This window comes from Oryza brachyantha, chromosome 10, assembly GCF_000231095.2.
Source record: "Oryza brachyantha chromosome 10, ObraRS2, whole genome shotgun sequence".
Lineage (NCBI taxonomy): Eukaryota > Viridiplantae > Streptophyta > Magnoliopsida > Poales > Poaceae > Oryza > Oryza brachyantha.
In genome coordinates, this window is record NC_023172.2 from 14555413 (window position 1) to 14695364 (window position 139952).

The 139952-nt window shown below is 41.2% G+C and overlaps 16 protein-coding genes across 27 annotated transcripts; 10 read left to right on the forward strand and 6 right to left on the reverse strand.

Moving 5' to 3' along the window:
* The first annotated feature begins 7611 nt into the window (after window positions 1–7611).
* On the forward strand, window positions 7612–12201 carry LOC102720080 (calcium-dependent protein kinase 23). The gene is made up of 8 exons (XM_006661951.3): window positions 7612–7749; window positions 8337–9040; window positions 9372–9515; window positions 9598–9750; window positions 9936–10051; window positions 10669–10833; window positions 11151–11375; window positions 11741–12201. The coding sequence occupies exons 2-8, from the start codon at window positions 8356–8358 to the stop codon at window positions 11861–11863; spliced, it is 1611 nt and encodes a 536-aa protein (XP_006662014.1). The 5' UTR covers window positions 7612–7749; window positions 8337–8355; the 3' UTR covers window positions 11864–12201.
* A 1978-nt stretch (window positions 12202–14179) lies between these two features.
* On the forward strand, window positions 14180–17550 carry LOC102704922 (protein PLASTID MOVEMENT IMPAIRED 1-like). Its single transcript, XM_040528451.1, has one exon. It carries the CDS (start codon window positions 14683–14685, stop codon window positions 17182–17184), a length of 2502 nt encoding a protein of 833 aa, XP_040384385.1. The 5' UTR covers window positions 14180–14682; the 3' UTR covers window positions 17185–17550.
* Window positions 17551–24874: 7324 nt separating this feature from the next.
* On the forward strand, window positions 24875–29589 carry LOC102705196 (monosaccharide-sensing protein 2-like). Of its 2 annotated transcripts, none has more exons than XM_015841895.2 (6): window positions 24875–24963; window positions 25149–25245; window positions 25615–26181; window positions 26295–27238; window positions 27904–28091; window positions 28196–29589. In XM_015841895.2, exons 2-6 carry the CDS (start codon window positions 25167–25169, stop codon window positions 28641–28643), a joined length of 2226 nt encoding a protein of 741 aa, XP_015697381.1. In that variant the 5' UTR covers window positions 24875–24963; window positions 25149–25166; the 3' UTR covers window positions 28644–29589. The 2 variants fall into 2 exon arrangements, with proteins under 2 accessions (XP_015697381.1, XP_015697382.1); XM_015841896.2 differs by lacking the exon at window positions 24875–24963 and adding an exon at window positions 24997–25041 and having other exon boundaries at window positions 28196–29006.
* Window positions 29590–32503: 2914 nt separating this feature from the next.
* LOC121055539 (RING-H2 finger protein ATL80-like) lies at window positions 32504–33693 on the reverse strand. Its single transcript, XM_040528228.1, has one exon. It carries the CDS (start codon window positions 33484–33486, stop codon window positions 32674–32676), a length of 813 nt encoding a protein of 270 aa, XP_040384162.1. The 5' UTR covers window positions 33487–33693; the 3' UTR covers window positions 32504–32673.
* Window positions 33694–36169: 2476 nt separating this feature from the next.
* Window positions 36170–39218, reverse strand: LOC102705471 (putative pentatricopeptide repeat-containing protein At3g25060, mitochondrial). Of its 2 annotated transcripts, none has more exons than XM_040528142.1 (3): window positions 37116–39218; window positions 36779–36993; window positions 36170–36704 (listed from the first exon to the last, which is right to left on the reverse strand). In XM_040528142.1, exon 1 carries the CDS (start codon window positions 39198–39200, stop codon window positions 37122–37124), a length of 2079 nt encoding a protein of 692 aa, XP_040384076.1. In that variant the 5' UTR covers window positions 39201–39218; the 3' UTR covers window positions 36170–36704; window positions 36779–36993; window positions 37116–37121. The 2 variants fall into 2 exon arrangements, with proteins under 2 accessions (XP_040384076.1, XP_015697456.2); XM_015841970.2 differs by having other exon boundaries at window positions 36779–37010.
* A 1372-nt stretch (window positions 39219–40590) lies between these two features.
* Window positions 40591–45308, reverse strand: LOC102705755 (MLO-like protein 9). The gene is made up of 15 exons (XM_006662496.3): window positions 45026–45308; window positions 44845–44902; window positions 44530–44726; window positions 44284–44400; window positions 44096–44156; window positions 43830–43918; window positions 43386–43460; window positions 43220–43308; window positions 42696–42745; window positions 42418–42458; window positions 42157–42330; window positions 41813–41848; window positions 41664–41731; window positions 41511–41571; window positions 40591–41355 (listed from the first exon to the last, which is right to left on the reverse strand). Exons 1-15 carry the CDS (start codon window positions 45164–45166, stop codon window positions 40900–40902), a joined length of 1713 nt encoding a protein of 570 aa, XP_006662559.1. The 5' UTR covers window positions 45167–45308; the 3' UTR covers window positions 40591–40899.
* An 8210-nt stretch (window positions 45309–53518) lies between these two features.
* Window positions 53519–56791, forward strand: LOC102706043 (probable protein phosphatase 2C 47). Its single transcript, XM_006662497.2, has 5 exons — window positions 53519–53754; window positions 54226–54392; window positions 54489–54686; window positions 55227–55432; window positions 55950–56791. The coding sequence occupies exons 2-5, from the start codon at window positions 54246–54248 to the stop codon at window positions 56506–56508; spliced, it is 1110 nt and encodes a 369-aa protein (XP_006662560.1). The 5' UTR covers window positions 53519–53754; window positions 54226–54245; the 3' UTR covers window positions 56509–56791.
* Window positions 56792–58136: 1345 nt separating this feature from the next.
* LOC121055513 lies at window positions 58137–62427 on the reverse strand. Its single transcript, XM_040528036.1, has 6 exons — window positions 62301–62427; window positions 62059–62135; window positions 61894–61933; window positions 61260–61443; window positions 58993–59284; window positions 58137–58430 (listed from the first exon to the last, which is right to left on the reverse strand). Exons 1-6 carry the CDS (start codon window positions 62425–62427, stop codon window positions 58137–58139), a joined length of 1014 nt encoding a protein of 337 aa, XP_040383970.1.
* Window positions 62428–66883: 4456 nt separating this feature from the next.
* Window positions 66884–70261, reverse strand: LOC102720362 (serine carboxypeptidase-like 34). The gene is made up of 10 exons (XM_015841714.1): window positions 69944–70261; window positions 69437–69544; window positions 69229–69324; window positions 68885–68977; window positions 68696–68784; window positions 68280–68558; window positions 68020–68147; window positions 67836–67931; window positions 67526–67631; window positions 66884–67099 (listed from the first exon to the last, which is right to left on the reverse strand). Exons 1-10 carry the CDS (start codon window positions 70245–70247, stop codon window positions 66950–66952), a joined length of 1449 nt encoding a protein of 482 aa, XP_015697200.1. The 5' UTR covers window positions 70248–70261; the 3' UTR covers window positions 66884–66949.
* Window positions 70262–74951: 4690 nt separating this feature from the next.
* Window positions 74952–76070, forward strand: LOC121055581 (protein EXORDIUM-like 5). Its single transcript, XM_040528407.1, has one exon. It carries the CDS (start codon window positions 74952–74954, stop codon window positions 75957–75959), a length of 1008 nt encoding a protein of 335 aa, XP_040384341.1. The 3' UTR covers window positions 75960–76070.
* Window positions 76071–76641: 571 nt separating this feature from the next.
* Window positions 76642–77305, forward strand: LOC121055605 (NEDD8-like). Its single transcript, XM_040528478.1, has one exon. It carries the CDS (start codon window positions 76836–76838, stop codon window positions 77076–77078), a length of 243 nt encoding a protein of 80 aa, XP_040384412.1. The 5' UTR covers window positions 76642–76835; the 3' UTR covers window positions 77079–77305.
* A 3763-nt stretch (window positions 77306–81068) lies between these two features.
* On the reverse strand, window positions 81069–85865 carry LOC102706603 (ubiquitin domain-containing protein DSK2a-like). 2 transcript variants are annotated; one of them, XM_040528064.1, is made up of 8 exons: window positions 85460–85865; window positions 83278–84006; window positions 82911–83200; window positions 82707–82820; window positions 82575–82633; window positions 82419–82447; window positions 81588–81659; window positions 81069–81485 (listed from the first exon to the last, which is right to left on the reverse strand). In XM_040528064.1, exons 1-8 carry the CDS (start codon window positions 85719–85721, stop codon window positions 81337–81339), a joined length of 1704 nt encoding a protein of 567 aa, XP_040383998.1. In that variant the 5' UTR covers window positions 85722–85865; the 3' UTR covers window positions 81069–81336. The 2 variants fall into 2 exon arrangements, with proteins under 2 accessions (XP_040383998.1, XP_015697375.2); XM_015841889.2 differs by having other exon boundaries at window positions 81567–81659.
* Window positions 85866–94594: 8729 nt separating this feature from the next.
* Window positions 94595–96516, forward strand: LOC102706884 (expansin-like A2). Its single transcript, XM_006662499.3, has 5 exons — window positions 94595–95052; window positions 95187–95296; window positions 95417–95598; window positions 95794–95929; window positions 96114–96516. Exons 1-5 carry the CDS (start codon window positions 94917–94919, stop codon window positions 96360–96362), a joined length of 813 nt encoding a protein of 270 aa, XP_006662562.2. The 5' UTR covers window positions 94595–94916; the 3' UTR covers window positions 96363–96516.
* A 22122-nt stretch (window positions 96517–118638) lies between these two features.
* Window positions 118639–123428, forward strand: LOC102720636 (serine/threonine-protein kinase BSK1-2). Its single transcript, XM_006661953.3, has 9 exons — window positions 118639–119098; window positions 119179–119314; window positions 119793–119926; window positions 120660–120765; window positions 121267–121352; window positions 121668–121856; window positions 122282–122455; window positions 122565–122678; window positions 122812–123428. Exons 1-9 carry the CDS (start codon window positions 118727–118729, stop codon window positions 123064–123066), a joined length of 1566 nt encoding a protein of 521 aa, XP_006662016.3. The 5' UTR covers window positions 118639–118726; the 3' UTR covers window positions 123067–123428.
* Window positions 123429–125690: 2262 nt separating this feature from the next.
* LOC102720913 (chitinase 8) lies at window positions 125691–127919 on the forward strand. Its single transcript, XM_006661954.3, has 3 exons — window positions 125691–126072; window positions 126351–126462; window positions 127447–127919. Exons 1-3 carry the CDS (start codon window positions 125787–125789, stop codon window positions 127817–127819), a joined length of 771 nt encoding a protein of 256 aa, XP_006662017.1. The 5' UTR covers window positions 125691–125786; the 3' UTR covers window positions 127820–127919.
* Window positions 127920–131143: 3224 nt separating this feature from the next.
* Window positions 131144–135927, forward strand: LOC102707437. 9 transcript variants are annotated; one of them, XM_015841644.1, is made up of 10 exons: window positions 131285–131408; window positions 131551–131645; window positions 131735–131809; window positions 132036–132548; window positions 133227–133586; window positions 133988–134091; window positions 134190–134242; window positions 134316–134350; window positions 134950–135350; window positions 135452–135927. In XM_015841644.1, the coding sequence occupies exons 2-9, from the start codon at window positions 131565–131567 to the stop codon at window positions 135340–135342; spliced, it is 1614 nt and encodes a 537-aa protein (XP_015697130.1). In that variant the 5' UTR covers window positions 131285–131408; window positions 131551–131564; the 3' UTR covers window positions 135343–135350; window positions 135452–135927. The 9 variants fall into 9 exon arrangements, with proteins under 9 accessions (XP_015697129.1, XP_015697130.1, XP_015697131.1 ...); XM_015841643.1 differs by lacking the exon at window positions 131285–131408 and adding an exon at window positions 131144–131188 and having other exon boundaries at window positions 134950–135921; XM_015841645.1 differs by having other exon boundaries at window positions 133230–133586; window positions 134950–135922.
* Window positions 135928–139952: the final 4025 nt, after the last annotated feature.

Sequence of the window (139952 nt, forward strand, 5' to 3'; positions counted from 1 at the left end):
TTCCGGTATGGCCTTCGAGCCCGATTGGCCCAAACGAGAAGTGAAAAGGATGGGCTCTCCACGAGAGCACGAGTACATCGTGTGTAGCTCGTAGGAATAAGTCCACTTAAGCTCCTTCAACTTGTCACGTAGTTTGATTTTCGTCCCTACGTAGTAAAATCAGATATAACATGTCCCTTAACTTATAAAACCAGTATAAAAAAAGGTCACTTGGCGGTATTGTCGCCGGTTTTGGGTGACGTGGCGTATATGTGGCCTCTTTGACTATGTGATCGTTCCACGTGCCACTGACGTGGCGCTTTCCCCTAGCTTCAAATATTTTCGTCCCTACGTCGCAAAACCAGATATAACATGTCCCTTAACTTATAAAACCAGTATAAAAAAGGTCACTTGGCGGTATTGTCGCCGGTTTTGGGTGACGTGGCGTATATGTGGCCTCTTTGACTATGTGATCGTTCCACGTGGCACTGACGTGGCGCTTTCCCCTAGCTTCAACTTGTTTGAAACAAACTGGTACTAATCAGTAGATAGAGAGAGATGAGAAAGAGGATGCGCGTGTACAGATGCTCACAAGCAAGGATTAGGCGAAAGCGGTAGGATTTCAACGGGGCGTCAATGCCGGTGCTCACGGGGATTGGTGTTGCTTGGCTTAGTTCGGCGGCATGAGGCAGAGGTGGCTGTGACATCGAGGTAAGCAAGCAGCTAGCTTCTTGGCCGGTGAGAACGCCGACGAGTGGGAGGAGCAGCTCCATCTTGAACCCGTTGGGCACCACCACGGCGAGGAATGGCCTCTGCCGGTTCACGTGTCTCACATCCCGCGTTGTGCTCGCCGCCACGGCCACTTCCACCACCGCAACCAGCAGTAGCAATGGCACCAGCAATGACGACCTGCCTCCGTCCCCACCACCCCCTTGCCAGCAAGCACCACCACCACGCTCACTACCTTCGCCGCCACCATCACCCCTTGCCGAGGCTTTCGATGAATACCAGCGCTCTAATTCGGCAAGCTCAACGTCGTTGATGCCCTCCTCCTCGTCGGTCGCCACTGCCACTTAATCTCACCAGCTGCCCTCGCTCTCCTTCTAATCTGCCCTTGCCGACGGCGAAGGGGGAGACCGAGTGAGAGAGAGAGAAAGGGACAGAGAGGCCCCCCTCCTCGCCGGTTCCATCCCGCCGACAAGATGGCATGCTCGCCGGCCGCCACCGCCACTTAATCTGGTCGGCTGCCCTCCCTCCCCTTCTGATTTGAGCTTGCCGACGGTGAAGGGGAGACCAAGTGAGAGAGATGAAGGGGTAGAGAGATAGTTTATCTTTTTTTCTTATACCTGATTGACAGGTGGATCCCATGCTGACTCAACCGACTGATGTGGGGAGCCCACGTGCCACGTCAGCTAAAATGATACATAATACTGCCGAAGGACTATGTTTATACCGGTTTTAGAAGTTGGGATACTCGTTGTATCTGGTTTTGCGGTTCAAGGACGAAAATCAAACTGGACAGCAATTTAAAGGACCTCAAGTGAACTTATTCCGTAGCTCGTACCACACTAGTGGGCCTGTGGGCCCTCAGGTTGGCCCACCATCTGAACAATTGTTACGTCCATTCTGCCGTGGAATAAGTCCAATTGAGATCCCTCAACTTATTTCGTCGTTGGACCGCAAAACCAGATACAACCGGTCTCTGAAATATCAAAACCGGTGCAAAAGAGGTCCCTCGGTAGTTTTGAAGGCGGTTTTGGCTAACCCGGCACCTACATGACTAGTTTGACTATGTCTCCATCTCACGTGGCATTGATATATATGACGTTTATGTGGCAATTATATATCAGAAAAACAGTGGACCCACTTGTCATCTGCACACAAAAAATGATTTAAAAATGGCAGGCCCATGTGGGCCCACAGTCAGCTATCCAAAAGAAATAAATATGGTAGGGGAGTAGGAACGACATGTGGGGCCCACGTGGGCCCCACCATCTTTAAATCATTTTGTGTGTGCCGCTGACAGGTGGGTCCACTGTTTTCTGATATATAATTGTCACGTAAGTGCTATGTTAATGCCACGTGGGACGAAGACCAAGTCAAACTAGCCATGTAGGCGCCACGTAAGTACCTCGTGTGTAGCTCGTAGGAATAAGTCCACTTAAGCTCCTTCAACTTGTCACGTAGTTCGATTTTCGTCCCTACGTCGTAAAACCAGATATAACATGTCTCTTAACTTATAAAACCAGTACAAACAAGGTCACTTGGCGGTATTGTCGCCGGTTTTGGGTGACATGGCATATATGTGGCATCTTTCACTATGTGATCGTTCCACGTGGCACTGACGTGACGCTTTCCCCTAGCTTCAACTTGTTTGAAACAAACTGGTGCTAATCAATAGACAACGAGAGATGAGAAAGAGGATGCACGTGTACAGATGCTCACAAGCAAGGATTAGGCGAAAGCAGTAGGATTTCAACGGGGCGTCAATGTCGGTGCTCACAGGGATTGGTGTTGCTTGGCTTAGTTCGGCGGCATGAGGGAGAGGTGGCTGTGACATCGAGGTAAGCAAGCAGCTAGCTTCTTGGTCGGTGAGAACGCCGGCGAGTGGGAGGAGCGGCTTCATCTTGAACCCATTGGGCACCACCACGGCGAGGAATGGCCTCTACCGGTTCACGCGTCTCACATCCCGCGTTGTGCTCGCCGCCACGGCCGCTTCCACCACCGCAACCAGCAGTAGCAATGGCACCAGCAACGACGACCTGCCTCCGCCCCCACCACCCCCTTGCCGGCAAGCACCACCACCACGCTCACTACCTTCGCCGCCACCATCACCCCTTGCCGAGGCTTTCGATGAATACCAGCGCTCTAATTCGGCGAACTCGACGTCGTTGATGCCCTCCTCCTCGTTGGTCGCCACTGCCACTTAATCTCACCAGTTGCCCTCGCTCCCCTTCTGATCTGCCTTTACCGACGGCGAAGGGGGAGACCGAGTAAGAGAGAGAGAAAGGGATAGAGAGGCCCCCCTCCTCGCTGGTTGCCGCCCTGCCGACAAGATGACATGCTCGCCGGCCGCCACCGCCACTTAATCTGGTCGGCTTCCCTCCCTTCCCTTCTGATTTGAGCTTGCCGACGGTGAAGGGGAGACCAAGTGAGAGAGATGAAGGGGTAGAGAGATAGTTTATCTTTTTTTTCTTATATTTGATTATGTGGGGAGCCCACGTGCCATGTCAGCTAAAATGATACATAATACCGCTGAAGGACTATGTTTATACCGGTTTTAGAAGTTGGGATGCTCGTTGTATCTGGTTTTGTGGTTCAAGGACGAAAATCAAACTGGGCAGCAATTTAAAGGACCTCAAGTGAACTTATTCCGTAGCTCGTACCACACTAGTGGGCTTGTGGGCCCTCAGGTTGGCCCACCATCTGAACAATCGTTACACCCATTCTGCTGTGGAATAAGTCCACTTGAGATCCCTCAACTTATTGTCCACTCTGTTTTTCGTCGTTGGACCGCAAAACCAGATACAACCGGTCTCTGAAATATCAAAACCGGTGCAAAAGAGGTCTCTCGGCAGTTTTGAAGGCGGTTTTGGCTAACCTGGCACCTACATGACTAGTTTGACTAGATCTCCGTCCCACGTGGCATTGATATGATGCTTACGTAGCAATTATATATCAGAAAAACAGTGGGCCCACCTGTCATCTGCACACAAAAAATGATTTAAAAATGGCAGGCCCACGTGGGCCCACAGTCAGCTACCCAAAAGAAATAAATATGGTAGGGGAGTAGGAACGACACGTGGGGCCCACCATATTTAAATCATTTTGTGTGTGCCGCTGATAGGTGGGTCCACTGCTTTTTTGATATATAATTATCACATAAGTGCCATGTTAATGTCACGTGGGACGAAGACCAAGTCAAACTAGCCATGTAGGCGCCAAAGCAGTTAAAACCGCCTTCAAAAACCACCGAGAGATTTTTTTTTTGCACCGGTTTTGATAGTTCAGGGACTAGCTGTATCTGGTTTTACGGTCCAATGATGAAAAACAAACTGGATGATAAGTTAGGATGATAAGTTAAGGATATCAGGTATACTTATTCCTTCTGCTGTTCTGTCGTGGAACAAACAACCATTTACCGCTAGCTTTTAAAAATCATGTCTACTTTACTTAATTTGCTGTCCTAAAAAAAACTGATGGTGGTAGTAAAGTTACTTTTTCAACGAGAGAAGAGTCCAATCTGGATAAGCAACTATGAGATAAGCCAGTAGAATTAACCGGATAAATTCATTAAAACAATCCATAGTCATATCTTCATACTGCTTAAAAAACGCAGTCGTCCGTCACCCCAGAAAAACTCAGCCGCCCCCCCTCACGTGAGAAAATATAAAAAAATTCCTCGTGCAGTGTACCACGTTCACGTTTACAAGAAAACATAGAACAAATAATAGATTTTTTTCTCGTCAGTTTATTCATTGTAACTCAATGTTCGTTATAAATCACGAGTAACTGACTAGTAAAAGAAAAGGGCAGCACGTAGCGAGGATTAACCATAGTTGTGAGAGATTGTTTCACTTCGAGAGCACATAGTGATAATTAAACTTAACTGTAAACTTACTGCCATTTACTGGTAGTATCTACTGCCAAGTTGTGTTAATTTTAAACCGTAGGAGTATATATATAATACAGACTTTGGCGTGTTACAATAGAAGCTGCGGCATATGCTGCCTGCAGCAGCGACTCGATCGTGCCTTCGTGCTTACGTGGACGGATGAATGCATCAGCAAGAAGAACCACTTGCTTCAAAAAAAAAAGAACCACTAAATTATTATGGCTTTGATTTTGCCATTAATTAGATGCGCCAAAGAGATTAGTTTAGGGTTAATGAGCACAGTAACATGATTTCTTAGGTGAGAAGGGTTACGGGATACAGTGTTAACTGTCTATACTCTTAAGACGGACAATGGTCATGACTGTGTATTTATCACCTATCAATTCTGATGTAGTATATTATTTTCAGAAAATAGTTTATGTACTTTAATATGGTAAATGGTCTTGTATATTTAGTTCTATCTTATTTCATCTCTAAATACAATTTTACTGGACCAACACAATACACATCTTAACATCTTAGACATATAGACATATATAGGTCGGATGGTTCTAAAAACATCACAATTGGTTTGTTCCATATAATACTAAGACGGGTTATTGTTTGGATCTTTTAAGGGAAATAACAAACGATATATTTGTAACTGAAAAATAATTGTGAACTGTAGAGCTATAGTTATTATGGGACCGAGGTAATAATAGGTAGGTTGTGTTTGTTAGTACAAATTATGTCCATATTATGTCTTTCTTTTACACGTCTGTTTGTGCTAAACGGTGTGTACATTGTAAAAAGATAAGTTTATCGTCTCATATTTTTAAAGTAGAACTATAATGTTATAATAGTTAATTTTACCATTTATATCATTAAATAAAAAAAATTTATCTTTCACCCGTAAAAGAACGTAAACCTAGTACGTACTAGCAAACCTAGTCAGTATCACCTCATCTTTTCGCTTTTGCTTATAAGCTAAAATTTTAATTTTTAACTTTAAATTTAAAGTTAGTTTTGTGGTTTTTTTATCAGAGTTTTTTTTATTTTTAGCTTTTAGATTGATAAAAATACGTATGTAAAGTTTTTTTATAAATCATAAATTATTTTTTATTTATAAATATATCGTGTGACCCTCAGTATACTAGCTAGCTCGCTGCTGGTGGTAACACAGCAACCTCTCCTGGCTCCTGTTGGTTTTCAACGAACCAGTGTTGTGGTACGCATTGGACGCCCAAACACAAACATTTCACCTACCTCCACAACTAAAACCACCCATGAATGAAAAAGACTGGCCCATAGGTATGGTAATATCGACGCTTCACCTAGCCATAGCCCATAGGTACTCCACTCTAAAGCTCATCCCCAAGCTTCGTACTACTGGTAGTTCGTCAATGGCAATGAAAATCAGCGGCCGATATTTTCAGCCTCGTCGTTTCGCCAATAATAATCGTAGGAGAAACAATATATTAACAACTAAAACATTAATTTATAAAATAAATACCGTATATATGTCTAATCGTTCTAAGAACAAATATTTAGAATGGCAAAATCTCTAAAAAAATGTATAGTTTAAATGTTGGCTTATAAGTGAAACATAAACGAAACGAGAAACCTTCAGTCGCGGGTCACGACGAGAGAAGAGAGTGTACATGCGCCCCCATGCAGAGTGACACACGTACGGCAGACGGCATCGTGTCATGCATGTCGCCATGCAAATGCAGATCTCTTGGTGCCTTGTGCAGCTGTGCTCTTCATGGCTGGTGCTGAGCTTGAGCTAGCTAGCCATTCATCACCTGCATGCCCCATGAGCTCAAGCTCATGGCAGATATGGCAGCAACACAGGCCTCATATATATAATCCCAGATCGATATATATGCAGGTTATACATTACATGCCATTAGAAATTACCCAATCCGTCCAAAAATATAATACATAGCACTCAAAGTCTGAATACCAACTTTCTATTTTCAACCAACCATGAACTTCTACCACTATTTTTACTAAACTCCTCCTTATATCGGAAGACGGAGTGAGTGACTTGTACTAATCAATTCGATCTAAATATTTAAACTGATGAGGAAGTTTAGGAACAGGATATGGTAAAATAATGGCTCATTCATGAATAACAACTAACGTAAAATTCTCGCAAAATCTGTTTATTCCTAAGATGTCTTAAACGTGATTGTTATTAGCTGTATATTCACAGAGAGTGTTTTTCACACATTTAAGTATTTTTTCATACATGCGCTAAAAACTCGAAGAACCTCTCACATTATGCGTGAGATTGTTTCTTGTTGCAAAAAACTTTCACGCAGCATCATTTTTTGGTATGGGAGACTTTTATGCTTTTGTCGGTTAATTTAAACATACCATAAGCTAGAAAATGTTTCCGGTATGACGTTTTAGTGGTTTTTCGTCAAGCAATATCTTCTTCTTCTTTACATAAATTCTCTATCATACCTAAAAGCGATGATAACGTCTCAAAAACTAACTATTTATGTCACAACATAATTAGAACACGAAACATAACACACCAGTGTATCACAGCTTAAAAACACTTGTCCTTTATCATTTTGTTACAACTTTTCACATCTTCACGTAACATCTTCTTTGTCATAAAACCACCCTATCTTCTTGCACTCCACGTCATATGACTCACGTCGCACCGAAACACATCGACGCACAAAAGCACCTCGCTAGACCTTAGTAACAACCTACAACCTTTTTGAGAATCGCCTCAACCCTCAAGAAAACACACACACGCACAAAAAAAACCACATCACCAGCTCACCACTTCACCATTGCCTTCCAGCAACAAAATTCTACTACCAAACGACGTGTAGACATCCCAGCCGCCCATCGCAGCATTCCATCGCGCGTGAGTGCAAATCTGAGCCGTTGATGCGTCCAGCCAGGCAGAACCAGTCCCACGTGGCCCTCGCTGACGTGGCGGCACCAACCCCACCCCCACCTCTCGCCGGGTATAAAAGGGGGGCTCTCCTCCACCCCCGTCCTCCTCAGCGCTCTCCTCTCCATTTTTCTCCTCCTATCGATTTTGCAGTTTGGCCCCTGGGGAGGCAGGGATTCCGGCTCCGGTCCCCCGGCTCCTCCTTGCCTCCCTCCTGCTGCTCCTCCTCTGATCGAGGCTGAAGCTGCTGCTCCAGGTGAGTGAGTTCTTTCCCTGCGCCTTCTTGATTCGCATGGATACACATTTTGTGCCGAGTTCTTCTTGGTCTCGATTTAGATTTCGTTTGCTTTGGCCATGGGTTGGGCTGGAGGTGCTGGGGGGTGGGTTGGATTGGAGGAGGTCGTGAGGTGGTTCTTCCAGTTCCAGGAGGAGATTTTAGTGTAGGATTTGGTGGAAATTTCGGTGGTGGGAGCCTTTGGGTGTTGGGGGTTGTGAGCTGCCTTTTGGAGTTTGGAGGGAGCTGATGAATTTGGGAGGGTATAGGAATGTTGGGGGATTTGCTGCTCATAGGAGCTGAGGAAAGCTCGAAGCTTGAGCTAATCTCACAATTGTTTAGGCGTGATTAATTACTTGTAGATTGGTTGTGTCTCAGTGTGATAGACTTTGGTTGTTGGGATGTCTCGTTTTAGGATAAGTTCTTGCTCTAATGTTGTAGAGTATTTCAGTGCAAGTAGATGTTCTGACCGTGCATATTAAATTAAGCTGTGCTATCTCTTTTTCAGAGACACTTGCAGTTGTGTGTAAATTGTTGCGTATATCTAACTTGCATCTTGTATCATGCAGGATATACATTTTTGTGGCAATGGGGAATTCATGCCAAAATGGAACCTATGGGAACAATTACCAGAACTACAACAGGTTTCAGAATGACCGTTTGGTTTCTAGGTACGATGATGGGAATGATACTGAGGATTGCTACTCGGGCTCATCTAGGGCCAGCTTAGCGGGTGCTCTGCGGCAAGGGCTGAACCTAAAGACCATCCCTGTCCTTGGATTCAAGACTCCAAATGTAAGGGATCTCTATACTCTTGGCCGGGATCTTGGGCAGGGACAGTTTGGGACGACATATCTCTGCACTGAGATCAGCACAGGGTGCCAATATGCATGCAAGACTGTCCTGAAGAGTAATTTCCGATGCATGGCAGATATCGAGGATGTGCGCCGTGAAATTCAGATAATGCATCATCTTTCGGGTCAGAAGAATATAGTGACAATCAAGGACGCGTATGAGGATGAGAAGGCCGTGCACATCGTCATGGAGCTATGTGCAGGTGGTGAGCTCTTTAGCAAGATTCAGAAGCGAGGTCATTACAGCGAACGGAAGGCCGCAGAGCTTATAAGAATTATTGTTGGTATCATAGCAACGTGCCATTCACATGGAGTCATTCACCGTGATCTCAAGCCAGAAAATTTCCTCTTACTGGATGCAGATGATGAATTGTCAGTTAAAGCAATTGACTTTGGTTTATCTGTATTCTTTAGACCAGGTATTATACTATGCCAAAGTCAGTAAGTACATTTAAATGGCTGTTTCTATATATAGTCAGGTTAGGAATCATCTGTTTGATATCTTGCTAACCTATTTAGTTATGGTGTAAATAATTCTGTACAAAGAGTAAGGTGAAAATATGGCATGTTTATATGACAGTTCAAATGAAACTTTCTACCCGTAATTTAGGCTTGGAAAGCATAACTTTGTTGCAGTTGCTTATAATATGGCTTTAGCAAAACAAATGGTAATGTATTGTTTACTCTTGCATATGATCTATGCTTCCTTTTGCTATTCTCTTAACTGGTTCATATCTATTGACAAATCAGGCCAGGTTTTCACAGAGATAGTTGGAAGTCCATACTATATTGCTCCAGAGGTATTGCAGAAGCGTTATGGACCAGAGGCTGATGTATGGACAGCTGGAGTGATTCTGTATGTATTGCTGAGTGGTGTTCCTCCATTTTGGGCAGGTGATTGATTTGACAAGGTTTGCAAAATTCTACTTCACTGGTTGTGATGAATTGCTAAAAGGACTTCTTTCACTCTTACCAGATACACAAAGCGGAATATACGAAGAAGTCTTGGAAGGACAAATTAATTTTAAATCAAACCCATGGCCCAGGATATCTGACAGTGCAAAGGATCTTCTTAAAAAAATGCTCTGTCCTTCTCCATCAGAGCGTTTGAAAGCCCATGAAGTGCTAAGTTAGTATATTTTATCTTTTGTCTATTAGTATCACTTTTATTCCTTTCAGTGCCTTGTATAGTAATTTCGAACCAAGGTTTTATCCAATAATTTCATAAGCTTCATAACTATCATAATTATAATAAGATCCAAGAGTAATAAACAGCACGTGCTTACAGTTTTTTCTATTATTTTGTATGTTCAGAGCATCCCTGGATATGTGATAATGGAGTGGCTACTGATCGAGCTCTGGATCCAAGCGTCCTTCCTCGTCTCAAACAATTCTCTGCAATGAATAGGCTAAAGAAATTGTCTCTCCAGGTATTTATTTTCCATTCCATCTTGTTATAAAAAATTCATTACTTGTTGCTGTTGTGTTATCATGGTGAAGCATCATCAAGCGCTTTCACAATTTCAGGGGAAATCACTATTCTATTAGTTCTGTCATTGAATACTAAATCTAACAGAAGCGTGAAACTTTTCAAATTCTATAAGCATATTTACTTTTTGAAGAATAAAACAAAAGCTACCTTGTGTACATCATCATGCTCAACCTTATTTGTTTCTTTTCATATTCCTCACAGAATCTTAAAATTTGACGGCAGTGAAATTGTTTATATCTGACTCGGTAATATGTTTCCTTCATTAGTGAATTGTTCACAGTTATTGTCTACAGACATCTTTTGGCAGTAGTGTATCTGCTCCTGCGTTGCTTCCAAGCTGAGAGCCACAGACTTTTATGTTGCACCTAAATTTACCATTCTAGGTTGACCCAGATATAATTTCGTAATTTGCTATGATACAAAAGTATGTGGTGTCAGGAATCAGGATGGCATTAACGCACCATTTTTTACTTATTAACTACTGTCTAGCTGTTTCCCATATTTAAAAATGGTATAAATGCACTAATCTATCTTTCTTATTTGCTGTTCATCCAGGTTATTGCTGAGCGCCTTTCAGAAGAAGAGATTGTTGGGTTAAGAGAAATGTTCAAGGCAATTGACACCCAAAACAGAGGCGTGGTTACATTTAGTGAGCTTAAAGGACTGAGAAGATACAGCTCAGTGTTCAAGGATACTGAATTTAGCGACTTAATGGAAGCAGTAAGTGGTCACTGTTATTGCAAAATACGATATATAGACTATATCATAGTTGCTCCTTCCTTTCCTATTTTCCATGATGGAACACTTGAACCTTTTGATCATGTTGCTTTCAAAATTTGGTATTGTTTTGAGTGCTTGTGAAAAGTTGGGGAGAACATATTCATGTCACAAAATTACTTAAAACCATGGGTTTAACTGAGAGAAACATTTCTCTTTCAAATGCATTGCTACATGGAGTATGACATGCATCTGTGGTGAAAACTATCCTCATTACAGAACTGTTTTATATATTTTAAACTTTTTAACTCCTACTTCAGGCCGATGATGATACCGCCACCACCATCAATTGGGAAGAGTTTATTGCTGCAACAGTGTCTCTTAATAAAATAGAACGTGACGAACATTTGATGGCAGCCTTTACATACTTTGACAAAGATGGAAGTGGTTTTATCACCGTTGACAAGCTTCAAAAGGCTTGCATGGAACGTAACTTGGAAGATACTTTCCTTGAAGAGATGATTCTGGAGGTTGATCAAAACAATGTAAGCCTCTACCTTGTTTCAAGCTATGAGATCAGTGTGTTTTCTGTCTTAACTAGTTGTTCAGTAGCTAATTGTTCTACTCCTGAAGAAATTTCATGGCACTGATTATAGAATAGCAGCATGTATATGGTAGAAGTTGGTCCTAAATGATGGTTCACTTCCAGTATTACCTTGAGCAATAGATATGAACAACTATGGTGAAATTATTTAGAGGATTTTAGAAATATGTAGTTTAGAGGTTTCACTCTCTGTCTCTCTCACACCCAACTTAATAGTCCGCCTTAATTATTCGACACGTATATACTATTGAAATTTTCTTCCCTACTGAAGATCTAAACGATATTTCTGTTTCTGCAAATTTTCAGGACGGACAAATCGACTACGCTGAATTTGTGACAATGATGCAAAGCAACAACTTTGGGCTTGGGTGGCAAACAGTGGAGAGCAGCCTGAATGTAGCTCTGAGGGAGGCACCCCAAGTGTACTGAACTCCTGTCGCCGGTACCCCCAAAATGTAATGAACTCCTGTAGCAGCAGACAGTCTGTTCTCTTGAACCTTTCATCTGTTTATGACACAACACATGGTTGTGAATCTGAGAGGAGAACCAAGACTAGATCTTTTACCAGTGTTCACCCTATATATAGCAGTGGTGTGAGAACTGAGAAGACTCTCTAGTACCTGCCTAGTAGCATTTACAATGTGTGGCCTAGAGACAATGGTGTGGAATCGCATATGTATGTACCTACCAGTTACTCATAAGTTCGTTTGTTTGGTTGGTTGTTACCCTGCTATTTGATAAAAATAAAAATAACAATAATAATACCGTAAGAACTGCTCTTCATTTGTGTGCCTTGTTTCCTCTGTGCTGGTGTTGTGCCATATGTTTATTGCCTGCAGTTTTCTGCAGTGATTTCTGTGCAGGAGGTAATTTCTTCGATGGCGAAGAATTTGTAGTAGCAGTGATCAGAATTCAGGACATGCCTTTTCCTTTCTAGCAGAAGTGATCTGACGAAGGCCAGTCGCTGAACAATCCAGCAGAAGAGGTGAACGTGAACTGGGGGAGGAAGCAGCTGGCTTACCGTGGCCGTGTTGGAGAGCGGCAGACGAGGAACCGGGAGGTGGATGGGGGGTGGCACCGCCGGCGCGGTGGTTCCGGCCGAGGAAGTCTGAGCCCGGTGGGGGCGGTGGCGCTCGATCGCAGCTTCCTCTCCCGTGGTGGTGGTGCGTTGCGTTTTGTGTGGGTGGGAGTGGGAGGAGAGGAGGAGGAGGAGCCCCGGGCGCGCGCGTGGTGGCGACGCGACGCGGAGAGGGGGATCCGCGTGGGCCGGCGCTGGCTTCGTTTCTACTGGGCCTGGGAGGGGAAAGTTTTTTTTTTTGTATTTTGGACGGTGCATCCGCGTCCTGAGGTCTAATACACGATTGTTTGCGTTAATTTCAACCATGTGTTTTGTTCGTCACGAGACATTATTATGTAATTTGGCATACATGTTTTTAAATTTATAGTTCTTTGGTCGTTTAATTAAAGAGTCTATTTGAGATTTACTTATACACAAATGATTTCTCCCTCCTCTATCATCTCTCTCATTAGCTAGTGTTGCGTTTAGATTTTATTATGAATAGTGAGGCGTAACTTAGTATCTACTAATAATAACTCTTGTACCACGGACCTCATCTGCTTATGTTTATGTTTATACACTGAATTTAAATTTTAAAGACTTTTCGCATCCGCGTGTGTTATTTGGACTGGATTGCCCAACTGTTTGGCTCACAGTCACATGACCTTGACGTGCCACACCACTCTCACAAGTCCTGTACCACTACGTGTTTCCTCTGCCAATCCTGATGGTAATCTAACGTGTCGTCGTTTTATTTTTACTGCTTCCCTGGAGTAAATCCAACGATATATTTATAAAAAATAGTAATTTATAAAAAAATTATACACATTTTTAGTGATCTTAAAACAAAAGTTAAAAATAAAGTACGATTAAAAAACTTCAAATAAACTTAAAGTTTAAGTTAAAATTTTAAATTTCGACGAGGTGCAAAGAGCCGTAAGCTAACAGGGAAGAAGAACACAAAGTACACACAATGACAACCAATCAGAGACCCACCTGGCTGCGTCGTGTTTTCTCCCTTGCGTTACGGAGTCTAATCCAATCCCTGCAACCACGAAATCACCCGATCCAATTCAACGGTTGCTTGCTCCTCGACACGAACACGACCCGTGAACGGATTCACGAAATCGGAACAGAGATTTCACGTCCCTGTCCTACCATTATCATTTTTGCTGCCACTCGCTCCGTCCATATGAAAATACACCTATTTAGGATGAAATTTAACTCATTCCAAAACTACTCATATGGATATCCAACACGTATACATACGAAGTAGGTGTTTTACGGTCGTCTATTCTCGTCGGCGCTTACACCAGTGGCCAACGAGCATTTTGGTGATGTTTGAGATGGCTGAGATTCGAGAATTTTAAGAATTATTTGATTTTTTATTTTTTAAAAATTGTAGCGACTAGATTAACAATATATATACGGAACTTCTACGTAGAACATATACACATCTTAATAAAATGAAACTTGAATCAGACAATAATCGCAGTGGAATTTTGTTATATTTTAAAGGCATATGCAAACATCGTATACTACATTTTGTCCCAATAAAACTCATTTCTTTTGTACCTTTTTGACATATCATACTTTTAGCATATGAGATCTTATTTATTTAGTGCTACTAAAACTCTAATAAAACACAGTGACAATGGCCTCGGCACCGTGAGCTTCAGCAACGGGACACGCTCACCTCTCGCATCCCAGTAGCTCCCGTCGTCGTGGCGAAAGCCTCCTCATCTTGTTCTTCTTCCCCCATCCATCAATTTCCCTCGCGTGCATTAACGCCGGATCACATCAACTTAGCCCAAGTCGTAAAGCTAGCTCCCTCCACCCTGCAGCTGGTTCGCGATCACACGACGGCCATGACCACCGATCTCGTGGCGTCAATTCGATCGCTCGCTCGCTAGCTCGCGCTGGCTATAGCCGTCGTGGAGAAGACGCAGCCATTGGAGGTGAACATGAACGGCCATGGCGCTCTGCGCCGTTGATCCGACCAACCGACGCGCGCGGTGCGCGAACCGGAGCCGTCCGATGGAGGTGACGGCGCCGCCGGTTTGGTAGGTGCGCCTCCTTTTTCAACCGGGGCTTCGCGCCAACGCCACAGTGTGTGTGTCGTGCCGTGCGTGCTCTGAGCTGAGCTCAACGAGCTAGTGGTCCAGTCCAGGTCGGTGGCGACAGGGGCGGCATGGCTGCGTCGGGCGGTGAGGCGCCGGCGAGGTCTGGTCCTGTGCCTGACCTGTGCGAGTATCTTGACCGGCCGGATGCTCTCCACAGGCGCGCGGCGTCGGTCGCCGTCGTGCGGTCCGGTGACCGCGGCGACGGGCCGCGCATCTTGGATGGAGCTGGGAGGGATGACCGGAGGGCGCGGTCGTCGCGCCGGCTGTCGCTGTCGTCGTGGAGGAGGCCCCCGCTCTCTTGGGCGCCGGCCGGCGAGGCGTCGTCGGCGGAGTCGAGGAGGCAAGGATTCGCGGCCGGGGCGGCGGTCGGTGGCGGGAAGATGAAGGGGGCGATATGGGACTGGAAGCCCGTCCGCGTGCTCTCTCGCCTCGGGAAGCGCCGCTCCGGCTGCCTCTTCTCCATCGATGTGGCAGCCGTCCGCGGCGTGCCGGCCTCCATGGACGGCCTCCGCCTCGCCGTCAAGGTCCGCAAGGCGGAGACGAAGGACGGCGCGGTGCAGACGATGCCGGCGCCGGTGCGCGACGGCTGCGCTGATTTCGACGAGACGCTCTTCATCAAGTGCAACCTCTTCTTCACCGGCGGCGCGGGCACCGGGAAGCCGCTGAGGCTCGAGCCACGGCGGTTCGTCGTGTCCGTCGTCTCCATCGAGGCGCCGGGCATCCCTCTGGGGACGCACACCGTCGACGTCAGCTCCCTCGTGCTCGAATCCCTCCAGAAGAGCTCCGAGGGCCGCCGTGTCCGGTGGTTCGACAGGGCCTTCAGCCTCTCCGGCAAGGCCACCGGCGGCGAGCTGCTGCTCAAGCTTGGGTTCCAGCTCATGGAAGACGCCGGGCTCTGCCTCTACACCCAAGCTACAGAGAAGGCCGACGACGTGTCTCCGGCTCGTGCCAGGGTTCACAACAAGAACTCGTTCAGTATCTCGAGCACGGCGGCGGCGCCGAAGATTTCAGCATCCGACGCGGCCATCTCACCCTCCATGAGAGCTTACAAGCAACTCATCGACCGGCTCAACGTCGACGAGCATGGAGAGCCTGTAACGTCTCTGATCCCTCGGAAGTTCGCCGACGACGAGCTTTCCGCCACCAGTGGCGGCGACGTCGGCTACGGCCTCCCGGAGTACGAAGTGGTCGACAAGGGCGTCGAGACCGTCAAAGAGGTCGTCCACTACCAGGCTCACCGCGACGTGCTAAAAGAGCTCGACTCCATTGCCGACCAGATCGAGGCCATCGAGGCGCTGATGACGAACGGCGGCAAGAAGTCGCCGTCGCCGAAGGCGGTGGATCTGCTGCAGCGCCTCGACGCGGATGAAGAGATGGTGACGGTGGAGTTTCTAAGGAAGCTCGAAGTCGACGACGACAAGGGAAGGAAGCTGAAGCAGCCCATGACGCCAAGAAGCGAGTCGGAGAAGAAGGCAGCGCCGCCGCCGGCGGTGGTGCCGGACTTGGGGCCGGGCCTTGGGACTGCGGTGAAAACGCGCGACGGCGGATTCTTGGTGTCCACGAACCCGTTCGACTTGCCTCTCGCAAGCGGGGATGCGACCCCGAAGCTCGCCATGCAGGTGTCGAGGCCATTCGTGCTGCCGAGCTCCATGGCCGCGACTGGGTTCGACGTCCTCCAGAAGGTAGCCGCGGCGGGCGGCGGCGATGAGGTCCGGGACAAGGTGGCAAAGCTCGGTGGCATGGACAACCTCACTGGGAAGACGCCCGAGCAGGTGGGCTTCGAGGGCATAGCGGAGGCGGTCATCGGCGGGCGGCGCACCGAGGGCGCGAGCTCGAGCGCCGCCCGGTCCGTCCGGCTCGTCCGGAAGCTTGCCGCCGCCGTGTCCGACGGCCGGAGCGAGCGCGTGGCCACCGGAATCTGGACCGCATCGGACGACCCGGAGACGTTGGAGGAGGTGATCGCCTTCTCCCTGCAGAAGCTGGAGGCCATGGCCGTGGACGCGCTCATGATCCAGGCAGAGATGGCCGACGAGGATGCGCCGTTCGAGGTGGCGCCGGCCGCGGGGGACGCCACCACCGTGTTCGACTCGCTGGTGTCCCCCGACGAGTGGTCGGAGTCCCACAGCTCGGACGGCCGCGTCACGCTGCTGGCGGCCATCCAGCTGCGCGACCCGTCGCGGCGCTACGAGGCGGTGGGCGCGCCGATGGTCGCCGTCGTGCAGTCGGCCAGACTGCTCGGCGCGGCCGGCGGCGGGAAGTTCAAGGTGAGGAGCCTGCACGTCGGCGGCGTGCAGCTGCGAGGCCCGGCGGGAGCCGGCGGGCGCGCGAGCTGGAGCGCGGAGAGGCAGAAGCTGACGGCCATGCAGTGGGTACTCGCGCACGGGCCCGGGCCGGCGCGCACCGGCAGGAGAGCGCGGACGACGACGACGACGCCGACGGCGTCGTCTCAGGCGAGGCAGCGGCCCGACGTCGTGTGGAGCCTGTCGTCGCGGGTGCTCGCCGGGATGTGGCTCAAGACGGTGCGCAACCCTGACGTGAAAATCGGCGCCACCGCCGCCGGCGGCAACTGAGGCAGCGCCGGTCGGGACGCCACGTTAAAATTTGCAGTGTGCCGACGTCGTGATGACGTACCCGCGTCGAGGTAGGTTGCATGATATGTATGCAGACTCTAGTATTTGTACTTTATGCATCAGTACAAAAATTGCTCGTTCTACGTCCCGTTTGAAATGCAGGAATTTTATGGAATTTTTAGAAATCGGATAAAATTTCCACATTTCAAACAAAGGTGTATGTCATATGTGTAGTGTAGCCAAGTTTCCCGCAAAAAAAAAAAAAGAAGTGTAGCCAAGTTGTCAGTGTTAGTGTGCAGAATCTCATCCGTTTCATTGTCATTTTGTTACAAATTTACCATTTTGATTGGTTTATTCTTAACTACACATAAGAGTAAAATCAAAAGTATTATATTGAATATACGAATTTTAATGAGTACTAAAGTTTTATAGGAAGTTGATTTGAAAAATCCTGACATAACCGATTAACTAGTTCTGATTTTCTGAACCAGCTGCGTAATCTGACTGATTAACTAGCTGGGCACACTGGGCCTCGTAAGTAAGCCCAATAAAGAGAGAGAATTATTTCCTTGCAAATCTGTCGTCTAACCCAACTGTAAATAAACCGTGTCAGATTAACTGAGGTGAATATTCCACGTAGAAAGAAAGATGTGTAATACATCTTATAAAAACATATTTTGTACTCCTATTTATTTTAGAAGATATTTTATCCATAGCAAAGCAGCTACTTGGCCTTTCATTCCCCATGCAACAATACGGTTTGTACTCTGTGCTTGCAACAGTGTCAGTACGTGACCATCTCGAGCATACACCACAGTACAGAACTGTACTTAGGAAAGAACAAACACGTAGTGATCAGATCGTACAGCGACCAATCGTCAACCGTGTTCAGACTAATCCAATTCCAGTTCCAAATCCATGGCCGGCGCCGTCTGGCTCGATCGTCTTGCTCCGGGCAACGCCATTGCGAGGTCGCTGTTGCAGTCATGGCGAGGACACTTTCAGAGTTATCCATGGACAGAGAGATCCGCTTGCTTGGCTAGCTGCTGTTCTGGTGGCCATGCTGCCTGCTCCACGTTGCTGTCCATGGACGAGCCAGCAGCTAGAACTAGACGATGGCCTGAGCTGAAGCGTGCGTGTGGTACGGGTCTACTAGCTCTGAAAATGACCCTGGTCCTTCCAACGCTGCAGCGAAATATGGGGATGACCTGAAAAGCCAGATAATGTATATATGTAAATACAAAATAATTCATGAATATAACTTTTACCTATATATTTTTATGATCTAAAAGTTAAGGCCGAAAAATAAATTACGATGAAAAAAATCTATAAACTAAGAGTTTAAATTTTGACTTATAAGCATAATTAGAACGGAACGGTGAGGGTGATGCGCTCGGATGCATTCTCTGAACCGAGAGATTCTGCGTTTGTGATTGTGCTTGTGCGTGAGATTTTTGGAGGGCCATGGCCGGTTGCAAGTACCCGAAAAACTTGAGCCACAACCAACAGTTTGGACTTTGGAGAAGGAGCTAGCGGAGCTCAAGAACAAGTCAGTCTGGCTGGGCCGTCCGTCCTGGGCCAAACCATCTAGTGACAGATCCTACTCATTTGATGACTATAATTTGCAAAGTTTCGAGCAAATTTCAATCGGCATATGATTGCACCTGCTCCACTGTTCTTTTTTACTCTTTAATATTCATTTTAGTGCGCTGTAATTGGTTGCCTTTTTAAAGTTTTTGCTGTTTGTCAGTCGTCTGAAAGTTTAGAATTTCTCGGTCGATCATCCAGACCGTTAGATGAAGAGCTAACCAGAGACCGCATCAGGAATAGCTAAGAACTACCTCTATCGAAATATTGTCAGACTTGTGTGGATTAAATATGTTCGGATATGGATTAAAGGTGGTCTGTGATTATTAATTTCGATCTTCGATGTGGGCTATTATTTAGCAAAAACAAGAAACTGTAATGGTCCAATCCCATATCGATGAGATATATACAGATAAGAGATATTCAGAGAGTCTGAAGGGTTTCAGATGTCTCGAGAGGCAGTGACAGCACAACGCCGCTCGTGGCGCCGCAGCACAGGCCAAGCGAACGTCACTGGCATCCAATCCGATCATCCGTCCGTCCGTTCACGCCGCCGGCCGGGGCGCGAATGCGATCGAGGAGGTGACTCATCGTCTCGCCGGCGGCGGCGGGGAGCCTCGCGCTGACACATGTACGGCGAGACAGAACAGACGGACGGAGGCTGCCTGTCTGTTTGCCGCCGCCGCCGCGCGTGGGAGTGAGGTGAGGAGATGCAGATTCGGTGATATTATCTTACCATATTTTTAGTGACAATTGAGTCACTAACGTATAGGATCCACGTGTGTCTGAACTGATATGTGTCTTATATGGTCTTAGTAATGATACCATAAATATTAAAATTTTAATATTGATACTTTGGTAACCTTTGAAATTAGATTTTTAGTTCAAAAATAAGGGTGCACATAAATTTTAGCCGCAAATTGTACAATTTATTTAACATAGATTCTCAATACAATATACAACTACAGTAATATGATTTGTTAAATCAACATCGTTCTGGTTAACATAGAAACTCCCTCAAAACGTTAAAGTAAATTTCTACATGCAGCTCACGATGATAACCTAGGCCACAATAGAAACTTCCATGAATTTATTTCTAGAATTGGAGTAAGAAAACACTTGTGTTGGAGCATGACTTTCGTTACAGTAACCGCAATGTATTAGCCCAAACTAGTCCATATAAGTGGGTCCATATAAGTGGGTCCTACTGCAGGTAATATTAAGGCACCATATATCCAGACCAAACAGTCTATAGAAGTAAGTCCCAGGATAAATTAAAAAAATTTATTCACAATAGATGTTCACTATATTGTGTTAGATATACAGTGCAAATAACGTTTTTTTATGGGCTGTCCATAGTGTTATGGGTAGCTTTTGTTATTTGTTTTCTATAGACTATTTTCATAATGTTTCAACTGGTATAGAATATTTAATTCACTATGAATTTCATTTATTTTATTAACATTGTGGTCGCTTTTAGTGATAAATGTGGAAAAATACCCCGTAGTATACTAGTATTTCGATTTGGTTATCTTTCATCATTGTCTCTTTCTGAATGGAATGACACAACATCTCTGCATTCTTCTCTGCAGAAAATATAAATTAATCTAGGAAGAAGAAGATGTTCAGCCTTGTACTACGTGGAACTCTAGAATATCCAGCACGTAGAATGGGGTCTCGTGTGATGCGTGAGATCCAATGAAAAAAAATATGAACTGATTTGACCTAACACTTATAAACTAGTACTCAACCCACTTTAGTATTTAAGTGTATGTTCCCTCTGTTTTCGTGTCCGATGGTTGACAATCCGTATTTAAAATTTTTTTAAAAAATTAAAAAAAAATTAGTCACACGTAAAGTACTATTTATGATTTATCATCTAATAAAAACAAAAATATCAATCACAAATTTTTTTTAAATAAGACGAAGAGTCAAAAATTATAGGTAAAAATGAAAAATTGGTTTATTTTGGGACGGAGGAAGTATTATCTTTTATTTAAATTTAAATAGTAATTCAGTAATTTTTTAAATAATATAGATAATCAAACATAAATCCAATGTGTCAAATCTAAAAAACTGAAGGGAATGCATTATAGCCAATCCAAAAATAAAAGGAATCAATATGACTATTTGAATATGTACATAATTTTTTTAAGAAATATACACACAATATTAATTGTTTTCTGGTGACTAGGAGGATCTAAAAGTAAAAGCAACCAATACGACTATTTGAATATATATATATATATAACTTTTTCAAAGAAATGTGCACACAAATATTAATTGTTTTCTGGTGAGTCGGAGGATCTAAAAACCGGAGGAAGTGCCACGGGAAGAACACCACCAAGGCACACGAAAGAGTGCAATCACGCTCTCCAGAAAAAGGCGAGAGTGAGAGGTGGACTGCTTTTGCATCGCTGTTGCAATCAAACGGCGCCACTTGGAATAAAGTAACCCAACATGCTGCGTCAGATCGTCCAAAATAATTAACCAGCCACGCTTGAAACCAGAAAATGTCCTTGTCCTGATAGGCATCTTAGTATATAGATCGGGCCCAACAGGTCACTTATTTTCTATCAGTCCACTGAAACTACTGCTTCATATGTATTTTAGGATATGTAACATATATTAGGGATGAAGAAAAATTAAGATTCTATTTCAGTCACATCAGTGATCGAAATTTGAATACTGAATTAATTAGATTTCTTACTGAACACCCAATTGGCTAAATATGTATATATTTATGTGCATTAGAATCAATGCCCATATATATTATGGTAAAATTTTAAATACTAGAAACATTAGTTTGGAACGGAGGAAACACGAAATTGTTCAGTTTTATTCTAATCAAGTTCAGAGATGGGCCAATCTTAGTCGGGAGAAACCTGGTCCGCAGCCGTCCTTTTCACTGAACTGTTGTACCCATCTCCTCTAGTTATTAGGGGTTGTTTAAATGCGTATAAACTTTTTAGCCTCATGTCACATCGGATGTTTGAATACTAATTTAAAGTATTAAATATAGACTATTAAAAAAACTAATTTCATAAATAAGAGTTAATCCGTGAGACAAATTTTTTAAGCCTAATTAATCTATAATTAGAGCATGTTTACTGTAGCATCATATAGACTAATTATAGATTAATTAGGCTTAATAGATTCGTCTCTCGAATTAGTTCAAAATTATAAATGAGTTTAATTAATAGTCTACGTTTAGTTCAAATATTTTATGGGACAAGGGGCTAAAAGGTTTAGCCACTTGTCCCAAACACCCCTTAATCTCACCAAAAATGAGGAACAAATGGGAATATTGATTGCAATAGTCGGCCACATTTTCTATTCTTGAGAATGGAAAAATGTGCAAGATATAAATAAGCCTAAATGGAGTCAGATCCAGATCTGCCAGTGAAGACCATCACAAAGGGAATATGTGATGCTGCATATATACTTGCATGTTCTGATTTTTAAGTGATTGCTGATTATATGTGCTAGTAGGCCTGTGATGTTTGTCACTCTGTGTTAGGGCTTGTTTGTTTCCACTCAAGATTACTATAATCTAGATTATTAGGAATAATCTAAAACAAACAGATAGATTATTGTGATAACTTATTATAATCTATAAGCTAGACTATTATAATATGATAATCACCTTCATAGGTGTTTTTTTTCGGATTATTGGTTGGCTAAAGACCCACAACCTTTTGACATTTCGAAGTAATCATACACCTTGCCACCGCTTACCCCAAAATAATTGACGGCATTCTAGACTTTAACCATATAAATCCAATAATTTAGCCTATCCAATAATCTGATAAACAAAATATTACAACTTACTCTCCTCTAACTTACTATAACACAACTTATAGTAATCCTAAGCGAAAAGAAACATGACTTTGGACCTGCTGCTTGATCCATATTCAATTCAATCACGATGCCGGGCTAATTGATAACCATGTAAGCGAGGAGCAAAGAGGTTTTTTATTCGGAAAGTGAACAAAATTAAATTGATGGTAATATCAATATTTTGGCACTCTAGATGATAATGTGGATAGAAGGTCTAATAAAAGTGGTCAATGAAAATGTTGGTGACGATAGCTAAGCATGCACAAAGTCCTGAGTATTATGAGTAGTTTAAAGTCTGGTCCTTAAGAGGGTAACATTTATTGCGATTATAACTATATGCTCTATTCATTGGCTACCAAATTGCATTATCAATAGTTCGATCATTGCCCTCTCGAGAAAAAAATCAATTGGTACTTTTTGTGAGAAAATATTAAAAGTCATCATTTAGTTTTATATGACATTTTACTCAGACACTCCATCAGAATTCTATATGCGTTTCCTTGCTCTATAATCCATATGAAAACCAACCGGATCCCAAATGTCGAACTCAAGTTAAACTATCCAATAATTTAGATCTGAAATTTGGCACACATGATACATCCCATTACAAGCTAGCATTCCACCTTTTAAAAAAGTAAATCATAATGACATTTGATTTCCTTTGATACACCACACATAGTATGCTTTCAAATTATTTTGGTGAACATGGCAACACATGAAAAAACACCCATTTTTTGCCATTAGCAAGTACTCCTACACAATGCTTGGCTGTCCTATATACCATTGTGCACAAGGGTGGATCCATAGTTTTCCAGCTCAAATAATTCTCTTTGCTGCTATTGCTCACCTGTCAAACAAACATACCAAAACCCCACCTATCAGTGACACAACAATGCATATGGTTGGGAATAGTAAATTATGGTCTAACATATAATTGATTTAAGAAGCGTGTGTTGCATCAGAAAGCTTATAATTAAGAATATTAAATTGTGCTCAATGCTATAAACACATTAAATAAAATGGTTGGTATTTCGACAATGAAAAAAGATGGTGACATATTCAAACATTTATGTTATTTTTAACCAAGTTCTATGGGTCCTTAATCTTTAATTTTTTATCTGATGCAAATATTCAATTTTAAATATTGGCATATATTGCATAAGAACCTTTTAATTTTTCAATTTTTTACCTTTCCCATCATTTTCTCTTTTTTCTTTTTTCCTTTCCTTTTTTCTACTTTCTTTTCCCCCATGCAACTCTTCTTCTTCACAAAAAAAGACATATACTTCACATACAATCCTTATATGTCGTGCAATTTTAGAACAATGGATTGAATTCGATTTAGGTGTTAATTTCATATCCTATTGAGTTGAAACACCACCTTGATATTTTAAGAAAATGTTTCTATTCATAAAATTTATACATAAATATAATATTTATATGTAGAAATATAAATTGCTCGTTAACGTTGTATAACAATCAAACGACAAACGGAACTATAAATTTGGAACTAAGATCTAGATTTTAACAATTAATTAGGCACATGTTCTTAGTACGGACGTGCTAGAAAAAAAATAAAATTAAACATGATTTTCTTTCGCTAAGACAAAAGAGAGGAAAAGGTTCAATTAAAAATACTACTCACTGAGGACCAACCCCAAAACCTTACCGTTGAGAACGAACCATTCTAGCCATTGAGCTATAGATCAGTCTCAAACATCTAGGGAAAAATTCAATTAAACACTACTCACCGAGTTGACAACTAGCGATCCGTTTCAAACACTCAGACGTAAGTATTATATCTATACTATTATAAATATTGCTAGTGATGGCCACCACCACTATCAACTCCTTACCGTCACCAACTCTTTATTTTTTATCAACACTCTATTTTAAAATAAAAAATAATGATGGATTTTATATGTTAAAAATCATTCCCACTAACTTAAGAAGAAAAAAACCATAAAATTAATAGATCCATATGCCAATAATAAATATACGTAACAATTAAAATATAACACATATAAAATAATATGTTATAATATTTTTAAAAATTAAATCTCACGGAGCGAAGGGTAGGCAGGCTACACGGTTCGTGTATAGTATGGAGTAGTAGAGATTACCATATACTCCCCCATCTCGGCATCTGGTTGAGACTTGAGAGTCCCCTGGGTTTCAGTGTTTCACCACCCGCATCTTTCTCCCTTCTTGTTAGGGGATTCCGGCGGAATTCCCCCCATCCCCATATATATTCTCCCCATCTCGTCATCTGGTTGACTCCCCTAGGTTTCGCCTCCCACATCTTTCTCCCTTCTTGTTAGGGGATCCGAAATCCCTGGTGGACGAGGCTGGGTAAGCGATAAGTAGTCTAATATTTCTGCGTGCTTGATTCTTTTCTGACTGAGGGGGCGTTCGTTGGACTGAATCAAGGTTTAATTTTTTGGGGTTTCTTTGGGGCGGAGATTGTTTGTGAGATTTTGGCCTGCTGACGACGTTCTGTGTGGTGGTGGTGGTGTTGTTCTTTGTGTTGGTTGCAGTGGTGAGATTCGCCGGCCATGGAGGGCGCCGTGCTGGTCGCCATCGCGGCCTCCATCGGCAACCTGCTGCAGGGCTGGGATAATGCAACCATTGCAGGTAAGTTCGTGTACAGTGAAAAATCGAATCTTTTTTTTTTTTCTCACCACAGGTTGTGTGCCATGTCGTTATGCTGCGCTAGGGCCTGGGTTTGGTGGCAATTATTGTGATACTTGTGGAGATCATGGTGGATTTGGTGGAATTGCGTGCAGTAGAAACAGTTTATTTCTTCCTCCGTTCATGATTGAAATCATTGTTACAATTTTGAGTCAATTCTGAATAGGATTAAACAAATGTCTGGATCTCATAAATGATCTGTATATCTGAGACTTGATATTGTCTGCGTCGCAAGGTTTCACAATTTTGATTGATACCGATGGTTTTGACTTCAGGCTGACCCTGTGTACTTTCTGGGATGATCTTTATCAGGTGCAGTTCTATACATAAAGAAAGAATTCAACCTGCAGAGCGAGCCCCTCATCGAAGGTCTGATTGTGGCCATGTCGCTTATTGGGGCAACAGTCGTCACATCGTTCTGCGGAGTAGTGGCTGACTCTGTTGGTAGGCGGCCCATGCTGATCGCATCGGCTGTCCTCTACTTTGTTAGTGGGCTTGTGATGCTCTGGGCGCCAAGCGTGTATGTCTTGCTCTTGGCAAGGCTCATTGATGGGTTCGGGATCGGTTTGGCTGTCACACTTGTCCCGATGTACATCTCTGAGACTTCCCCCTCAGACATCAGAGGACTGCTGAACACGCTGCCACAGTTCAGTGGGTCTGGAGGGATGTTCCTTTCATACTGCATGGTGTTTGGCATGTCCCTCATGCCGCAGCCGGAGTGGAGGGTCATGCTTGGCGTTCTATCAATACCATCGTTTATATACTTTGCATTGACTGTCTTCTACTTACCCGAATCGCCAAGGTGGCTTGTGAGCAAAGGAAGAATGGTTGAGGCCAAGCGTGTGTTGCAATTCCTGCGAGGAAAGGAAGACGTTTCAGGTTTGTATGTGTTACCAAGAAACCTTTTTTCCCTGTGATGACCTATTTAATGCTGTCAGTATTAGGCATATAATCAATGAGACAGTGTTTCTCATGTTGAATTAACTGTGCAGGAGAAATGGCCCTTCTTGTTGAAGGACTGGAGGTTGGGAAAGATACAACCATTGAAGAATATTTAATTGGTCCTGATGATGAGCTTGCGGATGAAGGTCTGGCTCCAGATCCAGAGAAGATCAAACTGTATGGAACCGGAGAAGGCGTATCATGGGTTGCCCGTCCTGTTCGGGGGCAAAGCGCACTTGGAAGCGCGTTAGGTCTCACAGGTAGTATGGTCGGCCAGGATAAGTCCCTTGTGGATCCTGTTGTCACTCTTTTTGGAAGTGTCCATGAGAAGATGCCTGAGATAATGGGAAGCATGCGAAGCACGTTGTTTCCTAACTTTGGCAGTATGTTTAGCGTTGCGGAACAACAGCAAGCTAAAGCTGATTGGGATGCTGAGAGTCAAAGGGAAGATGAAGATGATGTATCAGACCATGATGGAGATGACATTGAAGATAGCCTCCAAAGCCCACTTATTTCTCGTCAGGCGACAAGCATGGAAGGAAAGGAGATTGCTGCACCTCATGGCAGTATAATGGGTGCTGTGGGAAGAACTAGTAGTCTCATGCAGGGAGGGGAGGCAGTAAGCAGCATGGGCATTGGTGGGGGATGGCAGTTGGCTTGGAAATGGACTGAGAGAGAAGGTGCAGATGGTCAAAAAGAAGGTGGTTTCCAACGTATTTACTTGCATGAAGAGGGTGTGCCAAGTGATCGTAGGGGGTCTATATTGTCATTGCCAGGAGGTGATGTTCCTCCTGGTGGCGAGTTTGTCCAGGCAGCTGCTCTTGTGAGCCAACCTGCTCTTTACTATAAGGACTTGACGGAGCAACGTCTTGCTGGCCCTGCCATGGCGCACCCATCTGAGGCAGCTGCTAAAGGTCCAAAATGGGCAGAACTATTTGAACCTGGAGTGAAGCGTGCTCTCTTTGTTGGCATAGGAATACAGATCCTGCAACAGGTAACTTTCCTTTCATTTTTTACTTTCATATCATTTATTTATTTTTTGAATAAGCTTTCATATCATTTATGATTTCCAGCATTTTCATTGTTAAGCACACTTGATGATTGAACCTAAATTTTCACTTCAAAAGCACCAAAAACATTTCTTCTTATAGAATTAAAGCATCTTCATGCTGTGTGCTTTCAGATGTGTGTTTTTCTTGCTATATATTTCCAAATCTGGACAATACACTTTGATGATTACAATACAAATGGTACCAATATATCTTTAACTTTTACACCAATAAAGCCAATCTCAACATTTTGCAGTGTTTATTATTAAGAAACATGTTATTGTATAAGATGCATAGAAGTGTTCTATTAATTAATGTAGTAGAAACCACTGGGAGTGGACTGCGCGACCGTTGTATGGCACAGGACTTGATTTCATTTATTTTATCCGCAGCCCAGAAATGGTTTGCAGGCCTTCATTCGTTACCTCCCGCTGTAATGACATTCTGTAATTTATTTGCTGAATATGGTTCTAGTTTCCTCAGAATATTTCTCAGAAACATCTCAAGTTGTGGCATAATTATGTTCTTTTCACCTGTTACTCTTCCCTTTTTCACTTGTGTATTCATATTAGCCTATGTATGTTTACCTCAAGTATGTCATTTTGTGCAGTTTGCTGGCATTAATGGAGTTCTGTACTACACTCCACAAATTCTCGAGCAAGCGGGTGTTGGTGTCCTTCTTTCAAGCATCGGACTTAGCTCCTTATCTGCATCTATTCTTATTAGTGGATTGACAACCTTGCTGATGCTTCCCAGCATTGGTATTGCTATGAGGCTCATGGATATATCTGGAAGAAGGTTAGACCTCATAGTTTGCATTGTATTTTTTTTGTGATTAAATGCATCATTTCTAAATGATAGTGTTATATTAACCATTCTTCTGCGTCATTTTTTATATTCAGGTTTCTTCTCCTTGCGACAATCCCTATTCTGATAGTAGCACTAGCTATCTTGATTCTGGTCAATGTTGTGGAAGTGGGAACCATGGTGCATGCCTCGTTGTCTACCGTCAGTGTCATACTCTACTTCTGCTTCTTCGTCATGGGGTTTGGGCCTATTCCAAACATTTTTTGTGCAGAGATTTTCCCAACCACTGTTCGTGGCATCTGCATAGCCATCTGTTCCATGACATTCTGGATTGGTGATATCATCGTGACATACACCCTCCCCGTGATGCTTAATTCCATCGGGCTTGCTGGAGTATTTGGAATCTATGCAGTTGTTTGCATACTAGCTTTGCTGTTTGTCTACACGAAGGTGCCGGAGACGAAGGGCATGCCTCTTGAAGTCATCACCGAGGTATTCTCTCTTGGAACACAGCCAAAGCATGACAAGGAAGATATGGACTAGTCGCTCCGGTGAAGTGATCAGATTGCTAGTGTTAATTTTGTTGCTTCCGAGTTGCGCTGCGGAAAGACCTGTGATGCTTTGTTGAAGAAACTCTGAGGAGATCAGAATGCAGTGAGCCTAAAGAGATGATTTGGGTTTCATCATGAGGCTAAATCCTGTCAGAGACCTGGGTTTTGGAGTTGGAGCTTAGGATATGTAGATCATCTGTTCCTTTTGGTTTGGCAACTTTCTATTTGTGTTTCTTTGGAATTCTTCCCTCTGTAACTATTAGTCTATCACAGTTGTGTTTCTGGTTTTTGTCTTTGCCCATTTTGCTTTGTTCTCTCGGTTGACTTGTGAATCCTGAATATTAGCATAGCCGAGCGGTTCTGAAATGATTTCCTTTCTGCTGAACCCCATGCATGAGTGATTGACATCATCAAGGGGTATTAGAACACTACTGCTATCTCACAGGTAAAGAAAAAACCATGGTTAATATGAAGAGGAGAAAAAAAGGAGGCAAATTGGAGCATGTGGTTTGTTCAGGGTCTCAGGAATTCTTTTGGATTTTGTTAGCTGCCAGAGTGGAACCTAGAAGCTGCTGTTCCAGCAGATAGACTTGTTGAGTTTCTAGTGACAGTGTGGTATACCTCCTAGATTAGTCTTAAAATAAATATAAAACATAGTGATGCCCCCCAAGATGTGGGGAGCTTAGGTTTAGGAGTGTGTGTGGGGAAGATTCAACAACCGAAGTCCTCCAATCAGTTTCAGATAGGAGTATTAAGTAGAAGAACAGAAACTCTGATGGACTCTGCTGATTGGTTCAGACTTGAGAAACTCTGCAATACTGCGTATTTTCTAAAGACAGATCGGCAACAAAAGATACAACTACAGCAGCACTGCAGCAGGTAGAAACTACTATTACACCTTAAAATACTGTACTCTTTGAACAACTCACTCCATCCCAAAAGAAACTTTATTTTAACCCTATCTCATTTGTCCCAGTAAAACTTTTTTCTTTCTAGCAAAAAGGTGGTATAATCTTCTCATGAGATTTTTATTTTACTTTGTATTATCTCATTTTGTAATAACTATTTAAGGTACAGTCAATTAAATTAATTACAACAAACTTGGAAAATTGCTTTAGAAAGACCGAAGCCCGAAAGACATACCAACAAAATCCAAAATCCCCGATTAGAAAAGAACACGAACTCAATGTGTTGGAGTTTGTTAGAGTGGTGCATGAATGTATTAGAGATCGCTAAAGTGAAGCCATTCTATCTTGATCGCTAAAGTGAAGCCATTCTATCTTTTTAGCTCCGTATTAGTATACTTTATTTTTGCCCAATCTTATTTGGCCTAAAAATCTTATTCATTAAAACAATAAGGTTGTGTTTAAGATAGCTATATCGAAGATTTTTTGATTTTTTGGTCATAGCTACCTTAAAATTTTACTTTAAAAAGTGAAATAATGAACGGTTGAGTAGTTCGGGAGCTGTGTGTGCAAAAGATGAGAAAAAAGACCAGGGGAAACACAAGCTAAATATATTAGAGTTTGTTGAAGTGGGATGTATGAGTCAAATATACTTCCTCCAATTTTTAGGTGGTGTTTAGATTGAGAAAATTTTTGGAAGAAGTGTCACGTGAAATGTTTGACCGGATGTCGGAAGGGGTTTTCGGACACGAATGAAAAAACGAATTTCACGGCTAGCCTAGAAACCGCGAGACGGATCTTTTGAGCCTAATTAAGCTGTCATTAGCACATGTTGGTTATTATAGCACTTATGGCTAATCATGGGCTAATTAGGCTCAAAGGATTCGTCTCAAGATTTCTTTCATAACTGTGTAATTAGTTTTTTGGTTCATCTAAGTTTAATGCTTTATTTAGGTGTCCAAAAATTCGATGTGATGTTTTTGGAGAAAAAAATTTAGGAACTAACAAGGCCTTAGATAAAAGACATCGGCTTTTTAATAATACTTGACCATTTATCTTATTAAAAAGGATTATAAAATATAAGAAAATGTAAGTTGCGTCTAAAATACATTTAAAAATGAGTCAAGTCAAAAAATAGATAATAATATATTCATATCATATTATAAGATATTTTTAATTTAATTGTCAAAAAAATATATTTTTAATTTTCTAAATGTTGCATTTCTTAAAGTCTGACCAAGTTTATAAAATAACAATATCTATAACACCAAATTAGTTTTTGTTTTTCAACAAATTATGTCAAATTGGAATAAATTTGCCTTTTTAAAACGTCTTATAATATGCAACATATGTGACAAGTATGATAAATTTGTTGAATAAGAGGAATTGTGAAATGCGTGACTAAAAATGAATGTCATCATCTATTGAAACCGAAGATACCATAGTAATAAATTTACTAATGTGAAAACAATTATAACGGAGTTTGTTAAAATAAAAGACATTATGAGCTTATTCGTGTTAGGAAAAAAAGATTAGAATTTTCTAAGTATTAATTTCTAGAAAATATATTCAGATTAGAGAAATATAGTATAAAAACCAAATTAAATTTTACCTTCGTACCATTGCAGAGAGAAAATATCTAAAAGATTTCAGCACCTCAAACATCTTGAAAAAGTTCATATGAATTATTATATTCACACTCACACATTCCTATGCCTCCCCTTTTTATTCTTGCACATGGAAATTACCCCAAAACCGAATAAGCGGCATGGGCATGTTTGAGATGGGCTAACATTAATTAAGTGGTAACCGTTTAGACGGAGAGAGTACGCGAGAAGAAAAGGAAAAATAGCGTAAAACCATCGCCGCCGTGCAGCAGACCACCGCAGCGTCGTCCCTCCTGCGGCGGCCGACGCCATTAACGCGCGTCTTTTTCCTCCCCCCACATCGCGCTCGCTCCGTCCACCCTCGCCGGCGGCGCGCGATCGCCTCCTCCTGACCTCGCTGCGCCGCCGCTCGACGACGACACCCATCGCGCGCTTTTCACTAGAACTGAGCTGGCTCGATCATCACGAAGCCAGTGAGCCTCGCTTCGTTCCAAAATAACATTATTTTTTACTCATCATATACATACTAATACACACAAGTTAAAGACTAAAATAACCTCGGTTTTATCAAAATTTCAATATAATCATCTCATACTTAATCTATTTTTAGTACGTTTATTTCTTAATTTTATAAACATGATTGCTTAAAAATAAAATTACTTTAGAAGAAACTAGAATAATTAAAAACCATCTTATTTTAGAGCGGACACCACGCTACTGCTAACCGCAATTATTGGGGGTGGGGTGAGGTTAGCACGTACTCGGGTACGTAGTAAAATTGGAGTAGGTTTGCGATCTACGCTTTTGTTTAAGCACGGTGGGGTTTGATTGATTGATTGATGATGATCCGCCTTGTTCCAACTGATGGAGGACAAATAAAAACCTCACGGTCACATGCGCCAGCGAGTGATGGCGATGATTATTGTCACTGACCTACCGCCCTTGATGGAGGCAGACCACCCGGCTACTCCCTCCCACCTCGCACGCATCTCCACACCCCCCATCCAACGGCCCATATCTCTCCACGCGATCAACTCCACCTGCCAAACTTTTCTTTAAAAAGAACTGACAAAAACCAGCGAATACTCTATAGCAATATTGTTTATTAGGTTTAGAACTCGTGTAATGGTTATGTGTCATGTTGCATCAACTTAATCTAGATGATGATTACGTGTTGTTGAAATTTTCTAAGGCACTTAGGTAGTTAAAAAACCCTTTTTTACCAGCTAATATTATAATTTTTTACAGATTACAACAGCAGGAACTGTATGTGATGTCATGCCCCCGACAGAAGATGGATGGAAGAACCCAAAAAGGTGTAAAAAAAGAATCACAATTCATTCACAGTTCTAATTATTCTCCTTTCCATTTCTCTTTTCTTTTTCTTTTTGAGAAAACCTTTTGAGAGCTCTCTACTGACATGTAGGCCATGGCGTGGAAAGGAGCAGCTCAACTACTCAGCACACCGACCTGGGCCCCACCCGTCAGGGACACAAACCGTCCTCCTACACTACGGCAAGAATCCGCCTCCACGTCGGCCACCGCCGCCGCTGCCGTTGCCGCCGCCGGCGCCAGCGCCAGCGGCGGCGGAGGTGGAGGTGGAGGAGGAGGAGGCGGCGACGACGGCCTCGAGGACTATGGCCTCGCACTTGCGGCAGCGCTTGGGCGGCGCGGGGTCGTCGAGGACGATGGGGCGGCGGCAGGAGGGGCAGGAGGAGTTGGAGCGGAGCCAGGTGTCGACGCAGGCGACGTGGAAGCCATGGCCGCACTGCGGCATCACGCGGACCTCCTCCCGCTCGCCGAACTCCGAGAGGCAGATGGCGCACTCCGCCAGCACCTCCACCTTCCCCTCCTCCGCCTCCCCGATGACGGTGCCCCTCGCCGCCGCCGCCGCGGCCACCGCGTCCGCGTACGCCAGCTTCGGCAGCGCCTTCAGCGCCTTCTTCTTCAGCCCCTTGGCGGCGGTCGTCGCCGCCGTCGTCGTCGTCACTCCACCGGCTTCACCCGCGTTCCCTCCTCCTCCTCCTCCACCCCCGAAGTGCGCGGCGTCGGCGGGGTTGTTCGGCGGGGAGTCGGACCCTCCCCCGCCGCCGCTGTTACGTCGGTTGCGCGCGCACCGCGCGACGGCGGCGAGGCCGACGACGCAGATGAGCGCGCAGAGCAGCGCGGCGAGGATGACGACGACATCCGAGCTGACGCCGCCGGAGGGGGGATCGGCGGGCGGGATGCCAGGGATACGGTTGGGGTTGCCGCCGTCGCCCCCGCCCCCGCCCCCGCCCTGCAGCAAGCGCCGCGTCGACGTGGACGGCAGCGGCCGGAGCATCGCCGGCCGGCGGTGGTTGACGGGTCTGGGGCAAGCGGTGGCGATGGTGGGGGAGGTTGAGGCTGGGGATGGTTAATGATGGCCCAAGCGTCCCACGGAAGCTTTCCGGACGGACGGAAGGAAGGGTCGTCGTCGTCTAGAGACAGAGAGCGTCGTCTACCTTTTCCCCATCAGAACCCTTCGACTTCATAAATATTTTTGTCGAGTATTTGCAAGGTCTTCTTGAATTTTTGTAGCGTTTTGTTTTTAGGAATCGGTTTAACTTCTTAAATTGTACTGCCTCCTTCTGTAAATATTTGACGCCGTTGACTTTTTTTTATATATTTAATCATTCGTCTTATTCAATTTTCTTTAAACATATGTGAAGTTATAAAATGATATAAAAATAATTAGTAATTATGTAAATTTTTTAAATAATATGAATGGTTAATCATATATTAAAAAGTTAATAGTGTCAAACATTAGTACTTAAATCCTCCCGAACAAAAGAGACTCTTTGTATTTGAGGAAGAAGACGACAAGGATGATGTAGTATAATTGAAGTGGAGTGACATTTTTTTCAGGGTTTGTCATTTCTTCTTGGTGTAACCATAGGTAAACCTACTTTGAAATAAAAATTTATATTGATGAACCTCATGGTTAGGTGAGCAATTTATTTGTAAAATGATATTTTTAATTCTTTGCTAGTCTAACTGCCACGTGGCACTAGTATTGGGGGTGACGTCGTGAGGTTCAACGTCATATTGCTTTGGATTGGCATTGGAACGAGATTGTGCTTATTACTAAAGTGGGGAAATACCACGTTGTTAGAATAAATTCATCAGTTTTAATGTCATATTCCCCCTCTAATGAAACAATATATGATGTGGGGAACTAAACTCAATCTCCCATATTAAATAAATTAAATATGGTCGGAAGGAGCAGTAAGGGTTGGTTTGGTTTAAAGTCAGAATTGATCTTACCGATTTTCACGAATGCTAAATTTTGACAAGTTTTGGTATGTTTAATTTTAGCCAGGTAAAGTTGTGTTTGGATTGAAACTAAAACAGCCCAAATTAACTATCGAATCTGCCTATTTTAACTAGATTGTCAAAAGTTTGCTTTCAATCCAAATGGATGCTAAGCACGTTAAATTTATAAAATATTGGTACTTCGAATTTAGACAATAAATCAAGCCAGCACTATGAATAAATGATGTTCACAGTAAATATGCACACTGCAAATCAGTTTACAATTGACAAAGAATGTTACATTGTTTCCTTTAGGGCCTCTTCGTTTCAAAGGATTTTTAGAGGAAAACAGGAGGAACTGAACTGTTTCATTTAAAATTCCTGTAAAATTCCTATGAAACGAAGAATCCCTTAATCTGGTTTATCAAGTGTAGGGTACTGTTGGCCTAGCCCTTGCTTTCCTGTCATGTTCCCCGCTCGTGTCACCTATGGTAAATGCACATGGTAAACTGACAAGATATTCAATTGCATGTGCAATAAAATGAAAAGAAGGCCAGTCACAAGCAGGAATAACCACCAATAAATATCCAATAAATTCTTCCATTGGCAATGCGTTGCCATAATTCTATTGGCTTTACCCTTTTTTCCCCTTGGTTAATTTCGTCAGCACAAAAAGGAATTTTTATGTAACGTACAAACACAATAGTACTTGATAAATATGATCGTGTAAAAATGTTTAGCAATACAAAAGGAGGGGCAATCGTGGGTACGAATAATACATACACGTATAGCCGCGAATGTTGAATTCTTACAACCCAATAACACTTTTTCTATTGATCACACGTTTGATTTTTTTTCTTCTATCAAACACGCGCGTAATGTATGAGGCCGGGGGTAGGGGCATGTATGGACTTTTTGACTTACGTGCACGTCTTCAGATTATCATCCAACGGTATTGACTAGATTTAGTTGATGGAATTAAAATTTTCAAATATTTCGATACAACATTAATTTAACTCGGATATAACTGATCTCCATAAGAATTGATTGCAATCTAGCAAATGTGGATGGAAAATTAGAAATACGTTTCAAGGTGAATGTTGAAATGTACGTATGACGAGATGCAAGCATGTGGCTAATAGCATGAGGTACTAGTACCACACTTAATTCCATCTTTGACAGGACCACATTTCGGATTGAGAAAGTCATAAAAAAAAACCGATATTTGCAATCCCCACTAAAAGTGGGACAACGATGTATCTGAGCAAATCGCCAGCCAATCGACCATGGAAAACCCATCGACTTAACAAGCCTGTCTTTTTAAAAAAGAAATAATCTAATATCAGTTCGTTTCTTTCCGAGAACACAAAAATTGGTGGACAGTGAGAAGAATAATGCATTGTTTACACTGGACAATACTAGTAATTACTAGTAGTATTACACCCTCATCCTTTTTCCTTCTATTTATACTTATAAGTCAAAATTTAAATTTTCAATCTTAAATTTAGAGTTGACTTTTGGATTTTTTTTTACCAAAATTTATTTCTTGGCTTCTAGATCGCTAAGAATATATATATATAAATTTTGTATTTACAAAATATTTATAAATATATAAATAAATATCTTTTATTTATCTGTATATATATCTAGATTTATTAGCACACATAAATCTATACAATACTAGAAAACACATAATGAATTTTTCATTATGACAAAATTAGTAGTAAGTCCCACCACAAAATGAAATCTCATTTTCTTTTTCACGAATGAAATGGATCTTTATGGACGCAATGCCTTCATTCACCAACCAGACTATTCCTCTTGTTGCCTTTGGTGCCGAACCAGAGTACGCAGCAATGCAAGCATTAGGCGAAACAGGAACAGCCTGAAACGGGTACCCCATGCCTTCATTCACCAACCAGAGCATGCATGCATCACCAGAAGTTGCACAGCAAACAAACCGCCGAATTTCCAGTAAGGTCAACGGCGAAGAAAGTGCTTCCTCCCTGACATATATACGCACAGTAGTTAAACCAAAACAAAAAGGAAGAAGAGGACCCAATCACCACTTCACCAGATGCCAAACTGCCAAGTAGTTTAACCGGTGTAGCGTTGCAATTTGCAAATCCAGCGGCCAGGCCCCCATGCTGCTACTCTCCCCACATGGGGGCAGGTGTTAGCGCGGGGTTGGGGGAGGTCTCGGGTCAGTCATCCTACTGGAGAAAAGCGAAGTGTCCTAGACCGCAAACCACTCCAACGGAACGCGACCTGCGCGCAAAGTCCAACGTTATCACGATCTGTCTGGACCACCACCACCACCACCACATCCGCGAGATTCGTACCGATCACGGCGACGGACGCCCCCAGCTGGAAGGAAGAAGCAAACCCTTTCCCGCCACCCTTGTGGTCGTTTTCTCCCGCGACAGATGACGCCCACCGCCGGGAATGGGGGAAGGCGACGTGCACCACCACCGCCGGGTCCCCCGTGACGGACGTGACCGTTGCATTGCTGAGTAACCAGGTAAGTGTACATACAGTACAGCAGCAAGCGTACAGCCTGCAAAAACAGAACGGCTATATAGGTAACAGTGAGCTACTGGTATTTTCTTGCTGGTTTGGTACCAAGCAAGCAGGTGGTCTCGCTGGTCAGAATTCAGATAAAATTGGTATACAGTATACCTGCCTTCACCAGTAATCTCCGCAGGAGCAGGCTCCGTCTTTGAAGTGGTGGAAGCGTTTGGCGTCTCGCACTACGATCTCACGGTCTGTAATGTTTGAGATATACTTGATGGCGTCATGGCAGTCACCACAGACCCGGAGGTTCTTTATGATCACAAGCCTTATTCCTGGGCTTGTGTTCAGCAAACCGAAGGCGATCGCCAGCCTCTCGCTGTGGTAGCTGAGCTGCTGCTCCTTCACTTCCTCCTCCAAATCGTGGTACACAAACTCTGTTCTTGGGACGTAGCCCATTCTCCTCATCTCTAAATCAAGCTGTGTCACCTTGTTTCGGATCTCCTGACGCTGAGGATGGCTTTGGTCTTCCATCACAAACGTGTGTCGTGTTCCGCGTATCTCTATTGAGCTGCAGCCAGGCACCTTCTTGCTTCCAGTATCCTTCATTAGCTTCCTAACTTCTCTGACTTTGTCCCATTTCTTTGCAGCAGCATAGAGATTTGACACCAATGCGAGAACGCCAACATCGTCAGGTTGCAATTCAAGGATATTGTCTGCTATACTTTCTCCAAGCTCCAGTTTCTTGTTATTCAGACAGCCTGAAAGTAGAGCAACCCAAATGGCAACGGTTGGTTCAGCTTTCATTGATGTGAGCAGGTCATTGGCTTCTTTCACAAGACCAGAACGCGCTAAAAGATCCACTAGACAGACATAGTGTTTCTCAGCAGGTGTGATCTTGAAATCATTAACCATGCGATCAAACCAGAGTTTCCCTTCCTTCACAAGACCAGAGTGGCTTAGAGCTGACAAAAGAGAAGCGAACGTTGCATGATCTGGTCTCATTCCAGTTTTGTTCATTTCTTGGAACAAAGTGAGGGCATCCTGGCCTCGTCCATGAGCACAACAACACGCAATGATGGCATTCCACAAGATCAAGTCTCTAGCACCAATCATATTGAAAAGCATCTGTGCACTTGCTAGGGAGCCACATTTTGAGTACATATTAATGGCTGCTGTACCAAGGACACAATCAAATTCAAACCTCCTCAAGATGAAACCATGTATTGACCTCCCTAGCTTCAAGTGTCCGATATCCGAGCAAACAAGCAGAGCACTAATAAGTGCTCCTGAATCAGGCTGAAAACCAGAAACCTGCATCTTTCTGAACAAGTGAAGTGCCTCATCCGAGTGCCCGTTATGCGCAAAACCTGAGATCAACGCGCCCCATGAGACAGCATTCCTGTGCACCATCAGCCCAAAAACTTGACGTGCCACATCAAACAGTCCATTCTTTGAATACATGTCCACAAGGCTTGTTGCAGTAACAACATCCATCCTCATTCCATGCCGTAAGAGATGCCCATGAACTGAGGCTCCCATTCGGACATCCCTGGCAGCTGTACACGCTTGTATAACCCCAACCATGACCACCTCATCTCCCTCCACACCACCCAGCCTCATCCTCCTATACATCTCAATGGCCTCCAGTGGCTGTCCAGCACTCACGAATCCAGCAACCATGGTGCTCCAGGTGACGCGGTCCCTCCTCGGCATTCGGTCGAACACCCTGACGGCGTCGCCCATGGCGCCCCATTTCGCGTAGAGGTGGAGCAGCGATGAGCAGACGAAGATGTCGTCCTCGTACCCGGCCCCATACGCGCGGTCCCTGATGGTTTCCCCGCCGCGAAGGTCCCCGAGGCGCGCGCACGCCGAGAGCGCGAGGGTGAACGTGGTGCTGTCGGGTCGCGCGGCGGGCGGGAGCGCGCGGAAGACGCGGAGCACGGATGCCGGGGAGCCACGGCGGGAGTGCGCGGCGATGACCGCGTTCCATGCGGCGATGGAGGAGCTGGCGGCGGCGGCCGTGGACGTGGAGGTGAGGGTGGACTCCGCGGCGCCGGGGTCGCCAGCGCGGGCGTAGGCGGCGGCGAGCGAGGAGAGGAGGTGGTGGTGGTGGTGGTGGGATGCGGAGGAGGAGACGATGAGGAGGGCGTGGAGGCGGGCGAGGGCCCGGGGCGCGGCGGAGGAGGAGGAGGAGAGGAGGCGGCGGAGGCGACGCGGGTCGTCGAGGAAGACGGGAAGGCGTTTGGTCATCGAGGAAGGAGTTGAGCGGCAACGGCAAGGTCGCCGCATCAGTTTGGAATTTGTCCATTCACACTCGCATTCAAATTTTTCTGTGGTTTTTCATTTTTCGCAAATCGCAAACGAACTATAACCTCCGTTTGGGCCTACATGTGATCCAAAAGTGTGAAGTCGGCCCATCAACACTTCAAAATGCACAACCACATATAATGCATAACAGTTGGCCCATTAGGTATGCCTGACTGTTATTGGGCCATGGCTGGGACCGCAGGTTCAGCCTATGGGCTGGCTAGGGATGACAATGGGTAAATACCTATCGGGCATTGGTATCCCAGACTCATACCCACTAGTAAAATTTTATACCATTAAAATACTCGTACCTATCACGGATAAGAAAATTTCCCATACCCATACTCGCTTAGGTATACCTTACCCGTCGGGTCACCCATATACCCACAACAGTTTAAAACGATCAAAATTGTATAGTTCTAATATAGTATATTACAATAGACGCTAGATACTTAGAACATCACACATTCATATAGCGTGGTGGAAAAGGTATGGATAGTTTAAATACCTGTAGTTTTGGTTAATTGAGCTAGACTAATTTGATATTAGACTATAACGTGCATTTAATCTTGCGGGTATTTATTACCATGGGTAAATGGGTATTGGGATCGTAAGAACGTTTCCATACCCACGTACCCATCGGGTGAAGATATTTGCCCAATTACTTATCCACGGGTGATATATTTAGTTCATACTCGTACCCTAATAGAGTAAATTCCTATCGGGTCTCGGATCCAGTTGCATCTCTGGGGCTGGCCCAACATGACACAAAGAGACGTTTTGGGCCATGCCTCTATCGTGCTTGGGGCGGGCCATGTCGAGCAACCATTAGGCCATCTTTAGTCATCACGGTGGAGACGCGTCACTCCAATATGATGGTATGCAATTCAACCGTGTGCCACCACTCGTATTCCATATGCTCATTCCAATATCCCTCAGAGGCATATGTGGTAGATAGTTTTAAAATTTGAGTTGAGTTTTCAAAAAATTGGTAGAAAGTATGAAGTTAAAAGATTTTAAAGTTCAACAGAAACTTTTAGGTCAAGAATTTTGATTTTTTTTTAGTGAAATTTGGTGATGTAGAGTCCAAATTGTAGCCCACTTGCAAAGGCCCGAGGTAAGCATTGCTCGTAACTAATCAGCCATATTGTTTCGCTTATACTTATTATAAGTGAAACAACTTATTAACAAATAAAATAAAATTTATGGTTACATGTTCATATCCTTCTAAAAACAAATATTGTAAAATAAATTACAATGAAAACCCTAAAATCAGGTTTAAAATTAAACTCTAAAATTTAAGTATTGATTTATGCTTATAATGCTGTTGAGAAACGACATGACTAAAATAACGCCAGAAAAACCTAACAGGTCGGTACGTACTTTCACTCTACTTATCATTACTTGCTTTGCAGGTGTAGACATGTAAGCAATTCATCCCGTCTAAGCGAAGTCTCGTATCATCGATTTCTCTCATTTCTACCATGCTAAACTTTTTGGATGAAAAAAAGCGAAAAATCAACTTGGCATCAAAGAAAGATCACTCTTTAGCAGGTTAACACAAATTACAGGTATAGTTGCTACTTACTACTAATACTACTGACGGTTAGCTAGCACTGCACTTAGCATGGCGATGGTTTGGTCATTTCGGATGCACATTCTGAGCAGCCAACCTCGGGAAGGAGAAGCTGTCATGGCGCTCCGGCGTGGCGCCGACGTCCGCGCGCACCTCCTCGCGCCCGGCGTCGAGGCTCCGCTGCTTGGTGGGCGGTATCAGGTGCCTCGTCGGCGACGAGGACGCCGCCATGTCCGTGTCCGAGCAGTCCGAGTCGGACAGCGACCCCGTCGCGCCGACGTGGGCGATGGTCTTGTACCGGTGGAGGTGACGCAACGGCACGGCCACGGCGGCGTCGCAGTCGCACTGGCTCGCCGCCTCCGTCGTCGTCGTCGTCGCCGTGCTCGGTCTCGGCGTCTCTGAAGCAGGCTCGTGGGACGACCCCTTCTGCTGCTGCTTCTTCTTCACCACTGCCTTGTGCCATTTCTTCAGGGCCTTCGCCGTCTGCTCGTCGAAGATCGTCCTCTTCATCTGCGATCCCATCTGGACAACAAAAATTCCTTCTCCGGTTAGTCGACGACATGATAAAAATGAAATCTTTGTGTTGGTTGATAGCATGCGACTCGGTATATTTTTCTGAAATGTTAGCTGAATGTGAAGTTACTGAATTTTGTCAGCTGATGTGAATAGTTTGTTACCTGAGATACGAGGGCATAGAGTGGAAGTGTGATATAGCTGCACATAAATTGGACGACGACGCTGTACATGTGAGTTGGAACAAAATTATCAGTGTTCAGTAGATAAATTTCGAGGGAAAGTAAGACAAAAATACCTGAGAGGCTGAGACTTACCCAAGGCAGACTCTGGCAATGATAAGCTCAAAGTTGTCATGGAAGCAGGACCTCAACCCAAATTCGTACTGCATAGAAGTTCGGCATCATAAGAAAAAATATAATTGCTATATAAAATGTTGAAAATTTTGAAATGGAAACAATCTTACCCAAATCCAAAAGAAATATGTAATTTCAAATGCATTCTGCGAGAACAATGAACAACTATTAGATAAAGAAAAAAAACACATCTAATTTCTGGCAGCATTATTTATGACTTCAGATTCAAATGTAAGCGCACGCTAAAGACTAGACGGAGTATGCTGTGGCAACAGAGTATTAGTTATCTAAGCATCGTTATTTTATTTCCTAGCAATCATGTCAGTACAAATTCCATTTGACACTGCTATCCAGATGTCAATGGTGCATGGCATTCATCATTTGGTGGATGTAAGTGAGTCAAGGTTGTGTGTTTTACACAAAAGCTTTTCTCCATGCTTGATGTTCAAGTTACCTGGAATGATGCGAAATGGATAAGATGAAGAACTAGACGAGGCTTCCCGAACCAAAAATATTCATCACTGAGTTTCACCACTGGCATTCCTTGAATTACTGTATGCCTCTCTTTAATTTCAACAGCCATAATTGCAATTATAGCCTGCAGCTTTGTTCCAACTGCTAAAGTCACCTACATTTAGGACGAACTATCAGTACCAGTCATAAGACATATGTAACCATAATGAGAAACATCATAGGTACCAAAATGAGCACTTACTACAAGGGGGATTGTAGAGAACCAGAACAAGTTGTGCCATCCTGGAGAAATATTTAAAATAAAAGAGGAAGTCAGCATCATTTCCATGAGAGTATCTTGTCTTATACTAGATCCGTAGCATCTAAACTCCAATGAGCTAAACTATTTTAAGTGTTCAATTCAATGCAAATAGTACTACTCCAGTACAGGCAAACTATGTGAAATTTTAAAGAAGAGATCAGTTGACAGCAATATAGTTTTTGGGAAGTTGATTATTAAAAGATAAGATTATAACTCACCATGAACATTGAAGAGCATGACAGCCAACGCAGAAGCCCATAAGGGTGCACTGGTAATGTAAAGGTTAATAAAGTGAGTTATTCTGTAATTATTTTTTAGGAAGACAGAACATGGATAATAAACAGAACAGAAGGCAAGATATTGCAATTCAATAAGATAAAATGGTACAGACAGTAGAGACAACTTCAGATCTGTAGGAAACAACAGCAGTAAAGTTCTTGCACTTTTTCTGTGAGAACCAAATATCCTAAATTGAAACTGACACTGTCCATTGATTTATACACAGCTTATTTAAATGTAGCTAACTCTGAGTAGACATAGAACAATGGACAATGGATAACAAATGAAACTCAGTTAAATGTTTAAACTCTACAGCACATTTTGTAACTGATCCTCTTCTCTGTAAATAAATCAAATGGCCCATAGAAATTATTAATTTTCTTTTTGCCAATTGTGACAGTACTCTTTAAAAGATCCAAGAAACGTGTACAACTAAAAATACCAGATTTCAAGGCTTCTTTACCTAATGCCAACAACTGTTTTGAAATCATCCTCCAGTGATCTTTTGATGTACTTTCGAAAATTGAACCTAGTTCCTGGAGATAAATGAGCCTACAAAGAGCTTTATCAGAAGCGCCAACTTAACAACAGAAAGTAACTGGTACATTGGCAAGTGACAAGCTACTTACAGCAATGAATCCATGCCGCAAAGTTAGGTAGTCTGTCCTTCTAACAGATCTGAAAAACTGCCTAAAGAAGCTCACCTACAAATTTGACATCAAATGGAATCATAGCAAGCCCAATGAGAAGCCACAAAACGTCATTTCCAGATAAATATACAGAAATAATCATAAGATCATGTTTAACACTCTATGTAGAGTTGCTTGTCACCCATAGAATATGGTTTTGCTAAAAAAATTAATTTACTTTACATTCATGGAAAACCTTTTTCCACTTGATGCAGTAATTTCTCCCAGGAATAAGTAGCCTGTTCAAGTTGAAACTTTTTATTTCCACTATCTATTATTAAACTTATGATTTCCTGGCAAATTCAAGTAAATGTTTTATATTAACATGACAACATGAAGTATTGTAACTATAAATAGCTAGATAGGAGCCATGAGCAGACTTACAAAATAGAGCAGAACAGTGCTTCTGCTCCAACAGCTTGCATGTTGTCTCACAAAAGATGTTTGATGGGTAAGCCTGAACTTTGAGGGATCTGTGAAATAAAAAAAAAGGGCAACAAAATCAAAAATAGACATAATGAAATGTGGACCATCCTGAGGACCCAAAAAAAGAGATCTTCATGGACTATGGACTTACTTCTAAGCTCTAGCATGAATTCACATAAACCATATGAAACAGTAACTTATCAACATAGATTTCAGTATATTACCATATGAAAACTCATAGGTAAGGGAGCAAGTCTCCTTCTCCCACTCCTTCCATATACGTGCCTGCATAGAAGAGTTCAGAATGGCTTCAGCTTTGTTTTCCTTTTTCCTTTTCCTTCACACCAAGTCCAATAACTACTCTAACCAATAAGATGATCTTTACGAGGTTTAAACTTCAAACTGACCTTACCTTTGCTCTACCCAGGGACATCGTAATAGCACTGAATGCTACATGAAAGACGGCCAAGAAGAACACGAAGATGTGCAGCTGGTGAAGCCCATCAGCTGAAACAAGGGACACCATACCCTGTCCATTTCGTCATGTGCATTTCCTGAGGTTAACAAACACAACCCAGAAACTATCCGCCATTTCTGAAAGAACAGTCTGAACATATGAACAGAAAAACTCTGCACAATATGAACAGAAATTGCTCACTTTGGCGCACTTAAAATTGGTTGGATCTCCAGATAGGTGCCGCCGGCCAGGGCCAACACCGGGCTGCTCATGCTCTGAACTCCTCCGGAGACTGCAGGGCAGCATGGTGTCCGCGGCGCCCACCGGAATGCAGATGCGCGATATGTATCTCCCCGTGACACTGAGCAGCAACGATATGAACCCCAGCGTCATCAGCTCTGCGCATGTAAACTCCATCAAATTCAGTTTTCACCAGGATTATGACGCAAATGCAATCGAATCAGAAAGAAGAAGAAAAAAGAATGCAACTTTATGGAAGAAACGTTGCCAGTGTACCGGATTTGACCTTCTCCAGAGCGTCGAACAGCGCCTTCTTCCTCCTCTTGCTGAACCACTGCAAACAAAGCAAGTCCCAAACTTCAGCCAAGAAAGGCGGCACAAAGAGGAGGGGACGAAAAAAAAGAAAAGAAAAGAAACAAACAAGCGGAAAGACTCAGCAAATGGAGCCAAGGCGTACCTGGCCGAGGTGGTGGAGGAGGCCCTCGAGGAGGATGGAAGCGGCGACGATGACGGCGCAGACGGCCGCCACGGCCCACGTCGGCGTCTGGTCCAGCGCCCTCGAGCCATCCCCTCCTCCTCCTTCACCGCCGCCGCTCATCTTTGCGCCTCGCGCTCGAGCGTCAATGGCTGCAACTTGGAACCACTGTGGAGTACCGAAGCGCGTGCTGGTGCTGGCCTGCTGCTGCAGGAGATGGGCGCCGCGGCCAAGAGGGAAGACGACGGTGCGGGTTTAAACGGGGTCCGTCAGACAAAGGCTTCGAGAGGCAAGGAAAAAGGTAGCCATGACTCTTGCTGCCCTTTATTTTTTTTCACATATTGGTCCTTACCTTTTTCTACAATTCTGAAATGGCTATTTGGCTATCTAGGCTTTAGGCTTTTTTTCTTTTGAGGTATTTTACCGTCCTTATAAAAGTATTTCAAGGTACCGTACTGTGTAAAAAGTATAAACTTTAAGGTATATTATACCTTGAGGTACCAAAAATTTATACTAAAAATCTTGATATCTTGAGATACTTTTTAAGGATGGTAAAAAAACCAATTTTTTTTAGCAATTTTACCTTTTTAAGAAGGTACAGGAAGATATCACTTAAATACCAAGAGATAACAAATTTTACATAGAAAACAGTAATACCTTATGGGACCTCCTTAAGGATGAGAAAAATACTCTTATTTTTAGAAGGACTTTTTTATCATCCTTAAAAAGTACCTTAAGATACTAATTTTTAGTATAAATTTTTAATATCTCAAGGTATCACACTTTTACATACTTTTTACAGAGATGTTAAAAAAAACTCTTTTGAAATGGATATGCAAAATTGGACTAAAATGTCTCCCGGGTCTCAATCGGTTTTCCCGTTCATCCGATAGAGATCCAACAACCAGATCTGCCAATCCATCCAATTTATAGTCTCCATCCCATAAAGTTTTTATTTTTAGCCCATCTTTTTTGTCTTACGGAGACTTTGCTTTTGAGAAGTTATTGTATTGGAGTTGGATGAAATATGATACAAATAATAAGAAAACTTGTAAGATGTACCTATAGTAGTATTGTCCTTGAATTTATACCTTTACATGACATTCGTGTAAGGAGAAAATAATAAGGCACTGTGTTTGTACACTAATGTTGCATGCTAATGGTTCATGAAAAAAATGTCGCCACTTCAAATATGTACGGAAAGGAGAAGGGCAAGAATCACTGTGGCTAATCCAGTCTTCATCGGTTACACTTTCACAGCCTAGAACTCCGAGTACACTAGCGAACGCACTGAAGTAATTATCTTTGGTATTGTCAATATCATGTATCAGTACAACGCTATCTTTAACAAGTCTACCATCAACGAGTTTGAAGCTAGGGTAAAAATGCTCCCTTGTTTGTGACCTCTTATTGTTTATCTTTGATATTGTCAATATCTTGTACCAGTACAACGCTATCTTTGACAAGTCTACCATCAACATGTTTGAAGCTAGGCTAAAAATGCTCCCTAGTTTGTGACCTCTTATTGTTTATGTTATTCTCGATTTTTTTTAGAAAAATATGCTCAATCTTAAGGGGTGGTCATTTGTTTTTTAGAAAAAAAAAGTTAAATGATATCTTTGCAAATAACAAATAATTTATGAATAAAGCTTTTATATACGTATTCTTAGCGATCTAAATACAAATCTTAAAAAATAAACTATAATAGAAAAACCTCCAAAATTAATTTTAAATTTAAAGTTAAAAATTCAAATTCTAACTTCTAAACATAAGCATGTGCCGAAAGACGAGGCTTCAGTTCTTTTAGTCAAGGCATGTCCGACTTTATAAATTACTCTTATTTTAGAGTATTCCCAACAGCTCATTTAAATTTAGTTATCCATATCTTCATTTGAATGATCATCTAAAACACTTTCATCTTTCATATCTCTTTGCACTCCAGCAGATCATCTATATATGACATCCTCTATATCTATTTAGAGGATTGGAGAGAACATTTAAATATAAATATTTCTCTCTTCATTCTCTATTTCTAAGATGAAGGATGAGATGGATATGCTGTCGGGATGCTCTTAACGGCCTACACAAAAACTTCTGCTTTCCAAAAGGAGAACACCATCTATATATATATATATATATATATATATATATATATATTGGACTGTTCTTGAGGAGAAAACAATTCCCCCCAAATCCAGTTCACGGGAACCGTGTTCTGGGTAGATGGCCCTTGTAATGGCCAATACTAAATGCATGCAAAATGTGTAGGCCACCCCCAACCACATCTCGAAATCTCTTGGCCTCATCACCAACAAATTTCTTAAACTTGCAATCCTGAAGCACCAGTACAGTACAGACAGTGCATCTTCACCCCTGCCAGAACCGGCGGTTTCTTATTTCTTCGGTCCCCATTTGGAGCCGGCCATTGCCTGATCGTGCGTGTGCCCCCATGAGCCATCATCCAATCTCTCTCGATTTTTTGGCCTCTGTTTCTCTGCAACTCTGCAAGATCCAAACGAAGCCATCTGACCATCTGTTCAGGTGAATTGGGGAAGAAACCATCAGCAGGTAAAGGTGTTTTTTTAACCTGAAGGCAATCCACCCAGCTGCTGCTGTCAGTCTCAACCTCAACACATTATTAGTGTTACTGAATACTAAACTTCACTGGAGAGCAAAAGGTGTTGTTTTTGTCTGAACTTGCAGCTAGCTTTGCGTTTTTCTTCAGTATACTGTAACACTGCAAGACTGCAACTTGGAGCAGTCTCTTTCAGTTCCATGTCGGCGTTGTCGCATTGATATCTATCACACAAGACTTGGCGAACCCATATTATCATTCTATCACGAAGAACTTTGCAATCAGGGTCATGTTAGACGCAGCTGGGGCTCATGGGTTACAGCGTGGCACATGGACATCAGGACACGGTGCATGAGATGTCCATTGATTACTGTGCTGCTGTGCGAATCAATGTCCCGAAACCGATGGATTCCAACTCGTATCTACAACTCGGCATATGTATTTCCATGCTTATATCAGACATTCAGTGGGTGTTCAGTTAACTTTTCCTTTGGAAAACAAAGACATGTCAGTGCATTTTGCATTCAGAAATTCAGATGGGACAGACAGTCAGACAGGCCACACTCTTGGAGTCTTGGGGATTAGTGTCACGTCGCTCCACCGCTAAGCTAATTGTCACTTAATCAGCATTGCAAGAACATGGCATGCATGGGGATCCAGGCATATCGACAACGACAAGAGGGTCTGAAACGCAATGGAGTGTGAGAAAAATTAAAGGAGCTACCTAACTAGCAGTGCCAGGATTGGCCTTTTTTTTTTTCTAGATGAATCATGCTTCTGTTTTAATCCCAAGTTAGAACGCCACTATTAGCTGGTTTCAACCTCAGCAACAGCGACATGCCAGCAACATAATTGATTTTATTTCTAGGAGATGAACAATTTTATCATTATTGAGGAGCTACCAGCACTGTTTTCTGGGTAAAATTTGGTATCTCTCGATACCTTAAGCACTAGAAAGTATCAAATTTTACATAGAAAAAAGTGATACATCATGATACGATATCTTCTTAAGGATGAGAAAAAACTCTTAGTAGATAATTCTACTATTTCACTATTTCAGAAAGGTGTTACTACATGCAAGCAAAAATGGAAGACGCGTGGACAGTTGTAGCCGACGCTAATGACCTTGCACTTAAATTTGGCCGCTGTGTTCAATTATTCGGAGTGGGCTTTATGGCTTGTGTCAAACAATAAGAACATCAGACACCAGAATTCGTTGTTTTCTGGTAGGAACAGTGTGTATATTTACATAATTGCCCTGGTTGTGTTTCTTTGGTCGATAAAATATAAAGATTGTCTTATTTTATTTAGTTATTTAATAGAATAAATGAGAAAATTAATTGTTATAAAAATAAAAATCTACTCTAAAACTATGAGATAATGAACGTACCATTTAGCAGTCAGAAAGCGCGCACAGACACATAGGAATAATTTGGCTCAGAATAACACAACCTAGGTATAATTTTTGGTTGTCAACAAATAGTTAGATTCATGAGTTATGCCTCAATGGATTTATTAGCTTGATATATACTTTCTTGTTCAGTTCAATCAATATTATATAATTGCTAGTTATCCTATCGACTCAATTTAAGTTATTGTTTTTTAGATTGATCTGATTTATCTATCATTTTACTCCAGCTTTATCAACGTGATATTATGTGTTTATTACATCGATCTTATATTCTATTGGTTGATCTGATCTATTAGGTCGTGTTAATTAAAATGTTTTCTATCAAGTCGGTAAGTTTTCCTTCCTTCGTAAATATGCTGAAAAGAAAAAATATTACCAAAAAAATGCGGGGAACAGAGTACTACTCGTGTGATAGCCGACAGTAGAAGCCGCATGTCAGTGGCTCAATGTTATTGAGAATAATATCATCGAGAATGTCACGAGAAAATGTCACTGGATCCGTGTTCAGAAGAAACAGTGCAATGCGACCCATGCATGCCCAATCAAATCCTTGGCCGCCGTGTACGTTGGTACATATCCTGTGCAGAGTTGCGGTGGCAGTGCCGACATATCGTTGGGTGCAACAACTTCACTTCACGTACTGACACCGGCCGCACTCACCGTCTTTCTGGGAGCCTGTATACTTTACCGTAGGAAATCCTCCTCTCCCGAGCATATTAAATAATATAAGCGGGTTTTAAAAAATAATACATTATATTTATGCTTACAGAGATGATTGAGAAAAAAAACAGAAAAATATTATATATTTGCAATTAGTTGTATCACATAAAAATAAGATAGATACGAGGTGCGATAGATTGATCATACATGAGTGTAGTGTATATTTATACGTACACATTAACTTTAAATAAACTGTTGATAATATAAAAAATACTTTTAGAGTTAGCGGTTAGTTTGTTTTTATTAATCTTGGTCTAACCACGCCCCAGTACGTGGCCGGCGATCCCAGTCCACACGTCGCAGGCGATACGCGTGTACTCCGCCGCGGCCGGCAACACGGCATGGGCCGCGACTGGGCCAGGCCTGCTCGTGTTTGGGCCACGGCGAGCTTATTATGTGTGCTGGTGTCGCCGCCGCCGCCGCCGCGTATGTCAACGGCGAGACCACACGGTGACGTCGCCGTCCCGGACCCCGCCGCCGCCGGTGGCCCCGACCACAACAGCTGACACGACACTGTACCTTCGTCGCAGTACACCGTTGGGCTGTAGACACGCTGGCATGCAGCCGATCGATCAGACTCCGGCCGGAGACAGCATTAAACGACGGTAGCTGAGAGCTCTCCCCCCTCGTAGCTTTTACGTCCGAGCTAAAATTTAAATTTTCAACATTAAATTTTAACCTAATTTCATAAATATTTCATCACGCTTTATTTTAGAGTTTTTACTTTTAAATAACTAAGAATACATATATATATATATTATATATTTACTCAAAATTATTTTTTTTGAAATATATTGTTTGATTTTTTTTACCTAGAAAAGCTAAAAGATGAGCATGTTTGTGTGCTCTGCTGTATATTTCCAGGTCCACAAGAGTAACTGTTCATCGCCGGTCAGTCATGATATGTATCTAGTACCATCAATACCTAAGCATTTAGGGTTGTTTAAATGTAGTTAAATTTTTTAATCCTATGTTACATTAGTTGTGTTTGACCCTATAAACAAACGCCTCCTTTTCCAAGCACATCTCACGGTTAAGAAAGCATCCACGTGTCAGTGGCCAGCTCTCGGGAAATGAGAGCATGCAGCCCGGCTAGGCAGTCATGCCCTGTCCTGGCGAGAGAGAGAGAAAAATATCTACTATGCATGCAGCTAAATGAGTTTCTCCGTGCAGTAAACACCCTCCTTGCACGTCAAATGGCCAAAAGGCCAAACACGCCCAAGCTCAGGTTTTAATAATTTTGCAAAAGAGTATATCATTCCAGCGATTTTATGTATACTCTAATTTTGCAGACGGTATATTTTAATATTATTTTTATTTTATTCTCTTAACTTTCCATAATTTAAACAACATATAAATATGAACATTTTTTCTATCCTTCAGGTTGAAGGATATACCATGAGATACTATTATTTTCTATGTAAAATTATGGTAAAATTGCTCTAAAAATATAGAGACTATAAAAGTGTCTGGGCTACAAAACACTTAAATTTTGTAAACATATAAATATACTCCTTTCAATAAAAAATAATTATCGTTTAGGACAAGATTTGAAGAAACCTCTAAAATTCCCACCATCGATTATTTCCTAAATGTTTAGTTGAGATACAAGACAAATGATACACACCGATTTTTCTCGAAAAGAATTATCATAATATCATAAAGTTATTAGGTTTTATAAATTTATTTTAATATAAACTTGCTTATCAAAATTTTAGAAATTTGAGCAAATCTTGTTCTAAAATGAAAAATATTTTGAACTAGAGAGAGTATATTGTAAACATGGATATTAAAAAGTACGAATTAAGTATATTATGTTCTCTTGATATAATAAGGTATCAAACTAATCAATTTTAAGTTGAGCCAACCCATACATTATATTATATTGAACATCATTTGCTAATAAACGATAGGCCTAAAACGTATGCGGATAAAGCGCGGCAACGCCGCGCATTGTTTCTAGTGTTCACCTAAACCCGTGATGTTTCATCGCTCAAGATGCAACTAGATTTCATCACACCTGTGAAAAGTCAGGTCTTATCCTGGGTTGGTCAATGGTTAGGTCAGTTGATTGGGACCTAAAATGCAGGTTAAGAGATTGAAAAACAGTGTCCAATTCCGACACTACTCCGCTGTCAGACGACCTACCACCGTTGAAAGCCATCTAAACAACATTCCAGTCCCGGTATTTGCTCTGAAAGCTGTTTTCTCACCCTTCATGCAGCTAAAGTGAAAACCAAAGAAGATCTTATTAGATTATATTTCAGAGTAATACAGCTTTCAGCAAGCTACTTCTACCAACTGCCCAGTACTATCTTCTGACTAAACCTGATCCGTGAAGCATAGCCGACAAGAGATCAAAGGAAAGCGATACGAGAACCCTGATAAACATGGCGCTCACTTGGCCTAGTGGTTGGCGAAAAGCTAGTGGTTTGGTTTGGCTATGTGCACTGCATCCTCTGGTCGGCCAGAAATGGATCACGCACATATTCAGATTTCAGACTGAAACACAGTAGCAGTGCGTGCAGGAGAGGGCCTCCAATTCCTTTCGTGTCGCTGTCAGCTGTACTAACTGACATGGGATCGGTCCCTTTCCACGCCATGGATTGTGCCAGAGGCCAATCGAGCAAAAAAACACACAAGAACGCAGTACATGCTTCGGTTTGGATATATTGGAAACGGATGGTTTTGTTTTTGTCCTTCTGAAAGATCGAAACAAATGGCTTTAACACTATGTTTGATACACAAAAAAGGCCTTTTTTTTGCTGCTGCTGCTGAAGATGTAAAGCTACCATTTTTACACATCGGCAGAGCACGCCTCGACGAAGGAATTTGTTGAGGTGAAGAGTGAGGGACAAGGCAACCACGGGAAGAAGATAGGGGATGAAGTGGAGGAACACTGTTCATGCCAAAAAGGTATACTCCAGTTCTTTCTTGCCGATAAGCATGTGTGGTGTGCACTGGTGTAGCTTCCACTCTCAGTCACTTCAGGATGAATCCAACCCTATGCAAAAAGAGAGAAATTTATGCTCAATTTCAGTAGTATCACAGGCTCACAGCTGCTCACATTAGGGGAAAAAAAGGTTCTCTTGCACCACCCAAAACACATCAGTTTAATCATGGTTTCAGTCTACTTTCAGGCTCTGAATTCTGGCAGAAGAAAAATCTAAGCATGCAGAGAAAAAGTACAGAAAGGAGCTGCAAGACAAAAACCAAAAAATATATCCACGCAATTTTCCACTGCAGAAGCACGTACTGACATCCGCATTCTGCCATTCCTCCGTTGCTCACACAAGGGGGAAGAAGGGAAAGAAAGGGGCTGTTTAGTTTCCAAAAGTTTTCGTCCAAAAACATCACATTAAATCTTTGGACATCTAAATAGAGTATTAAATATAGATAAAATAAAAAAACTAATTACACAGTTACGTGAGAAATCGTGAGACGGATCTTTTGAGCAGTAACCCATATACACTGATGATGGATTAATTAGGCTAAAAAAACCGTCTCGCGGTTTACAGGCCAACCCTGAAATTCGTTTTTTCATTCGCATCTAAAAATACCTTCTGACATCCGGTCAAATATCTACTGTGACATGTGAAAATTTTCATTTCATCAACACCCCGAGGCACCTAAAAAAAGAAAAAAAAGATTTTGTTTTTGTCCGAACGAGAGAAGGACACAACGGAGAGGTTGGGCCCACCGGTCAGGGAGGGGCGGGGCCCAAGAGGGGGGAGAGGAGCGGCACATCCAGCCGTGCACAGCTGCGGCAGATGGGATCACACGAAGCAGCACGACCAACTTCTCCGGCCACACCCTCCCTCCCTCTCTCTCTCTCTCATCAAATCCACGAGCTTTCTCTCTCTTCTCTCCTCGCCTTGCCTTGCCTCCCCTGTCTCCTCCCTTCTCTCCCCATCGCCACCAACTCCTCCTCCGGCCATCCGCCATCGCTGCCGCAGCGTCCTCCTCGAGAGCTCCCCCAACGCCGGCGACGGCCGTTCTGCCGAGGTGAGCGCTCGCCCTCTCCTGTCCCGGGCCTATCTCTGATCCGATCTTGCGCGCGTGTTTGCATCTTGCGGGCTCGTTCGGTTGGATTCTCTTGGAGGAGAAGAAAAAAATGGATCTTTGTTGGTTGCATAGCGGAGAACGAGGGTATTCTGGTTTGTGTTTGAACGGCGGAGCTACGAAATGGCGTAGTTTTTGGTGCTTATTTAGCTCTAATCATTTCGCGGGGCGAAGGTGGATTTCATTTCTTTCCTTTTATTCATGCAATTGGTGTTTCTATTCTCGTTTTGATTTCGTTTCGGTACGGCTCAAATGATGACCAATGGAAAAGGACCATATTTCTAAAAGAAATAGTACGATTTTTGCTGATCGTTCTTCTGTTACAGAGCTGGGTAGCCAATGAAAAAGATGCATCTTTTATTTTTCTTCTGAAATGCTTTCGTTTCCTGTACTGTCTCTGATGATCACGAACAGAGTGCCGAAGAGTGTGAGCCATGAGTGGAGGCGTCGAGCCGGAGACCCCGCCGGGAAGCAGCGGCGGCGGCAGCACGCCGGTGGGCGGCAAGCCGCCGCGCCACCACCTCACATCGATTCGCCACTGCGCCAGCAGCGCGCGCATCGCCGCGGCAACCGCAGACTTTGTAATCATTCTTGCTATATTGCTTATTGCTTTAGCTTAATTCCAGCGATTTGCCCTTAAAACTGTTCTGACGAATCTTTCGTTGCTTTGATTGCAGGACCTGGATTCAGGGACTCTGAGCTTGATCTCGCCCACAGATCTTCGACCTGGCTTTCTGCCGGTGTTCCGTTCCGGCAGCTGTGCCGATATCGGAACCAAACCGTACATGGAGGACGAGCATGTCTGCGTCGACGACCTAATGGAGCACCTGGGAATGCGTACCCCTGTCATCCCTGCACCGGGTGCCTTCTATGGGGTGAGTTGGTTTGGATTTGCATAAAAATTTTGGTGGTTTGTCTGTTGTCAGCTGTTCTAGGTCTTGATAAATGTTCGGCACTCAGCAATATATATGCTCATTATGGAGAAATTAATTATCCCGTTGTGAGTGGTAATATTGTTGCCATCATAGTTTGTGTGCTCATTTGGTCGTCCTGTGGTTTGACACATCATGGTGCAAATAATTGCATATTAGTGTGGCTGAGGATGTACTCGTGGTGGGAATGATTGCATTGGGGCAAGTCAGCTCATTTTGAGCATTGATAGTTCCTCTTAATTTTCTTATTACTTTCTGCAAACGTAGGATAGGCTTTGTGAGACAAAAATATGCTCAATAAACGACCATAATGCTTTTTTTCATGGAGCAATAAATATTCTCTATATACAGTAGTCTGTACTCATAGTAGTGTAGGAAGATGTAAATTTTAGGCCGAACTATGCATTGTGTGTAGAGGGAGTATTGTTGTTTGAGATTTTCACAGGGGATGGTTAATAGGTTCAATTCTGGTGGTGATTACAGGTGTTTGATGGTCACGGTGGTACAGACGCAGCCTGTTTTGTTCGGAAGAACATACTGAGGTTCATAATTGAGGATGGCCACTTCCCTAACAGCATAGACAAGGCAATCAGGAGTGCTTTTGTGAAGGCTGATCATGCTATTGGGGATTCCCATTCTCTCGACCGCAATTCTGGGACTACAGCATTGACAGCACTATTTTATGGCAGGTATGTTCTAATGCCAGTATCCCAAAATGTTTTTATTTTTCCTGGTGGTACAATTGACTCTTAAGTCATTTATCAATGCTACTTTCATATGAGAAGTATCTCAAGTGTGTACTGAAACCTTTTACATTCATTGCATCATATTGTAACCCAGTGGCCTCTGCTAGTTAATATCAAACCAATCTTGTGGAGTAATGTATAGCATTTAAAATTGTTGCGTTTATGTGATTCTTTTTGTTCAATGAGTTCACTGACTCAATTAGAAGGTGTTTCTGCAACTTCATTAGCTATTAGGTACCATTATAACTGATTTGATAATAAACCACTCTCCTTTATCCTTTTTTATCCGTCAGCTACTTCATTTTTATTGCTTCAATGTCAAATATCACAACAAAGCGCAAAGTTCTTTTCTGCTTCTGTACCGAGATTTTATTGTTGCCTTAGTGGATTGACACTCTTTAGATCAAGTATATTCTTTTTCGTTTATGGCCTATTCTCATATGCCTAATTTGAATGGCAGGACATTGCTCGTTGCGAATGCAGGAGACTGTCGAGCAGTATTAGGAAAGAGAGGCCGAGCTGTTGAGTTGTCAAGAGACCACAAACCCACTTGCAGGAGCGAAAAGATCAGAATTGAGAACCTTGGTGGTACCATCTTTGATGGCTATCTCAATGGTCAGCTGTCTGTAGCAAGGGCGATTGGTGATTGGCACATGAAAGGTTCCAAAGGGTCAATAGGCCCCCTCACTGCAGAGCCAGAGTTTCAGGAGGTTAGACTCACCGAGGAAGATGAGTTCTTGATAATCGGCTGCGATGGGCTTTGGGATGTCATGACCAGCCAGTGTGCTGTCACAATGGTAAGGAAAGAGCTGATGGCACACAATGATCCGGAGAGATGCTCGCAAGAACTAGTTCAAGAGGCTCTCCGACGAAACTCCTGTGACAACCTAACTGTAGTGGTTGTGTGCTTCTCATCAGATCCACCACCTCAGATTGAGGTCCCAAGATTTCGAGTACGAAGAAGCATTTCGATGGAAGGTTTGCATATGTTGAAGGGAGCTCTTGACAGTAATGCCTGAGCTCTCAAAATCTGTGTGCCTTCTCTGATAACTTTGGTTGTATGATCTTGTTTCCATGTTGGGTCCTTAAAAAAGTTTTGCTCTGTTCTTTCAGTTATAGGTTCGGAATAAGTTGTGTAGAATTATTCAAATTTTGTTGAGGTGTAGGCTAATCATTTTGTGAGGCAATGATTTATCTGTACCGGCCAGCATTTGGTTGTTCACAATGTAATTGAGCAATACCAGCATCCATGTTCTGGTACAAATGCCAGTTATAATAGTTGATCAATTTTGTTCTACTTCACTGTTGTCTGATAAATCAACTTACCTGCTATGCTTCCTCTCGAGATGGCAAACCAAAGAAAGTCACTTTATATGTTCAGAAACAACTTATCTGTGGAAACATACGCATAACAGACATACAGAGTTAAGCAATTTTAGGATTCTTGAAGAGATACTGAGAGGTACTAAAAATTTAGCGTAAAATTTGGTAACTCCTAGTATTTAAGGGACTAAGAGGACCAAATTTTACACTAAATTTTGATACCTTCTGATATATTCTCAAGGATACGGAGTTAGTTATTGCTTTTTTTTTCAATTAAATCCTGGAGGTTCACAGTCATGAATGTTTTCCTTTGCGGACGGTTGGTTCCTAATTAGAACTGGATTGAACATTTACAGCCCACTCTTTTAGCTAAAATTTAAATTTTTAATCTTAAATTTAAAGTTTTTTTTATCTTAATTCATTTTTCAATCTTTCTCTTTTAGATCGCTAAGATACGTATATAAATTATTTTATATTATTCTTCGTTTGCATATATTTTTTTCCACCTAAAGCCAAATGATAATCGCCTTATAACCGAAAGAATCAGATGTCCATGTGCTGGACCAACAATGGCGGCACTGATTCCTCAGGTCAGGTCCAGTAGGAGTGGAAATGGCCAGGGAAATTCATGACCATTTTTTAAATTTAAAACTAAACACAATCAAATTTTATTTTTATACCCAAGTACGAAATATTAGTCACACACCCCACTTGCCATAGCCAACTGCTATGGTGCTCCTCACGTGTAGTATTACACTTTATAACTCAAGGAATAGAGATATTGTTGGTATTTAGGATTTTATTAATTCTTATCCATTTATGAGATCATATTGCCAGGCACGTACGTGAGAAAGGTACAATTATACCCCTATGTGCTCATATTTTTTAGACAATTATAACCCTTCATGTTTATGCTACTATCAAGTGAGGCGGGTGGTAGTAGAAATAGATATGAACCCTACGATAAATTTAGATGAATTAACCATACTCATTTCATCTATCAGTATCGTCTCGCTACGAGGGTGCAAGTTAGACTTGTATGGCCAAAAATTTTTAATATAAAAAAAAATTTCAAAGAAGTTTATTTTAAAATAAAAATTACAAATAGAATAACAATCCCAAACTGATCAAGATACAGATCAAAATTCGACCAGGCCGGGCTGAGATCTAGAGCAACCGGACGGGCCAGGAATCCATGACAAAATTTCCACTGTGGAAGCAGAGATGCAAACGGCCCAATACATACAGAATACTACTACTGTTAGCTGTACGTACGTACGGACATCCATGACACGTACGTGTGCTGTACGGACGTACGGTACGGTCACAAGGACAGGTCCAAGCTGACAGCGACACTGCCACGACACATGGCGCCGGGGCTCCGCCGCGAGCAGCCGCCGCCGAAGCTCGTCGACGACGGCGACGACAGCCAGCTGCTGCTACCTTCGCTGCAGCAGCGGGCGGCGGCGCCGCTGCCCCGGCACCGGCACCTGCGCCCGGGCCCGGCCGAGTCCAGCGTCAAGGACAGCGAGAGGCGCTCGTCGCCGCCGCCGTGGCCGTCACGCTCCGGCGCCATGGCGTGCCGCCGCCTCGCCGGTGCTGTCACGTCGTGCTCGTCCTGCAAATCAAGATCCGCCACTACTCTGAGTGTGCTGTGGTGTTTAGTTGTCAAAATTTTTTGGTAAAAATATCACATCAAACGTTTGACCAGATGTCGGAAGAGGTTTTCGGACATGAATAAAAAACGAATTTCACGACCAGCCTAGAAATCACGAGACGAATCTTTTGAGCCTAATTAATCCATCATTAGTACATATTAGTTACTGTAGCACTTATGGCTAATCATGGACTAATTATGCGTAAAAGATTCGTCTCAAGATTTCTTCCATAACTATGCAATTAGTTTTTTGGTTCATGTATGTTTAATGCTTTATTTAGACATCTAAAAATTCGATGTGATGTTTTTGGAAAAAAATTTTGAGAAGGCCTGCAGCTAGCAGACAAGCAAGCCACGCACGCCACGCGCGCATGCGTGCTAGCTACCGACTGGTTGCTCAAGTGTGGGAGCCAAGCTAGGAGGAAGATGCTGCAGTGACCAGAGGACAAACACGAGCATGCGAGCGACACTGCACACGAGACGAGAGAGAGATCCAAACGCTTTTCAGTGATGAGGCCTCTACCTCGCGTGAGGCGCCGCCACGCCTCGTCGTGGCGGCGCGGCCGGCCAGAAGCGGCGGCCTGGGCGTGCTCGGCAGCGGTGCGCCAGCGTCGTGTCCGGCTCCGGCACCGTCTGCAGCGGCGGCCGCGGTGGCAGGTGGCGGCCGGTGTCGCCGACCGGAGTGGTGGCACGAAGCTGGTTGGCCTCCTGTGACCGCGAGGCCGTACTGCTGCAGGTCCCTCTCGCGTATTCCTTCGCTTCTGAGAAAGCCTGTTCGAGTGCTCACCTCTTGTCTCGTCTCCATCCGATTTGGCCTGCATCGTGGAAACGAAATTATTTACAGTATAGTAGTATATGAGTAGTTTACACTTTACACTGCACAATATTTAAGATAACAATAGCAAAATGTCAGTATTTGATACTCCATGGATAAAAAGAAAGTGGACTGGTGTATTTTACTAGTAGTATTATACTATCGGTAGAAAAAGAGTATTTTTTATTTTGTTAATTACCTAATTAGCAATATTTTGTAATTTTACTTTTTTACAATAAAGATTACAATAAAAAGGACGATATCACCTTTTCAAATTCTACTACACCTAATACTGTTGATAGTATGATTTAATCACAGTTGTCTGGTAAAAATAGATCAACGGTATGAATACCATTAAAATACACCGGAGTCAACCCCAAATAAAATATCCTATAATATGTGATGGACAAAAAATGTTTGCTTCTACGGCGGTCAATTGTTTGAACTAGATTAAGGGTCGAGGCTATTTCTTTAAAAAAAAAATTGCAAAATGTAACGATGGGATGAGTAGATTTATCGTCACCAGAGCCTTTTTACTAGAGTATACAAATGTCAATCGATATCTTAGATGAATAATTGATAACATTATTATACCTTGAATTGATAACATTATTATTCATTCTTTTTTTTAGATTTCAGTTATTCAGTAACCTACTCCTCCATCCAAAAAACCAACTTCTGAAAGTAAATCTACATAAATATGGGTCTGTTTGGATAAAGAGATTTTTTTTATAGCACTTGTATTTGACGTTAATTATAAGTATTATTAAATATAGATTGATGGAGTATGTGTCATAAAAGCTTCTTACTTGCTAATTATATGCATGCTGAGACTATTATAGTACTAAACTCATTTAACATATGGCAGTACTTATTCTGTCCACGAATATACAGGAATATAAGACCCTGTTTAGTTTTCAAAAATTTTCATGTTCACTCGTCACATCAACTCTTTAGACAAATATATAAAATATTAAATATAGTTAAAAATAACTAACTATACAGTTTGAAAAGAATTTATAAGATGAACTTTTGAGCCTAATTAGCACATGATTAATTAGTCATAACTGCTATATTAACTCACATATGCTAGATTTATTATGCTTGAAAATCTCCGTCTCATGGATTTCGGAAACCATATGTAATTAGTTCTTAATTAGTCGTCGAAATAGTCTTTCAAACACCAAACCCAAAACTTTTGCGAACTAAATATGCCCAAGCAATTGTGACATTTTTAGTAAAAATTAAAGTAGCCAAAAACATAGAACCGAGGTGATGTTTATTGTACTTTCGACGACGTACAGTACTATCTCTGTCCCATAATAATTTTATTTTTCGTTTTTTCATGTCCAACGTTTGACCATTCGTCTTATTTGAAAAAAATTGTATAAAAACTTTAAAAAATTAGTCACGCATAAAGTACTATTTATGTTTTATCATCTAGTAAGAATAAAAATATTAATCACAAAAAAATTTTAAATAAGACGAAGAGTCAAAACATTATAGAAAAAACTAAAAAATAATCTTATTTCGAGACGGAGGTAGTATTAATAAAGAATAAGGTACAAAAGTGACATGTTGAGAGATTGAGTAGACAACCGAGGTGATATTTATTGTAGTTTTTCTCCTTAAAATATTAAAACCCCTTTATTTGTGGATAAATAAAACTGCCAAAATCCTTATATGGACAGAGTAACTGCTCCTACACGCATGTAGAGTAGAAGCAGTATTGTTGAAGTAGGCTAGGTAGGAATATCTGATATATATGGAGCACTAGCAAGTCAGCAGCTCAGCATGCAAAAGGAATGAAAAGTTCCTGCAGTGTCACAATAGGTGCTGTACTGTTGTCATCATGTGAGAACCAATCTGAAAGAATGGTTCCTGATGTGACTGATGAGCCATGGATATTGGCAACACATGCATGGACATTAGAATGAAAAGGAAAAAAAGGGCAAAAAAAAAAAAAAGGCAATGACCTTTGCAGCTGTTGCTGCTGCTGCTGGTGTAGCAGCAGCAGTGAGCCCCTTGCATGCTTTGATGAGGAGTGGCATCTGCAATATGGTCCGTTACACTCATGATGATGATCCTGCTGCTTCATATCTGTCCAAATTTGCATGCCTCCTGCAAATGTTTGCTCCTGATCCATCTGCTGAATGCCCACTGCTCACAAGATTGGCAAAACATATTTTCACTCATAATGGGTTATATGTGTGCATGCATGAAGAATAGGAGTATAAGTACTACCACAAGCTTTTGTAGCATTCCTTTGCTATTTGGAAGCCTTTTCTGTATGAAACAGAATATGTACATGCATGGTCGTTGAACAGTGTGCCAGCCAAGCAACTAGGCAAGCACTCTGAAACATACTCATGTTCTTTGAAATAATGATGCATGTACTACTTCCATGCATTGTGCATGGAAGAAATGTGCCTAATTATGAACTTATGATTATTAGCATCATCAGGAGAGGTAAAACATGAGTTGTTTTTTATTAATTAGGGTATGGTTAGCTTACAAGACAGTGCCCCATATAGGATGCAGTCATACAGCTAACTCCAAGTTCATGATATGAAATACAAGATTGAAGTTGTTACACATATAACCACATACCTTGCATCTCCAGATCATCATTCCTCATGTTTCTGTACATCTGTTTTAAACAAAAGCATACTGTTAACTCAATATACCAATAAGTGCTTCTCCAGAGAGAGAAAAAACTTAATAGACAATGAAACATTATACCAAGAACACTATGTAAAAGCTGAGCAGACAAACCTGTAGATGGCTTTTGACATGAGATATGGTGAGGCCTCCCACTCCCATCAGCTGAAGAACTCTCTTAGGTGTAGCCTCTGAATCACATAGGATCAATACAAATGCACATTGCAAGAACAGAGAATCAGTTAAGAATTGACCATAGTTACTACTAACCTGAACAACGGAAAGAAAAGCAAGAGAAGCAGTAGACGGCAAAACAAAGTTCAGAACAAGAAAGAGACTGAAACGTCTGAACGTACTGTGCTGTCCTCCAAGCTTGTGTATGGCATGAACAAAGCAGTGATGGAGATCAGGCGTCCATCTCAGGCGAGGCACCTTGGATCTGTTGTACTGCCTCACTCCTTCAATCCTCTCCCCTCTCACCATTGTCATCTCAAGATCGCCAACCAAAGCAGTGTTTCAGACTCTCAGTCGTCTTCTTCAGTTCTTCACTTCTTCAGAGAGAGATGTTGCACATGCACACACCTTGTCAACTCTTGAGAGACATATGGTAGGACTGAAACTCATATATGACTGCACCCAAACACTCGACAAAACAAGGAGGTGCTCAATAAATAGACTGTTGATCTTGTTCTTTGCAGGGTATAGAGAGAGAGAGAGAGAGAGAGGGCAGCAAGAGACAAAGGGTTGGAGACAAAAGAGCTTGTTCAGGCGTCTTCAGATGTGATCATGTCATTTGCCGCAGGGAGGGATAATTATGAGATCGGAGCAGAGGTGTTGACCCCAAGAGGAAGACGAGGACATGAGGAAAGGGAGGAAGCATGCCAAGCATCTGCCCTGACACCCACCTGGACCGTCCTCCACATTGTTACACATTGCAAATTGTGTTGTGATAGGGGATTTATCTCTGACAATTTACTGACTAAAAATCCCATATGAATGAACAATTGCCCCAGCATTATGGATCTTTAAAAGGAGATGGTGACGTACTGAATTAACATGACAGCGAAACTAGCAGGGCTCCTTTGGAACACTGGATTAAAAAAACGCTGGAATAAGAAAAACAGGAATGAGATGCCACATATTTCACATTCCCACGGGATTTCAAAAAAAAAACAAAGGAATTTTAGTGGAAACATTTTTTTTGGAAGAGAGTGCTAGAGAAAGAAAGGGAGAGAGTGCATGGGACTTCTCAAAGTAAAATAAAAAAATGGGGCAGGAGCTCATGTTTTTTCCCCTTTGGAGTTGAGTCATAGGAAGCAAATCCATAGAAATTTTCTCAACCATGTTCCTTTGTTCCAAAGGATATAATAGGAACAAATTACTAACGATTAAAATCCTTCAAATTACCTTTGAATTTCCTACAATCTAAAGGAGCCCTCATTGTCAGCTTGATTTCTTATCAGCTGTAACTATAATTTGAATTTTGAATCTTAAATTTCGTCGATTTTGGCAGATTTTTTCATCATAGACTACTATTTTTCAACTTTGACTTTTAGAATGAAAATAGTATAGTCCATATAAAAAATACCTTTGAAATATTTTTGGTTACTTCATTTATATCTTTATGGCTCATCAGTCATAGCTCAATGGATCAGAGCCTAATTGAAACTGAGCTTCATGCTCCAACATTGAGAAACCTGCAAACAAAAAAAGATAAAAAGGAGAAGAGGAGAGGAGAGGTGCTGATGCTGTCACTCCCAAATGAGGGTAAAAAATAGATAAGCTGTACATGTAGAACGGTACACAGTCGAGGCGGTTGGCTGCTTGTGAAAATTCCTTCTGCATGCCCTAGCTGGCCTGACTCACTGCAGAATTGTGTGCAGACCTCCGGCCACTCTCAAGCAGGCACAGTAGGGCGCCTCTGTAGAGCTTGAAAAGCTTGGTCGTTTCAACCTCGCTACTAGCTGGGGTACCAAAGAATCCACCGGCCCTCTGCAAGGCAGCCAAAGCCACACTGTGGATTCATAGCATTTCTGCTGTAGCTAACCTATTGCTCTCTATCGGCTGATGATCTGAGCAATTTCGTGCTCCAACAAAAAGTAACAAAAAGTATCTCGAGTTATCGGTACCTCGCGGTACTAAATCGTTTTTGTCCGTTGAATCTAATAGTGCACATCCTAATCAGTTAGATCCAATGATGAGAAACGATTTGGTACCGTACCTCGAGGTACTTTTTATTGACCGGAGCAAATCTCTATTTACAAATGAAAAAAATAATTCTTAAATAAAAGTTGTATATATGTTTGGGATCCAAAACCCAAGACTAAAAAATAAATTATAAAAAAACCTAAAAAAACTCTAAATTTAAGATTGAATATTTAAATTTTGGATTATAAGTATAAGCAAGAGCGAAAAAATTGTTTCCGGCTGTCTGAAAAAGTTGTTGCTTACTGCAAGGATCGATCACAGAGTTTCAGAGAGAAATGCAAGAAAGGAAAAGGAAATCAGCAAGCACTGAAGATTGCAGTAAATATACTGGAGCAGTACCACGAGTGAAATTTTTTGCGTGGTCGATACACGGGCAGAGAGAGCAGCAGCACGAGTTGGCATTGGTCGGACACGAACTCCCACCGTTTTGCTGCTCTGTTGCATGTTTTGAGTCCTCGTTTCGTAGCAGCAGCAGCAGAGACAGGAAGCAGAGTCTCATCATGGCCAAAACCAAGCGGATCACACGGCGCATCATGGCCTGCCCGCACCCTGCGATTCTCTATGCCACACATCACCACCACCTGCAGCCCTTGGCTTGTCCTTCTCTCTCGCTACCCCTCACTTCTGGGCTTACCTGATCGACTCAACTAATGAATTGGTATCATTATCTTTTCGTTTATGCCCGTGTAGTTTTGTTGGTTTTTGTGTATGTGTTTTTGGCTGTGTGCATCTTGAATGAAAGATCGATAATAAGATCGGTTTATTCTATTATTTCTGATATAATTGACTGAGTTCTATAAAGCTTTCGTTATCAGAGAAAACCAAGCTAGAGCGGATGCAAGAACTGTCTTTTGAATGCTACATATACGTAGTACCAATCTGCCGGTTTGGACGCCGGTTTCGCAAGTTTCAGAGCATGCGACGCGAGCAAGCATGGAGAGATGAGGAGGCAGCTAGCCATGTGAGAGCCGGCTGCAGCTGAGCTGACGATGAGCCGAGCCAAATGGCGATCGACATGATTGCGCGGCGCTGGGGAAGGCGAGGAGGAGACAGACAGGAGATGATGATGATCATTGGACATTCAGAAACCAAACGCTGTTCCTCTCCTCTTCTGCGTCGCTGATCTGATCTGATCGATGCTGCCCCTGTCTGCTGCTGCGTCTCTCCGCTGCCGCCGGCGCGGTGGCCGGTGGTAAATGAAAGCCGGAGCCTCTCGATCGGAGCTGTGGACGAAGACGCTTGCCCTCGCCGTACCGTACGTACTGCTCATCGTTCCGCTTCAGCCAACGTCGTTCGTTCGGTGCCCAGTGCTGCCATCGCCTGAACTTGTGGAAAAGGAAGGAGCTTGCTGCACATATATCCAAAAATCCAAAAAAGTAGGGCCGACTCCGATGCATTTTATTAGTAGTAGAATTGACTCCAATGCATTTTATTAGTAGTAGAATTTAATCCATACCATTAATCTATTTTTATCGGACGGCTATGATTAAATTATACTACCAACAATATTAGGTGTAGTAGAAATTTGAAGAGGTAGTACCGTCCTTTTTATTGTGATCTTTATTGGTAAAAAAATACAAAACAGTACTAATCAATACATTAGCAAAGTGCCAAAATATCCTTTTAAATCAACGGATGAGATTAGTTCTACTGGTAATATAATACTTCCAGTAGTAAAATGTATTGTAAATTTTGGCATCTCTAGTTGCTTTCTGCCTTAAGCTATCAAAATAGTGTAAATTTTAGTACCATGTATACTTTCTCAAGGATGATAGAATTGTCCTTTTTCTAATTCATATTTATTTGAGTTTGGCTACATGATCTATTAGATTAGAAAAAAATAGCGATCTATATTAGTTATACTACCAGTAGAGAGCTTTGCAAAATACTTATATTTATTTTTACTACCATATAAAATATTTGTAATATAACTACTGATAGTGGAACTCTAAATCAACTGTTTAGATTCGTATTTGGCAATAATATTGACAGTAAAATACTACTGGTAAAGAGCATCATAATAATACCATTTCATTTAACAATAGATATTTTGCAATATTCGTTGGAAAGAATCTCCACTCTCGACGGCCACTCTTAGAATCCCTCTAGCTATGCAATTCTACCAAATGAGTAGGAACTGCATGAGACCAACTATGCGGGAGACAGATGTATGAACCGAGGAATGTCACCGCTGTCCTGGCAATATGCTTAGTTTTAGAAAGAAGAGTTATGTCCTACTGTACATATGAATTTAGGGAAAAAAAAACAAACCAATACATATTATGAACTAAAATGAAGCGAGTAGATAATTTAATAGATGCGTGATCTTGTTGTGCTACTACCTCCGTCCCATAATAATCTTATTTTTCGTTTTTCCGTGTCCTGATCATTCGTCTTATTTAAAAAGTTTGTACAAAAACTTAAAAAAGTTATTCACGTATAAAGTACTATTCATATTTTATCATCTAGTAATAATAAAAATATTAATTGCAAAAAAATTTTAAATAAGTCGAATGGTCAAACGTTGAACACAGAAAAACGAAAGATGAGGTTATTAAGGGACGGAGGTTAGTTGCGTTCAGAGATGTCCGAATAAAGAGGTCAGAAAATATGTACTAGCGTTGTATAAATGTTTATACATTAAAACAGGAGTAGTAGCGCTGACACCAGCAGCAGCAAATCCAACCCTTTTTTATTTTGCTTGCAGAATGGAGTACACCAATCATGCCGATTCATCAAATGCAGGGATTTTATTAAGAAACATGTATCAATCCTGGTGACATGATTCAAATTAAGGCTAGAATGGCTTAGAGGGAAGGTTGTGATTGGTTAAGAAGCACTTGAACAGCACAAGCGCCTGCTCCGGCATGACGGATGGCACCATGTGGCCGGCTCCTCTCACCGTCACAAATGTCACGCCGTCGAACACCACAGTCCACCCACCAACCTGCAAACACCACACGACCATGATTCACTAGAACCAAGCTAGCTCCAGAGGCAGTGACGTTGAATCAGTCATACTATGACCAAATTTGGTTTACATATGCAAATTTGAATCAGTCATACTATGACCAAATATGTATTACTGTTAACTTCTAGATATGTCGTTTAACCATTTTCTTTTATTCATAGAAACTGTTCCCAAGGGAACTTTCTCTCGTAGACCGAGCACTGATGGCATGGATATACACATACTAAATTTGTAAATAAGATGAATGATAACATGTTATGTCCAAAAGTCAAAGTACTGTACATTTTAAACAAAGGAAATGTTATTTAGGAGTAATTTGCGGTATTCGACAACTTCTTTTAGTTTGCAGCAGTATATTGCAAGTTCTGAACTTGTTCAGCTTCTGAATTATATGTACAGTACCTGCTTGTGATGGAACCATGGCGACCAGTCCTCTTTGATGGGCAGGCCTAGCTTTTTCAGTGTGTACCTGGTTGAGGTTGTAGGGATTCTCGCGTCCGTGTCGCCGCTGCTCATTCCAAAAAGAACAGTAGGAATATCATGGTCATTTTGGATGGATGTAAGTAACTTCTTCAGAAATGGACAGATGACGTTGATCATTGATGACTTGGCAGAGCAATGTTTAGTTCTCTCAACAGTAAAATGTTCATGGCCATTACACGATGGACTATACTAACTTCTAAATTTTTCTTCTTAATGACAGAAAAATCACCTGTAAATCCATATACGGAGACCTGACTGAGCGAGCTTCTTGACGACTGGAACGACAGTCATGTCAGAGTCGTTCCATGCGCGGCCGATAGAATTACTGAAAACAATAGTCACATGAACCATGTTCAGATGCCACAATTGCATCCCTGATCGAAACATAAACACAATTTTGCAGCAGAGATTACCGGCAAAGGGAGTAAGCTCCAGGGATATTGGTATGTAGAGCTTTCTGCACGTCTTTACGGTTGAAATATTCAGTCGCGTAAGTTTGCGTGCATGGATCATAGCCCATTGGTATCTTCAGTAAATCGAACTTTTGCACATGAAAAGATTACAAAAACAAGACAGATTGATCAATGATCATACCCATTATATGCAGAGAGAAAATGACTGAACATTTTTGCTTATGCATTGTAGAGTTCAGGAGAGTTCAGGCTGTGCTTACACGGCTGCTGGTTCGTCCGATTTGTGCTGCAAACGACGAGTTGAAGTTTGGGTATCCGAGCTCACAGCGCGAGGTGTAAAGGCTGTAGATGTCTATGATGTTGTAGAGAGCGTTGAACTGAACGATTGCCGCGTAACACTTCTTAGTCAGGACTTCCAAACTGAAGTTGCAGAATTTCTGAAAGTCACTGTAAAGCTTGTCGGAGATGATTGCGTGATGCCATGCAGAATCAACAATCCCCAGCAGGTCCTTGTCACCATCCATGTAAGCATTTCCTATCTGGATGGAGTACAACATAAGGCAAATGATGAAATTGGATGCAGCAAATCAACAGTCAGTTTAATTACTACTTTCTTCTTCTGAAATTAAACAAAAAAAGAGCATTGCCAGTTGCAGATATTGCAACTGGGGAATACCATGATGCCTTTCAAGTTTATGTAATTTTGTTTGGTTGCAATCTTGTTCTGATCCACAATCACGTTAGCAAGTTGGGGAATGTAATGACCTGCACAATAGCAAGAAAAGTCAAAGAAACGGAAAGATTAGTGAAACTTCTTGACCATATCAACTTATCAGTTGAGTATAAGTGAGCAAGTTTAGTAGACCTGCGTAGCTCTCTCCAGCTATGTAGAACTCCTTCATTTTGTGCTGAGGGAACCTCTGGAACCACTTGACCAGGAAAGTGTATGAACCATGTGCTGCAAAGCATGCAGACAACCCATCTGTTATGGAGTACATTTTTCTTCCGAATATGGTTACACCATTATACTAGTTATGTTGCTTTAATAATAAAAATGGTTTACATCTCCGGTCCTACTTATTCAACCTATGTCCTTAGATATAAGAAATTCAGAAGATGATTTGGACAAGTGTTTGTTCCTATTCATCTCTAAAATCCCTTATATTCTAGGACAGAGAAGTATTAGTTATGTGACTGCCAAAAACATACCGGTGGAATTGTCTCCTGGTGGATCTTTTTCGAAGGATGTGTTGGTGTAAGAAAATCCAACACCAGCCGGAGAGTCCAGGAACAACAAATTGGCAGCTGAAAAAGATCATAAGATAGTGAGCTATCCCCATTTCCACCACTGTGTTTTGATCAAGAGAAATATTTACTGCGAGTCTGTGACATGTTTACGGCTGTTTTAACTAATTACCTTGGTTCCATGCGTATGGATTCAGCTCAAGTTCAGCCACATCTTTCTTCACTAGAAATGGCCCTAGCTCCTGTGCCTGTCCAAACCCAACGGAAGAACATCCAGGTCCTGCAAAATGCAATTTCAAACATGACACAGTTACAATTTTAAGCTAAACCTTTTCTCTTCAAATTTCGGTAGTAACATTCTTTTCGGCCTATCCACCCGATCGTTGTCTCGGATTATTTGTTCAATGCTTCTAAATATGTTGTTTCTAAAACAAATAAACAAAAACTTTCTTCTCTAACACCAGTCAATTTTAGTTTCGCATCCTAATCTTTTCGCTTCTGCTTACGATTATAAACCAAAATTTAAGTTTTTAACTTTAAATTTAGAGTTAATCTTAAGGTCGTCTCATCGAAGTTTATTTCGACTTTTAATCACTAAGGATATGTATATAAAATTTCCATTTACAAATTATTTTCTGTTTAGCAAAGATGCATCGACTATTGAGTAGTTCAGATAAACCTCCATTTAGCCACAAGACGAGTGGCTTCTCGTCAGGCTTGTCGGTGGCCTCGAAGAACCAGTAGAAGAGTGCCTTGCCGAGGTACTCGTCAGTTGTGACATAGCCGGAGTACTGCCTGAATTCAGGCGAGTTGGCCGGCATCCCAGGCAGCGACGTGACACGGTCGAGCTCCTGCTCCTGCATGGCAGCTGTGGCTGCACCAGGCCGTGCTGCAGCAGCTAGGCCACATAGTGATAGTGTAGCCGGCGCAACAGAGCCAAGGAGGAGCAGCAAGCAGGGTGAAATCTGAATCTGAAACCTCATTGCTGAAACCTGAAAGTTTCTTTTGCTTGTGGTTGCAAGACAGACAGTCATAGGAACTGTATATTTATAAGAGCAAGTTTAATAGTATGGTCAACTAATACCTTCAATTCATCTATAATCAATCTAATAGTCAATTCATACAATAGGTACCTATAAAACATATATTACTTTGTCTCACCTGTTATGCATACATTGTATCTTGGAGTTCGTGCTACAGCTGGCTATAAATCTGTAGCTCGCTGCTCTTCTCTTCTCTCCTATTTTATTTTCTTAAAATATATTTATAGTTGACTTATATAGTTGCTATTACACCTGCTCTAAGTGTGCGGCCGGCCTGTCAGATCTGCTATGTGCGTGTGTGGAGACAAGTATGTCGAATCATCGGCCGGCTACAAGGTGTGTTATTTTCGAGCGTAATTATCATGAGCTGTATAAGATAGTGATCTGTCTTTGTATCTCCGAACAAAAAACCAATATGTTTCTTTCATCCGCTCGGATGATATTATCCTGTTTCATATCATAAGTTAGTTCGAATTTATCCTAACTCAAACCTTAAACCAAGTATAGCAATATTTTTAATACAAAATAAAATAATATTAAATGTGTTCAGTGATAAATTTAATAAAACTAATGTAATGTTATATATCTTAGTATATATTTTTAACAAACTTCATCAAACCCAAAGAGATTTAGCTTAGAACAAATTAAAATGACTTAGTATGGTATGACAAAACGGATAGAGTAATTAAATGACTACTTTGTATTATAAACTGAAGAGCCAAAGAATATGCTTTGATTCTTAACCCCCTTCTAGTACGAAAGAACCGGCAAGCAAATCCGACGACGTCCGAATTAAAAAAAAAGGCTTGTGTTGCATTAAAAAAGTTTTTTGGGGGTTTGGGGGAAGCTTCTGATCGAATTTGTATCCAGGCCCAATTATTTGGCTTTTGCATAGAAAAACCAAATGATATATTTATAAATAAAAATAATTTATAACATGTGCTCTTAATGATCTAAAAACAAAACTTAGAAAATAAACTATAATTAAAAAATATTAAAATTCACTTCAAATTTAAGATTAAAATATCAAGAGAAAATTGCGCTACTGATACATGAACTTATAAATCGTCCGTTTCAATGCACAAACTTATCTAGTCCATGCAAACCAAAGCCAAAAAGACATACCATGACCACTAAGTTAGATACCGAGTAAGATCAAAGGTGAACTCACATGTCAACATAATATCATATACATATGCACATGATAGAAGTCATTTTTTGGATAAATGAATGATCTATAAGACATAATATAAAACATAAAAGAGTGTATAATAAATACAAATCATACATATTCCTTCCTCACGCGCGGTAGCATATATATATGTGGCATCCCAATCAACTTTATCTCAACAAGATTTTCCATAATATATTGTTTTGGATTTGGTTCGCGCGTAATAAGCAAGTTCATGCATCATAATAAGCATTTTTACAAGTTTATGTACTAAATTACACCTACCTAACAAGTCTCTGTACCACTGGTATAATTTATTCAAATTTAAATTTTGACTTGTAGATGAGGCTCTTTGTCTTTCACGCTGGCTATGTACTGGTCTAGACCACGTTCGGTAATCCAGATAAATAATCTAAATTCTCTCGTTTTTCGCGCGTACGTTTTTCAAACTATTAAGCGGTGTAGTTTTACGAAAATTTTCTATAGAAAAGTTGTTTTTTAAAAAATATATATTAATCTATTTTTATATTTTAATAATTAATCCTATTTTATATACTGCATAACTAACTCACCTCCTTTTGCCGCCGAACGCGGCCTAATTTCCCTTTTGGGAGTCGATTGCCGCTGCATATCTTGGATCAGGTGGGCTTGCAGCTTCTCTCGAAAAGAATAGGTGGGCTTGCATTGCAGCTGTCGATATACTGTCTTCGTTGTTGGCGTCGCCTTTGCCATGCACACATTCCATCATCTTCATCACTTTCGCTAGGAGCATCTTTAATAAATTTTGACTATTCAAAATCTTAATTTAGTTATTCATATTAAAAAAATATATCTCTAAATTAATGTGCACTTTAGCAAACTCGCCATACACACTATCCAAATCCTAATGGTCAGAAAGATGACTTATAGTCTCAAACATATGAAACCCATATATATATATATAGATAACAATCATGTTGCGTAGGTGGATGACTTGCTCGATTTGATCATTAAGAAGACATGTTTAGCTATACTATTTAAATAGTATTTTCTTCATATTTTTTATATGACGCCGTTGACTTTTAGGTTCACGTTTGACCATTCGTCTTATTCAAAAAAATTATATAATTATTAATTATTTTGTTATAATATGATTTATTATTATAGAAACTTTAATTATGCATTATAATTTTACATATTTAGATATAATTTTGAATAAGACGAATGGTCAAACGTGATTCTAAAAGTCAATGTGTCATACATAAAAATATGGAGAAAGTAGTCTTTTGAAGGATAACTTTTTAACATAATTGCTAAGATTTAATATAATAAGTTAAATAAATAGTTTTTTTTGGAGATGCTCTGGAGGTCCTGACGGAGCAAGTTACTCCATCTCGTAGCTAGCCAACTCGACTGGGGCTATGACCCTGTAAGGATACGTGTGGTTTCTCGCAGAAGGCACGAGTGCCCTCGCTACAAGTTGAGTAAAAATGTTTCTGTTGCATCCAGAAAGAAGAAAAAAAAAATTGGGAAGTTTTCTATGCAGTTGCATTATCTCGCGGGCTGGGCTGTATGGGCCTCGCATTTCCCCCCTTTAGGCCTGACGCTCCGAAGGCCCGTGCAGCTGTCGCTTTTTTCTTGTCCATGCAGCAATGCTCAAAGTGACACAGTAGCAAAACCTGTAGTCAGTCACCACATGGATGATCTCCACTCCAGCTAGCTGGACATGGTCCATGCCACCTCCATGGATCAAACTGAACCGGATGCGAAACAGTAGCAAACCATTTGGATCACATGATGTGTTTGACACAGCTACAGTATGATCTTAAAACTATACAAAAATAGTTTTATTTCTCATCCGTTCGAACGTAAAAAAGCTAAAATACGCTCCACTTTATCGAATTTTAATACAATCGCCTTCTAATTTATCTAGTTTTAGCACATTTGTTTTGCACTTTCATAATTTTCAATACAGCGGTTACTCTAAACATGAACTTATTTTGGATAAACAAGAGGGCCTAAATATGATCTTACTTTGAGATAAAATGAACATTATTTTTGTGATGGCTTTTTGAGAATATAAACTATTAAATTAACGATTAACTACCATAAAGTAAAAAATATAAATATTTTTATATAAAACGTTTAGTACGAAACACACTCTTTAGAAGCTTAGTAAGCGCCAAAAGTTAAAACCTAATAGTGAAAACAAACGCAGGCCAGTGTTTAGAATATTGATATTTCATTATTTTGATCATTTTTGAAAACTTTACAAATAAAAACCCCTGCAAAACTTATTGCACGAATGATCCTTTTGACTGTGGTAAGTTACTAGCACCGACTTTAAATAGAACGACGCCACTATTGTTGATGTCTTCAGGAGTTATACACGTCGTTAGGTTATGCTCACGTGACTGAAGGACGACGCTAACGATATTAGCGTCGTACTATTCAATGTCGACACTAGTAGCATTGGCGCGGTTAAAAAGTCTATTTGTGCAATAATTTTTTCCAGTAGTCTGTTTGTAAAATAAGGGCTTGTTTAGTTCCCAAGAAATTTCTCCAAAAACATCACATCCAATTTTTAGACATTTAAATGGAGCATTAAACATAGAAGAAACAAAAAACTAATTACATAGTTATGGGAGAAATCTTGAGATAAATCTTTTGAACCTAATTACTCCATGATTAGCCATAAGTGCTACAGTAACCAACATGTGCTAACGACGTCTTAATTAGGCTCAAAAAATTCGTCTCATGGTTTTCAGCCGAGTTATGAAATTCATTTTTTCATTCATGTCAAAAACTTCTTCCGACATCCGATCAAATATTCGATGTGACCCTTTCTCCAAAAATTTTTGCTGTCTAAGGTGGTGTTTAGATGGAGAAAATTTTTAGAAGAAGTGTCACGTCAAATGTTTAACCGGATGTCGGAAGGGGATTTCGGACACGAATGAAAAAACGAATTTCACGGCTAGCCTAGAAACCGTGAGACGAATCTTTTGAGCCTAATTAATCCGTCATTAGCACATGTTAGTTACTATAACACTTATGGCTAATCATGGGCTAATTAGGCTCAAAAGATTCGTCTCAAGATTTCTTCCATAACTGTGCAATTAGTTTTTTGGATCATCTATGTTTAATGCTTATTTAGGTATATAAAAATTCGATGTGATGTTTTTGGAAAAAAAATTTGGAACTAAACATGGCCTAGCCTAAGTTTTAAAAAAAATAAAAATGCGAAAATTGCAGGGCCACTGTCGCCAAGCAAGCCATCACCATCACTGTGCTTGGTGAACACGGCCATGTCCATGGGCCGCCCTCACCCAGCTTGCAGCGAGCGAGCAATCGCCTCCATGGATGGCGGGAGCAGCTGTCTCCAGCTCTCCCATGGATGCCAGCCCATCCCCTGTCATCCTCACAGGAAACCAGACCAGACCACCACCCCTCCATTAATACCCCACCTCTCCTCACTCACAGTGTCAAGCTCGTCAATGGCGCTCCTCCTACTCCCGTTGCTGCAGCTGCTGCTGTGCCTGTGCTGCGGGGGTGTACACGCGGCCACGCCGTACCCGCACGCCGGCGGCGGCGATCCGCTCGCCGGCGCCGAGAAGAGGTACGAGGGGAGCTCCGACCTGGTGGACCTGCGCTACCACATGGGCCCCGTCCTCTCCTCCGCGCCGCTCCGCCTCTACGTGCTCTGGTACGGCCGCTGGGACCCCGCGCACCAGGCGCCCATCCGCGACTTCCTCCTCTCCATCTCCGACCCGGCGCCGCCGCGGCCGTCCGTCGCGGCCTGGTGGGCCACGGCGGCGCTGTATACCGACCAGACGCTCGCCAACGTCACCCGCCGCGTCGCACTCGCGGGGGAGGCCGACGACGCGGCGGCGTCGCTGGGAGGGGCGCTCACCCGCCTCGACATCCAGCGTGTGCTCGCCGCAGCGGTGTCCGGGGGGCGCCTCCCCGCCGACCACCGCGGCGGGGCCTACCTCGTCCTCACGGCGCCCGGCGTCGCCGTCCAGGACTTCTGCCGCGCCGTCTGCGGCTTCCACTACTTCACCTTCCCGTCCCTCGTCGGCCACACCCTGCCGTACGCCTGGGTCGGCCACAGCGGCGGCCGGTGCACCGACGTGTGCGCCTACCCGTTCTCCCTCCCGTCCTACATGTCCCGTGGCGGCGTGGCGGCGCTGCGGCCGCCGAACGGCGACGCGGGCGTCGACGGCATGGTGAACGTCATCGCGCACGAGCTGGCGGAGCTGGCGACGAACCCGCTGGTGAACGCGTGGTACGCCGGGGAGGACCCGACTGCACCGACCGAGATCGCCGACCTCTGCGAAGGCGTGTACGGCACGGGGGGCGGCGGCGGATACGCCGGCAAGGTGGCCGTCGACGCGCAGGGGCGGAGCTGGAACGTGAACGGCCGCAACGGGAGGCGGTTCCTGGTGCAATGGATCTGGAGCCCCGTAGCAAAATCCTGCGTGGGACCCAATGCCAGTGACTAGATTATTTCTCAATGCAGTACTTAGGCTAGATTATTTCTCAATACAGTATTTAGGCTAGTAGTGTTACCAAGTTTATTATTCACTCCCTATTTTAGTATATTTATTTTAGTAGACGATGTAATTATTTTTGTCTACGTTTTATTTTTTATTTGAAAATTTATAAAAATATAAGTTATAATTAAAATATGATTGGTAATAAATTCATTTACAACAAAAATATATAATAATTATTTAAGTTTTCTTAATAAGATGAACGGGGAAGAGTATGCTTAAAGGTCAAACATCTCTGCCTTTTCGTTTCAATTTATACTTATAACATAAAATTTAAATTTTCAATCTTAAATTTACATTTAATTTTTATGATTTTACCATTATTTATTTTTAGTCTTGGCTTTTAATTACAACCTTCATATTTTTTTAATATGATGTCATTGAACTTTTTTCACGTTTAATTTTTTGTCTTATTAAAAAAATTATAATTATTAATTATTTTGTTATAATATGATTTATTATTATATAAACTTTACATATCCTTTATAATTTTACATTTTACATATTTAGATATAAATTTTGAATAAGACGAATGATCAAAGGCAGATTAAAAAGTCAACGACCTTATAAAAGTTATAAAAGATACAACAGAGAGAGTATTAATGATACGTATATTATTTTTTTAAATATATCGTTTGTTTTTTTTCAGCCAACCAACCGCCTCAAAGAAGTCATTTGTTAAAATATAACAAATACGGATGTAGTTTTATTTTTTATGGATATAATTACGCGCACGCGATCTCAACGCCCTATAAATGTACTCGAGGCGAGCAGCGAGCTATAGAAATTCGTGAGGAAGACGACGAAGACGGCCGTGAGGAAGATATGATCACGGTGAAGGTGAAGACGCTGACGGGGAAGGAGGTGGAGGTGCGCATCGAGGAGACGGAGACGGTGGCGAGGATCAAGGAGCAGATCGAGGCGACGGAGGGGATCCCGCCGGCGCAGCAGACGCTGATCCACGGCGGCAGGCAGCTCGCCGACGACATGGCCGCCGACACATGCAACATCCGCCATGGCTCCGAGCTGCACCTCGTGCTTGCTCTTAGGGGCGGTGCTGCTGCTTGAAGCTAGCTCGCTCGATCGATCGATTATATTATTTACTGCTGCTAAAAATAATTGCCAGCGAAATAATGATGATATATACTCTTGAGCAAAATTAAGCTGCATGCTGCTGAGGCTGCTGCTATGCTTCTGTTGATAAAGAGATTTGCCGTCGATACTAATTACTTCATTTGGTTTGCAGTAAAGTGCGGTTGATTAACAGTCTTCTACGATAAATTTCTGTGTCTGTATTTGTACTTCCATCAATTTTAATTTATTTTGTTGCATCAAAGTATTTTTCTAATCCTGTCTTTTCGCTTTTGCATATACTTATAGACAAATTTTAAAATTTATATTTAGAGTTGATTTTTCAGCATTAGTTTTTATATCGTCGACATATGTATATAAATATATCTTAGCTTTTACCCACTTTCGTTCTCGATTGTTGTTGCATAGGGAGACAAGAAAGTTGCAGTCTGTGACACATATTACACGCTCTGTTTTTTGTTTAAAAATTTGCAGGAGCTCTGCTTTTGTTTGATTAGGGAGAATTAAAATTGCGAACATTACTGCCGAAGACAAATTGGCACTCCTGGGCCTAAAAATACAAGAAAAGAACTGAATTTGCAGGAGCTCTGCTTTTCGTTTGATTAGGGAGAATTAAAATTGCGAAGATTACTGACGAAGACAATTTTGTCAGTCCTGGCCTGAAAATACAAGAGAAAGAACTGAATGTATAGCTTTCCTCAAGGCTTAAGCAAAGCACCCCTTTGACTTTGATCCTATTTTGTTCACTTCTAAATATTTCAGTATTATACCATTTAATATCACACGATTGCTTGTTTGAAATTTTCATAGTCGTATTCAATATCGATAATCTGCAACTGTGTGCTTGGTCAGAACATGGATCCGTGTGTTTCGATATATTCGGTCAAACACGTCGAGCCAGTCCTTGTTCCGGCGAAGTATCTTTATTTTCTCGCATAAATTCCTCTTGAATCACTCTGGCTAAATCCCCACTACTCCAGTGTCCTGAATTAACTTAATTATTTAAACGACATAACCAATGTTTATTTCCACTTATAATTATTATAATCTAAATTATGGAGGTTATTATTATAAGCTAAAGTAGTAAAATAGACTATTAATGTAAAATATTTAAGGACAGCGGGTCTTTAGTCACTTACTACTAAGTTGAATCAAACAGGCTCTAACAGTCGGCGCCTGATCGATCGAAAAAACAAATCGGACGATCAAATATTGCATTGGTGAAACATCAAATTATACACAATGAAAAATAAATAAATTATTGAAACATTGGAGATATTTATAAATTATATTAAAATGCATGTTGAAACATTCGAGAGATTTGTTCTCTATTTTTTTAACAATGTAAGGTGGTGAGGTAAATGACTTTGCGGATTGTGAAGATTAGTATTTCAATTTTGAAGATTTAATCGTCAGAATTACTCGTTCCCATTCAGAAGCTTATAACATCTATTCCGGAACAGAAATGAAGAACAGTATGGAGGAAAACTCATGCATAGGAGCTACCAGCAGTAATTAAACTCGAAATTAAACTCCATCACGTATCCTTCACTCCCACTGTACACGAAGGTAAGTAGTACGCAGCAAAAAGTACTTCTACTTTAGTACAAAATTTAAATTGTAAAAATATATTTTGGACTCGTAAGGAAGTATATTACAAGCGTGAACTCCGACAGGAAGATATATACCAGTAGTATGAATGAAATTGAGCAAGGCTACGTCCTTTAAGTGATAAGATAAGAAATAAAATATTATACAAACTTTTTAGTTATTTATTTATAAATATAATAAAATTAATTACTATAGAGTTAATCTATTTGATGATAAAATTTTCAAATATACTTCGAAAAAACACCTCGTTAAATCGTGCGAGAGGCATGCGTAGAAAAAATTAATAGAAGCATATACACTTACTAGTGGAAAAAAATACGTAGCCCAGGACATGTACCAGAACATTCGGGCACTGACAGGTTCACAGTACGCGTGTCAGATAACTCCGGGACGCTCATCGTGCCGCCGCTTAAGACCGTTTTTTATAAGCGCGTCCACCGGCTAGAGTGCGGAGCTAGGTAGGCCGGCGCCGGAGACGATGGGGTGCGACGACAAGTGCGGGTGCGCCGTCCCGTGCCCCGGCGGCGCGGGCTGCAGGTTAGCGGCCGGCGCTCTGGTGGTGGTTTCATTTCACAACCGTACGTGAGACTGACTACGTGTGTGTATGCGCGCGCGCAGGTGCGAGTCGGCGAGGAGCGGCGGCGGCGGCGGCGCCGGAGCGGAGGCGGGGCAGCGCGGGCGCGGAGGCGACCACCACACGACGTGCTCGTGCGGCGACCACTGCGGGTGCAACCCGTGCACGTGCGGCCGCGAGTCGCCGCCGGCCGGGAGCGGGACGGGCAACCGGAGGGCCGGCTGCTCCTGCGGGGAGACCTGCACCTGCGCCTCCTGCGCCGCCTCCACCACCACCACCACCTGAATGCATCCTGGTCGATCAATCCATGTAGCCAAACTAGTCAGTCGGTCAGCCATGTAAGGTGTACATGTCTGTGGTGTGCGTGCGCCATGCTTATTATGCAAGCTGCTAGCTGAAGCAGCTGCTAAATAAAGGGCGCGTTTTGTTAGTCCTAGCAATGGACAGTTTAAAGTTGGGAGACTCTTGTGTATTGTAGTACTGGATAAGTGCCTGCAGCTAGCTATGTTAATGTGTTTTACATGAATAAAAGGTTGATGGCTTTGCCTTGTTAATATATAGGCGCATGCTTTCAGCAGCGAAAACATGAGTCAGAACTGACTACTTGTTACCTATATACATACATCTCCTTGGATACAACATAGTATAAAACTAACATCTCTTGCTTAAAACTCGGGAAAGCTAGTAAACTGCAACAGAAACATGAACCACAAGCATAGGGCAATGGTTTCACATGAATCATTTCAAAATATAGAGCTATATTGTTTTCATGAATCATTTCAAAATATAGAGCTATATTGTTTTCATGAATCATTTCAAAATATAGAGCTATATTGTTTTCATAGTAAAAAAGTTAGATTAAAATTTCTATATAAGTGTAGAGTGTACTTATTATGATGAGACAGAGGTACGAAGGTAATATATGATATGAAAGTATAACACTAATAAAGCGCTTTTAAATATGAATATAATATATCAATTTTATATCATAAAAATTATACTTCCTTCGTCCCTTCGTCTAAATAAATGTTCGACGACATTAACTTTTTTATTAACTTTTTTATATACGTTTGACCATTCGTCTTATTCAAATTTTTTTTAAAAAATATGTAAAGCTATATATACGCATAAATTTATACTTAACAATAAATAAAATGATATAAAAATAATTAATAATTTTGAAATTTTTTTAAATAAGACGAATGGTTAAACTTGAATAAAAAAAATCAACGGCGTCAAATATTTAGAACGGAGATACTATATTAATAGAATAATCTTTAGTCATTCTACAAAATAAAATACACTATATATTTTAAAATAAATGGAGTACTCCCTCTAAACTTTTTTATTTGATGATGACGTCAAACATTTGCACGTTTGCACGTGAAGGGAGTACAGCATTTCGTTAACTCGGCAAAAATGAACTGCAAATTTCATACACAGAAAGTTCTGGATAATTCATGAACATTGCCATGGTTTCAAATTGATGCAATGGACAGTCTAGGATAAAATTTGATCCATCGTATGGCTACGAACATATCTAGACATTCATGGTCCTAGGATGGGTTAAGATAATTCCTATCTTGGAACGGAGGAAGTACGGAATACTATAGTATGGAGTATGCAAATAGAATCCCGATATTATTGCAAATGTCAAATGGATAGAGCAACCATAAGAGAAGACTAGCATACCAGCTGCCTTGTCTAGAACAACGAAGCTGAGTTATGCAAGTTAACCCAAAACACAATAAACCATCAAAATACAGATTGCAAGCTGACAATTGCAAAGGTAGAGCCATATCTATGCGGTAAGATCCCATAATTTCATATGTATGTACATCAACCCAAATAGTCAATACAACACGGTAAAAAAAACAAAGGCATGACGACCATGTATGGGAAAGTTAATGGTGGAGGTGGATTTCTTTGTTTATTTTCTCCTGAGACTCACAGACGCTGTCTTTGAACTTTGGAGGGGCTAAAAAACCTCTTGGCTCTTGCACATGTGTGAATAGGTAGCCGTTATGGGCAGCGTCTGGTACGCTTTAGCTACTGGCCCAGATTGCCAAGAAGACGCTCCACAGCAGCATTCACATTCCCAGCAGTGGCTACCAGCGCCTGGATGTTCTCTGCAGTGTCGATGAAACCCATCTCCTGGAGCTGAGTGAGCTGTGTTGCATACAGTTCTTCTGGTGGAACTGAATTTTGACAAGGGCGAAACAACAGTAAGTGATGATACAAAAACATAGAATGTGATATGAGAAGAGATGTATACAAACCATTAGATGTATTGGGCACACCTATGCCACCTCCAGCACCAAGCCCACTAAGCATGCTCATTAAGGTGTCGACGCTAACATTTCCCCGCATGCCTGCATTTATTTCATTGGCATTAGTCATATTTCTTAACAAAAGGGTGACAAGATGCATTTGTAAGTATTTAAACATCAAGCATTGGTATGAATTACAGTTACTACTACACATCTAACATTGCTCCACAATTGAGAAGACAGTACACAACAACAAACAAACTTGTATATTCTCCAATACCAATATAGCCAAAGAGTTCAGACACGTTGAACCCATAATAGATTGCCTAAATGGCTATGGTTTATAACAAGAGGTGTAGGGACTAGGGAGACCACACCTGCTTTCCAATATCTAATCCACAAGCAGTATTTAGTCATAGGCAACACGTTTCCATTTCCAAGGAAAAAATCATACATGTGCCATGCTATCCTAAAGGCAAAACACAAGATTTGGGCCATGCAAAACGAGGCCTGGTAAAGACCTAGCAGCATATAGATTATTGACTGTTTATTATTCCAATATTTCAAGGAAATTCAATCATATATACAAATTCCAAAGTTATGCACCACAGTAATTTACTGTCAAGAACGAACCAATAATAATAGTCATCATGATGCATTTATAACATAATAACATATGGAAAAACAGAAATCTGCAAGTCAACAAAGTAGCGAAAGCAAAGCAACTATTGCTGCTAGAACAAGCCACCACTAAATGGACAACTCAGTAAAACTTATATAAAACCTGACATACTAATCCATTTTAAAATAAGAAAGATATTAGATAGTGCATATATTGAAAAAACAATCAAGGGAGAATACCTGTGGCATTGCCTCCTTGACTACCATCCCTGAATAAAAAAAATCAAAAGATACTTAACAAACACATAATGAAACTGCATAGTGTCAGTTTAAAGAAAGGAATAAAGTATGATGAACTAGATGCAATTCAGGTACTATTGAACTGGAGTTACTCACTGCCTAGGTTGATTCTGACCAAGCTGTGACAATAGTGTCTGCTGGAACGAGAGTAATTGCTGCCAAAAACAGAAAGCAGTTAATTTTGATAAGAGATGAGCTAGCTACATACTTAAAACGTAACATATGTACCTGCAAAGTTTCCGGGGATGTCAACTGGCGAATAAATTCTGGATTTTGGAACATTTCCCTCAACTGAGTGTTTGATTCCATGAGGTTGCGTGTATTTGGGTTGAAGTTAAGCAACTGTGGACATTTAATATTACAGAATAAACAGAAGTTATGATTCTAACATCATCGAAGTCATACAACAAAACAAGTTGAAAAATACTGTACCTGGTTCATGGACTGTGGATCAGACATGATATTCTGCATCATCTGCATCATAGCAGGGTTTTGCAAAATCTGGCTCAGGGAAGAAGAATCAGGAGAACCACCAAGCAAACTTCCCAAATCTGCTGAACCCAAGCCCCCTAGACCACCAGTGGCACCAGTTCCTGTATTACCGGCAAGACCACCAAACAAACTGCTCAAATCGGCTGAACCCAGCCCTCCTAGGCCCCCAGTGGCACCGGTTCTTGCATTGCCAGTAGGACCTGCCCGTGTTGCTCCTTGCGCACCTCCAGCTGTCAATTTAAGTGTGAAAAAACAATAACCATATATTATCAAAAACAAAATAAACAAGACAACATTGAAAACATACTGTTGGGGCTCCAAGGATTTGGAAGTGGGTTAGTATTTGGAGCAGGGGTTCCTGTTGTGGACTCTGAAACAGTATTTGGAGCATTACTAGCAGGATCCCTGGGTTGGTTAGAACCCTGATTTCCAAGAAGAGCTGAAAATGGGTTTGCAGCTGTGTTGCCTTCCCCACCCATTGTTGTCGCATTTAGGAAAGGCTCCTGGACAGTTTCATACATGCGCCGGAGCATATTAAACCCTTCAGGAGAAGACTCAATGTTGCTCATTGCTCTGTCGGTGTTCCGCATCATCTCCCTCATGATTTCAGGGTTTCTGGCTGCTTCAAGGGTCTGGCGGAGAACACTTGGGTCATTGAGTACATGAGCAAGATCTGGATTACGGTCGATGATATCACGCATTTGAGGATTGTTCATAATCATGTTACGAATTAAATCAGGGTTATTCATGAGATTCTGCATCATTGGCATATTCATTATTTCCCTCATTAAGTTGGGGTTTTGGCTTAACTGCTGCTGCATTTGATCTAATTCAGGGAATCCAGACCCAAAAAGGCCTGCTGGCCTGGTACCAGCAGTTCCTGTACCACCAAGGCCAGGAAACAAACTTCCAAGACCACCAGTTGGGGCGCTGCTAGGAGCAGTTGAAGCTTGGGGGCTGGCTGCCGCAGGTGCGGCTGATCCGGCTGGGGGACCAGCACCACGCACCATATGAATGGTATGATCCGTTTCAACACCTGCAAGGTATAAAGAGTGAGTAGATAGAAAAGAATTTTGCTTGATAAGTCAGAAATTAAATAATGGACCAGAATTTCCATATAAACAAAGAATACTCTTGTATCTGATGTAATCATACACAAGAGAATTCGAATTTTTTAAAAAAAAACTAAAGAATTCAAGTGCACGAGACTGCAAGATAGTGTATCAGATAAATATGAGATAAATCCTCGATAATGACATGTTAACAAACTTGGCATAGCCAACATTTCAATCAAAAATCAAAGAATTCAATTGCTATACTCCTCACTTTAGAATTTCTTAGTACCCTCTCAGAAAAGGGAACACTATTCCTAGAAGATGTATGATGTTTTTTATTAAGCCATCAGTGGTTCAACGCATTTATTTGGCAGCATTCCGCCATTTAGAGATGTTCAGAACATGACTTTTGATAGCTGTTCCCTGTATTTCCCAAATACAAGTATGCATAATAATTGGTAAAGTAAATAGTGTTTTCCTTATATGGAAGTTTTTGCAAGCAAGGAGGTACAATCATAATCAATGTCATAATTAGTTGGCATCATTGTCCGCTCAAACGAAATGTGAAAATAATGAGCTGACATAAATACAAGTTTCTAACATATCTAAACTTCATGCAAATCAGAAAATGTACTAATTTATCATAACATAGCACCAGAGAAAGAGATTCATGTTCTTTTTAAAAGATGGCCCACGCTTAGTTTCATTAAACAGAACAGATCAACTACAGAAAGAAAAGGTGACTTTACATTTGGTGAACTAAATTCCATAGCAGGCTTGGGCAGTTATCCAAATAGCATTGTTTTCTTCAACCAAAATTGTTCAGTTCCATCACAAACAACACATTGACAGTATTTACTTATAGCTGCGCTACATAAACTACATTTGATAATCAAGTGCGCTTTGCCCAAAGTTCAAGAATAATAAATCAATTTTCACTCCGGCTCCAAGAAGAATCTAAGATGTCACACATCGCGACATAATAACAGGGCATGCACAACTAATATGAGTAGTAGCTTACATGGCACCCGTCACGTTTGGAACTATATTCGAGTCGCGACAAGATGAGCTGCCTTCAGCTTCATCATCTTGTATGCTACGTAAGAGCATATATATAGGTTCGCAGTATACATTACCATTAATGCATTATATACACTACTCGCATCACCCAATCACCAATAGCTGCATAGGAAAAGCAAAGCATATCAACGAATCTGTTTGGCTAGCATGCATAGGGAACTGAAGCAGATCACTTCATACTGCCCCCAATGAATCGGAGCCCAGATACATAACAGGCATTGCATCAACGAGCTAAATCGCGGGGACTTACAGCTATACAACCGAATTCGAGAACGTCGCCAGACAATTCCATCTCACCCGAACCAAAAATCTCGAATCCTCTCCCTACCTACCTACATCAGCCGTGACACTCACCGTAGCTTTCTAGGGTTTGCTCGTCCTTGAGGATCCGCCCCTTGTAGATCAGGCGCTGCTGCGCCGCCGGCACGTCGCAGCTCCCGGCCACCACCTCCTTGAACGCCCCCACGGTGGCGGCGAGGTCGGCCTGCACGGTGAACTTGGACCCGTTCGCGCACCGGATGTGCAGCGACGCGCCCCCCGCCGCCGCAGCAGCGGCAGCAGCGGGGGGAGCGGGTTCCCCCGAGTCACCGCTCCCGGCCTCGCCTCCGCCGCCCATCCCCCTCGCCCCCCGATCCGCCCGGCGCCGGCCGCCTCGCCTCCGATTCGGGGTCTCCGCCTCTCGCGTGCGTGTGCGCGTGAGCTCAAGCTTTTTTTTCTCTCTCTTTTTTTTCTTTTCTTTCTTTTTTCTTTCGTAGAGGGGAAGAATAGAAGGAGGGGGAGGAGAGGAATCGGCGACTTTTTAACGGCGGGGAGCGAGGCGACGGACGGCGGAGATGCGTTGCGTGCGGCGCTGGGCGTGCGGGGCTGGGGCGTGTCACTGCGCGGTGGGGCCCCCCTGCGTGGACCGGCGCGGGTGCAGGCGCAGCGAGTCATCCAGGTCGGTGTGAGGAGAAGGTTCTAGGCGTAAGGAAGCTTCATCCGCTTTCCTTTTTCAGTGAACAGAGCTCTCGGGCATTTTTACGGGGTTTTTTAAAAATGTTGTATGCGAATATTGCCGGTGGAATATGCATTTTTTTCGGCTCTTGATCTGGATCGTCCCATCAGGATCGGTTTGTGCTAAGGAGCTATTGATAGAAACATTTTTAGTTTGAGATGAACCTTGAGAGATAGACGACAAAATGTTTATCTTTTAAATTTGAAGAAGACCTGCTCCTTTTAAAATCTTTATTTAACGTCATGCTTTTACATCTGTATTTAACTGTCTATCTTTTTTTGCAAATATACGAAATTATAAGTCACGCTTAAGGTTTTTAAGTTAAGAAATCAAATCATAAAAAAAAGATCAACACAAATGTCACCGGCGTCGAATAAAAAATGAGGAAGTACAAAGCCTGAAGTAATTTGTATTGTTGTGTTGTAGTTATAGTCGTTGTCACGAATAAACTGGATGTCATACAAACAATGTTACGGTTTATTATGTTTTTTTATATAGTTATGTTTTTTATATAGTTTTTATAGCATGATTTATACAAATATTGTTGAGTTGACAAAATTTGTGTTCCCATCTCAACGTAACATTCAAATATCTTACTTAGCTAGAAAGCACCAAAAGTTGTCATCTTTTGCTGGAAGATGACCTTCTATTGATTTAAAAAAAAGATGTATGACGATTTTAGATATGTTTTTTTCTCTGCGGTTGTTTGTATGCTAGCAGGAAGGTTTCATCGATGACTGGGTAAAAGATTGGGAGCATGTGAAACATGGCTGTCACGAGACGAGGGAATGGCCCAAGGCACGTTGGAAAACCCATGCGGCAGGTGTGACATCGTCGATTGTCTGGTGGATGGGAGTTGGCGGTTGCGTTTTTATTCACGTCGTATGCAAGAGGTGTTTAGATTGAAAAAAATTGAAAGAAATGTCACATTAAATATTGATCAGATGTCGGAAAGAGTTTTTGACACGAATGAAAAAACGAATTTCACGGCTAGCCTGGAAACCACGAGACGAATATTTTAAGCTTAATTAATCTGTCATTAGCATATATTGGTTACTGTAGCACTTATGACTAACCATGGACTAATTATACTCAAAAGATTCGTCTCAAATTTTTTTCCATAATTATGCAATTAATTTTTGGTTCATCTATATTTAATGTTTTATTTAATTGTCTAAAAGTTCGAGTAATGTTTTTTAGAAAAAATTTTAAAAACTAAACGAGGCCTATGGGACGCTGAACCCAGCGTACGTACGTACTCCCTCCCTTCCATGTAAGTAAGAAATTGAATATTTATTTTTTCCCTAAATTTAGAATTAAACCTATTTATCACGTATGTCTAGATTGAACCATTTAATCACATCACTTTATCTAACATGGCCAGATAATACTATTGTGTCCTAAGCACTTGACATGCTATTATTTTTCTGCTACATCATTCCCACCGACGTGGTCAAGCAGTTAGACACGTCAGACGGTGTGGTGTGACAAAAGGCTCGAAAAATAAACTATCGGAGTGATATTAAAACTTTAAAAAAGTTCAAAATAAAAATCTTTTGCCTACACTTAATTAATTAATATATATGATTTTGTATGTATATCTAGATTTATTACCATTCATATATAAATATAAGCAATATATCAAGTTTTACCTCTTCGAACGGAGGAAATACCAAATTACTGTCTTTATAAGAAACTCCAAAAACAAGTTATTCGCCATGCACAAATACATGTTCCATCTGTTTCACAATGCAATACTTTATAGCATTATCCTAGCTAATAAATATACATATATATATATACATATATATATACACACACACACATATATATATATATATACAGCCGTCCGTTCAAATCCAGGCACCTCTACTCTCCTCGCCGCCTCGCGATCTCCTCTCTTCGCCGCCTGCGATCTCCTCTCCCCGCCGCCCTGCGCCCCCGCCGGAGTGCTGCCTCACCGCCACCCGTCAGCGCGCCGCCTCACCTCCTCCCCTCCCCTCCCGCGTTCTGCTATCCTCTCCTCGCCAGCCACCGGCGCTGGCCTCCTACTCCTCCGCCCTGCACTATGCGCCTACGCCGGCCTGCTCGCCTCCCGCGCGCGATCAAAGCCAGTCGGCTCCTCCCACCCCTTCGCCCTGGCTGCCCGACGCTGCTCTGAGAATCAGGGAATGTGCTTGCCCTTCTGATCCATACTCCTGTAGCTGATCTTCGCTGGTACGCTAATTATCCCCGTGATTCATTTCTCTGTTGTATGTATGTGTGTATATATATCGATCCTTTCATACAACCTGCTCACATCCTATCTGATTGATCATATATGATGCAGTGTCGGGACACCAAGTAGTATTTGTTCACTGCTCCGCAAAGTGATTTTTACATAATATTCGATATATGTTTGAATGTTTCTACCTTTTCTTGAAAGGTCAATGTTTTGACCATTGATTATCTACTGCATCAAGCAATCACAACTCACTTATGTGCTGTAGGTCTATAGTTCAAGTAGTTGTGGTGATAAGCAGTCATCGAATCTCTATTCATGAAATTATTGCTTGCACAAGCCATTCTGAGAGTTTTTTTCTTGACGATCCATGTTTACCACTTACTAGAAGTTAAATTGATCGCTACTCTAAAATCTTGACTTTGCAGCTTTCAGGGCCTAAGGGTCTCATTTTTTTCCTTGAATTTTGACCATAAATTTAAAGTTGATTTCAAAGATTTTTTTTATCGTAAATTATTTTTCAACCTTTGTTTCTAGATTGCTAAGAAGATGTATATAAAAGTTTCATTCGTAATTTTGTAAATACATCATTCACTTTAGAGTTCTGGCAAGTTTTTCAGGTGAAGGCTATACGTGGACCCAATATATATTTTTTTCATGGCTAAGGGTTTTTGAGGACTATGTTTCTCTTTGTACATCCAAGCTCTTTGAGAACATCCCACATTAAGCTTATCTAATTGAGAAGCTTAAGTGAATACTTTTGAGTGACCCCCATGAAACTTGAAACTTGGTAGTTTCTTCTGCAGTGAAATTATGTGATTAGTTTCAGCCATATGAACCTGATCAAGGAGATTTAGGTACCTTTTCTTTAGCAGATCAGCTGAAAGCCTTGTTTAGCATATCGGATAATTGCATCTAAACACAAGACCCAAACATATCCTGCTTTCTATATAAGTAATACCTACTAAGGGTGATTTACAGCATATCAAGCTTGAGTTTTGTGAATTTTTACTATGACACCACATCCAATTTATATTCTATATATGCTTTTGTTCCATGAATTTTGTATGCAGAGTATAGTTTGTACTCTAACACTCCAGACAGATTGAATCCCTGAATGAGGGTGTTTCGGTTGTTCATATTTTATTGGTTCTCTCTTAAAGCATCTCTAATTGAGATGGTAAATCTGTAGTCCTGTGTGTATGCTGATGTTTTCCTAAAGACTTATTCTGAAAAGTTTACCTGCATGGGCTATCTTTGAGACTTTGAACCTCCAATCCTGAAAAACTGTATACTACTTGGTTAAGGCATGCAACAATTAATGATATGGAAACACACAAGTTAATTATATAATTTATAATAAATGGTGCTTTATTAATAAAATTGTCAGAATTTGTTTCTTTCATCTTAGCTTCTCAACAAACTATAATCAATTTTAATTAGAATGTTTGCACAATATTACATATTGAGAGTTTCTCTTTTATGCCCGCAGCAACGCGCGGGGCATCACCTAGTATATATATATGACACACAAACCTAAACCATATGCTTATCAGTGGATAGACAATACCAAAAATCTTTGAACAGATTTACACATGGGACCAAACCGTGAAAAAAGCTAACTTGAAGGCCCGATTACAGACAGAAGTGTCCGACTCCATGGGCCGAAAAGGATCCAAACACTATCCCAGTTCCATACCAAAATCCACGCTTCAAATCTGGACTTCCACCGCGATGCATGGCCATCAGGAGTTCAGGACACGGCGTCACAGACTGTATTACCCTTTCCTCGGTTTAGACTTGTCATTTCATGGGCTGGCCCAGTGCCTCATTTTTCCGAACAAAAAGGGTTCACGCAGTTTACTTAGTTCGTCGCCCAATTAAACCATACTTTGATAATGGCAATAGAACGAGAGACTTCATTTTATTTGTTGGAACATCGGCATTGCCAAAAATTTGGTTGAGTTTGGAAAAAAAAGACACCAATCAAATCCTCTCTCAAAAAAAAATCCCCTCTATTTCTAAATATTTGACGTTGTTAACTTTTTTATATACGTTTGACTATTTGTCTTATTCTTTTTTAAAAATTTGTAAAGCTATATATATGCATAAAATTATATTTAATAATAAATAAAATGATATAAAAATAATTAATAATTATGTCATTGTTTTAAATAAGACGAAAAGTCAAACATGTATAAAAAAATCAATGGCGTTAAACATTTAGGGACGAAGGGAGTATCAGATTAACGTCTCAAGCGGAAAAACATGTAAGCAACACAAAGGGATGATTGTTTGGGTATTTCATGGAAGAACGTCAAATGACATTTTTGCATGCAAAAAGTAATTTGTGAATAAAATTTTATATACGTGTTTTTAGCGATCTAAAAACAAATGCTGAAAAATAAACTTATATGATAAAACATCAAAATAAACTTTAAATTAAAAATTAAAAACTTATAAATTTTAGTTTATAAACATAAGCAATAGCGAGCACGTCACGATGATATACCGGAAGGACCCAAATGAGTCTAACAGCGAAATGGGCTCAAGAAGACAGCTAGGCCTAAAAGACCCAATCGACGCTATAACGGAGAGGAATGGGTTCGGTAGACTGCCGGCCCGTTAACGTGAGATGAGATGAGAGAGGCCCTGTAGTTCACTAGTTCTATGCCATATAGACTGGCAGATGGATGGAGTTGAGACGGGTAACAAAAAAACATGTGAATAATCTAAAACTCAATTCGAATCATCTCTTCCTCTGTTGTATTTTGAATCCCTCGATCGCCTGCTTGTTCTTCTCGAATCTTTTCCTCTCTCCATCAATCTGACATCAATTTGTATGAGATCGGAGAGCAGGGTTGTGTTCTCGGGACTAAAAGATAGAATATCATATAATTTTTATATCGATATAAATATATATATCATTTATTATTTAGAAAATATACGTACAGAAGTCGAGCAGAAATATAAAGAATAAACTGTCTAAAAAGAACACGACAGATCGTTGTGTCGTGACACAAGGCTTAGGCGCGTTTGAAGTTAGCAATTGCTATTAGTTAAATCATAGCACGTAATACAAAGAAAGTTATTATTATATGATTAATTGATTATTAATTTTTGCAAACTAAAAAATGGATTGAATCTTTTTTGCAAAATAACTTTCATATAATTTTTTTTTAAAAAAAAATCTCATATAGCCATTCGAAAAACATGAGCATAAAAAATTATAGGCCATTGTTACTTGCGAACGCAGCCTTAGCTTGCACTCCACTCCCTCCAGTACCCATTGCTCTGCTCCACTCCGGCTCCGTCCATTGCCAACAACTGCGGCTGATCGTAGGAGACACACACGAACACGACGGCATGGCAGCGCGCGCGGCGCCACGAAGCCAGCGTTTGACACGCTGCAGCGCATGCGCATCGCCAGCGTGATGGGTGATACCCCCCCGGAAGGGAAGAAAACGCACGGCCGAGAGACCCACAAGTTGTGCGCGCGCGCTCACCGGCACACGCAAAAAAAGAGAGAAAAAAAGAGAGCGAGCTAGCTGTTCCTCTTCATGCGAGCGTTTCACGGCGGCGCGGCGCAGTGGGCGCGCGCCGGTGGCGGTGGCACCAGGGTTAACGCGAACGACGTCTCGTCGCGCGAGGAGAGGAAGCAGCGGCTCGGCTGCTGCACGCACGCACGGCGCGAGGATTTGGACGGGACGGATCCGAACCAAACCAACAGCGCCAAGCCAAAGCAGAGGGACGGTGTGTGCGCCATCTGCTTCCTACCCATGCCATGCGTTGATTGTGTTCGGCTCATGCTACGACGGTTTCGCGTCAACTAACGACATCGGTCTCCTTTTTTAAGGTTGGGATTGATTGCCCAGGTCAAAGGAGCGGAGCTGGTTATCACTGTTTTTTTCAGTGCTTATAAGTAAAAATTTTAATTTTTAACGTTGAATCTAGAGTTAATTTGAGATTAATTTTTTGTCTTGGTTTTTAGATCGAACAAAAACATATAAAATTTTTTATTTATAGATTATTTTTTATTTACAATATACTATTTGACTTAAAAAATAGTCAAGCAATCACCCTCTATTACTTAACCTACGAGCGAAACAGCAACACCAAAGTATCAGTGTTTGCATTCCTCGTTAACCATAAGATTTCGAGCCCGATCACCGTCACAATGTTCACCAAATCCTAACTAAAAATCGATTAACTTTATATATTTAGTATTTGAAATTGTTAAGCCCATTAAAAACTCTTAACCGAAAACTGATTTCGGGTCGCGTAGAAAAAACTTTGAAAAAAACGTCAAACCCAATCGTGGAAATGTCGTTAGGAGTTAGAGGCAGTGGTCGACGCCGCGGGGCTCGGCTGTCACTCATGTGCGACTCCATTAATCATCCGCATTACTAGCATTTTTGGCCATAAAAAGTCAGAATTGGATAGCCCAAGCCCAAAAGCAAGCAACGGTCAGACGGAAACGGAAGCATTCGAGCCGAGCAGGTGTTGTTATCTTAAGATAAATAAGATAAATAGTACTAAACAGTCTATGAAACACGCCCATAGTACCATTCCACTGATCAGTGGAAAACTAGTGGTGCCACTGAGAAAAAGATATGCAAATTACACTATTTCTCCACAAAAACTAATAAGGTGCCCTGTCCACTAGTCATGCATGTCCAAAGATAGTCATATTTTAATATATAAAACCGTTAACTTTTAACATGTTTTTGATTATTCGTCTTATTTAAAAGTTTTACATAAATTTACAAAAATATATGTTACAATTAAATATATCTAGTAATAAATCAAATTATAACAAAATAAATAATAATTATGTGAATGTTTTAAATATAACTAATAGTCAAACCTACGAAAAGTTAACGGTGTCATATATATCAGAAGGGAGCATGATGGTAGGGTTATGAACTTACTCCATTTTGTTCCCAAAATCTGCAATAGATCGACTCCAATCTAACTTTCTTATACAAGTAATCGGTCTGATTTAAATTATACAATGATTTAGGTGGGGTTACTGTCTAGTATGCTACTGCTATGTTTGGTCATTTTCGCAATAAGATTTCACAAGTGGTCTACAGTTATGATGGGATTTAGCATGATTGGGAAGCATTCATTTTAAGTCGCTGTCATCCATAAGCTTAAGCCAGGAGAACATACAGCAACGGCATAACCTGTTCTTTAATCAGTCTACACTGACTACCAGGTTTCCCTCTTGCTAGCTCTTGTTCAGATTTATTCAAATCACGTACGGCAATACCCTGTTCTTTTCTGACAACTGGCCGTGTTTTTTAAAATGAAAAAGAACACATAACGTTCAGAATTGAGGAGGAAACGATGGAAAAAAAATGTGGAAATCTTTTGCACCCAGAAACAGAGGATCTTGAGCCGCTCCAAGTTTGGTAAGCACACGCCTTTCACAGACATGGCCTACCCAAACTATTGGGTTTGAATCGATGAACAAACACATCGATCCTTCCATACAGAGGAGTGACAGAGAGAGTAGTTATCCAAAACGGCTCTCCTGATGGACCCGAGCAATGACGTGTCATGATCAAGACCGGTGTGAACGTATAATTAAGTGTTAAGTGGTGATCGTCTAATTTATAACGACATATTTTAAAATTAAATTTGTAAATAAATGTTTTTAATTATCTAAAAGTTAGGATAAAAAATAAAAGTTATGATGGAGCTTCAAAATAAACAAAATTTAAATAAAAATTTAAATTTTAGTCGATAAACATAATTAAAGTGGAAAGCATTAGCACTGCAGATTAGGCGTTATCCACAAAACAAACCTGTGTGTCAAGCCATCACCTCGGTCCCGGGCCTCCCGGCGGCGCGGCGACGGACGGGACGCCGCCGGCGCGGCACGACGTGACACGACCAAAATGGTCTCGATCCGCGTCATGCAAAGCTAAGCTTGTTCTTATCCCCTTCCAGTGATGGAACGAATCCAGATTATCCAAATCCCGTGTCGTGTCACCGCATTCAGCTCCTGCCTTAATTTCTTAACTTCTTTCCCCCATGGAAAAGGGAGAATCACCGGATTATAATTACTGTGTGGTAAATAACTAAACCAAGATGACTCAGCAGGATTATCAAATGGATAAACCACACAATCAGTCAATTACACATGCCTTCTCTCTTTTATAACTACCTAAAAGAACAAGCTAGTCGCAGTGCCAGCAGGTTGCTCTGCCACGTGGCCGAGCTGTCTGCCCAAGAGCTGGAGCTCATCACGACGCGTGTCGAGGCAGTCGGTGCCCACAGGCCACAGCCACAGGTCGGCCGCCGCCGTCTTCCTCGCGGGGGCGCGTCGCGTGTCCGAAAACATTCTGCACCGGCCAGCCGCTCTCTCAAGTATTTTCGCCGGTGGAAAGAAAACTGCAGGCGAAGCCAAACCCTGCGGCCAGCAGCTTCCGCCCGCGTGGTGGTTGCTTGTATAAAAGCCGGCCGTTGTGCGCAAGCGTCCGCCTCTCAAACTTGTTCTCCCCAAGTAAACCACTTCAGTTTCGCCTTTCGAGTGTTACACTGTGTTCGACCACGTTTCGATCGAGCTACCGTCTTCGTCTCCGTCCATGGCGAGAGCCGCCTCCGTCTTCGTCTTCTTCGTCGTCGTCGTCGGCGGCGTGTCGGCGCCTCTGGTGTCCGGCTGCGACAGGTGCGTGCGGCGGTCCAGGGCCGGCTTCCGCGACTCGTCGCTGGCGCTCAACGGTACGCACGGACAGGGACACCCCGCTCCGCTCGCGTGCGGGCTTGCTTTGTGTGTTTGATTGTTGCAAGATTGGGAGTTGGTCGATTGATTTGGTTTATTGGATCGCGCGATCCGCGTGCGTGCGTGCGTGCAGCCGGTTCTTGCGGGTATGGCTCCCTCGCCGCGTCCTTCAACGGCGGCCTCCTCGCCGCCGCGAGCCCGACGCTGTTCAGAGGCGGCGTCGGCTGCGGCGCCTGCTTCCAGGTAAATCGACAGAGCCTCTCATCTCTCTCACGCATGAACACGAACACGAACACGACGCACATCTGCAGTGCAGTACAGTACAACTAGCTGCTGCATTTTGACCGATCGGCGACATTGCAGGTGCGGTGCAAGGACGGGAAGCTGTGCAGCACGGCGGGCGCCAAGGTGGTGGTGACGGACGAGGCGCGGTCGACGAACCGCACCGACCTCGTGCTGAGCGCCGCCGCGTACGCCGCCATGGCCCGCCCCGGCATGGCCGCCCAGCTCACGGCGCGCCGCGCCGTCGACGTCGAGTACAAGAGGTACTGTAAAAACACGCAAGAAAAAAAAACACCCTCTTTTTCACGGCCATGGTATATCATGGTGTGTCGGTGGTGGTAGAGTAGTAGTAGCGATAATAATTAGAGCACAGCGACTTGCTGTTCAGCCACTGTTTATACCACAAACGCATTTCTCGGATGGATTTATGACCCGATTTTGGACGACCCATCGAGCAGGATACCGTGCGAGTACGCAGCTGGACGCAACCTGTCGATACGCGTGGAGGAGAAGAGCCGGCCGCCGCGCGAGCTGTCCATCAGGTTCCTCTACCAGGGCGGCCAAACCGACATCGTCGCCGTCGACGTCGCCACGGTAACCATCCAATCAAAACAATTACCCTCATCTTTTCTCACGTGTACAAGTCAAAATTAAAATTTCAAGTTGATTTTAGAGTTTTTTCAACATCTTATATATATATATAAGATTTGTTGATAAATATACACTTAAACTGAAGACATTTTTTTTTATTCTGAACAAGTTTGGGGATTTGGTGCAGGTCGGGTCGTCGAACTGGAAGTTCATGACGCGGGAGTACGGGCCGGCGTGGAGCACGAGGCAGGCGCCGGCGGGGCCGCTGCAGCTGAGGATGGTGGTGACCGGCGGGTACGACGGGAAGTGGGTGTGGGCCGATACGGAGGTGCTGCCGCGGCGGTGGATGGCCGGCCGGGTGTACGACACCGGCGTCCAGGTCACCGACGTCGCGCAGGAAGGGTGCTACCCGTGCGACACGCAGGAGTGGAAGTGACCGACAGCACCGCCATCTCAATTACTAGAAAACTGTACAGTCCATTTTTTCCTTTTGGTGCTTTCCTTTTCCTTTTTCTCTTCTCCCGTTTCTGGGACGCACATTGAGCCGAGTAGAGTTAGCCCAAAATCCCAATGAAAACAAGTTGCCCTCTCGTCTCGTCTCGTCTCTTGCTGTTGTTTTTGTCCACTCGGTGTGCGCGCATGATGGTGGGGGCGTTGGGTTTGTTCGTCAACGGCGAGTGGTTCGTCCGCTTTCGTCGCCACGATTCCGAGTGCGCGCATATGCGGCGGTCGCGGAAACGGAGCGAGATCGAGCCGGCAAATGCTGCTGGCACATTCGGTGAACGCGCTTTCACATTCCGACGTTTATTCGCGTTGTATAGAAAATTTTCTTTGATTCATATTACCATAAACAAGTTGCATTTTATCTAGTATATAATATGAGCAATTTTACTGCTCCTAATGAAATTTTGGTATCTTATTAAGTACTTATTAAGTACTATAAAATTGCTTATATAATATATTACTATGATTTTTTTTCAGATTTGTATATGCACGCTCCCAAACCGTTTTTTATAAAATTACATGGAAGTCATCATGTCACTTTAAATCTTAAAGTATTTTTTGCGTATATATTTCTAAGAAAAAATTACGTAAAAGTTCGTTGTGTCACTTATTTAAGTAAATGTTAAATTTATAATAGTTAATTTTATTACTTATATTGTTATATATATAAATTAAATAAGTTTTTGTCTTGTATCCTTCGTAATAAAAACACATCAAAAGAACACGCTCTGCATTACGCAAGTATAGGTGTAACTCGTGCCACTATAGTTTACTTCTTGTGTTACACAACTAAAAGATACTTTCTTTATCTCTTAAAATATGTGATCGTTTTGGTTATAATGTTAGCTTGAAAACTTAAAAGAAAAGAAACACCAATGTAAATAGTGACATGTATAATTATTGCACTGTTTGAGATTAATATTAGTACATATTCTTATCCCTAAAGGATAAATAGACGTTGGGGTCATTTTACTCGAGCAGTAAGTTATTTAAACTTTAACCAAAGTAGTCACATTGGGACTAAGGTACTTCGCAATACTCAATACTCAATTGTATACCCACTCCATTCTAAATTATAAGTAGGTATAAAACTTAAATTGTACACTGTAAAATAAATATATATGCACCGATTCGTAAGATTTTAATCAATTTCGAAGGCAGTCAGATGAATCCAATAAATTCAAAACTTCAAAATTAACTAATAAAGTGACTCAACGAGAAAATTTTTAATATCTCCTAAATATCCTAAAAGTATTTATATTATGAAATAGATATAGTATTCAAAGAAGATCCCACCGTATATAGACGATGGTAGATTCATCGATAGGGATGGCGTGTAAAGGCACATCGGGTATTGCTATCTCATAAACCCATACCCACTGCTAAAAATTCGTATCATTAAATTACCCATACCCGTCACAGGTAAAAAATTTCCCCATACCCATACCCGCTTGGATAAACCTTACCCGTCGGGTCATCCATATACCCGCAAAAGTTCAAAACAATCTAAATATTCCAGTTTCCATATAATATATTGCATAGACGCTAGATACTTAGGACATCACACATTCATATAGTGTGATGAAAAAGGTATTGATGATTTAAATACCTATAATTTTTGGTTAATTAGGCTAGGCTAATTTGATATTATGCCATGACATACATTTAAACCTGTGGTATTTATTACCCATGGGTAAACGGGTATGGGGATCATAAGAACGTCTCCATACCCGCGTAACCATCGGGTGAAAGTATTTGTCCAATTACTTACCCACGGATAATATATTTAGCTCAACCCATACCATAATGGGTAAATACTCATCAGGTCTCGGGTCCCCGTCGTCATCTCTATTCATCGATCATCATTCCTGCAATAGTAAGGTTCTTCCGTATGGTAGAGATGATTAACAAGGGTAAGGGCCCATTTGGAGCCTGCAATGGTTGGGCCTAGATTTGGAAGCACTAAATTTTCGGGGTTTTCATTGGAATGGGCCGGATATTCTGGGTTTCGAAAGTAAGCCCAAAAGGAATTTGTTGTCGTTGTGACGCCCTCATATTGATTTGGGCCGAACCACCGAAAGGTTAAACCTCAAGAAGGCCCACATAACAACATCCTTTTTTTCGTTGGAACCATACAACAACAATTCGTTCGATCACAATTCACAGCTACGACATGTCGATCAATCCATAGATTAGTTCACAGCCTGTACGCCCATTTAGGCCGTGTTCGGCGTAACATACCTTACCCCGTATTACTTCGTTTTTCGCATGCACGTTTTCCGAAATATAAAAAAGTGTAATTTTTGTAAAAACATTTTCTATAGGAAAGTTGCTTTAAAAAATCTTATTAATATATTTATAATTTTATTATAATTAATAATTATAATAAATCATGTAATAATCTATTACTACGTTTTTCATGCCGGATAGCTAACCTCTACTTCTATTGCCGTGGAACGCAGCCTTAGCATTTTTTTTGTACGTGGTCGAGCCACTGTATCATTTGCATTTTGTAGAAGCTGGCCGTTATTTTCTCGTGTGCTTTTTTATAACCATTTAAAGATACAAATAAATAAATAAACTACTATAAAGTTTAAAAATATGCTTTAAAATATTTAGGTGATAAAAATTTATTTTAAAATTAGTACTACTATGAAGTATACCGTCTATATGCAATGGATGGTGTCTTAACTTTACAGTTGGCACGCAAGAAGTACCGTACAAAAGCAGTTACACCTTTCCACTTGGCACTTGCTGGAACGCTGTGGCCACCGTAACATGGACCGTCGCGGTCTCGGCTGCTTCGGACTGGAGGTTGCGTTGACCATGCAGGAAGCAAACCTACCTCACATTAATGGCGTTGACCTCTCGCCTCGTTTCGGACAAACAGTCAGTCAGACAGTGGACCATTGCTTTCCCAGCCAGTACTGTAGTAGTAGTAATACTACTAGTACTACAGAAGAGAGGCAGCTGTTTCTCGTGAAGCAGCGGTTGACTCGGCTCGTATTGCCGCTCGACCGACGAACGACAGAAATCCAAGGCTCCGTTTAGTTCAAAGAATTTTTGAGATCGAGGTCGTCACATATTTAAAAGTATATTAAACGTAGTGTAATTATAGAATAAATTTTAGATTTCACCTGTAAATTACGAGACGAATTTTTATCCATCGTTAGTACATATTGGTTACTGTTGTACTTATGTCTAATCATATACTAATTAGGCTCAAAAGATTAGTCTCACTAATTCCCCCATAACTGTATAAGTAATTTTAATTTTTATCAATATTTAATGTTGTATTTAGATGTCTAAAGATTTGATGTAATGTTTTTGGAGAAATGATTTTGGGAATTAATCAAGGCCCAAATCTTCATGATCTCCCTATATCTCTCTCGGTGTAAATGTCCGCGTCTGGTTTGATATGCAGGCTCATTATTTTGTTTTTCTGGAAAAGTCTAACAATAATTCACAAACAAAAAATAATTCATAAATAATTTTTTTATATACGTGTTTTTACTGATCTAAAAGTAAAGTTTGAATAATAAAGTACAATTAAAAAGTTAAAATTAATTATAAATTAAAGCTAAAAATTTAAATTTATAAATACAATTAGAATCGAAAAAACAACGCAGAGGGTACAAGGAATTTTTAGAATTTTTAATTTTATTTATTAAATAATTTACAAATTTAATTTTGCATTTCAAAAAATCACAGCACTAACCTTCTCCCGCCCTCTAGGAGGGCGGAAAGGTGACGTGGCAAACGGCCACACGGTCCCGAGGGACGGCCGGAAACGGCGGCTCGGCAAATTTTGCATTTAGGCCTTTTCTGCCCTCTGTAAGAGCGGCAAGGGGCTAAATGTAAAATTTGCTGTGCCGCTCGAAAATTTTGCGAATTAACCATGGTTTGATAGAGATATGTATAATGTATGAAATTATTTAATCAATAGTACTATTTGGCTTAGTGGTCACCACCCCTCTCTTCTATCTAAGAGATCAAAAGTCGAATCTCCACGAGAGCATATTTTCTTTCTATTTTTGCTAGCAAGGGACAATGACCACTAAACCAAGAGAGCACTTGTGAATAATCAATTACATAGATTATACATATATTTATCAAATCGCGGGTCAATCAAAAATTATCGGTTCAATCACAAAATTCCCGGGCGACGCGGTGAAATTGCATTTAGGCCCTTGCCGCCCTCTGTAAGGGCGGAAAGGGCCAAAATGCAAATTTAGCCGTGCGCCGTTTTGAGCCGTCCGGCCGTTTGCAACGTCACCTTTCCGTCCTCCTATAGGGCGGGAGGAGGTTAGTTTTGTGATTTTTTGAAATGCAAAATTAAATTTGTAAATTATTTAATAAATAAAATTTAAAATTCAAAAAATTCAGGGTACAAGTGGCATGCAGTAGCGTTTTGTGTTGGATAACGGTTGGCACCGCCGGTGACGTGCGCGCCTACGTCCGCAACATGTACTAGTCCCTTCTTCTTCGACTTCTTCTTCTTCAAGCACGAGAAAGTCTGTGCACCGTAACGGCGCCCCGTGACCCCAGCATTAGAAGAAAGGATGTGAATGTCTGTACGTTGCTTTCTTTGCCTTCAGAAAGAGAGAAGGAATTGGGTTAATTGCTCTCGTCAGGCACAGTACACCAACCGGCGACCATTCCTTTCGATCAGCGTGATCTGATTGTTGTTCGTTAACGTACGTGCTGATCCATGATCATCTATCAATCAGGATAATTAAAGTGGCAGTAGCAGGAGAGTATATGTACCGTGAAATAATCTCTGACATCATACGCATACATACAATCTAGAGATCGGTGATAATTAATTAATTATACTACCAGTACGTGTCTGGATGTTGATGAGCCGATTTGGACGGGAGACTACCTGGGATGCACGCCGAACATCCGGTATCTCTCTCTGTACCGGAGGTTTGAACAATATGATTGTGACATTTCCTGGACTGTCTGCTGATTAATTTACTACGCACCTGGATGAGCTCAGCTTTAATTTGCAGGTCAGTTCTATGGTCGTCGGATGGACCTGGTAATAATAGACCGTCGACCGATCGAACGTCAGTGCAAACTAGACAGGACGGTGCTTTTTTTTTCTGTGGCCGATTAGGTCATAGCTTAGCCAATACTACGTACGAGTACCTCTAGATTGGCCTGTCAAGCTGCAAATCTCGTATCTTAGTTAAGGATATGCTCGTTTAAAAATTATCATATATAATTTAGTAAATCTATTTTAGCAAATTAATAATTATTATAAAATTGACAGCATGACACAATATATATACTAACACATTTATATTTAGGTGAGTTTTTTAGAAATATGTATGTATATAGATATGTACCGGATATGAGGTACAGGGTATGCTAAGCATACCTGGCATACCCTCTAGCTTCTCCGTGCCGTCAAATGCTCTTAGATTTATCTTTTTTTATAATTATGCTTATAAGTTAAATTTTAATTTTTAAAATTAAATTTAGAGTTAATTTTAGATATTTTCATCGTAGTTTATTTTACAGTCTTGTCTTTTAAATCGCTAATAATATATATATATATAATAACTTTAGTTATAAATTATCTTTTATTCCAAAATATATAATTTGACTTTTATCCTAAAAAAGAAACAAATAATCACTCCACTACTTACCCGCCAAATTAATATCAGTTGGGCAGGTGGCATGGTTATGCTTGCATGCCAGCAGAGGACGTCCATGAGTTTGATAACCTGCCTTGGTTTGACCACATACGTACGAGGTGCTAAGCAGTTAGAGTAAAGTGCTCCATATCCGGTGATCCGCTGGCTTTTTAGCGACAGCGGTGACGGATGCCTGCCACAGGTAGAATTGGACCCAGTCTTATGAGTCCCACTGCTTTACTGCCCGCCCTTACCTGAAAGTCTAGAACAACACGCACTACTTCCTTCGTTATTTTTAATATTTAACGATATTAAATTTTAGGTCTACGTTTATTTTATTAAAAACATATAAAATTATTTATTATTTTGTTCTAATTAAATTTACTACTTAAAAATTTTTAGACCTGACTTATATCCTAGATAGGAAAATAAATAGAAAAAGAAAGCTAAGAAGGCGATCTTTCTTCCACTTCAATATTTATATAAAGATTTTAACTAAGATAAACTGTCAAATCCAAAAATCAACAGTCAATTAGAAAAAAACATAAAAAAGCAGTACAGTACATTAACTTCTAGAAGAGATGCAGGGTGCTGTATAGATAGCTGCTTGACTCGTTGTCAAACCAGAGGACCGATCGAAAAATTCCCACTAGATGGTGTTTAGATCGAGAAAAATTTTAAATAATTGTCACATTAAATGTTTGACCAAATGTTAGAAGGGGTTTTCGGACACGAATAAAAAAACAAATTTTACGGCTAACTTAGAAACCGCGAGACAAATCTTTTGAGCCTAATTAATCCGTCATTAGTATATGTTGGTTACTGTATCACTTATGACCAATCATGGACTAATTAGGCTCAAAATATTCGTCTCACGATTTATTCTATAATTGTGCAATTAGTTTTTTGGTTCATCTATGTTTAATACTTTATTTAGATGTCCAAAAATTTAATGCGATGTTTTTGAAAAAAAAATTTAGAAACTAAACTAGGCCTAAAACTCATCGATCAGTTATTGCACACGCATTCAAAGAAACCGCACCCAACCGATCCATCCACGATGCACACGGCATGTGCATGTATTTCACCGATCACATGAACGCTAGCTACTGGAGTATGTACTTCGCAGCCACATGCATGCACGCACGCTACCAGCAGCTGGCCCCTGCCCGCCCCTACCATAGCATGCACGTTGCAGCACTCAGTTTTTGCTCCACGTTGCTTATCCAAAAATAAGTTTGTGTTACTGTGTAATAATTGTATCTGTTTTTTTTCGAAAATAGATAATAGGGTACATTGGAAGTAGTTAACGCGGATGATAATTGAAGTTCGGTTTGATAAAGCGAGGATATTTTTGTTTTGGTTTGGTTTATATGGAATGGGTGAAAAATCAATGTTATTTTAAGACAGAGGGATATTATGGATGAATTTATTTTAGAATACAAAGATGGAAATTCTTCTAGAATCGATAACGGGGTATTTGGTTGTTGTCCTGAGGTTCACGTCTGAGGAAAAATGATTCATGACAGGTAGTCTTCAGAGAAATAACACTTGCTTCATCAGGCATCCTGGAAACTTGTGTGTTTTGTTGATACTGATTCTTAAGAAGTATTAAAGCCCACAGAAGAAGTTTGATTAGCACAAAAACAATAAAATATTAGCACATAATAAGAGCATCCGCATGAAGTTTAGGCGTACGAATTCGATGGCTTGGCTTCGACTAATGAATGGGCCTGAGGATCAAGGAGGCTAATGAAGGGGCATGTCAGGCTAGCTCAGGACATGTCAGCGCACAAACCAAACCAAACCAGCGTTTGTTGGAGCTCAGGTAGCGTCGTGGTCAGACAAACACATGTTAGGACACAAACGAAACAATAATTGATGTGTTATTTCAAAACACATCCATTAAAACTAATGGATGGGTGAAAAAATAACGTTGTTTCAAAACAGAGGGAATACTATGGATGCGTTTTTTTAGAGGAGATTTGAAAAATATACGACCGAAAACCTGGCAAAATCCAACAATCAACACCGCCTACGTCGCTGGCTCGCTGCGGTAGCGCACCGGCACGCGCCGCCCGAGCCGCGCGCGGGTGCGCACAAGCAGCGGGCGCAGTCGCGCGCGACGCATTAACTTGGGGGGGTCGCGGCGCATGCACGCACGCGGATCGCGTCAGCCGGGGCAGTGCGGTGGTGGGCGCGGGGGAGCGGCGCGTTGCCGGCGGGCGGAGGGGAGGGGGGCCGCGGCGCGGCGCGGTGTCCCCTACCGCCGAGGCGATCGCCGGTGCGAGCAGCATGTGTCAGGCTACCTTGGATGCAGGGGCCATGGCATGGGTGAGTGATTGATACACAGTGCGCATTACTCGCGGTGCCGGAGTCGCCTCGCCTCGGATCGGATCTTGCGTTGGATGTGTCGTTGGATTTGCATGCCGTTTGTTGAGGTTGGCACGTACCCCATCTCGTTTATTGTCAGACTGATCGATCGATCTATATGATTGGATTGGATGGATTAATTGACTGACATGTTGTATACATTGGGGAGTGTATGAATGCGTGACCGAACTTCGGTTGAGCTGGAGCAATGGTGAGGAGGAATGCAGAGCGAGTGTACGTACTTGTGTGCGTCCCTGCCCGGCCGCGACTGTAATATCCAGCAACCACTGGGATTATACCATCGTGGAGCGAGAACGATGGGATTATATCATCGCAAAAAAGTCGTTTCGCTGATATAGCATCACTTCAATTTTTTTAATTTTAATTTCTTTTGCAAAACGCATCACTGCAATTGGATTTGATAAAATATAATTTCAACTAGGTTGTATATCCCAAACTGTCATCCATGACTATTTTACCTTAAGCCACTTCTTCCTTCCTCCAGCACCTCTTCTTTCTCCAGCCACCCTCTCCATCAGGACAACGACTCTTCATGGACGCCACCACCCTCTGTTTCAAGAGGAGGTTGCCGCCAAAACCTCCACTTTACAGCATCGCTTAAACAAAATAACTCTAATTTAAAGTTAAGATTTTGAATTTTGGTTTATAAGTATAAGCGAAAATATAATGGAGTAAATCTCTAGCAAGTTGAGCATTCTTTACTTATTGCTCACACTTCAAAACTATTTATTGTTCACCTCTTCGGTCACAGCATTCGATTTAGCCAGTTAGGCTAAACTTCACTTCGTTTACCGTTAACACGCTTTTCAAACTACTAAATGAAGTATTTCGTACAAAAAATTTCTATATAGAAATTGTTCTAAAAATAACTACAGTTTCCAAATTTTTAATAAGTAATACTTAATTAATCATGTGCTAATTACGTTTATCTTTTTTTCGCTGCTAATCAGCTTTTGCAATTGGCAGATTCGAACGCAGCCGGTGATTGTAAATCCGCTTCTATATAAATAAGGGTGATCATTTGACTTATTTGAGGAATAAGCCAAGTGGTATATCTATATATAAAAAATATCATGTGAATAAACCTTTTATATAAGTGTTCTTAGCGATATAAGAGCCAAAGTAAAAAAGTTAAAAAACGATAAAATTCTACTTCAAATTTAAGGTTGAAAATATAAATGTTAGCTTATAAACATAAGCATAAGCGAAAGTATGAGGCTAAAGATAGATTAAAAAATATCTTTAGACCCTAGGGAAATATAACCATATTAGATTCAATTGCTATGATAAACATGAGATTTGCTTCGGTCTAACAAAAAGTAACTCGAGGTACTGGTACCTCACGGTATCAAATCTTTCTGATCGTTGGATCTAACAATACTCATCTTGCTCAGCTAGATCTAATGGTGGGAAACGATTTGGTACCGTGAGGTATCGGTATCTCGAGATACTTTTTGTTGAACTGGAGCAAACCTCGAAACATTAAAATTCCATCACATTGTCATCAAGCCGGGTGTTCTATCTGCCAGTCCTCTTCATTGATTTACAACGTTTGATTGAAACTGTAATTTATGCAAAATTTTAGACATTCCTGCACTATCCCTCAAATGCCAAAATGTTTCTTGGCACCATCACTAAGGGCTACTCCAGTATCAAAATATAATTATTTATTCACCTACCAAACTTATTTCAGCCAATCACAACAATCTTTCGTTGGATTTCGCATATATTCTTGTCTTAACCATCATAATTATTTCTCAAGTCAACCTTAATATCTCAAAAAGGGGACATATATCAAGCACTAATAGGATTTGAATATAGCATGTACAAAAATTTGCGGTGGGCTCAAACCACTAAGCTACATCAAGTTAAATCCGAATCATAAAATAACTTTATTTTTAAGACATGTCGAGTATATATTGAGAAGAAATCCTCATATTTCGGTTGGGGTTAGGGTTATAACCCAAAATTTTTATCTTTAACCATAAATTTAAATTTGATTTTAAAATTTTTTCACCAAAGTTTATTTTACAGTTTTAGCTTTTAAATCGATACGGACAAGTATATAAAAATTCTATTCACAAATTATTTTTCTATTTGTAAATATGTCATTTGGTTTTTTCCACTAATAACCCTAGAGACGAGGGAGTACTCCTACTCATCACTCTTTGGTGCATGAGCTAAATTGATGTGTAGCTTTTAGATGATAGATAAAAAATTCTTAATTTTTGATAGCTATTTAATAATATCAACGATGAAATTGACTGTCACAAAGTTAAAATATATTTTAGAAATATAAGACGATGAACCGCCGAGGGAAAACAAGGGAAAACCAACGGAAAAGAACGCAGCGATCGTCGTATTCATATTCTGTCCAGCAAGTTGTGCAACAAACATTCCTTCCCGCTGGAAGCAGCACAACCCTCAGCATGAACAGCACCGACTTCACGTTGCTCGGTTAAATTTACTCCTCCCGTCCCTTTCCAACCCCTAATTTTTGGCAAAAAGGATCAAATAAAACGTTTGACCGAATATCGGAAGGGGTTTTTGGACATGAATTAAAAAAATAAAATTTAGATTATGTCTGGAAACTGCGAGACAAATCTTTTGAGTCTAATTAATTCGTCATTAGCACATGTTGGTTACTGTAACACTTATAGCTAATCATATTTTAATTAGGCTCAAAAGATTCTTCTCATGATTTTTCCCATAATTGTGTAATTTATTTTAATGTTCATATATATTTAATGCTTTATTTAAGTGTAAAAAGATTTGATACGATGTTTTTGAGAAAAGTTTTTGGAACTAACCGGGGCCTAAGCCCATCAGTATCTAGCTTCTCCAATAAGCTGCCTCCCTTTGCAAGCATCTTTCGTCCGGCTCAAGCCAACAAACCTCAGCGTCTCGTTCCCAGAGAAAAAGAAGCAAACGCGCGCGCGCGCGCACACACACACAAAATGAATTACAGTAACTTTTTTGTGCATAACTAAACTGCTGCAGCAGCACGCCAATCAAAGTGTCCGGGCGTGTTCAAAATTATCGAATTTTTAATAGTTATTTAATATAATAAATGATGTAATTAAATATTATAAGATTTAAATATACTTTAGAAATATCCTTTATATATAAAACATTTTAGAGAAACACTAGTATTTATTCTCTCAGTTTCACATTATATAATACTTTCTGTCTTACCAAATTCATATATGTGCTAATGAATATATATATATATATAGATAAATTCAAACAAATTCAAAAAAATTTTAATATAAAATAGAGGGAGTACTACGGTTGTAAGAAAAGAAATACTTAAATAACCTTTATTAAATAAGAAGATTATATGAAGTGAGAGCTAATAGAGTTAAAATAGGTACAGATCCAAATATAGTTGATCGATGAGATAACTATGAGCAATATGAGCAATTTTATGGTCCTTAATAAAGTATTAGGAGGTATAAAATTTTAGTGTAAAATTTTGATACATCTTAACCGTAGAATTGCTCGATAATTATTATTGCACAAATAATTCTCATGAGAAACAGCTCAGGAAACGTGGGTAAAAAAATTGGAAGCAAGTGAAAATAATAATATGGAAGCAAGTCAAACGAGTTGGAGTGTACGAGCTGAGCTCACCCACCCGTGCGGGCTCCGCCTCCTGCGCTTATAAAACTCCACCTCCCACCACCGCACCCAGTCACCTCGCCGCCACCGCCACCGCCGCAGAATCACGGAGAAGACGAGAGAAGCTTCTCGAGCAAAGATGGCAGTGGGGTTTCGCCGGACGCTCTCCACGCTCACGTCGCCCAAGTCGGTGGCGCCGTCGTTCCTGCTCGACTGCGCGCGGCCCAAGAAGCTGTCCTACGCGCGGGTCAGGTCGACGAGCTTGCCCGTCCGCCTCCACCCGCTCGTCGCCGGCCTGCACGACGCCGCGAGGGCGCTGCTCAAGTGGGCGGACGCGCCGGCCGCGACGGGCCCGGCGTGGGTGGCCGACGGCGCGGAGCGGGCCGGGAAGGTGCTGGCCGGGCTCGCCGACCTGCTCCACCACCCGCAGGCGCAGGACGCGCTCCGGAGGCCCTGGACGGAGCAGCTGCTCGACGACCTCCTCCTCCTCGCCGACCTCCAGGGCTGCTTCAGGGAGTCGCTCGTGGCGCTCAGGCAGCTCCTCGCCGAGACCCACGCCGCGCTGCGCCGCCGCGACGGGTCCCGCCTCGCCGCCGCGCTCCGCGCGCAGCGGCGCTCGGCGCGGGAGATCTCCCGGCTCGCGTCCTCTGCGCGCGACCTCTCCCACCGCGCCGCCCCCGGCGACGACAACGACGAGGCCACCCTCGCCGACGCCTTTGCGGCCGCCACCTCTTCCGTGGCGGCCGCGGCCGCCGCCGTCTTCTCCGGCGTGTCGTCCGCCTCCGCCGAGTCCGCCGCGAGCGCCGCCCCGTCCCCACGGACCCCAACCCCATACTCCCCCGCACGCACGCCGGCCAGCCCGATGTGGCTGGTGACCGACCTGCTCCGGCGGCGGAGGACCGTCTCCTTCGAGGACTACTGCAACGAGGAGGAGGAGGAGAGGAAGGCCGCCATGGGAAGGGTGCGCGGGCTCGAGGAGTGCGTGGCCGCCGCCGAGAGCGGCTGCGAGGAGGTGTACCGGGCGCTCGTCAACGCAAGGGTGTCGCTGCTCAACCTGCTGACGCCCACATTTTGACTCCAAGACCACACATTTCTCTTCCAATTCCCCTGTGTTCTTCTTCTTCCTCCTCCTCCTCGGAGAGATCAACTGATTTTTTTAGCGAAGGCTGTGAGATTAGTTGCCAAAGGTTTCATTTTGATTCGTTTGCCGTGTGTACATGATGTAAATACTTTGTGGTGTAAAGAAGATGATCTGATCTCCCACTAGGTTCAAGAAACTGTCAAATTTTTTGTCTCTCTTCTCTTCTTTAATTTCACTGCTTTCTGCAATGTCTCTGCGAGATTGCTCAAACAAGCTTGTTTTTTTCTTCTTTCATTTCATTTTATTTATTTGATCCAGCGAACACTGTACTGCCTCAGATACTACTCGATTGAGAAGTGAACGATGTTGCTATTTCAATTCAGCTATCTCTTTCTCACTTGGATGCATGGCACAGTGTTGCATCAACAATTTTCCTCTCTTTTTTATTTCAGAAAGAAAGGTCACAAGGCTGCATCAACAATTCAAAATGCATTGATTGCAAAGGGAGATGTTTAATGAGTCTCTTGGGGCATCATCTATCCATCTAGGGTCGGTTTGGCACCACATGGACTTGTATCTGTGCAGTTAATGTGCCACGCTGGAGTGATCAGTGGCCAAACCCTTTTTCCAGTAGTGCCATCGCCAACTTCTCCCTGTACTGAAGTTGACGTTTATCCAGCCAGCCGCTGGCTGCTCTCTGTCCTGCCCCAATTTCAGCCTAACTTGCACACATTTCCATCGCTCTACATTGCCAAGTTGCCAGCTTGGTTTACAAGTCAATATGATCCTGGGATCGTGAACTGACATCGGTTTTGAACCTATGGCAGATCCTCATCCACACTGATTGTACATATTGTTAGAAAACGATTGGCAAATAAACGCTGAATACGTAGATCAATCCCAGAAGATACGAGATTTAACGTGGAAAACCCTTTCAAAGTAGAAAAGAAAAAACCACGAACGCCAGCCAACAAAATATTTTCACTATTTCAAGATTAGGTTACAACGTCGCACGACGGCTTATAAGAGATATATATATAAGGCGAAACCCTAAAATCCATAGTCTCAGTCGAAGTCGACTCTCTCATACTAGGGACTTGGATCATAACTCAACACATCCAACTGTAACATTCACATATACAGGAGTACGAAACTTTCTGTTCTTCCATGCAGAGACTGCTCATTGTGTTCTGGAATCTGAACATAACATTGAAAACTTAATTGACAGTCAGTTAGACCATATGCAGAGATTTGAGTCTTTTCAGATCAACTGATATTAAACCGTACTAATTGAAAAGGCGAAAGCAACATAGCAACAGTCATCGTTTGAACACCAAACTTAACAAGAAAAGTGGCAACATCACTTCTGTTTTGAAGTAGGGCATAGGGCACAGCGCGGCCATGGCCGTCCTGGAACCTGAACAAACTCCGGTACAGTAGTAGTCGCTGTAACACATCTCGCCGGCAGTCGGCATGATTGGTCCGGATTTCATTGCTACCAGATCACACCAAGGGAGAAATGAATGTGGCCTCACTCACTCAAATAATGGAGATCAATGCACCCAAATCCAATCATATGGATGGATCGATCGGTCACTCGCTGGCTGCCAAGCCTACCCTAGCTTAGCTCGAATGTTGCAATCCAGGCCAGCTTTGTACGGGAGCACCCCATAATGCAATGGAAGGACCCCCAATGTTCTGGAATTCTGGTTATGCTTATGCTTATAACGGAAATTTAAGTTTTTAAACTTCAATTAGAGTGGATTTTGGAGTTTTTTTATTGTAGTTTATTTTTCAGTGTTGACTTTTAAATCGCTAAAAACATGTATATACAAGTTTTATTCCTAAATTATTTTTCACTTGTAAATATATTGTTTGGCTTTTCACTGGATATGTCAAACGATCGCCCAATTAGCATCTGAAAGTCTCTGAACGAGCTATCCTCTCCCTTCTCTCAGAACTGAATCTAATCTAATGGCACATGCATAATTGGGTTGGTTGGATGGATGGGGTAGGGCAAGGGCATTCTTGGTTGCTCTATGATTTGGCCTGGATCTTGCCGTTTGCACATGGGAATGAGATCCAACCCCGCATGTCTATGTGCAACTTAGGAGACGACGAAGATTGCGGGTGTGTGTGTGTGTGTTAGGACAGATAATCTTGGATTTGTTAGGACAGATTTTTCAATCATTTTTTTTATCGAAGACGAGACCACTTGCGTGAGTGACAGCTCGTGCGGATTTAGTATTTTGTGGAGGAGTGAGGGAAAAACCTTTTTGTTTAAGACGCGCGCGCGCACGATGAGATGGAGCTACAGAAAAAAAAAAAGCACGCAAAAGCTGGGAACCTTTTTCTTCCTTAACTTTCTTTTTTTCCCTTATCCAATCTCTTGCACATTTTTTTCGCTTCTGTTTGTGCTTACAAGTCGAAATTTGGATTTTCGACTTAAATTTATAGTTGATTTTAAGTTTTTTTACCGAAGTTTATTTTTCCGTCTTTACTTTTAATAACTAAGAACACGTATATGAATATTTTATTCATAAATATTTCGTTGGTAATATACTATTTGGCTCCCACCTCCATGCTAGGAAAAGGACGACACAAATGGGGGAGTGAGGAAGAGAGAAAAAGGGGAAAGATGCGAAAGGGGGGAGCACTCGAATAATTTTCCACGATCGCATCGATTTGGGCCCTGGTTGAGGAGATGGACGGGCCCATATAACGCACGTCGCTCTCGAGCCTTTTTGGTGCGAGGAGGGGGGCCCACCTCAGCTGGATGCGGTCCATTTGCGCACGCAGCGCCACGCGCGTTTGGGCGCGAATCCGCACGTGATCAACGACGACGCCGCGTGTGGGGCCCCCGTGGGCCCACGTCACGCTGAACTTGCGAGCCCAAACCCACGGTGTCGTGGGCCCCCCGCGTCCCACTCAGATGGGCCCCTACAACCGCGCAAACCAGGCCGGGGGATGCGAGATCTATGGGCCGGGCAGGCTATTGGGCCATGACACTGAGCTTGCTGCTATCTGGGGCCTTTCAGCTATGCAAAGGTTGCACTTAGGGATGGAACGGAGCGAAAGACCTTCCGCTAACTATATGTGGACTTTTTTTGAAATCTCTATGAGCATTTTGAGTGGGTTCCGTGGTTTGAGAAATATTTGTTTTCATACTGGTGTCCAATATTATTCAATACTTGTTTGATTTTGAAATAATTTGTATTTGATTATTTTGAGTTTTCTATATTTGTTTTTTATATCCAATTAAACATATGAAAATGAATACTCTGTCCATTTCAAGATATATGTGTATTATGTTTTGTTATGACAAGTGTTTGACCAAATATTAATTTATAAGTGTTAACTATTACGACATAAAGTTGAAATTATTATATTCGTATTGATAGTACCTTTTTACTATTATAATTTTATCACATAAATGATATAGTATATTAAGAAAATTCTTTCTTTGGTTTCAAATAATTTTCACTTCGACCAATAATGTTTTAATTTTGATCATTAGTAACTTATAAATGTTTAGTTCACAATTAATAAAATCTATATATTCATATCGTTGCATAATGGCGACAAGTTTTTGAAACCGGTGGAGTAATTTTGAATCGAACTCTTATCCTAACTTAAACAAACCATGTCGTACATTTTTAAAATAGGCAGTAGATTATAAATATTATTCATATATTTCCGCTCCGTTTTTATCCCTAGTTGCAGGCAGCGCCCCCGCGGTGAGTTCATCCAGCTATACGCCTATACCACCAGCAGCCAGAAGTGCCAGCCAATGGCGGCATCAACCACCAAATAAAGCAAGGTTTTTTAAATGCAAGTGTGCTCCGGCGAAGACGACGGCGAGGAGACGAGAGGAGAGGAGACGTCCGAGTCGTGTGTGCTCCATGATCCGTCTCTACGATGGGGATGTGCATGCGGTGCCCCGCGATTATCTTAATTTCTTATTTTATCAAAAAGAGATTGCCGTCTATCTAATCCGGGTGTGGGGCTTTTTGTCCGGTAGTTATGATGATGATTAACGTGTGATTTTACAATGACTTTGAGCTTTCACTTGTAGACTTGGAAGATCTTAGGGCCCTTTGAAATGCATGATTGCAACAACGCACTAATAAAAAGGCGTATGCAAAAAAAGAAAAAAGAAAAAGAAACGCAAAGAATGGCAGCAGTTTGATTAGACAGTAGGAAAAGCATAAAAAAAAAGAGAGGAAATAAAAGACTCAAAGAACACTTTCCAAAAAGTTAGACTTCCAGCTAACTTTCCTTCAAAATTTGCAGGCAATGAGGCCTTCCACATAAATTCCGTAGTATTTTACGATCCAATTCTTGGTTACCAAGAGCCTTACAAGAAAAATAAATCGTATATGATTCGAATCCTACTAAATTCATATATTTTCCCTCCAAATCAATAGGGATTTAGTATTGTCATATTTTACTGATCACTTTGGTTCAATAAAACTTGTACTACTGTCTTTATTTTATATTGTAAGATTTTATAGCTTGGTCTAGATTTATCTATTGATTCATGTATATAAGTATATACATGTCTCTGTATTCAATAATATTTATATAAATCTAGGTAATGTTAAGAATAATTCTAAATGTAAAAAAAGTAATGGGAAATCTTAGAAATAATTACATTTCTGCACAAAAGAGAGTAGTAAATGGGAAATCTTAGAAGGATCAAGATGTAAAAACTCCGGTACTTGAGTAGATTTCGGATTCTGGAAATGGCACGTCTACATCATGCTCCTCAGAAGATACTCCCTCGGTAAAAAAACCAACTTTTTAGGTTTTGTGTCGATCTTTTGATCATCCGTTTTATTTAAAAAATTTAAAATTTTTAAAAAAATTTATCACACATAAAGTAATATTTATGTTTTATTATCTAATAAAATAAATTTATAATTTATAATTTTTTTAATAAGATAGAGTTAAACATTATATCTATAACCTAGTTGGTTTGTTTTAGCAGGAGTATGACAGTAGGAGTAGTAGTAGTACAAGTGATGAGAGGCCAGAACGTGGGGCTCACGTACGGTACGACGAGTCTTTTCACCACCGCGGCACCGCATGCCCTGGTGAAATCTGTCAGCGATCTCCTCCATCCAGCAGTCCATCATTTGCCCTTCCCCAGAGCCTCCACACCCTTCTGCTATCAAACTGACATATGGGTCCCAACATCGGCGGGACCCACATGCAGTGCCCCGTTTGCCTGCACTGCTTGCTTCTAGTACGTTGCGTCAGACGAAGCGCACGAGAGTGCAGTGCCCGGGCCCACATGGAGTGGCGGTGGCAGCAGGTCCAGCATGGCAGTGGTAGCAGTAACTTTTTTTTTTCGCTTGTTTAGTTCTCAATTTTTTTAAACATCGGCATCAAATTTTTAGACATCTAAATAAAGTATTAAACATAGATAAAACAAAAAACTAATTACACAGTTATGAAAAAAATTTGAGACGAATCCTTTAAGCCTAATTAGTCCATGATTAGCCATAATTGTTATAGTAACCAACATATGCTAATGATGGATTAATTAGACTCAAAACATTCGTCTCGCGGTTTCTAGGCTAGCCGTGAAATTTGTTTTTTTATTCGTGTCCGAAAACGCCTTTCAACGCCCAATCAAACATTTGATGTAACACTTTTTTCCAAAAATTTTCTCGGTGTAAACACCCTTAGGAGAAGTTGCCATAATACCAAATTTTTACCACGAGGGGCGCAGTGGCAAATTTGCGCGGAGAAGAAATTGCTACCCGTACGCGTGCACGTCGCTGTGTCGTCTTCGCCGCCGTCACCATTGTCGCCGACGTGCTCCCTGTCACCGACGGTGTTTGTTTTTGTTTTTCGAAAGGTACAAGATGATGCTACTAGTGCTAGTACTACTCGTAAATTTTTATACTCTTTTTAACGTCATAGGGTAGATTTGGGAAGAAAAAAGATCAAACCGAAACACTGAACTGAAAAAAATAAGTTGAGAGCGTGATTGAATAGACCCAGATCGAAAAATCGGGTTATGAATTCATTTCTAAAGACCCAGTTTTATCCGATCAATCGGTTAGTTCTCTCGGTTAACTGAACCGAATTAACAAAAGAAAAATACCCAAATACAAACCTTCGATCCATTAGGATCAATAGATCTAAACTATAATTTTCATATCCCTAATTCTAATCCAACAAGAGTCATCACCTAGGCGTGCTCGTAATTTTTTCATTTTGTGCTATAAAATCATCGAAGATTTTTGTGATTTATTTGCATATACGAAACACGTGCTGATTTTCTATCATGATCGAAAATATCGAAACCGAATTGTTCGATCCTTATTTTTCATAATACCAATCATTCCTAAGCTTCTAATCACCGAAATATAGTTGAAGATCAAAAACCGAATTAACCGAAATGATCATTGAATATCCACATCTATTGCAGATAATGAAGATGCATTAATGTTCTTACACACAGGGTACAATATATCCTCTGTCATAAAGTCATGTGAATTGTATTGCTGATACTTGGGTCCATCTTTTTTGTCAACACGTTATTCACATAAAGTTAGGTAACACATATTAAGAGACTATTCGGTTTGAAAAGTAAATAAAGGATTAGATTTATAAGAATTAATTTATATAAAAGTCATATGGTTTATAAGTAGGAAGTATACGAAAATAAAAGAAATTTTTTCATTCATGTTGGAGTGAGAAAATATAGAAAAATTTTCATTCAGCCAACCTAATAAAAAAATTCCTATGAATTAATATGGACATGTATTTTTTCCCACAAGTTCCTATAATTTAAAATTCCTCCTAATCAAATAGGACATAAAGGATCTCAAATAATCTCATATTATTAAAACCTAGTTAGCATCGGATTTGATCCAACCTAAAATATCGAATCTGGTAATAGGTTTTAATACGTTGTCCAATACTGTGCTTTAATTAATAATACGAGGCAGACGGAGTAATTCTTAAGACATAACATACTTATGTGACGTATGATGGTATATCTGGATATATGGACTCATTGCATACCTACGATGTAATTAAAGCGAGATGTACCTAACACAATGACCATCGGGGTCTATCATTTGGTTAGAAAAGGTACAAGATATTTAAAAATAAAAAAAATATGTATATGTTTTTAGTAATTAAAAATAAATTTGGAGAAATAAACTATGATAAAAAACTTCAAAACTAACTCTAAATTAAAAATTAAATTAGTTTGTAAGCATGAAAAACGAAAACACGAACCACATGACTTCTATACATGCATGCATTTGTGCACCGTGTCATTGTCCAGTGTAAATTGTACTATTTGTTAAAGGGCCAAATAACATGTTTATAAATTAAAAATAATTTCTGAATAAAAATGTTATATACATATTTTTAGAATCCAAAAACCAATATAAAAAATAAATTTCAGTAAAAAATTTTAAATTAATTTAAAATTTAAGATTAAAAATTTAAATTTTGGCTTATAAACCCGTGTTTAAACACGAGTGACACCTGCTGCATCAGAACCATGCAAAATCCATAATTACGTGGCGATTAACTACACAGACGCGTCTGGAGCACATCACATATGGGTCATGGGAATGTCGATCAGGTAGCACCGTACTACGCGCATTAGGTGAGCGATTAGCTTCTTGCGTGGCAGACGGGTCTCCGTTTTCTAGCCTTGTTGACTTGGACGTGTCAAGGGTCACAATCTCCATTCTGTTCTTCCCATTCAAAAGCAGCACAAGACTCGGTGGATGTTTGGATCGATTGACCTTTTTTTCTCTTAAAATATCGGATATTTAATCGTTAATTAGTAGTATTAAATATAGACTGATAATAAAACTAATTGCATAAATAAAAACTATTTTATTAAATATTTTTTAAGTCTAATTAATGCACGATTAGCAAGTGTTTACGGTAGAATCACATCCGCTGATCATGGACTAATTAGGCTCAATAGATTCGTCTCGCGAAATAGTCCAAAGTACGAGGTGAATTTTATTAACAGTCTATATTTAATACTTCTAATTAGTATCTAAATATTCGATTTAACAGGGACTTAAAAAAATTTGGAGTATCCAAATAGACCCTCAATACCAAGAATAAAGTAGCATAGGACATAATAATAGACCAATTAAAATCCAAGATTGTAGCCAATGCCCAAGTGTTAGGTAAATGTATGTATGGTAGAGTATTCTAGTCGACTGTATAAGCAATTGTTTCTTTTGTCTCTCTTTCCCAATAAAAAACTTTTTACTCTGGTCTAGATTTATATGGATACTAATGAATCTATATATATAAATTATATGTATTTATCAATTGATAAATTTAGACAAGGATATGAATTCCATTAAAGAAGAAATCAAGATCAATCATTGTTGTAACCTAATTAGTAATTGTGTAAAAATGGTGTAATCTGCTCGCATGCTAGCCATTAGATTGATACGGTATGTGAAAGCGATGGCTACACAATTAGCACCCTGGGACGATAAGACAAAATGATTTAAGTACATTTATTGATATATTTAAAACATTAGGTAGATGTCGGGAAAAGTATTAGATATTTACATATATAGAATGTCATAATCATCGAAATTAAGCAATATACAATATCTTGTTTTGAGATAATATTAGCGAAAATTGGATAACGATGAACCTCAATATCCCCTACTCTTGTTTCCTTGTGTTACCCCTCCTATATTTTTTTTTGTTATTGATGTTATTTATAGTCTACCATCCTAACTGGTAAATCGTAATAAAGACTTTATTAATAGTACTATCCCCTCCCGTCACAACTCTAGCGTCGTCTAACCTAACCCCACACAATCTTCACACCTCCTTTAATTCCTCACCTTAGATTATGACCCTTGTCTCCTATTCATTTCAACACCCTTATCAACGAGAATAACCCTTTGAACTAGCAACGTGAATGATAGATTAATATTCCTATCTTCAAGATACGACCAATAGCCAATGGATACTCGATGGTTTGAAGTTGCTACGAGTAGAACAAACAAATCACCTCTAATATTACTTCCTGTCCCAATCTTAGCATGCATGGGAAGAGAAGAAAATGTGGCTAGACTTCTGGAATCAGCCCAGTCAGCCAGCCAATAACTATCAACATGATCACACTATCTGAATAAATTTGCCAAAGTTACGAGTTACATAAGTATATTTGTTCTCTTGATTTAAGATTATAAGATATTTTAGCTTTATCTAAATTTATATATATATACTATTAAAACTAAATATATAAGAAACATATATATATATATATATATATACATATACATAGTTCATAGATCAACCTAGATTAAACGAAAATATCGTATAACATGAAATGGACGGAAAAAAGAACGTAGAACAAAAAGCCAAAAAACCAAGGCCGGAGTACCCGGAGCAAGGTAGAAAAGCACACAAGAAAACCGTATCGACTCCACGACCCGCACGAGCGCGGAGGCAGAAGCAGAGGCCACCCACCCATCCCACGCGGCCGAAGCGAAGCGAATACTTTTCTTCCTTCCTCGTCGCGCTCTCCTGTGTATGGGTTGCTGCGGCTCCTCGCTGCGCCCGGGGCCCCACGCGGAGAAGCCGCCCCAGCGCCGCGCCCGCCGCCCCCCGCCGCCGCCGCCGCAGCCGCAGCACCCGCGCCGCCCGTCCTTCACCCTCAACGCGCACCGGGCCTCCGCCGCTCCGGCGGGGGGGCATGGGGAGGAGGTCCCGGCGTTCGCGGAGTTCTCGCTGGCGGAGCTCCGCGCGGCCACGGGCGGGTTCGCGGCGGCCAACATCGTGTCGGAGAGCGGCGAGAAGGCGCCCAACCTCGTCTACAGGGGCCGCCTGCAGGGGCCGGGCGGCCGTGCCATCGCCGTGAAGAAGTTCGGCAAGCTGGCGTGGCCCGACCCCAAGCAGTTCGCGGTAATGGTTTTTGGTGGGGTGCCCACGGGATTGGGGGTTTGGCTTCGCGTCGCGCGGATTTTGATTGGGTTTGGTTGCAGGAGGAGGCGAGAGGGGTCGGGAAGCTGCGGCACCGGAGGATGGCCAACCTGATCGGCTACTGCTGCGACGGCGATGAGCGGTTGCTGGTTGCCGAGTTCATGCCCAACGATACCCTCGCCAAGCACCTGTTCCACTGTGAGTTCCTCCTCCTTCCCCTTGCAAATTTAACTCTGGATCTCCGTTTGATGATTCCCCTGCCATTTGATCATTTCTGCCAAGGATTGGATCCTTTTGGTTAAATGGATGTTGGTATGCTGTGTGGTCTCGTGAGTCTCTGCACAATTTGTCTACTTACGGTGTAATTAATCTGCTCTGATGAAAGCTTATATTACTATACTAATAATTAGCTTAAGTTGTTGAAGTTGATTCTTGACAAATGGAACCTCATAGGTGCCCAGTTCCTATCAGGTTGCACAAAGTCTGGTTTTATTAGCCGGTTCAGGTTGCAATTAATTTACTTAGTTTATGGCAGTCATAACTGAATTCCATCACTTGTTAATCTTTGGTACTAACTAATGATTGCATTTATTGTCGGTGCTTAGCGTGTATGAGCAAGCAAGGTCTTGAGAAACAAATTAATTTTAGTCTTCACCATGCTTTTGCTCTTGAGCAGGGGAAAACCAGGCTATTGAATGGGCTATGCGCCTGAGAGTTGCGTACAACATTGCTGAAGCATTGGAATATTGTAGCAATGAGGAAAGGCCTTTATACCATGACCTAAATGCATACAGAGTACTCTTTGATGAGGTAAGCAACCAACCTGGCCAAGTACGTTTGAATTGTAGCACCTGAAATTGTACATCAGGCAAGTGATTATTTATGTCATGACAACGGCCATTTTGTTGACCTAAGTGCCTTCTTTATGACTGGTGTACAGTGTCTCTAGCAATACCTTAGCACCCATTTGGTACCCATGAATTTCACAGGAAACTTTCAAATTTCCCCTTTTTCCTATGTAAGCAGGATAGGCCCCATCTAGTTTTCTTGAAGGGATATTTACTATGGTTGCAGTTTGGTTTTGTTTGTAGATAAGGAAGATGATTGTGTCCTTGACCTCCGCAATCTAGGATGCACAGCATCATAAAGTTTGAGTTAAAAAAAATTCAATAAGGGACAGCACCCCCCATCCCCACCCACCCACACATACCCATGGATGAAATAAGCAAAGCATCACTAGGTAGAAGCATATAAAGCATGATGCAAGATTTGATTTTGTCTTACCACTCCTGGAAACCAACAAGATGAAAAGGCTTAGGGGTTTGAGCTTGTCACCTGTTTTGTTTTTTTCCCTCCAAGCGTTGGAGGAATGAGGAACACCACCAAAAAATTTAGTTCCTTATATAGGAGTATAAACAAATTGTTTGTACAAACTTGTATTGAGTTAAGTTGGCTTGGTGTAAGATGGTAATTTATTGCATTTAACAATTCAACTTTCCATCATGTTCTGAGAAAAAGTGTATAATTAACTTTCTTATTGCAGAATGGTGATCCTCGCCTCTCATGTTTTGGTCTGATGAAAAACAGCAGGGATGGGAAAAGTTATAGCACAAACCTGGCATATACACCTCCAGAATATCTGAGAAATGGTACTTGATTTTTCACACTCTTGCTTAGCAGCTTTGAAAACAAATTATGCTTACGAATGATACTTTTAAGACTATAGGAATTTTGTGGCTACCGCTATTGAACTCAATTTGTTTTCAACTATTTTCTTCCAGTATTTTCTTTGATTCTTGTCTTCACTTACCTGGGGGAAAGAATTTTTTATCTCTCCTTGCTGTACAAAGATTTGTTTTGTTGCTTTTAAAACAAACATACAATAACTAGACTCCCTAGAATGGAATTGAATAAATATGTTGTCAAACTGGAATTTTCTTATAAGGGCTGGTGGATCAGTTACATAGCTTGTGGATTCCTAAATAAGTGCTCTTCAAGCCGACTTATTTGTACCTTTGTGAAAGCAATGGGAAGTAATTTGTCATATTTTTTGTGGGTGTAACTTTTTCATCTTTGAAGTAACAAAGATTGATTTTAATAAAACAGGAGGAACCACTGAATTGATTTGAGGTGCTTTTGTGTTCTTCCAGGCAGGGTCACTCCAGAAAGCGTCGTGTTCAGCTTCGGCACTGTACTCATTGACCTTCTCAGTGGAAAGCGCATACCTCCTACCCATGTAAGTTCTTTGCTAGAGTTTATTTTCTGTCAAATATAATGCTGCTTTCATCATTGTGTAGCTACAATGACAAACTTGTTTGGATTGTTTTATACGTGTATCATCCTGGTCTTTTTAGCACAAATAGCCAACATCCATTTTTCCTATTTCAATGACAGCATTTCCTAAGCTGGATTTCCAATACATTTTAGTTCATACAAGTTCATCACTGGAATTCATTGTGCAACGATTATGATTATTATATATGTCAAATTATAGCCAAGTATTTACTATGCCGTAGTGTCAATGATAAATATATGCATTTATTGTATGCAGGCACTTGACATGATAAGAAGCAGAAGCATCCAAACAATAATGGAGACAAATTTAGAGGGAAAGTACTCTATAGAGGAGGCTACTACTCTGGTGGATCTTGCTTCCCAGTGCTTACAGTATGAACCAAGAGATAGGCCTGATATAAAAAAGTTGGTCTCCATTCTTGAGCCTTTGCAAACAAAATCAGAGGTATTAATACTTCTTGCTTATTTTTAGTTCAAGTCTTGTAGATACAATTGCAAGTATGTTTTGAAAATTGCTATATGAGTGTATGATACATGTCCTTTTGGAATGCTTTGTTAAGACTGATTGATAATGTATTGATGGTGCCATATTTTATGAAATGATATTTGTGCCAATTTTGCAAATGCATGATGATCAATTGATCATAAAATAGAACACAAAGTAGTATGCAACTAATCACATTTTAGGAATCCAGTTATTAGCCACTTTGAATTAGTACCAAAACTCTATTCAAAACAAACAATGACCCCATGTCTGCAAGTGTATTATAAATTTATAATGCATATGTCTTATTCTTAGGAACACAATAGTTTTTAAAGACATATATATGCCTGATGATTAACCTTATTTACTACACAAAATACAAACAGGTACCTTCTTATGTGATGCTTGGAGTTCCAAAGCCTGAAGAAGTACCAAAGGCTCCTCCTGCTCCGCAGCATCCGCTTTCGCCCATGGGGGAGGCCTGCTCCAGGATGGACCTTACTGCCATCCATCAAATCCTAGTTTCACAACATTACAGGGATGATGAAGGGTCCAATGAGGTAAAGAAAACATAGTGCACTATGGCTCTACTCTTTTCTAGCTGGTTAGGATACTTGGCTCTTCCACTCTTTTCTTCCTATGGGGATGTGTCTTGATTGATCTCTGCAGCTATCTTTCCAAGAATGGACACAGCAGATGAGGGATATGTTGGATGCTAGGAAACGTGGTGATTTTGCATTTCGGGACAAAAATTTCAAACAAGCCATAGACTGTTATTCTCAGGTAGGAGGCTGTACTATTTCTGCTTACTCTTGAGACCTTCAATGTTCTAAAACTTCACTTCATGTAGTTCACTCTTCCTCTGTCCTTTATAATAACCCCTTTTTTGAAACATCTGCTGCTTATTGTTTCGCAGTTTGTTGATGTGGGGACAATGGTGTCACCAACGGTATATGCCAGGCGGAGCTTGTGCCACCTAATGTGTGACCAACCTGATGCTGCACTCAGGGACGCAATGCAAGCACAGTGTGTGTATCCCGATTGGCCCACAGCTTTCTACATGCAGGCAGTCGCGCTCTCAAAGCTAAACATGCAGAGTGACTCTCTGGACATGTTGAATGAAGCATCACAGCTAGAAGAGAAGAGGCAAAAGAGCACAAAAGGTCCATGAACAACTTGGCTAGAATCAAACAAGCTTGCACTTATCTGTAGTATATTGCAGGGTTAGGAGTTAGAAGACCTGTTTGGAGAAGATGTTCACCGGCGTATCGTATGATTAAAAAAAAAAAGAGAATCCATTTGGCTTGGCTTCCTATGATAGGAGATGCATTTTTTTGGACCCATGTATATAACATCCGTTGAATAGTTAGAGCATGGGAGTTCGTTTGTGGTGGCTAAAAATTAAAAAAAAAGAAAAAGAATGTTGCTGGTTGTTCTCAAGGGTCCTTGTAGCTAAAGTTAATAAAACATTTCCTATGTACAGAAACATTTGTCTGGAAGTACACCATTTCCATAAATACATATCTGTGTGCATTGCAGTGTCATCATCTTCTGTATATGTTCTACAGTACATGGTTCCTTTTGGCTTAAGATGATTAGATTCATAACATCTGTATCATGCATGAAGATGGTGTCCAATGACATCCGATTCCTGTGGGTGACAAGATTAATGAAGTCATAAAGTTGTTTTCAACAAATGCAGTGCGTTTGTGCCTTTGATCTAGAAAATGAAATTCATACAGCTGCATGGCCCATTAGTTAACGCTAGTAAGAAAGGCCGAACACCACATATCGTTAGTAGGCTGAAGGCCCAATTAGTTAACGCTGTAATGGCCTTAGATGTGGTTGGTTTGAATCTTCAAGCTACTCTCTGAACGGGTCTTACCGTCGTTGTGCAAGTCTGACCAACGGCGCCAACTTCACCAGGATACCAGATAGTACAACCCAAGCACTGCCTCTAGTTTCAAAATATAAGCATTAAAATTTAAATTTTATATCACAATATAACATTTCTCATCATTTCAATCATAATATTTATTAAATTTGACTGCTTAAATAACTCAAAGAAAATTTTCTGATCTATTACCTATAAATATTTACATTTTGGGGCGACGGAGTACCCAAAAAATAAAATTGTACAATGTAGTATAGTACTCCTACACCATAGTACAAACGTAGAATGTATACTCCCTTTGACGGTTAACCGAAGAATTTACAGCACAAGTATATATAATTTAATAACTTTACATTATAATAATATTATTTTCAAAGACAAATCTGCCCATATTACTTTTATTTGTTTTATACTAAGCGTCTAACAGGCGATAAATTGTTAAGATTTTAAAAGGTTGATCAAATTTATAACCTAAAATTCAAATATTTAGAGTGAATGGTAAATTGAGCGCTTTTTTATTGCCAAAATTTTGCTTTAGACCACCCTTTGTCCCATCTTTTCTAATTTAGACTAGATATTTTTTCTCTGTTGTAATTTTACTACCCAAACCACTTTCTTTAGCACATTAATAGTCTCGAGCGTATCAACTTTAGCACACCGATGAACTATTTTATCCATGTGCAAGTCATTTTCATTTTTCCAGAGAGATGATTAGATGGCTACATAAGCAACGACAGATTAAAAAAAAATATTAGGAGGGGTTGAACGAAAGATAACTAACGACTCATGAAAGCTGAAATCTACTTTCAGCACTTCCTTCTCTAATACCAAATTCAAATTTTATTGGGGAAGGGGGCTAAGGGGGTTTAATGGTATAGATCGGACAGGGGGCTGAAGCCTATAGATCCGGTGGTAAATCCACCCTATCCATAAGAGACTTGGTACTAATCTGTAGTTCAGCATATATACAGTACAAATACAAATTAAAATATATTAGTGAGATTATGGTCCAAAGTAAAGCTTTGACGATATAAAAGATGTACAAATTAGAGTTCACTCGAATATTTTATGATCTGACGGTGCTAGATAACATAGCGCGCGGTGGCGGCTACCTCCCCTGTCCGGCCAGATCGGCGATTTCCTCCCTTCCTGGAAATTCATGATTAAGAAACGCTAATTGCCATGAGAACAGCGTACGCCTTCTCGATTGATCTCCCGTCAATAAACCTTATGTGCACGCCAACTCAATGGAGGCGATTGCTTGGTTTTTTATGATAAGAAAATTGAAATAATACTACCTTCATTTTATAATGTAATATGTTTGATTTTTTTTAACGTTTGATCATTCGTTTTATTTAAAAATTTAGTATAAATATAAAAAATGACAAGTTGTGCTTAAAGTCTTTTGATAATAAAGTAAGTTATAAGCAAAATAAATGATATTTTCATAATTTTTTAAATAAAACAAATGATCAATCATTACAAACAAAAAAATCAAACATCTTACGTTATAAAACGGAGGAACTATATTTATAAATAAAAACTACTACTAATTCATAAATAAAAATTTTATATACACATTCTTAGCAATGTAAAAGTAAGGTTAAAAAATAAATTACGATAAAAAAGTCTAAAATTCACTCTAAATTTAATATAAAAAATTTTAAGTTTTGACTTATAAACACAATCGTCAGCGAAGAGATGAGGTTAATAGCTCATGTGACAGTGATATCTCCTTCGAGGCTTCGACGATAAGCCATCGAGAGATCTTCCCGTTCGTCCGGTCGCTACGACTTTTGAGCACTTGGATCTCTTTCTGCGTATACTCTATCCGATCGATCATGGCGTGGCTCACGCGCCTAACAACGTAGAAAAGTATGCAATTTGACGTACCATTCGTCGCGGAGAAGAAGCTATATATACCGGTGTGTGCTTGCGAGCTAAAGCAAGAAGCTGCAAACTGAAGCGGCGAAACGTCGGCAGCGACGACGACGACGATGAGGTTTGTGCAGGCAGCTGCCTTCGCAGCGGCGCTGGTGCTCGCCGTGGCGGCGAGCGGCGCGGCGGCGCAGGGGGTGGGGTCGATCATCACGCAGGAGGTGTACGACAGCATGCTGCCCAACCGCGACAACTCGCTCTGCCCGGCGAGTGGGTTCTACACGTACGACGCCTTCATCGCCGCCGCCGACTCGTTCCCGGCGTTCGGCACCTCCGGCGGCAGCGACGAGCTCAACAAGCGCGAGCTCGCCGCCTTCTTCGGCCAGACCTCCCACGAGACCACCGGTACAAACGCAAACTCTACCGCCGTTTTATTACGAGGGATTCTTTTACTTTTTCAAACGATAAATTTACAAATAAAAATAATTTACGAATAAAACTTTCACGTACATATTATTAGACTAAAGTTAATACTGGAGAATAAACTTTAATAAAAAACCTCAAAATTAATTTCAAATTTAAGGTTAAAAATTTAAATTTTGAGTTATAAATATATATAAAAAATGATAAGTTACTAGGTCGAGCTGGAATTAGCCGTGGTAATTAATTATTTCTTGATGCAGGTGGCACGAAGGGGAGCTCGGATCAGTTCCAGTGGGGTTACTGCTTCAAGGAGGAGATAAACAAGGCCACGTCTCCACCCTACTATGGACGTGGCCCAATTCAATTGACAGGGTAATTAACTAACTGCAAAAACATTTTTTTTCCACCACTTCAATAATAGCGACATGTGCATCAAATAACTGTGTCGTATGTCCAAAAGATTGGAAAAGATATCTTGTTGATAAGTATAGGAGTGGAGAGTGGACTATGAAGCCACAAATGTGAACCAATTGCGACCTGGTCCAACAAGCTTCACGTGTTAGCTCTTATCCTTTTTTTCATCGTCCAACAATCATGTCTTATCTAGAAGCTACTAACTCTGCGTCGTTTCGCAACATCATACTTCTATTTTTTTATTTAATAATATTAACTTTTAGATATAGTTTTGACTGTTTAGCTTATTTAAAATTATTGTGCAAATATAAAAAATTATAAGTTATACTTAAAATGTCTTTAGCAATAAATCCAATCATACCAAAATTATTAATAGTATATAAATTTTTTGGGTAAGACACGTGGTTAAATGTATACATAAAAATCAATGATGCCAAAAAAGAAATGGAGTGAGTATGATACTATGTCTTTAGACACGAAATCTACGAATATACAAATAAAGTGTACGCCTAGCAAATATAGTCATATAATTTTCATCCAAATATAATAATGTAAAAGGCATCGATGTTTATTTGTGCAGTATTGCTCAACTTATGGGTTCTCCACGGTATATATAGAACATGTTGAGCATTTGTCTTATTTAAAAAACTTTCTAATTATTATTTATTTTATCATGGCTGGATTTATTTCCAGATGTATCATAATTATAACTTGTATTTTCATATATTTATATAAAATTTTTAAAATAAAACAAACAGTCATACGTGCAATAAGAAGTCAATGATATCATCTGAAGATATTTTGAAACAGATTAACACTGCATTCCTGACAAATTAAACACATGATTTAGATAATAAAAACGGTCTACATCTTCGGCCTCCTCGATCTACATACACACAGTGTATATATAATCTGAAAACGAATGATTTTTTTTTTAACCAGGCAGTCGAACTACCAGGCAGCCGGGGACTTCCTGGGGCTAGACCTGGTGGGCAACCCGGACCTGGTGTCCACCGACGCGGTGGTCTCCTTCAAGACGGCCCTCTGGTTCTGGACGACGGCGCAGGGGAACAAGCCGTCGTGCCACGACGTCATCCTCGGCCAGTGGACGCCGTCGCCGGACGACGACGCCGCCGGCCGCGTCCCGGGCTACGGCGTCATCACCAACATCATCAACGGCGGCATCGAGTGCGGCGTCGGCCCCAACGACGCCAACGTCGACCGCATCGGCTACTACCAGCGCTACTGCGACATGCTCGCCGTCGGCTACGGCGACAACCTCGACTGCTACAACCAGCGCAACTTCGGCAGCTGATTGATTTCATCTCATATATATGATCAGTGATTACTACCAATAAAAGCTTAATTTGCGTATGTATCCCAACATGAATAAAATGTCTTTGATTATTAGCAGATATACATGTATCCAATGGCGGAATCAAAGATGGGGTGGCTAGGGCTTAAACCCTCGACTTAGCTATATAATCCCACCTATATCTTATCGATTTACCATATAAAATTTGAAAATAATGAAGCACATGCTAATTCAACCTTACACGTGATTAGTTTCTGGTTCTGCCCTTGCATGTATCGATTCTTTAGCTGCTACAGATAAGATAGTACAGTGATGCCGATATGTGGGTGATTGTTTGGTTCTATAACCGTATATTCGCAAACTAAAAATAATTTATGAATATTTTTTATGTGTTCGTAGCGAGCTAAAAGTCAAGACTAAAAATAAACTAAGATGAAAAAACCTCCAAAATCAACTTCAAATTTAAAATTAAAATTTAAAATTTTATCTTTCATATAAACAACAACAAAAAGATGAGTGATGATAAGCGCAGTCGATTAAGTGGAGAACCGAGTGTTGCTCGGGTGGCTAGCTGCACGGTGTGCGATCCCTGGAATCGCAGCTTGCGCGTCTCACACGAAGATTTTTTTCCTTACACGCGTGTCATCCAAAATCCTAAGTGTGTGGTAGAGGCACGCACACGTGTGTACCTATGTTGTGTTGTGAGTGTGGTGTGTGTTCGTGTGCCTCCTGTGCGAACAGTTCTTGCCTGTCGTGGTTCAGCTTTTCAGAGATGATAATAAATGTTACAAGTAGTATATGTGGTGACCAACTTAAAAACACATTATGTAGATCAGCTAAACAATTTTATTAACTGAACATCGTGTTCAACAAATTAAATAGTTTGTGTTCCTTGTTACTGGGTCCAACAATCAGCTTTCTATTTGCAACATTCACAATAGTAATAAAATCTGTACAGACCAATTAATAATTTAATCGAATCCCTCTTTTTATCTGTAAATACATTTCCATAGCTTCAGACTCTATTGAGCTCGTTCAATGTACATTGTGTACATCTCATATCAAATAAGTTTTTACCCTTTCAATCAGTGCTGCAATACTGGTCTTTCCATCCTTATTGACTTTCTCATTAACATACTCACATGCTTATTCCTTTTTCTTTTTTCTCTAATAAGAATCATTCTCTAATTTATATAAACACACATCAGCAGGATCACAATTAGTACCATTATAGATGGTAAACAATAATGAAAATGATATCTATGTTATCCAATCTAAATATACAGTAGTCCTTTACTGGCTTAGAGAGTTCAAGTTAGCATTGTAGAATTCTTTACTATTACTATTAATTCATGTAAAATTTATAAATAATATATAAAATTATTAACTCTAATGCATACGTACAACTATTACTATTAATTCATGTAAAATTTATAAATAATATATATTACAAAGTATAATTAATGAGATAGTGTTTAGGTACAACAGTTAGGTGGCTGAAGTTAGTAATATTATCATAGAAAATAATAAAGGATAAGAAATAAGAAAAACAACATTACAGTGACACATATTTAGTTTCATACTAAATGTTAGTAAAGAATAAGTTTGTGTTAATAATATAAAGATATGAAATAATATTAGTAAATTGATAAAAAGAGCATAACTCATAACATTTTTATACATTTATCAAGTTAGATGATTTTGAGATCACTTGAAAACTATTTATAATGTACTATAATCATCAGATTTATAACAAATGTCACTCATTTTTAATAACATACTATAATCATCAGATTTATAACAAATGTAACAAATGTGATAGGTATCATATAACAAAGTTACAAATGCTATTATAAAATGAAGGAAAAATCAGTGAGAAAGGTTGAGTTGTTGGCGCTGGTCAATCCCAACCCAAGCTTGAACTTAAATCAGGAGGGGTTAATATCCTTTACAGTACACATGCAATAGGTATCACTGGCATATGGACCTCATCTGTATAGAATCACATGTCAGTAGTACATATTGTATGGACAATACGACAGAGGAACTCTTCTCGGTCATGAGTAGAATTGCAACGATGGTTGTTGCGTGATTTGCCTGTCGTAGTTAAGCCTTCAGAAATGTCCCTGTTGCTTGGCTATCTTCAGGGAATTAATCCTTGTAATTCAGGTTAATTACTCTGGGTCATGCTCATCAAATGAATAGCAAAACAATCGATGAAACTTGGGTCTTTTTCTCTATGAATACGTATTTTACGCCAAATCTGCTACATACAGGTGCGGGCGAGGCCAGTGCAGAGCTAGCGCTGAAAAGCAGAAAAGATTCCAATTTTTCTGCAACTTGGAAGAGAACTCTTCCGGATTAAGGTGGTAGAGATCAGTATTATTACCAGTGCGTTGACCATGCTATAGTGTGCCCAAACGAGCCTATTCAAGACAGCTGGATTCAGACAACATAAATTTGTGGCCACTGTGTCGATGATGGATATGTTGTTTGATAGGAGAAAGTATTTTCGCAGCTCCGCTAGATATCCAGTTCTTTTATATGTCACATAAATAATTATTAAAAATTTTAAAATTTTAATAATATAGATTAATATGTGATACATTGCTATATAAATGTGTAAGTTTAAATTTGACTTTGTTATAAAAAAATAGTAAATTTAACAGTGAATGTGCACGTACTAGTTGAATTTATTTTTATATTACAACTTGTTTAAAATGTGAACTTATATGATTTATGGTGTGATATATCTTATATTAGTCCATCTTATCATTTTTATTTTTTTATAATTATTTAGGTGACATAGTAGATTTTCAACCGATGGGTGAAAAATCTATCTCCGTTTGTTAGTATAAGGTTAGATTGGATGATAGGATCATTTGGACGTACCAACTTGTTAGCAGTGTTGAGGCACCATTTGAACGTCTGGCCCAGGAATGAACTCTAGAATATGCCCTTTGACATCAGAAACCGCATATCTGGTTAATTAGAGCAGCTCATGCTTCATGGTTAACTCTCAATCATTGTTGTGATTTAGCAAAAGTGACAATCTGTTGTGAAGATTTCAATGCCAAAAACCAAGGGGAGTGCAAAAGTGACAACATCCTACACAAATGGATCCTGTATCCCCAGCGGCAACGCAATAAGTTGTATCCTGTAGCCAGTTGTTTTGTCTTCTTGGAGCCTAATAAGATTGACTCGTTGACCACAGAACGCCCAGCCGTTCGATTGAGATCGTAGATGTGATCGGACGGTCTGTATGAAGTCTCTACGTGGAGTACAAGGCACAAGCACTGCTGCGATCTGTGAGTACAAGGCACAAGCACTGCCGCCGGACTCGGACCGACACCGATCTGCGAGAGACTGGTAACAACTCCTTTTTTTTTTTTCCGATCTGTGCATGCTCCTCGAGTATGAATCATTCCGGGGAATTCGGGCCCCGTTTGGGGCCGGGGACCCGGCGAGGACGGGGGCGGAGGCGGGGACCGTATTTCCCCCGGTTCCAATTCGGAGCCGGGGCCGATCCGGGGGCGTTCCAGCCATCTCGTTCCGTTGCCAACCCTAATTTTCTCTCCTTGATCCGCATGCAAGTCGTCATAACACTTTTTTAAGTGGAATTTGTAGAGCTTGAGTCATCAATAGTTATACGCTCTCTGGTTTTTAATTAAGTTTGTACGTCGCATTATATCTGAATCTTGGGGACTGAAGCCGAGTTTTCTTGCATGCAGTGTAGCCTCAGGCAATGGACTCTGTGTCTGGTGAAGGTAAACATGGATCATCTTTGGGTGTTGGCATCAATTCAGACAACACATCAGTCAAAGGAGTACAGTAACTAATCTTGTTTATAACATTGCTCTCGTCTTCTGTGTTCATTGGTGGTGGCTCTTGATAAACTCACACTCTCTCTCGCAGTGCATGAGCAAACCAGAGGCTGCAGTTCCTGACTGCAGGGCAGACCGTATAATCATGGAAGACCCTACAGCTTTGGTTTGTCTTTTTCTTAAGTTCATATAATTCAAGTGCCAAATCTTTCAGTTATATAAATATTTCATTTTTGAAGTCCTACAATAATTTAGTATTTAATTTGTCTATCTGAACATTTGGATCTTGCTATCGTAAGATGTACTGCAGAAAATTTCCGATTTCTTTTGTTTTTTTTTTCTAATTGGATGATCGATTCCTTTCATCCTTCCTGCTGTGTTTGGATCAATAGACGTTGAATTCTGCATTCCAAGGTGTTTATCCACGGTTGGTGCCCATCCTGCAAAGGGACAATGTCCGAGAGTTCCTCTGCTTCTGCAAGAATAATATGTGGGCGATGGCTTGGGACTTCATCATCCCACAAGCCTTACTCCACATGATCATTCACAATTCTTTGCGATGTGCCAAAGTTGCATTGGAGGGCCAGGCTCCTGAGCTTGAAGGATTCCGTGCCTATCCCAACTGTGCTACCCAGTATGGGTTCTTCCCTCTGCACGAAGCTGCTGAGATCTTCTCTGTCGACATGACCAAATTGCTCCTTCAGTATGGTGCGTCAGCAAATATACGCACGTCTGGCAGTAGAGTAATTGAGGGCCTCCTCCCGATCAATGTTGCAGTTGAGAACACTTGTATGCATAAGTATCTTGATGACAATCTATTTCCTAATGAGTTGTGTCCAAACTACTGTAAGGCAGATACCAACGATATCTACAAGCTTATTCATCTTCTGTGCCTACCAGAAATGGTACGTCTCATGCATGCCCCTCTGCATAGATCACTATGTTGCTTCATGACTGGGTATTTGTACATCTTCACTTTTTCAAAGGCTTAATAGTTTCCTTATAATACCTTTGTATGTGCCCTTCCGTTGGTATGCATTTTGATATAATACTACTTTATGACTGGATATTCTTACATCTTCATCTTATTGAAAACATAAATAGTTTCATAATGTTACCTTTTGTATGTGCCCCATTTATTACATGTTTTTAGTATTTAATGAAGAGAATGACTCTCTTTGTGATGATTTTTTCTTTTGTGTGGCACTATAGAACATGCTATAGATTGGTTTCCATTATTTTGTTTCTAAAGAGGATAGGTTGGGTGGGTCAGATTATATCTTAATTTAGTCTGTTTGAATCAGTTGGCTCTAGATCTAATCTGTTAGGAGCCACATATAAATATGATGGTATCATCGTTATTTAGCAAGAACAAATAAATTAACGTAGTTTCTCACCTCAGCCCATCTCTCATGTAGAGTCAAATTTCTCATCCATAGCAGCTGACTCCACCCAGCCTGCCTTCGGGTGATGTTTATAAGGATTGATACAGAATGTTATAAAACTGGAAGCTAATCTGCACTACCTGCTTGCTTATGCATCCTAAAAGCGCCTTTTTTTTTTCTCTGTTGTTTTTTTTCCAGAAGATCTTCTTGGATACAACTAGACTGCTGGCTGAAAACACAAATGATCTGATCAGTGAGATCTGCAATTATATAAAGCATGGCAAAATTGTCCACACTGCGGTGTTGCTCCTGGTAGCTCAAGGGCATATCCGAGGTAGTTGCTCCTGCAAGAGAAATGGTAACGTTAAGCCAGATGGGTTTAGTTATATTATCAGATATATCGCTGAGCACAACAATGACATAAAATTAGAGAGGGTTCATAACAAAAAGGAGTACCAGAAGCTGAAGGAGAAGTATATATCATCAACATTGTGGCTTGTTGAAGCAATTTCTGTTGCTGGTCGATCTCTTAGTGAATACATTCAGGGCTATTCAAAGGTACCATAACTGGTTGATTGCTGTTAGGATTCCTTGATTCTCTTCTGTCTGGAGCAGCTGCACCCTTCAGTTGCTTTAGGCTCTAGACATATACTTCTTTCGGTCACAAATACAAATCCATCTAGGTTTCTCCCAAGTCAAATCTTTTTAGCTTTGATTATCAATATCTACATTTTTTTATAGATTGTCATTACATGATTGACACCACTAAATTCATTAGCAAAAGTACTTTGATAATACTTATAACTCTCATCATTAAAGATAATTTGAAAAAAGTTTGACTTAGGACAAACCTAGATGGACTTGGATTTGTGATCAAAGGAAGTATTTTCCTTTTCAAACAGCATTTTCTTGATGATCTTGTTTTTCCCTTTTGTCCTACAAATTGATAATTTCATCAGGAGCCTGCACCCCATGAGGAGGTCATTGAGCGTGTTTCATCAATTCTCAAGTTTTATGGGTTTTGTCCTACAGGAGAAGGCATCAGCATTGAAAGCTTAAAGCTGTATGTTCTTGCACCTTTATTTCTGATTATAGCTTGTATGCCATAATGCCTTGCATGATTGACATGATGCTGCTTAACTTCCTTTTTTTTTTTCAAAGCTCCCCCTATAAATTGCCGTTGCCCATTGTCAATGAAACCAAGAAACGTCGTGGTGAGTTTGTGTTAGCATGCACCTTCCTTGATTTTGTATAAGTGTTCCTATCTAATTTATTTTTTGGAAACAGGGAAAGCAAGTAAAGTAGCTGCAGGGGAGAGAGTGGTAAGAAATTTCTTCTCTGTATGTTGGTTATTGGTTCAAGTGAAGTAGCACCTTATTTTATTACCTTCTGTTGTTTAAGTTTGGGTTAGGGCATTAGAATTTGTTATGACCTCATGTAAAGTTCCTGATTCCTGTTTTTTTTATTTTTTTTAAAAACATATTCTTGTGCCTTCCAAAAATTCCTAGAGCAGGATATGCTGTGTGATTAAACTTCAAAGTAAATTGGCAGGTGGAGATTCATTCTTAATGGTCATGTCTTTGAGTTAAATTTTATTCACTTTGGGTGGTGGGAGGACTCATTCGCATGTGATAATTAGTTTTCATGACTGACTTGATTGTTTGGATCATAGACATGCTTTGCGAAAGGCAATTTTTCAGATGATGGGCTGATCTGAGAATGCTAATACTAACTCCGTCTCAGAAAGTGAATTTTTTCCCTGCTTATGTTCCAACTTTTAACCATCTATCTTATTTAAACTAATGTCAGATTTTGAACTAGCTATGTACTGTAAATGAGTATGTCCCATATCAAATGAGTGCAGTTGTCTGGCTTTGCTCAAATATATCCTGATGCTTAAATCTTTGTGGAGCTGACGCAGGCTGTGGGAAAGGAACTACCTCGATCATGGGATCTCGTATGCAAAAGGAGAAAATTCTTCCCATTTTGGCGCTCAGCTTTATCTTGGGGGTTGGGTGGGATGATATGTCCACCCCATGCACTAGATGATAAGTATCTCCGTGATGTGAAAGCTATCTGTCAAATGAGCAGAGTATCTTCTCCAACTCCAGACCATAACATTAGCCTTTCGGCAAGCATGCCCCAACCGACAAGCAATCATCGTTCGCAAAGGCTATTTGGCACTGCTGCATCCACAAGCAACTATCAGTCGCAAAGGCTATTTGGCACTGCTCCATCGACAAGCAACTATCAATCAAAAAGGCTATTTGGCGCTGCTGCATTGATGCTTTTGAAAGCGCTAAATAAAGTCTAAGCTATTTGGTACTGCTGCATTGATAATCAATAAGTGTTCATGATGATTAAAACCATAGTTCCCTCCTACTCTAACTGGAACCTCATTATCTTTTCTCCTGTTTGCGCAGGTGCACTAGCAAGCAAATGATATTCTCTAACTTAAGATACTTAAGATTAGAAAAGTCAGTGATGAACTTTGGATGTATTTTTAGCCATTTAATTCGTAACCAACGCACGAGATCGATTGCTATAGTATCAATGAACAGTGCATATGATACGGTACTTTTGCTGATTTTACTATAGCTGCAAGAGTACCATAGTGTTTCCGTATGTTTATGTGACTTTTCTTGATAAAGTCAGAGAATCCGGATTGGTACACTGGGATCATGGCTATTTCTTTTTCCCTTCAACCTTGTTGCCTGTTGCATGCTTTTCCAATGGTGGAGCCGATGGTAACGTCGTCCCATGTATTAGCGACGATATCCCTCTTATGTCAGAGGATCCGCTTTCATGGATGGCATATTTTTAGGGCGCCTGATAATATATGTCACGTATCATACTATTATATTTCTGTCATGCCATTATTTGTCATAAGTCAGATGGTCCACGTGGTGGCACACTGGAACTAGCTCTTAATGCTACAAGTGTAAGAATTATAATAGCAGTATATACAACTCTACTAGTATGACACAAGAAATGTACTAGTAATCGAATTGTACTGGTGTGCAACTCCTAGTGTCGTAGTCGACGTTGGCCTGAACACGAAACATGTTTGGCTAGCTTGACGATACAGATACTGATAAATCATAAGATAATCTCTTTAAGCTGATACTGATTACACCTAGAACCTGCGGTGATGATTGCCCGGATACAAGTACGGCTGTTCTGTAAGTGTGCTGAATAGGTAGATTTTTTTTTGATTTTTATGATAGATATCTAATAATATAAATGATAAAATTAACTGTTACAAACTTAAAATTTATTTTAGAAAAGTGAGATAAACTTTTATATAGGAGTTTTTTATATAAAATGGAAGCGTGTTCGTGGAAACGGAGAAAAAATCGGTGGGAAAGAAATAGGTCATGCGTAGATGCAGTTATGTCGCTGCCTGATTTGTCTGTCGTAGTTTAAGCCTTCAGAGATGTCACTGTTGCCTTCCTTCCAAGTAAATCAGATTAATTTGAGCTAACTCCAACGGTTCCTATCCTAACTTGTCATCTCTGTATTTTTGGCAAATTATAAAAAAAATAGTATTTTTGACAAACTTTAAAAAAATAACCTACAACAATATATCATCCGGGTTATTAAATTTTAGCAATTTACTGTATCTTGCTATTTACACGCATTCATAGTAGTCGGGGTTTAAGTTGGCATGAGGAGAGTAAGACGCTCACGCCTTGACCTGAATTTTCAGCGTTCTTTTTTCTCTGTGCCGACGGGTCGCCATCAACTCCCAGTCAGGCCAGGGCTCCCGCCGCCGCCGCCCGGCGCCCCGCCCCCGGCCGCGCGCCCGCGCCCGCGCCCGCTCGCTAGCCGCTCGGCCCCGCGAGTCCGCCGCCGCGCCCCGGCTTCGTCGGCGGTGACCTCCATGGCCTCCTCCGCGGCCCGCCTCTCCCTCTCCTTCCTCTCCCTCGTGTGCCTCTCCCGCCTCTCCACCGCGTCCAGGACCTCCGCCTCCACATCTCCGCGCTTGCTCCCCCTTCTCCTCCTCCGCACCGACCAGAACGACGGCGCCCTCAGCGACAGCGCGACCCCGTCCCCGTCCCGGAGCTCCCCCGCCTCGCCGCGCGCGGTACACCCTGCTCCCGCCGCCCCGCGAGCGGACGACCACGGGGTTCCTCCCGACGACCTCGAAGGCGACCCTGGGCTCCCCCTCCCCCTCCTCCTCCACGACGCCGCCCAAATCAAGCCCCCCCTTTTTTTCTTGCTGCTCCCGCTCGACCTCTCGTGCATGCCGCCGCCGTCGCCGTCGCCGCCGACGACGACGCGTGGGGCCTAATTCCGCGCCGATAAGGGGCCACGGGCGGCGGGATACTGCTATTCGGAGCTCGACACCAGCGGCAATGTGGGGGGCGACGAGGAGGACGCCGTGCGCCGCCGTCTGCGCGCGGATGGCCACCGACGTGCTCACCCTCTGCAGGGCCCGTGTCATCAGTTTTCCGGAAACAAAAATTCAGATTTCGTGGCAAAGGATTTCAGACAGAGTTACGATGAACTAACTGTAATTGCAATGAGAAAGTCGGACTAGCTTGCAGTGGGATTAAGTTCATCAAATCAGTGGTCATAAGACAATCAAAATGTGAACCTATTTAACCACTACAATTTCCTTAGCAATGTCAGACTCGTGGCAAACTATTTCCAAGCACGGCTGCAGGGAACTTTGCAATTGCAATCTTGATCCAAGAGTTTGTAAAATCCACATCAATTTGCAATGCAGCAGATGTTCAGCAAGTCCAAACGTCAACCTCGAATCCCATCCAATTCTGCTCCCGCTTCACAGCTCGCACACCCAATTCTTTCAGTTCTATCATTCTACCACTCGGTTCTGGCGATCTCGCTCTCCTCTCACACGTCAAACTTTGATGACTCCATCTGTTTTTGACAAGTGAAATTTGGGTAACTGTTAGAGATAAAATATTTTTTTCTTTGTCATATTGTCTAGAAAGTTGCTAAAACACTAGATTTGGGAAACGGAATTTGGGTAACTGTTGGAGTTGCTCTTAGGGGTTGTTTAGATGTGGCTAAACTTTTTGTCCTATATCACATTGGATGTTTAGACACTTATTATAAATATTAAACGTAGACTAATTATAAAACTAATTATAGAAATGTGAGCTAATTCGCATGATAATTTTTTAAGCCTAATTAATCTATAATTAATGCATGTTTACTGTAGCAGCATATAGGCTAATTATAGATTAATTAGACTCAATAGATTCAGCTCGCGAATTAGTCCAAGATTATAGATGTATTTTATTGTCCAAATATTTAATGGGACAATGGAATATCGTTTAGTCCCAAACACCCCTTAATCTGGGCCATACTCCTCAAATGAATAGCAAAACAATCGTTGAAACTCGAAACATGAGAGGCTTTTTTCTCCGTGAATACCATCATTATCTTCTTGTTTTTTCTTTTGCTTATAAATCAAAATTAAATTTTTAACCTTAAATTTGGAGTTAATTTTGGGTCTTTTATCGTAGTTTATTCTTCAGCCTTAACTTTTATATCGCTAAAAATATGTATATTGAAGTTTTATTCATAAATCTTCTTTTGTCTGCAAATATGTGTATTTTATGCTAAATCTGGTACGTACGGGTGGAGGCGAGGCCGGTGCAGAGCTAACGCTGAAAAGATTCCAATATGCACCTCATCCCTGTCATACAGGGGTAAAAGTGGTCACGGACTATAGTTTTCAAAAATTATAATTACCTGACAAAAAAATGAAAATGGTTTGACGAAAACGATAAATAAAAATGATACTGTAAATGGCTTTGCTAAGAATATGTAATAAAACTTTTATATACCGTTTTCTCAGTAAACAATATTGTTCCTGTAATCACTGATTACGAATATAGAAAATACCTTTTCCATAAGCCCATAATCAACCTAAAACTTAACTGCTCAACTTTGGTTCCTTCTCTTTAAGATGACAAGTACAGTAGGGCACAGACCATAAGCCCACATGCCACATTCCATAAGTTAGAAGTGCAAAGGGCAGGTACCCACCTACTCACTTATATACGTACTATGTTTAGTGGTGAGCGTCCGGTTCGTTCGGTTTACTTGGTTTGATTTCTTTGGTTTAAGTTAAAATCAGTTTGTGTAAAATAGAAACCAAATTAGCTGAAAAAAATCAAAACCAAAATAAAAAAATTAAAGAAAATCGGTTCGGTTTTCTCGAGTTTGATTTTATACCGAACAAGAGAAACATCATCGTAGATGCATGGCGCAAGAAGCAAAGAGTTGATAGGCTCCACACTTGTTGACCATGTTAGACTTACACATTAATGACACAACCATGATGGTCCCCACACCTCATTAAGATAAGAAAATTCCGCGTATTCATACGCTAATTGCTCGGAACACTCCTACAGGAGGACTTCGGTTTATTCAGTTCTCCGGTTTGCAGCAAATACAAACTGATCTCTGAGCCGAAAATCAATCTAAATCAAAATAAAAACTGAACATCCAACCGATAACAAAAAACCGTTAGTTCAGTTCAATGCGGTTCGATTTGGTGTTTGGTGCTCGGTTTATTTTTCTCACCCCTAAATACGTTGGTTACGAAAAGAGGAGTCGAGCAGACTACCGCAGGCACATAGTAGGATCAAGAATATATGGATCGCGATGATCGACGGAATGATTAGAACTTGAGAGAACGAATGGTGCGCCATATGGGATTGTGAAACGTCTACTGTGCAATGCAATGACTAATACTGAGATTATCTAGTGTCTCTTATATACCGCCCTACGTCCTATGTTACGTCATTTTCTATTTACGTATGTGGTTTATAGATCTACCTATCATTTAAATATCGTAAATTCTCAAAACTTATTATCAATTTAATATGTATTTAGTTAATTTTCCGAAATAAATAACCAGTTTGGAGTCTCTCGACTTTTACC

Bases quoted from the DNA above. Each gene is read 5' to 3' on its own strand.
- LOC102720080 (XM_006661951.3), top strand. From the start codon at position 8,356: ATGGGGAATTCATGCCAAAATGGAACCTATGGGAACAATTACCAGAAC. The intron at 9,516-9,597 runs GTGATTGATTTG...CACTCTTACCAG, and splicing joins TGTTCCTCCATTTTGGGCAG to ATACACAAAGCGGAATATAC. The intron at 11,376-11,740 runs GTAAGCCTCTAC...GCAAATTTTCAG, and splicing joins TGGAGGTTGATCAAAACAAT to GACGGACAAATCGACTACGC.
- LOC102704922 (XM_040528451.1), top strand. From the start codon at position 14,683: ATGGCTGCGTCGGGCGGTGAGGCGCCGGCGAGGTCTGGTCCTGTGCCT.
- LOC102705196 (XM_015841895.2), top strand. From the start codon at position 25,167: ATGGAGGGCGCCGTGCTGGTCGCCATCGCGGCCTCCATCGGCAACCTG. The intron at 25,246-25,614 runs GTAAGTTCGTGT...GATCTTTATCAG, and splicing joins GGATAATGCAACCATTGCAG to GTGCAGTTCTATACATAAAG. The intron at 26,182-26,294 runs GTTTGTATGTGT...TTAACTGTGCAG, and splicing joins AGGAAAGGAAGACGTTTCAG to GAGAAATGGCCCTTCTTGTT.
- LOC121055539 (XM_040528228.1), bottom strand. From the start codon at position 33,486: ATGCTCCGGCCGCTGCCGTCCACGTCGACGCGGCGCTTGCTGCAGGGC.
- LOC102705471 (XM_040528142.1), bottom strand. From the start codon at position 39,200: ATGACCAAACGCCTTCCCGTCTTCCTCGACGACCCGCGTCGCCTCCGC.
- LOC102705755 (XM_006662496.3), bottom strand. From the start codon at position 45,166: ATGAGCGGCGGCGGTGAAGGAGGAGGAGGGGATGGCTCGAGGGCGCTG. The intron at 44,903-45,025 runs GTACGCCTTGGC...CTTTGTTTGCAG, and splicing joins TCCTCCACCACCTCGGCCAG to TGGTTCAGCAAGAGGAGGAA. The intron at 41,572-41,663 runs GTAAGTCTCAGC...TCACATGTACAG, and splicing joins ATTGCCAGAGTCTGCCTTGG to CGTCGTCGTCCAATTTATGT.
- LOC102706043 (XM_006662497.2), top strand. From the start codon at position 54,246: ATGAGTGGAGGCGTCGAGCCGGAGACCCCGCCGGGAAGCAGCGGCGGC. The intron at 54,393-54,488 runs GTAATCATTCTT...CTTTGATTGCAG, and splicing joins CCGCGGCAACCGCAGACTTT to GACCTGGATTCAGGGACTCT. The intron at 55,433-55,949 runs GTATGTTCTAAT...TTTGAATGGCAG, and splicing joins ACAGCACTATTTTATGGCAG to GACATTGCTCGTTGCGAATG.
- LOC121055513 (XM_040528036.1), bottom strand. From the start codon at position 62,427: ATGGTGAGAGGGGAGAGGATTGAAGGAGTGAGGCAGTACAACAGATCC. The intron at 62,136-62,300 runs GTACGTTCAGAC...TATGTGATTCAG, and splicing joins CAAGCTTGGAGGACAGCACA to AGGCTACACCTAAGAGAGTT. The intron at 61,934-62,058 runs GTTTGTCTGCTC...TGTTTAAAACAG, and splicing joins ATGTCAAAAGCCATCTACAG to ATGTACAGAAACATGAGGAA.
- LOC102720362 (XM_015841714.1), bottom strand. From the start codon at position 70,247: ATGAGGTTTCAGATTCAGATTTCACCCTGCTTGCTGCTCCTCCTTGGC. The intron at 68,785-68,884 runs GTCTACTAAACT...GCTATTGTGCAG, and splicing joins AGCTGGAGAGAGCTACGCAG to GTCATTACATTCCCCAACTT. The intron at 68,148-68,279 runs GTAAGCACAGCC...CATGTGCAAAAG, and splicing joins TCGGACGAACCAGCAGCCGT to TTCGATTTACTGAAGATACC.
- LOC121055581 (XM_040528407.1), top strand. From the start codon at position 74,952: ATGGCGCTCCTCCTACTCCCGTTGCTGCAGCTGCTGCTGTGCCTGTGC.
- LOC121055605 (XM_040528478.1), top strand. From the start codon at position 76,836: ATGATCACGGTGAAGGTGAAGACGCTGACGGGGAAGGAGGTGGAGGTG.
- LOC102706603 (XM_015841889.2), bottom strand. From the start codon at position 85,721: ATGGGCGGCGGAGGCGAGGCCGGGAGCGGTGACTCGGGGGAACCCGCT. The intron at 83,201-83,277 runs GTATGTTTTCAA...TTAAATTGACAG, and splicing joins AAATCCTTGGAGCCCCAACA to CTGGAGGTGCGCAAGGAGCA. The intron at 82,634-82,706 runs GTACATATGTTA...TGTTTTTGGCAG, and splicing joins CATCCCCGGAAACTTTGCAG to CAATTACTCTCGTTCCAGCA.
- LOC102706884 (XM_006662499.3), top strand. From the start codon at position 94,917: ATGGCGAGAGCCGCCTCCGTCTTCGTCTTCTTCGTCGTCGTCGTCGGC. The intron at 95,053-95,186 runs GTACGCACGGAC...GCGTGCGTGCAG, and splicing joins CTCGTCGCTGGCGCTCAACG to CCGGTTCTTGCGGGTATGGC. The intron at 95,930-96,113 runs GTAACCATCCAA...GATTTGGTGCAG, and splicing joins TCGCCGTCGACGTCGCCACG to GTCGGGTCGTCGAACTGGAA.
- LOC102720636 (XM_006661953.3), top strand. From the start codon at position 118,727: ATGGGTTGCTGCGGCTCCTCGCTGCGCCCGGGGCCCCACGCGGAGAAG. The intron at 119,099-119,178 runs GTAATGGTTTTT...GTTTGGTTGCAG, and splicing joins CCGACCCCAAGCAGTTCGCG to GAGGAGGCGAGAGGGGTCGG. The intron at 119,927-120,659 runs GTAAGCAACCAA...TTCTTATTGCAG, and splicing joins ACAGAGTACTCTTTGATGAG to AATGGTGATCCTCGCCTCTC.
- LOC102720913 (XM_006661954.3), top strand. From the start codon at position 125,787: ATGAGGTTTGTGCAGGCAGCTGCCTTCGCAGCGGCGCTGGTGCTCGCC. The intron at 126,073-126,350 runs GTACAAACGCAA...TTCTTGATGCAG, and splicing joins GACCTCCCACGAGACCACCG to GTGGCACGAAGGGGAGCTCG. The intron at 126,463-127,446 runs GTAATTAACTAA...TTTTTTAACCAG, and splicing joins GGCCCAATTCAATTGACAGG to GCAGTCGAACTACCAGGCAG.
- LOC102707437 (XM_015841643.1), top strand. From the start codon at position 131,565: ATGGACTCTGTGTCTGGTGAAGGTAAACATGGATCATCTTTGGGTGTT. The intron at 131,646-131,734 runs GTACAGTAACTA...TCTCTCTCGCAG, and splicing joins ACAACACATCAGTCAAAGGA to TGCATGAGCAAACCAGAGGC. The intron at 131,810-132,035 runs GTTTGTCTTTTT...TTGGATCAATAG, and splicing joins TGGAAGACCCTACAGCTTTG to ACGTTGAATTCTGCATTCCA.